This window comes from Chanodichthys erythropterus, chromosome 3 (genome assembly GCF_024489055.1).
Source record: "Chanodichthys erythropterus isolate Z2021 chromosome 3, ASM2448905v1, whole genome shotgun sequence".
Lineage (NCBI taxonomy): Eukaryota > Metazoa > Chordata > Actinopteri > Cypriniformes > Xenocyprididae > Chanodichthys > Chanodichthys erythropterus.
The window spans coordinates 15,610,257-15,754,435 of record NC_090223.1 but is presented as its reverse complement, the minus strand read 5'-3'; the positions used below and the strand labels follow the sequence as shown (position 1 = coordinate 15,754,435).

Sequence of the window (144,179 nt, the reverse complement as noted above, 5' to 3'; positions counted from 1 at the left end):
CCTGTGTGACATCACTGACATGTGATTTCAGTTGTACTAGGGATCCTCTTTACTGAACATAACAAAACAGTTCAATTAAATCAGTATATTAGAATTTGTAACTTGAAACAATGCATTTATTTAAGTTGTGGTAACAGGTTCCCTGAATTACATATCTGATATTTGGCCCACACGCAACAAGCCACAACTCACACTAAACCGGCTCGATGTGTGTGGGACAGACACGGCTCATATGACCTTTGCCATGGCCAGAACTGAGCTATACGTGGCATAATTGGCCCAGATGAGGGCCAGAAAAAGTATCTGGGATAGCCGTCTATGCAGCATACACCGGATCTACATGCTCGTTTCCATGCAAAATTTGGCATTTATCAATAGGTACGTGAGCAGGGGCCACGATCAAATCTCACATCAGGTCTCAGCTCGTGTACGCACGTTTTTGAGTCAGCGGGAACTTGCATGAAGCTTATTAAATCTGGTGGAGAACATTTAGATTATTTTCCTGACCGACAATCACTCACTAACTGATCATTAACCATTAAATGACATGATTAAAATGTCAAATTAAAATTAAATTAGAATAGATGAGTGTCTTAAAACACCACAAATGTATTTTGTTTTTCTTTCCAGGGATTTCGCTTTGGATTGTGCAAATGGCAACATCAACAGAACATTAGGATTCACACATCATATACCTGTGTGACAGGTTGAGCTTTCTTTTATTTATTTTTCTTTAATGGTGTATACTTCACCACAGTGGGTGTGTCCCCTGAGCTGGAGCTGCGTTCTGTTATGGAACACACCTGTGCGGTGTAATCAGCGACGCATGTTAGTGGCTTTATAAAAAGCATGTCCAAGTAGAGCGCCGTGATTTCCTTGTGTGTTGTGGGCAGAAAAGGTCTTGTGGCTTATTTCCTGGTGCTTTTCCCTGGTAAGTCCCTCAATTGGTTGTTTTTCCTCATAGTTCCAGATTTTAGTCTAAATACACGTTTGTCATCAGGGATGTGTGTGCGTGAGGTGACAATCGAACGCAGGTAACAAGGTTACCGTAGTCTGAGTCCCGCTTGGGAGGTAAGATATTTTTCTCGGGGGTTCTTTTTCTGGAAGGGGGAAATTATTTGAAACTTTATTTGTTTTTTGTTTTTTTGTTTTTGTTTTTCAGGTGCGGCCTGAGCGCTAGCTGCTGTTTATAGCTGTTTGAAATCCCTGTTAGAATTTACTTGTTTGAAGAACTTGTTTGTGAGACTTTTGATGGTCCGTGTACGTTTTGATAGTTTGTTTTCCAATTTGAAATGAAACGCACAGAAACGAGAAAACGGTCGTTTCCCGTTTTTTCAATTGTTAAAAAAAAACGGAAAAACGAGATTTTGACTCGATTTTCGTTTTTTTTGGGTCACGGATAGAAGGAGGAAACATGACTTCAAAACTCGTTTTCCACATGTGGGCGGTCATTACACGCCCCTTTCAGCCGATTGGTCTATCAAATCTGAGCCAGTGACGTCATCTTCAGTTCCTTCAACAAAATAACAGTCCTCTGCCTCTATATCAGTAAATGTAATAAATCGGCTTTCTTCTGTGCAACCTAACGCGTATTTCACAGAAATATTTTTGCATAGATAAAAAAAAGTTTAAAAAACCTACAATAAATTTAAGTCTGTTTTTAAGCTGTCATTGTGTTTTTAAAATGTAAATGCCTCTACATCTGTTACCAAGCGCATGACATTGACATCCTTTGGGCTACTACCACCGATCAATAGGCTATACATAATGATAGGCTATTCTCTGTTATAGATCAGTGGCTACTGCACTCATTTTTTTTCTTATTTTAATGTTTTGTTTACATTTTATACATTTAAATTCAATCATTTAGCAGACGCATTCCTTGCAGTAGACTATGCAGTCATATTAGAAAATAGGCTATCCACTAGGTGGCAACACCTAATAACGGTATCACCATCGGGGGGCTTTTTAGTTTTTCTTAGCTTATAAATGGCCATGCTGACTTTATCTCTTAAATTAAACACTTTTATGAACAGTGAACATTATTATATGTCACAGTTTACTTGCTATCCTCACTTTTTCAGTCTTTCCTTCGCTTTTGAATGAATTAGCTATAAATGGCCCTGAACATTTTACTTTCAATTTCGATTTAACGGCTATTGGCGATTCTGCGTCAATTGCTTTAGTGGACAACAGCATAACAAAAACTCTCGTATATTAAACACAGAACTTTTATTATCTTTGTAATTATTTTATTTTGCAAATATTCGTGGCTTAAACAGCGGGAAAATTTACTGTATGCAGCAGTTCTGTGGATGTTTTGAAAAAATTAAACTAAACGAAAATTATTGTTGCTTTGCAATATAATTTCTGTTTTTTCCCCCTGACTTTTTAACTGATGCGATCATCGTTTCATTAACCGACAAAGATTATATTAAATTAGAATTAAAATTGATAAATGTCTGTGAATCATTAAAAAAATCCCAGGGGTTTAGTTTTAGCCTACATGAACAAATAGCAGAATAAACAACAGAAAATGAGGGTTCATCATCATCATGCACCTGCAGCGCTTCTGTGAACGGAGAAAAAAGGATTCAATTATATAAAGGGAATAAATAGCCTATGCGCGAAATGTATTTCACTTAAGTAATTAACATATTACCAAAATGAAAGGGGAAAATTGCGACAATATGAGCGTCGGTTCATTTTTGAGAAGTTCACAGAAAGGAAACCGAGACGGCAGAAAATTTCTTTGTTTATTTTACGAGCAATGTTTTGTTTTTATTGTGAGTGTACAAAAATAATAGGCCTATTTAACCCTTCACAGATTCGAATGGTGTTACATATATTTGACCATAAATGTCTGAGTATTTTAAGTTGTTTCCGCTTTTAGGATAAGAAAATTCAAGTGAACTCGTCGGCGCATCACGCGCAACATCAGTTTTAGTAACTTGACATCGCAGCCTGTTAACTGTCAAAATAACATACATTCAACCAAATATACAAAAAGTTATACTGCTCATTTTAAGTAGTCTGTGTAGGCTACAATAAAAGCGTTTAAATAATAAATATAGTTTAGCCTCCAAATCGTGAATATTGAAACATTTGGATTTGTGTCAAACTAGAGAGGTAGTTATAACGCCGGTTTCTGTTTCAGTTCAAATTAATTCGTTTTGGCTTAACATTTATATATTATTTTTGTCATAACTAAAATAGCTATGTAGCTGTAATTTTGATCTTTAATGTTTGATCTTTACATATTCCCTCAATCTTTTAACCAAAGGGTTATTAACATTAGCCATTCAGTAGGCAATGTTAGGCTATATAAAATAAATAAATAAAGAGAGATGAGCTATTGTTCGTTTTTCAAAATTGCTTACACTATTTATTTATTGTGATTTATTCTATTTATTCAAAATAGAATAAAATAAAAACTGTAGTTTTTTTGTTAAAAAAAATAAATAAAAAATCTGTGCTTTTCATCCGCTCCTCTGTGTGGGTAGTGCAGTTTCACTATGCATATTAAACTACAAACAGCATTACAACAGTCTGTGTGCTGATTAACATTTCTGAAATAAATATTTCTGTGAAATACGCGTTAGGTTGCACAGAAGAAAGACGATTTATGTCATCTACTGATATAGCCATATAGCGGCAGAGGACTGTTATTTTGTTGAACGAACTGAAGATGACGTCACTGGCTCAGATTTGATTGACCAATCGGCTGAAAGGGGCGTGTAATGACGGCCCACATGTGGAAACGAGTTTTGAAGTCGTGTTTCCGTTTTCTATCTGTTACCCGAAAAAACGAAAATCGAGTCAAAATCTCATTTTTCCGTTTTTTTTAACAAACGAAAAAACGGGAAACGACCGTTTTCTCGTTTCTGCGTATTTCATTTCAAATTGGAAAACAAACTATCAAAACGTACACGGACCTTTGATACACCTGTTTCTATATATTTTTATATCTGTTTGATATACGCGTTTCCACTGGTTTTCGTATATCCGCTCCATGTTCCCGTTTTTCATCAAGGATACGACTGGCTGTAGACGTCGCGGTCTTGCGCCGTTTATTTGAACCGTGTTTTTAAAGATTATCCTGCCCAATCTATCTGTATGACCAGTTGGAACAAGTGCTGAAAGCTTTCGTCCTCCTTGCAAGTATATTAAACTAACCTGCTTTGTATTCTTCTCCTTTTGTGAAGCAGTTCGGATTATTGTGATTTATCTTTTGCATTTAATGTGTTTTTTTTTTTTTATTTTGTTATCAGTAATGTTTGCCATGTGTTTATTTGCATTATTTGAGGAGCTGTAATATTGAGATTTTAACGGAAGGGGAGAGAATTGTCGTTTTTTTTTTTTTTTTTTTTGGGGGGGGGGGTTCTTTTTTGTATTTGTTTTTATCACTTATTTCTAATGATGGTGATGCACTGATTGCTGTGGTTTGTGTCCCTTCTGTGAAACTCCTACTGGTCCCATAGTAATTGTGAGTAACTAACTGGTCAACTGCTGAAGAGATTCTCCTTTTAAGAAGATTTTACAGTTGTTGATTTGTGAAATATTATATTTGTGGAAAGTCACGTCTCTGTCTTTAATTCCTACCGAACCAGCAGGGTCCTTCATTTTATTGTAATTCCTTTTGGTTGAAAATGTCTTTTTGGGTATAACTATATTTTATTGTTTCCTGGGTAGATCGCCTAGGTGGCGTAGTCGGGGTTGCCGTTACTTTTAGCCAAAGGTTACGCCTGCAAGAGACAAACAGAATAATATAGCAGATTAACAGATTAACAAAACAAAAAAGAAAAACTGTGCATCAAGTAGCTAGTACAGTCTACGCTTGCGTTGTATTTGTTTCGTTATTTCATTAAAATATTTATCTTTATTAAATCCAATTGATCGCGCATATGCCTCACTCACACATGCAGACGCAGCATATCAGCTCTAACTTTACATTTCAGCCATTTATCAGCAACTAAAATGCAGACAAAGTTAACACTGCTCAGTTTAAATGGTCCGCTATAGGAGTAGGGGAGACTGGGGGCATTTGTAATAAATTTTGGTCATGTCATTATTACTCAACCTGTTGAAATATTTGGATACAGTTTTTATGTCAGTAACTTGTAACTTGTATCTGTGTTTTACTTGTTAACAGTCATCAAATGTTTTTACAATTAAAAAAACAAAACAAAATGCGTTTCTTTCAATTCATGCATAACATGTTAGTCTGTTATTAGTCAATGTTGTCATTAATGAAATGTCATCCTTCATGGCTTTTATTGGTCTCCAGCCATGATTGTTTGCGATTAGGTACCAATTTATCTGTCACAGGTGTCCATAATTGGGATTAATTCTGACCTCAACAGGGCCATTGGGATGCTGCAAGGAGGCATGACTCAGCGTGAAGTTGCAGCTGCAGTGGGGACATCTCAAAGTGTCATTTCCAGAGCCTGGAACAGGTTCAGAAGGTCTGGTAGTGTGAGTAGAAGGCATGGTGGAGGTAGACATGGTGGAGTCCCGGTTCTGCATGAACTTCCTACACTCTTAGAAGAGGTCGAACCTTTGGAGTTCAATAAAGAACTTTACAGTGCAAATATGAACTTCTAACTATCAAAAAGGTTCAAAGTTGAACTTACAGGTAAAATGGTTATTTGGAAGTTCTTTTTAGAACCTTTGTTGTGGTAACAGGGTTCATATTAGAACCTGTGTGTAGTTAAGGTTCGTTTATGAACCTTTTCTAATATGATTGGAGTGTACAGTCGATACAGTGTTTCATCTGTACCCCGGACCTCCCCGCACATTTCTATAAATTGCATCATAACATTGAAAGACACCATGTTTTTTGTCCATTTTTAAAGCATAAACTAAGAAGACCAAGAATAAAAATTCAGTTTTACATTCATAAATGGACAAGAAGCTGTTCAATGTTAAATGGAGAGGTGACGTGAAATTCTTAGCCCTAAAAATAGACTGTGTTCAATATCTTCCGCTTAGACAACCGTATAAATATTCCCCAATTGAAAAGGACACTATGCAGTTTTAGAGCAAAAATCATGAGTAAAGTGTGATGCACAGGCAATTTATTTTATGTTTCATCTCTCCTTCTGTTCCAACTTTATCTACTTTGTTATTAGCTCATGTTTTAGAAAACATTTCATAATTGTATTGTGTAAGGTTTCATCAGGAAGATTATTTTTTTCTTTATTTAGTTTATTATTATTATCATCATTACTACTACTACTACTACTACTATTGCTTTTACTACAGCTGTTGTTAATCATTTATGTGCTGAGATTGCTTGTGCCTAAATGTTTTTACAAAATAAGAATACTGACAAATAACTAGCAATTCAAAAGTACATTATTTTCACTCAAAGTAAACGAGATTATTAATATTGTTTCGTTTTTAAGCATGAATAAGCAAATCCTTGAAAATGCTTTAAATGTTTTCTGTATCTGGGCTTTGGTACGCAACGCAATGCACTGAATCTCCACAAGTCTCTCTCGCGCAATGATGTCAGTGGTCACGTGGAAAAAACCGTTACAAATTTTGAAGCGGCAGCAGCGGGACCGAGTGGGACTGAGCGGAACGACACAAAAATCTGAGGTAAGACAACATAACGTCTCAAATAAACTATTAACTTTTTGAAAAGCTATGAAACACCTATTTAATGTCATAATAACTTTAAGGTGTGTGATAATGAATAAATGACGACGGGCCTAAGCAGACACGTCGTGTTAATGCGGCCACAATATTGTCAATTTAACGGCCTGGAGAAATAATTCCGGGTGTACCACTTACTACACCTTTTCCACATGTACTATTTCAAGATATTTTGCCGTTTTTTATCCTTACTGTGTGTGCGCGTGTGTTTGCGCACACACAGAGAGAGAGAGAGAGAGAATTTAGTAAAAAATGAAAAGTTTATTTTTATTCATATTTTATAACGCATTGTTTTCTAAATTGCAATATTTCTCTGCATATAGAGGCAAGAATGAGCTCAGAGCTGATTCACTGGAAAATCCATGTGGCTGACTGGTTGATGGCAACAGTTTCCAGGTGATCATCCCTACATTTCAAGGTTTATCTCACAAAAATGCACACTCTGTTTAACTTCCCTATTGCAGCAAAACAGACATTTTCACAGTTAAGCAGATATGACATTCTACTATTGAATCCTGTTGTTTTAACAGACAATGGAATTGATGCAGACACTTGAATGAACCTAACTGAAAACTATGATACCTAAAATATTCCCTAAATTGAAGGATCAAGTTAAATTCATAAGATTAGAAGAAAACCTAAAGACTGAGATGCCTACCAAGACCACAAACACCATTCATGTGTAAGTTTATTACATCTACTCTTAAAGTTTTAAAAAGTATGTGGACACCTCTATTAATTATTATTAACATTTTTTAATTACTTAATAGGTTGTACTGAAGAATTCAGTGACTAGCATTTTCTCACATGTATGTATTTAGTTGACACTGTTATCCAAAACAACTTACATTGCTTTAAACTTATATTGCATTCCCGTTTTGGAATGGGATGCCCATCAACTTGTATAGGTGTGATGGTTAGGTTTCCACATACTTTTAGCTAAACTATATTGCTATCATTACAAATTACTGAGCTGTTAGTAGTACCATTATAACATGCACCTCTCTGCAGTTTTTTGTTTCTGTAGGACTTGATTTGGTATTTCACATGGATCAATCTCAACACAACGTATTGCTCAAACAGGGTGACCAGAAATTTATCAGCTACCCCACTAGCAATACAAAAAAACTTAAGGAGAGTGGAGATTTTTTTCTTTATAAAATGTATTTATTACTTTTTTTTTTATCACAAAGCAAATGGAGTTAAAAAATAATCTGTTTGATCAGATGTGCACATATATATCTTAATTCCCACAGTGTAGTACAGGTAAGTGCATAATTTTAAAGAAAGATGGAGGGTAAAATTGCCTCTCTTTAATTTCAGGTAAAGCAAGCAAACAATACAACAAGGTTAGTTTAGCCCTGGTTACCAAAAACCAGTCTTAAGTGACAAGACTGGAAGAGTGTATTTAAGAACGTGTCAAAGAGCCCTGCATTATAACATAGCCCAGCCTTTTATAGTATTTTAAATAATATTATTTTTAAAGGAGTCATGGTGTCACGGACAGAAGGAGACAACGTAATACAGTTCACAAAGGTTTATTATTGCAGGTGGCAGAGATGGGGAGAATAAACAGGTTAGTAGATTGAATGATGACAGGTTGAATGAAATCAGCTGGATGATAACAGTCTCTTTGTATTTGTAGATGATGGTGAGCGGATTGGTCTGGACTGAAGACAAAGGATGATGAAGGTGAGGGATCTCAATTATGAGACGAACAGGTAAGGAACCAGGTAAGTGACACATGGCATGAGATGCTTAAAAACTAATTCAAGAAAGATCACATTTGGCTGGTATTGAAAGACTAAATTAAATTCGTAGCAGGTTTAGCAAAGTAAGGAAATGGGTTATTTTACCAAGGGTCCAAGGACTTGTGACACTAAAAATATGGCAAGTATTGTAGATGTAAGTATGCCAAATGAAATAACACCTTTTCACTTACATAGCTAATATATATAAACTGAAGGGCTCTTTGACATGTTCTTACATACACTCTTCCAGTCTTGTCTCTTAAGAACTGTGCCCGGTTGCATAAAGCACCTTAAAGGGTTAGTTCATTTATTACTGACCCTCATGCCGTTCTACACCTGTAACACCTTCATTAATCTTCGAAATGCAAATTAAGATATTTTAGTTGAAATCCGATGGCTTCATAGCCAGCAATGACATTTCCTCTCTCAAGATCCATTAATGTACTAAAAACACATTTAAATCAGTTCATGTGAGTACAGTGGTTCAATATTAATATTATAAAGTGACGAGAATATTTTTGGTGTGCCAAAAAAACTAAATAACAACTTATTTAGTGATGGCCAAATTCAAAACACTGCTGCAGGAAGCTGGTGTAGTATTTTTGGCACAGAAATACAGTACTCCGTCATTCGTCCAACTCGTGTTTTGAAACTTTGGCCATGTTTAGCATGAGAATCCAACCCTTTAACAGTGTAAATAAGTCAGAATATAGCATTATACCCCCCTTTAAGCTTCAGAGCGTTATGAATCAGCGTGTCGAATCATGATTCGGATTGCGCGTCAAACCACCAAACTGCTGAAATCATGTGACTTTGGCGCTCCGAACTGCTGATTCGACACACTCATCATCACTATTTAAGTCCTTATTTTGTTTTTCTGGCACACCAAAAATATTCTCGTGGCTTTATAATATTAATATTGAACCACTGTACTCACATGAACTGATTTAAATATGTTTTTAGTACATTAATGGATCTTGAGAGAGGAAGTGTCATTGCTGGCTATGCAGGCCTCACTGAGCCATCGGATTTCAACAAAATATCTTAAATTAGTCCACTTTCAAATAAAATTTTCCTGATAATTTACTCACCCCCATGTCATCCAAGATGTTCATGTCTTTCTTTCAGTCGAAAAGAAATTAAGGTTTTTGATGAAAACATTCCAGGATTTTTCTCCTTATAGTGGACTTAGGTGGACCCCAAACGGTTGTGGGTCAAAATTAATTAGTTTCAGTGCAGCTTCAAAGAGCTTTAAATGATACCAGATGAGGAATAAGGGTCTTATCTAGCAAAAAGATTGGTCATTTTCTAAAAAAAATCAAATGTATATGCTTTTTTATAAACAAATGATCTCCTTCAAGTGGTTCCGGCAAAACCGCACTTCCGTATTCTTCAAAAAGCTTATGCTGTATGTCCTACGCCTTCCCTATTCTACTTACGGAAAAAACGGAACTGGTGCTGCATTCGTTCCATAAGTTGAATAGGGAAGGCGAAGGACGTATAGGGTATGCTGTTTGAAGAATACGGAAGTGGCAGAACCACTTGAAGGAGATCATTTGTTTATATAAAAGCATATACATTTTAAAAACAAATTAGAAAATGACCGATCGTTTCGCTAGATAAGACCCTTATTCCTCATCTGGTATCATTTAAAGCTCTTTGAAGCTGCACTGAAACTGTAATTTTGACCTTCAACCATTTGGGGTCCAGTGAAGTCCACTATAAGGAGAATAATCCTGGAATGTTTTCATCAAAAACCTTCATGTCTTTTCAACTGAAGAAAGAAATACATGAACATCTTGGATGACATGGAGGAGAGTAAATTATCAGGAAAATTTAAATGGAAAGTGAACTAATACTGTAAGGTGTGATTTCTCCTTAACTAAGGGAATGACTTAAGGGTGTTGTATAATACCTGTTTTCTTAGGTAAAAGAAACCGTTAAGTGTTTCACGACAGCAATCCAGGTTTTGCCATTATAAAATTCTGCTGTTGCCATGGACACGTTATTTGTTAATACTAAAATTGGGATTTCTGCCGTCATTCACTCACACTCATGTCATTGCAAACCCATAAGACATTCATTCATCTTTGGATAACAAATAAAGATATTTTTAATATTCTCTCATCATTTATGTCCATTCATTGAAAGACTGAATAAGGCTGTTTTGGAAGCTTGAATGTGCGCGCAAACACAAGAACCAATGAGATTTGTTCTTGCACGTGATGCACACATTTCCGCATCCGTTGACCATAAGAGATATAAATACGTATGTAATTCCATCAATGTTTATGTGAATAAACACCTAAATTACAATTTGTTCATCATATAAAGCAGTCGATCGTGTCTTGTTAGAATACTTGGATTGAACCTGCTCACTCCTTGTAACACTTGGGGAAAAAGGTGAAGTTTTCCAAACCTTATGTTATACTTAGGGAAATGACAGTTAAGGGGCTTTATGCAACACATCGTTTTTAAAAGGATTACTTAAGGGATATTCTTAGGGTTTATGATGTTTCGCCTAAAGAAACCCTTAAGTAACACTTAAGGGTGTTGCAGAAAATAACCGTTAAGTTTAAGGGAAACATAAGGGCGATCTTATGGGAAAATTACACTTAAGGTGCTTTATGCAACCGGGCACTGGTATTTTGTAACAATGGCTGAGCACACCTTGTTGAATTGTTCGCTTGTTGGAGACCTGGAAATATAGAGAACTGTTTTTACTCTCCACCATTCTCTAAAATTACACACTTGCTTAATAATATATTTCTTTTGTTTTTTTAGATGGACAATCTGTCTGACCAAGATGTGTATCAAAAGAGGTCAAGGGCAGTTGGGGTAAGTGTCCCAGACAGAATCAACTTAAGTTTTTTAAGAATAGCAGACATATTTTTGTGGGTAGATTTATTCAGGAGAAGATGATTACAGCATTGGGATCCACTTGGATAAAATGAAAACCAAATGCTTGGAGATCACCAAATCCTTTTAGAGGACTAAATGACACGGACAAAGAGTGAGAGGACAGACTATATGAAACATCACTCCACAAAGGAAATATTATCATTATATCCAGCCCTTAATGTCCCCTCAGTTGTGAGTAAAATTGTGTTTCAAATTGTGACTTAAAAGCAAATAATAATGGAAATTATGTATCATTTAATACGTTTATATTGAATACATACATGTTATACTGAATATAACATTATTCTCTTCTTGTTTAGGAACCACGTACACCCAACCCTGTGCTGTATATACTGTAAATGGTGCCTTGTGTAACAGGTATACAAAGTATACTAGTAAATATTGTTATAATTCACACAAAATTGTTCATATACGTTTTATGATACCTGATCTAAAGGTGCGCTTCTCCTTTAAGTGATGCGAGGTCACAGTATGACCTAATTTCCTGTCCTGTCTCCTCCTCTTCCCTTTTGAAATGTGATTCGATGGAAGAGGTAGGTTTCTTTTGTCATCCTGTTAATTTTATTTAATCCTAATGTTAATTATATCTTTTATATCTTTATTTCAACCCAATATGTATATGTAAAGTACTGTTTTATCTATCATTGGGATTATTTTTGATATTTTACATTCTTTGAGATATATTTCTGTCTTTATGTGAGACCAGCACATGGTAATGGAGGCGCACCATATTTGTTTTATAGAGTGTTATAAGGGCCACTCGATCTGAGGCTGCTTATTTGTCTCTGTTAAACAGGTATGTTTTCTATATTATTTTCCTTATGTTCATGTTTTCTTCCGCCCTTTTGAAATGTGATTCGATGGAAGAGAGTGTTATAAGGGCCACTCAGTCTGAGGCTGCTTATTTTTCTCTTTTACTCAGTAAAAAGATCCAGTGAATCGACTGCTTGCTGTCCCGTGTCTGTTTCTGCATCCACACAACGTAACAACGCAGACCCAAGTTTTAATACCCGGTGTCGCTGGCCGCACATCACGCTGGGCATAAGCGAGCCGCACGGGTTACACTTGGATGCAGTCTGTTTTAGAAATAATGATGCAAGGGGAGAAGGTCTGTGAAGTAGACGATATGACCAGGTCATATGACCATGTTATTCTAATGACAATGTACTTCATCTTCAACCTTGAATATGCTTCAAAGCCGAGAAACACTCTAACATTATTTGAAAAATAAAAATGTCCTGTTTAATGTCCTGTTTAAACATTATCTTAAAAATTATATATAAATGAAAAATTTAATAATATAAAAATGATAGATATTCAGCTACATTCTGTTAAAAGTTGATGGAAATGTATAGATTAATGAATGAATTAATTTATTTATTTGATTGTTTATTTATTTATTTATTTGAATTATAAAAAACAATATTCCTTTTTTCTCTGTCCATTGGTGCCTGTGCTCACATTTTATATTTATGTATTAAACATTTTATAGACAATCATTGTGTTCTGTATTCAGTGTTTTGAAATGGGATTAAGATATAGTTATACAAGTTATATATAAGACATATAGTTAATGTATAATTTATATTATATTTTAATAATTATTATTAATATATGTTATTGCTATCTAAAAGGAAAAGGTTCAAAATGGAACCTTAATGGGGCTTTAATGCACCTTTAAGTGAAGGTTCCAATTAGAACCTTTTTAAAAAGGTTCAAAAATGAACCTTTAAGGTTCCCCCACAGTTGCAATCGCCAGGAACCTCAAAAGGTTCATTTTTGAACCTTTTCTTCTTAGAGTGTAGACAGGCATAGGAGGGTCTGGCGTCGCCCTGGGGAGAGAAATTTTCCATAAAATGTTGTACAGCATGACAGTTTTGGTGGATCATCGGTCATGGTTTGGGAAGGCGTCTCCATGGGTGGAAGCTTGTCATCATTGAAAATGGCAGCCTGACAGGCCAAAGGTATAGGGATGAAATCCTGAGACCGTATGCTGTGCGTGACCGTATGCTGGTGCTATGTAGCCAGATTTTGTGCTTGTGGATGACAACGCCCACCCACATCAATCAAGGCTGGTGATGGAATTCTTGGAAGAGGAGGGCATCTCAAGGATGGAGTGGCCAGCCCGGTCACCTGACTTGAACCCTATTGAGCACATTTGGGACCAGCTACAGTTAAGAGTGCAAGCACGCCAGGTCCCTCCAGGAACCTGTGTGGAGTTGCAAACAGTGTTGCTGGAGGAATTTCAAGCCATCCCTCAGAAGAATACCCAAAACCTCATCTCAAGCATGCACAGGCAATGTGAGGTTGTGATCAGCATCAGAGGTGGTAACACTGACTACTGACTAGTTGTCTAAATGCATAATGTTTGTTTCTTGTCACATTTGTTAAACCATGCAATTCATGTTTGTTTTACAGTACAAACTCAGATTTTTGATCTGCAGTAACATGCAATGACATCTTTTGTTGAACTGAAAAAGCTTTCTTTCCTGTTTTGGGTCCTGCTTCAAGCTCTGACGCTCTACGATTAGAGTACAGTATCCAGTGCATCACCATTATGACCATTGTGCTGGCTCCTTGAGGCACTCCAAAGGCACTACACTGCTGCACTGCAGGCAATAATGTTTAAGAGGCATTTCTAGTCCATTGCAACTTCAGGTGAATCACAGAAGTACTGATTAACCAACAGTTTTTTGGTGCACTCTTGTCTTTACGAATGTGTGACAAGCCATTTCACACCTTGTGACAAACAATCATGTCTGGGCACCATCATAAGTGATGAAGCATGATATTCCAACATTGATTAATAGCAGACTTGCATGTTATACATTAATTTTAAACAATACCTGTTCTTTTTTGATTCACTTCAAATGTTGACTACTGTAGTTAAAGCTATTCAATATGCTTTACATCCATATTATCCAGAACAAATAATTAACTCCCCTTGCTGTTTTCCTTGGTCTGCACCTTGTTTGACAAAGATATCAAATGCTAGACAGAATGGTCTTCAAAACTAGACAGATTTAAATTCATAGACATTAATGGTTAAGGCAGTATGAGAAAAATACTGTAGATGGAAAAAAAAAAAAAAAAACTTTTTCTGTAAATTGGCTCTAAATTTCTACATTTAAATGTAAATAAGACAGATTATTATATTTGGGCACACTGAATATGACCCAGGTCAAATCAAATCAGGGAATATTAGTGGTTCCAAGAACAAAATTAAAACTCAGAGGTGACCGGGATTTTGCAGCAGCCGCTCCAAAATTGTGGAACAGCCTGCCGGCTATTAGGACTGCCAGAATTATAGGTCTTTTAAATCAAATCTCGAGTCTTATTTGTTTGAAATATCTTTTAATAAATGAGTGTCATATTACATTTTTTAAAAAAAATTTAGCCTATATTCTATTTTGTTGTTAATGTTTATGTACAGCACATTTTTCAACAGTTGTTTTAGTGCTTTATAAATAAAATTACATTGATATTGACTTGTATATGTTGTGTGCAGCAGATGACCCAGAAGCGAAAAGACGATTCAGACAGAATTTATTAACAGTTCAAAAGTTAAACTTAGGTAGGCTGTCGAGCACCGTCCTCTTGGGTGCTCGCAACTGGAACACAGATAGAACTGAAACAAAGGAAATACAGTTCTGGCGGAGGGCTCGCAGAAACTCAGTCGCTCAGTCCCGGACCTGGAAGTACCGCAGGTGGTAGAAGATCCACTCAATTCCTGGCTGCTGGAAGACTGGGCAGAAACTAGGTTTGACGAACACGGAGGATCAATAAGTCTGATATCTGGACTGCTACTGAGATTAAGACTGAGATGAATATACAATTAACATCAAAGATATCTGGACTGCAAGTAGAGTTGAGTTACACGCCACAGTCAGCGAGAGTGCTGATTGCAATGAGAAACAGCTGAGCCTAAGTGGCAATAAAGATAGAGAAACAAAAGAAACAGGGAAGAAATCAAACCCAACTCATGACAGTATACCTTTACCAAAAACTTTACCAAGTGATTTAGAAGCTTGTCCTTTGGCATGCAGAGAGGGACCTCCACAGAGAACATGCAAAATGAGTTTCATGGTTCTGTCTTGTTTCTAATTTGAGATGTTACATTTGCCCCCGGTCTCCCCTGCATCTGTACCCGTCGGCGCGCACAACGCCCAACCAAACATATTTGTGTGGATGTGAAGGATGATGTTTTACATGGATATTGAAACAAGAGTAAAATACAAAGCCTTAGTTTACATAATGAACTGTAGTTCAGCAACCAATAAATGTTACATCGCGAATATGGAAACGTTTGGATTCCTCCAGAATGAGAGGTAGGCTATGTGAGCCCAATTCAGTTTTGCTTTAAATAAATCCATTTCTGCTTTATAATGGATGCCACTATAGCCTAATTGGTGTTTCAATTTATAATTTAATATACAATTTTATAGCTACACTGTAAAACTCAAGTTCAGAATACTCAAAACATTTGAGAAAACGTATTACCTCGAAACATTTAAGTTAACTAACTTATTTTTTTAAGTTAGTAGAACTTAACTTTTTTGTGACAAGTGGGGCGGGGCCGAGAGCCATGGAAGTGGAGCAAGGCCAGTGTGATGCACAGGTGTCTCTCATTAACAATCACATCACTGGCATTCCTTCGCTCCCACAGTTCTCAGCCTCGCCCTACTCAAGTACATATAGTTAATTTACATAAACATCACATTCAAGTCTTGGTTAAATGTTAGTTAGCAAAAAACACATGCTATTATAACTATCAAAGAGACTGTCAATATATACTTGCATTTATGTAATCAAACAACAAACAGTATATGTGGTCTTAAGTTTTGCAGCCCATCCCCACATGGTCTACTCTTCACCAGAATGGTAACCCTACAAAACTAACATAACAGAACCCCCTGTCAATCCCAACACAACACAACATTAAACACTAACTTATGTCTCCCTATGTTAATCTTATGCAAAAACACACAAAATAACACTTAATTTCAACATTTATACAGTCTGATGCAAAGTGTGCTGGGAATTAGAAATCTGCTGCAACTCAATCATATTGGGCAAAGCATGAGCAAAACAGTTTAGTTTACTTGAAATATGTCAGTGCTGTGAACTCAAAAGTAAAAGAAAGTTTTAAATATTCATAACAGTTAATTTAACTGAACTAATTTGTTTAATTTAAGTTTGTCCTACTCAAACGAATTAAGGATTTTGAGCGTTAGGGTTTACAGTGTACTTATTTTTCGTTCTTGTTCTGTTCAGAATAAAATTAATTTTAAGGATTGTATGTGGAGTGAAGAGGCCGGGGTACTAAAATAACCAAGTTTATATATTGTAATGTCATTACGAATGCAGGAAGACAGTTCACAAGCCAGAGCAACGAGATATATTCCTATTGTTTTTCTATGTGTATGGCGTGAGTTACGGCCATAACAGTAACTCAGCAGTTCTTTAATAAAGTTGCAGAACGAAGAAAACCTGCCTGGTCACTCTTAGTAGCGAAATGCTACATTTGGTGTCAGAAGTGACAGACTTTAACGCATGTTATTATCATTCACCATGGAGATGGACTACGGAGCGCGGCCGAAAGTGAAACAAGACATGCCGGTGGAGATCATAAGGGGAAAAGTCGAGTGCTTATGGAAACACGGGCCCGCGGCAGATCCACGCTGTGTGCCGAGTGACGTGGCCAAGATGAGACAGGCTATCATGTTACAAGCGGCTGAAACTGGATTCGCACCTCCCTTTGCCCCGCACAGTGAGTTTGTACATCAGCAAATTGGCGGCGACATGATGGCGTGCATTTGACTGATCCAGTGCCCCAGGATCAGTCAAATGCAGGGAACCGCCCAAGGGCCCATGTAGACGGGGGGACATGGGCCCATAATGATATTTCCCATACCTCTCCCCTGGCTGTAGATGAAGGAGAACGGGTGGAGGAAGGGGTTCAACTACGACCTACAGAGAGTATTATGGTAGTGGGCTGGTCTTATGCTGGAAATTTCTGTCATACCCATTATAGTGGCGGGAGTCGTTTGCACAGCCCTCGTGGACACTGGATCAAATGCAACCCTGGTTCGTGCTGATCTGGTCCCAGTGGGGACAGCTTTGGAACCGACGTCTGCTCGTCTGAAAACTGTGACTGGTGACTTTGCACCAATAAAAGGGAAAGGTCTCTTCCTGTTTGACATAGGGGGCCTGCCCATCTCATTCCAGGCATGGGTGGCTGAAGTGCAGGAGCCCTGCATTCTGGGGCTGGATTTCTTGAGGGCCGTTGGCTGTGTGTTGGACTTATGTAGAAACTCACTTACCCTCCCTGATGGACGTTCAGTGCAACTGACCCACCCTGTTCTGAGCCTGACCCACACAAATCCAGGCATGCATTTGGTGTAGAATACCCAGCCTGTGAACCATCACCTCACTCTGTGGAATCACCGACCATTACTTCAGATGGGTACACACACCACCATCCTGGTTGTAAGGCTGCATCCCCTTCCGCCCCTTTTCCATCTACACAGAATGGCTATTGTTCAGATGTTGGGCTGTGCAATGATGAGAGAGAGACCTGGCTCTCTGCTGTGAGAGACATTTGGTCCAAAAACTGTGATGGCTTAAGTGAGCAACAAAAAGTGTGCTTATGGGAGGTCATGGAGAACTTTAAGGACATTTTTGCTCTCAATGAGAATGAAGTGGGCTTAACCCACTTAATGCAGCATGTTATTGACACAGGAGATGCCAGCCCAATAAGAGTAAGGCCACGTCGTCTCCCTCTGGCCCGGCAGGAAGCAGCCGATAAGGAGTTGGAGGAAATGTTGCAGGCGGGTATAGTTGAGCCCTCTGAGAGCCCATGGGCTTCAGCAGTCATCATGGTACCGCAGAAATATAGTCCCAGGTGGCGATTCTGCATAGACTATAGGCAGTTCAACAAAGTTACGAAAAAGGATTCGTACTCCCTGTCTAGAGTGGATGAGTCCCTTGATTTGGTGGCTGGTTCGTCCTGGTTCTCCACTCTTCACTTGAGGCAAGTGCCATTGTCTCCTGAGTCCGCTCCTAAAACTGCATTCCGCACAAATAGGGGCCTCTGGCAGTTCAAGGTCCTTCCTTTCGGGCTCTGCAATGCTCCTGCCACGTTTGAGCGACTAATGGACAAAGTGTTGGCTGGAGTCCCTCGCCATGAATGTCTTGTCTATCTGGATGATCTCCTAGTCCATGGTGAGTCATTTGATGAAGCTCTCGATTCTCTTTGTCGGGTGCTGGGAAGACACATTTACTAGCTTGATTAGAACAGCTGAATTGATTTGCCTGTCATAATTACATGTTCCTTTATTTACTGAAACACACACACAAACTGTGATTTCAGTCTCAAGCTGATCACACAGAGTGTCAGATTAAACAGCAGTTTGAGAAGCTTCATCAGTTTCTCAGAGATGAAGAAGAAGCTACAATCACTGCACTGAGGGAGGAAGAGGAGCAGAAGAAGCAGATGATGAAGAAGAAGCTGGAGGAGATGAACAGACACATCTCAGCTCTTTCACACACAATCAAAGACATGGAGGAGATGAAGAAAGACAATGACGTCTGCTTTCTGAAGGTCTAATTTCACATCATTGATTGATTGATGATTGATTGAGTTCTTGATGATAATGGTGTGTTTGTTCTGCAGAAGTTTCCAGTCTCAATGGAAAGGTGAGTGATCTGCTGGTGTCTCTGGTCTCTCTGATTCTGATCCAAAGCCACTGCAGTTCTGACTCCTGAATGTTCTTCCAGAGTCCAGATCTCACAGCCGGATCCACAGATGCCTTCTGGAGCTTTGATTCATGTGTCACGTTACTGAACCTGCAGTTCAGAGTCTACGAGAAGATGCAGGACATCGTCCAAAACAGTGAGTCTGGAAAAGATCTGTGCTCTTAAACACACACATACTTTATAGTAAATATGTTGTCATTTTTAATATATGAAAAGACTCAATTCCCTATGTATTATTAAATATAATGTAATATATTGAGATCATTTAAACCATTTAATATATTGCTCATAAATATATGGAAATATGTTTTCTTTTTATAATGAGAACAATATTTAAGATGATGTTATTGGTATATTAGAGAACATATTCATTTTTCAAGAACTGCAGAAACATTCAAAATGTTTTTTCTTCAGAGGATTTTCATGAATCCTGAATCATTTTTAAGGGTTTCTAGAAGAAGTGCTGCTTCATGAATCTTGATGTTTCCATGTTTCAGAAACACAATGATGAGGGTTTGTTCAGATAATGATGTTTACCAGAAGAACTGCTTCAGTTACTCACAACACACTGATTTATTACATCTTATAATATTAACATGAATGATATTATTCATTACTGAGTCAAACACAACAGACAGTAACAACGTATTTAAAGAGATTTCAGTTTAATGAAGATGTTCAGATGAAGATGAACAGAATTTTATGCAGATTCAGTTTTTCATCTCAACAGCTCTGATTGATTGATTGTGATTTAAACTTTTTCCAAAATTGATGAGACACAAATGTTTGAATCATTTAATGTTTGTATCTGATGCCATTAAACACTGATAATAAAAATGAGTGACTAAAAACACTGACAGTGATCAGAGGAAAATGTCTGATGTGTTTGATCAACAGGACAAGTGTCATAATTCATAATTTGCGTACGGTTCACTCTTGATCATTATATGAACATCAGAATAAAAGCAGCTGTTGATTGTGTCTCATCAGCTCCTGTGATTCTGGATCCAAACACTGCTCATCCATCTCTCATCCTGTCTGATGATCTGACCAGTGTGACATGGAACTGTAAAACTCAACCTCTTCCTGATAATCCAGAGAGATTTGATGAGAATTGGTGTGTTCTGGGTTCAGAGGGTTTTAACTTAGGAACACACTGCTAGGATGTGGAGGTTACAGAGAGTTCACGCTGGAGTCTTGGAGTAACTACAGCATCAAACCAGAGGAAGGGACTTGATTTCTTTAACACTGATGTCTGGAGTGTGCAATTTGATCAATATGTACTGGATGAATGGTCTGGTTTTCATGTTGAACAGAAGCTTGATCGTGTGAGAGTGTATCTGGACTATGACAGAGGAACGGTGTCATTCTCTGATCCTGTAACTAACACACATCTACACACATTCACAACCACCTTCACTGACACACTCTTTCCTTTCTACTGTTGTTCTGACTCTCTGAGGATCTTACCGGTCAGTAGTCAGTAATTGTTACTCCTGTAGGTCTGGATCTGCTTTCATCTTTTACACTCAAATGCGTCATCTCATTTGGGAGGCTGCATCTTCCGGAGGTCGCATTAAAAGGCCACATGCGTCATCAATTATGTCTTATTTAGGAAAATGAGCCATAAAAAAAATGACTGTTATTCCTCTTGAGGTGTAAATACTGTAATTTCCTTCTTATTTTGAAATTTAATGGTTACTTTTCTTAAAAACATCTCAAATGTGACCTCCAGAGGACGAAGCCTGGCAAATGATATGCAGTTATCATGTTTCGAAATATATGAATGTGTAAAACATCTCAGAAATTCTCTTAAACTGTTAGTTTCTCAGGAGTAAGAGCATTGTTGTTCTGAGTATCAGTATTATTGAGTATGATTGGGCCACAGCTGATCACATGACTATCACATGATATCCAACACTACAGCAACACTCAGACATTTTAATACATCTTTCTTCAGATAGTTCAGTAAACAGTTAATTTTCATTTTTCTATGGCACTTTAGACAAATTAGAAAATTGTAAGACTTTTTTTAGTACATTTGACCTGATTGTTTTAGTGTAGTGTTATGATTTTCACATATTATTAAATATAATTCTAATTAATATAATTAAATTAAAAATTTAATATAATTTTTCTTCACACAAAAATTTAATTTTTATGAATAATTGTATTATTTCAGTTGTAGTGATTAAATCATATTTTTATTGTTGAAATAAATGAATGTAAAAGGCTTTCGTTAATCCACAAAAATGTTAAATTTAAAAACTTAGTTTAGAAATAATTGATTACAGCTGGTAATAAATCAGGGGTAGGATGTGTAAAAACTTCTCAGAAATGTTCTTAAAGGGACAGTTCACCCAAAAAATTAAAATCCTGTCATCATTTATTCTCCCTCATGTTGATCAAACCTGTATGAGTTTCTTTCTTCTGTTGAACACAAAAGAAGATATTTTGAAGAATGCTGGTAATCAAACAGTTTTTGATCCCCAAAGACTAACATAGTAAAAGTACTATAATAAAGAACAAAAAAGTGTCCAAAGGTTTGCCTGTATATTTCACACATGAAGATCCTCTTGCAGTCAGTGATAGTTGAGCTGTCAGTCATGTTGACCTGGTGCGGCTCCTCTCCTCTCTCTGGGAAAAGGCTGGATGTGAGGAACAGATAGAGGAAAGAACAGGATGTCCGACGGAGAGCAGGGCGACGGGGGTGGGGAATTGTCCGGAAGGATCAGAGGGACGTTAAGCAAGCAGTCGCTTTGAGTGATAGGTGGCAGGAAGTGTGGGCGTCGGTCTCTCCTCCTTTGCCCCTCCCATTTACATACTGGCTCCGCCCTGATGCCACGCCCACCAGTGTCGTTCCAGTGTCGTTCTGTGGTTTGTTTCCTCTTCCTGTCTGTTATTTCTAAACTCTGTATCCACTGGCTGAGCTCTGATGCCTCGTCTCTGCCGTTTAGACTTTTATTTTTGTATTTTCTCATCTCCTTTGGTGCTTGTCCCCGCCAAACTTCTTCAAACAAGTACTCTTCCTTTTCAGTCCTAATTCCGGTGTCTCTGCGGCGGGTCTTTGCTGTAGCATTTAGCCGTCTGCCATGATGCCAGCTCTGAAAGCAGACACTTTCCAGTGGTTTATTGAAGGATATCTCATTGTTTTGAGGGTTTGAATGTATAATTTTGGGTAATGGCCTGTCTTGTGTCTGAATGCATTTGAGTCCATTTAAGGGTGCGTTTCGGTGAGGTCGACCTGTTAACGGGTCAGAGCGATCAACAGACTGACCCAATGTGTTTCGGGTCGTGTTTAAGATTGAACGCAGGCGACGATGGGGTGGTAAACTAGCAGACAGACCTGTCAGACCCACCGTACGGAAGAGTGGAGCGGGCCGGAGGTTAACCATGTGACGCTTTCCCCCATCCTCGCTAGTTTTGATGGTGATCCCGAATCCAGCAGACCTCCCTGGAGTTTCATCCATGCTGGAGGAAGAACAGAGATCAATGTTTTCAACTCCACAAAAGCCACTTTCACAGATTAAAATAAATAGGGGTTCTCCATCTAAAAATGCTGTGGTTTTTTTACCCAATTGATGGGTTAATCCTGTTGGGTCATTGTGTTACTTGTCTATGTTCAGTTTGGTTTAATTTACTGTGTTCTGTCCCTGTTTTTCATGCCTGTGTTCCCTACTTAGTTTCCTTGGTTGTTAATTAGCTCCACACACCTGTTTCTGTTGATCACCTTCTCTGTGTATTTAAGCCATCAGTCTTTGTTTCACTGTATGTGGTTGTTTGTTAGTTTGCTCCTGTGATCTCCTTTATGTTACTTTGCGAATTAATAAAAACGTGTTTATTGGATTCTCTTGTGTAGTGCGATTACTACAGCCACAGTGTTACAATTAAGGTATTTTTCATATTTTTTACCAAGTTTGTAAATAAAAAACCCAAACATAGTTGTTTTTTAACCCAGCATTCTTACACAGCAAAATCTCCAGAGTTAAATCAGCTCTGCTCAGAGTACATTTGGTCCCTCTCTAAACAGTGTTAAAATAACACTGAAGCAGAGTTAAAGTTGATGAGATAATTAAGCAATCCATTAAGTGATGATTGTGCATTAGTGATGAACACCTGCTGTTAACAAGCAGAATCACTGAAGAAAAGACAAACACAAAACACACTACAAATGACTTCAGTCACAGCCTTATTAAAGGGATAGTTCACCCAAAAATGAAAATTTGATGTTTATCTGCTTACCCCCAGCGCATCCAAGATTTAGGTGACTTTGTTTCTTCAGTAGAACACAAATTATGATTTTTAACTCCAACCGTTGCCGTCTGTCAGTCAAATAATGCGAGTGGATGGGAACTTCTACTATAAGAGTAAATAAAACTTGCATAGACAAGCCCAAATGAAACTCTGCGGCTCGTGACGACACATTGATGTCCTAAGACACAAAACGATCGGTTTGTGCGAGAAACCAAACAGTATTTATATAATTTTTTACCTTTAATACACCACTATGTCCAACTGCATTCAGCACTTGGTTAGTGAGGTCTGATCACGCTCTGACAACGACAGTAATGTCTCGTGCATATACTTCAATGAGTGCTAGACATCACTTCCGCTGTCAGAGCGCGATCAGACCTTACGAATCGAGTGCTGCACGCGGTTGGACATTGTGGTGTATTAGAGGTAAAAAAGGAGATAAATACTGTTCGGTTTCTCGCACAAACCAATCGTTTCCTGTCTTAAGACATCAATGTGTCATCACGAGCCACTGTTACGTTTGCTGGTGTAGAGATGAGGCAGATACGGATTTCCACAATACATTCAATACTTTAATATAAACGAAGGCAGAGAACACCATACAAACACTAACACAAACAGAGAACGGACAAGGAGTGCAGGGAGTGAGTGCAATATATGGGGAGTGCTGACAATAGAGTCCAGGTGCAGGTGATGAGTGCTGATGAGGAGCAGACGAGGGAAGTGAGTGCAGGTGTGGAGAACAGGAGGATGATGGGAAATGGAGTCCAGGGGAACAAGGGATCCGTGACAGTACCTCCCCCTCCCGGTAGGCGCGTCCTCGCGCCGTAGAGTTAACAACCGGGAGGCGGGTGGATGCCCTGGAGACCTCAGGCCGGAGCAGGGGGAGGAGTGGACTGGAGTGGAGGTCTCCAGGGCAGGTTCAAAAGCCATGGCGGGTCAGGAGCCGTGGGCAGCCATGGCGGGTCAGGGGCCGTGGGCAGCCATGGCGGGTCAGGGGCCGTGGGCAGCCATGGCGGGTCAGGGGCCGTGGGCAGCCATGGCGGGTCAGGGGCCGTGGGCAGCCATGGCGGGTCAGGGGCCGTAGCCGAATTGCCGACGAGCCCAGGTGGCGGTGAGGATCCGGCGGGACAGGGCGATGCCGCAGGCTCGGCCGACCGAGGCGCAGGCGGGGCTCCAGAAGGCCGCAGAGGAGCCAGAGCGACAGCCGACCAAAGGGACGCAGGAGGGAGTGAGGAAGCCAACGGAGCGTGAGGGACGAAGGGACGAGGTGAACACCGAGGAGTGCAGTCCTGATGTGAGGGAAGGCCGACGAATGACTGATGCGGAACCGGGGGGAGGATGGAGCCTGGCGGAACTGGTGGACTGATGGGCCACGGTGGAGATGAGGGAGGTTGGAGCCAAGGGGGAGCATCTGGACCAACGGGCCGAGGTGGAGTCCTGGGTGAGGTGGCTTGAGGTGGAGGTGCAGTGTGGACATTAGTGGGAGGAGGCGGGAGAGGGAGGCAGGGAGGGAAAACAGTTGTTGGGTTGGATAGTTCAATAGCACAATTCATAATAAGAGCGGCTGGCTCGGCAGCGGCGGCGGCTGGAGCGGCTGGAGCGGCTGGCTCGGCGGCGGCGGCGGATGGAGCGGCTGGAGCGGCTGGAGCGGCGGCGGCTGGAGCTGAGGGCTCGTAGGCGGCGGCTGGAGCTGAGGGCTCGTAGGCGGCGGCTGGAGCTGAGGGCTCGTAGGCGGCGGCTGGAGCTGAGGGCTCGTAGGCGGCGGCTGGAGCTGAGGGCTCGTAGGCGGCGGCTGGAGCTGAGGGCTCGTAGGCGGCGGCTGGAGCTGAGGGCTCGTAGGCGGCGGCTGGAGCTGAGGGCTCGTAGGCGGCGGCTGGAGCTGAGGGCTCGTAGGCGGCGGCTGGAGCTGAGGGCTCGTAGGCGGCGGCTGGAGCTGAGGGCTCGTAGGCGGCGGCTGGAGCTGAGGGCTCGTAGGCGGCGGCTGGAGCTGAGGGCTCGTAGGCGGCGGCTGGAGCTGAGGGCTCGTAGGCGGCGGCTGGAGCTGAGGGCTCGTAGGCGGCGGAGGGATCTGCGGGCTCGTAGGCGGCGGCTGGAGCTGAGGGCTCGTAGGCGGCGGCTGGAGCTGAGGGCTCGTAGGCGGCGGCTGGAGCTGAGGGCTCGTAGGCGGCGGCTGGAGCTGAGGGCTCGTAGGCGGCGGCTGGAGCTGAGGGCTCGTAGGCGGCGGCTGGAGCTGAGGGCTCGTAGGCGGCGGCTGGAGCTGAGGGCTCGTAGGCGGCGGCTGGAGCTGAGGGCTCGTAGGCGGCGGCTGGAGCTGAGGGCTCGTAGGCGGCGGCTGGAGCTGAGGGCTCGTAGGCGGCGGCTGGAGCTGAGGGCTCGTAGGCGGCGGCTGGAGCTGAGGGCTCGTAGGCGGCGGCTGGAGCTGAGGGCTCGTAGGCGGCGGCTGGAGCTGAGGGCTCGTAGGCGGCGGCTGGAGCTGAGGGCTCGTAGGCGGCGGCTGGAGCTGAGGGCTCGTAGGCGGAGGCTGGAGAACTTGGCTCGGCGGCGGAGGCTGGAGAACTTGGCTCGGCGGCGGAGGCTGGAGAACTTGGCTCGGCGGCGGAGGCTGGAGAACTTGGCTCGGCGGCGGAGGCTGGAGAACTTGGCTCGGCGGCGGAGGCTGGAGAACTTGGCTCGGCGGCGGAGGCTGGAGAACTTGGCTCGGCGGCGGAGGCTGGAGAACTTGGCTCGGCGGCGGAGGCTGGAGAACTTGGCTCGGCGGCGGAGGCTGGAGAACTTGGCTCGGCGGCGGAGGCTGGAGAACTTGGCTCGGCGGCGGAGGCTGGAGAACTTGGCTCGGCGGCGGAGGCTGGAGAACTTGGCTCGGCGGCGGAGGCTGGAGAACTTGGCTCGGCGGCGGAGGCTGGAGAACTTGGCTCGGCGGCGGAGGCTGGAGAACTTGGCTCGGCGGCGGAGGCTGGAGAACTTGGCTCGGCGGCGGAGGCTGGAGAACTTGGCTCGGCGGAGACTGGCTCGGTCCAAAAGTCGATAAGCCAGGCCACCTCACTTGGTGGCTCGCACAGGGTTGGAGCTGCAGGCTCGGAAAGGGCTGGAGCGGGCTCTGGAGACACTGGAGCGGGCTCTGGGGACACTGGAACGGGCTCTGGAGACACTGGAGCGGGCTGTTTCCTCCTCCTCCGCTTTCGGGACCCAGTTGAGGAGTGTGGGTTCCGTGTGGGGCAGGCAGGGAGTTCACTGGAGGGGCATGCGGAGGAAGACGGAGGTTGACTGACTGGCCCGGCCAACCGTGTTTCTGGATGGACTAGAGACAGACAACCATCCTGAACCCAATCAACGATAAATTTGGAATCATTTAACCACAAAATGGAATTTATGGTTTCGCTTAAGGAGAAACGATAATCGGGTTCACCAAAACGGATGGTGTCATCGTCTAGTCCATCCAGAAACAGGGAGATTAAACATGCTTCAGGCCAGTCAGACAAAACAGCAAGCTCAACGAACTCCTCCACATACCTCTTCAGCGAACGACCGACCTGCAGAAGCCCGATGATGCGATCGCCAGCAGACAAGGGAGTGGGAGGCATTGGAGGAGCAGGAGCCAGGGAGCAGAAATAATCAATTTTTTCCCTTTTTGTAGAAATCCAACGTTTAGGTCCGTTCTTCTGTTACGTTTGCTGGTGTAGAGATGAGGCAGATACGGATTTCCACAATACATTCAATACTTTAATATAAACGAAGGCAGAGAACACCATACAAACACTAACACAAACAGAGAACGGACAAGGAGTGCAGGGAGTGAGTGCAATATATGGGGAGTGCTGACAATAGAGTCCAGGTGCAGGTGATGAGTGCTGATGAGGAGCAGACGAGGGAAGTGAGTGCAGGTGTGGAGAACAGGAGGATGATGGGAAATGGAGTCCAGGGGAACAAGGGATCCGTGACAGTCGCAGGGTTTCATTTGGACTTGTCTACGCAAGTTTTATTTACTCTTATAGTAGAAGTTCCCATCCATTCGCATTATTTGACTGACAGACCGCAACGGTTGGAGTTAAAAATCATCATTTGTGTTCTACTGAAGAAACAAAGTCACCTACATCTTGGATGCGCTGGGGGTAAGCAGATGAACATCAAATTTTCGTTTTTGGGTGAACTGTCCCTTTAATTGTTTAATTATCTCATTAACTTTAACTCTGCTTCAGTGTTACTTTAATACTATTTAGAGAGGGACCAAATGTACTCTGAGCAGAGCTGATTTATCTCTGGAGATTTTACTGTGTAGAGTTAGAGAAAAGGTTAACAAAAAGTAAAATGAATAATAAAAATAATATTAATATAAATGAATAACACATTGATGAATAAATAAACATTACATTAAAATAAACAAATAAAAAAATGTGAAAATTGGTAAATAAATACAGTACTATAGGGATGATGAATATATTTACTAAATGCACCATGGTATTTCAGTGTTTTTTGGGCATATAGTAACATGTTAATTCCACGTTTTAGACTCTGATGAAAAGACAATGATAATAAATGTGGTAATCACACAGTACTATGGTATATATTAAAGTAAATGTGTTATCACCATGTACTCTTAGTAAAGTGGAGTGACATTTATCAACATCATAAATGATGACAAGACAAGAATGACAAGAATAAAGCAGGTTCAAACACTAAACAGAGAGACACAGCAAGAGATGAAAATGCGATGAAACAGTTTAATACAGAAAGAGAAGCTGAATGAGAAACAAACATCTACCTGATGATGATGAGATCAGATTTACACACAGATCAGCATGAAGAGCCACTTACAGTCTGACGGCTTCATCTCTTATCAGACACACTCAGCATCTGTTGCCATGGAGTCCTGCAAGACCAATCAGCATCTCTCAATCTCTCTCTCTGTCTCTCTTTCATGTCGTGCCCTTCAGCAGCATGAAGCATGTGCAGCTCGCCTCTTTTATATCTCTCTCTGTCTATCAATTATGAAACAGACGGCTGGACAGAAGCTTTGACCAACACAGTGAACTCACTCAAAATCTACATGATCTTAGTCAGGAGACAGACTAAATATAATAGAGACCATTAAAAACAGTCACTGCCCACCTTTTCTTTCTTTCTTTCTTTCTTTCTTTCTTTCTTTCTTTCTTTCTTTCTTTCTTTCTTTCTTTCTTTTAAATATTTTATTATTTTTATTTTATTTCCAACATTACAGTAATTCTAATTTTTTTATTTTATTATATTTTATTTTATTTTATTTTTATTTCCAGAATTTCACTCACTATATTTTTACTGTTTTTTTACTTTTATTTCAAACATTACACCAACTAGATTTTTACTGTTTTATTTTATTTCCAAAATTACACTCATTTGATTTTTTACTGTTTATTTTATTTTATTGCATTTCCTACACCACACTCATTAGATTTATTTACTATTTTATTTTATTTTTTCCAACACTACATGCTCTAGATTCTATTCTATTCTATTCTATTCTGTTCTATTCTATTTCCAACACTACACTCAGATTTTTTTAACTGTTTCATTTTAAATTTGATTTTTTCCAACACTACACACTCTAGATTCTATTCTATTCTATTCTATTCTATTCTATTCTATTCTATTCTATTCTCAACAGTACACTCAGATTTGTTTACTGTTTTATTTTAAATTTTATTTTATTTCCAACACTAAATGCTCTAGATTCTATTCTGTTCTATTCTATTTCCTACACTACACTCATTAGATTTTTTACTGTTTTATTTTAAATTTTATTTTATTTCCAACACTACATGCTCTAGATTCTATTCTATTCTATTCTGTTCTATTCTATTTCCAACACTACACTCAGATTTTTTTAACTGTTTCATTTTAAATTTGATTTTTTCCAACACTACACACTCTAGATTATATTCTATTCTATTCTATTCTATTCTATTCTATTCTATTCTATTCTATTCTATTCTCAACATTACACTCAGATTTGTTTACTGTTTTATTTTAAATTTTATTTTATTTCCAACACTAAATGCTCTAGATTCTATTCTGTTCTATTCTATTTCCTACACTACACTCATTAGATTTTTGACTGTTTTATTTTAAATTTTATTTTATTTCCAACACTACATGCTCTAGATTCTATTCTATTCTATTCTATTCTATTGCAACACCACACTCAGATTTGTTTACTGTTTTATTTTATTTCCAACACTAAATGCTCTAGATTCTATTCTGTTCTATTCTATTTCCTACACTACACTCATTAGATTTTTTACTGTTTTATTTTAAAGTTTATTTTTTTCCAATACTACATGCACTAGATTCTATTCTATTCTATTCTATTCTATTCTATTCTATTCTATTCTATTCTATTCTATTCTATTCACTAAAGTCAATTAATTGCAGGCAGGTTTATGTGTATCGTATACTGCATGCGTCATAGTCGTGGTTGCAGTTCCTCTCCGCGTCGCGGCGTGTCGCTGTGCTGCATCAACTCCTCCGCGTGAGAGGAAGTACGTCAGTGGTCCCTGTGACCAGAGGACTGTAGAGCTCACGGTAAGAGTTTATTTTATGCATCATAACTATAATAAACATAAAAAACAACATCGAAGCTGAAATGATCCGATTTGACGCGTTACATATGCGTTCACAAACTCACTAGATTTATTATAAACACACACAAATAACACATCAGAAGCTCAAAGTCACATGGAGGTTAAAAACCACACAGATTTACACACAACCGCAGATAAAACATGAAAAAAACGACAGGCAGAAATATATACGCAGATTATGAGCGATGACTTTATCGAGGCTCCGTGTCTGTCAGACTGTCAACAGTGTGTCTAACACAGGAAACACTGTTTCATAACAACACTTATACGGTTTCAGATTGAATTAACGTTATATGAATTCGTTTTTTTATTTTACATTATTATATTCGAGCAAAACATGCTGAATTACTATTATGTATGGAGCAATGTGCCTTTTTAAATGTACAGGTGCAAGAACAGTGTTTAGTGCTTTTATTACTGAGGCATGTATCTGAGACGGAGAATGAGAATATGAAGAACTTTATCTGTGGAAAGCCTGATTAGTGGTTAAAGTTACACATCAACAAGGTAAAAACTCATTAAAATGAGTTTTGAATTACTTTAACAGACTGATCACTTATGATTATGAAGCTTGTCATATTTTAAAGCTAATTCCTCTCTCTGTTTGGTTTCAGATGGCTTTCAGGCTTGTCGTGCGGAGAGTTTGTCGAGTGTCTGTGAGAGATTTCAGCAGTCTTTCCGTCACAGTCTCGCGCTCCTCGTCATTCTCATCCTGTCTGAACGCGTCTCGCGCCACACAGCCGCTCCTCTCGCGCTCGATCCCGCGGCTCCCGCTCGCCTCCAGCAGGAGCGTGTCGTTTAACGTGCAGGACCACGACGACTTCACCGAGAGGGTCATCAACAGCCAGCTGCCCGTCCTCATAGACTTCCACGCACAGTACGTACACCCCTCACTAGCTTTTGGACATCTGATTCATGGACGGACAGCAGAACTGCAGCCAACTGACCTAAAGAGTCATTTATTACTCACCCTCATGTCGTTCCACACCTGTAAGACCTTCGTTCATCTTCAGAACACAAATTAAGATATTTTTGATCAAATCTGTGAGTCCTTCATTGACAGCAAGATAATTAACATTTTCAGATGCCCAGAAAGCTACTAAAGACATATATAAAACAGTTCATGTGACTACAGTGGTTCAACCCTAATGTTATAAAGTGACGAGAATACTTTTTGTGCGCCATAAAAACAAAATAACAACTTCATTTGACAATATCCAGTGATGGGCGATTTTAAAACACTGCTTCATGAAGCTTCGAATCTTTTGTTTCGAATCAGTGGTTCAGAGCGTGTATCAAACTGCCAAAGTCATGTGAGTTCAGTTAACGAGGCTTCGTTACGTCATAAGTGTTTCGAAATTTCAATGGTTCACATGACTTTGGCAGTTTGATACACGCTCCGAAGCACTGATTCGAAACAAAAGATTCGAAGCTTCATGAAGCAGTGTTTTAAAATCGCCCATCACTGGATATTGTTGAATAAAGTCGTTATTTTGTTTTTATGGCGCACAAAAAGTATTCTCGTCGCTTAATAACATTAGGTTTGAACCACTGTAGTCACATGACCTGTTTTAAATATGTTTTTAGTAGCTGGGCATCTGTTCATTATCTTGCTGGCAATGGAGGTCTCACAGATTTCATCAAAAATATCTTAATTTGTGTTCTGAAGATGAATGAAGGTCTTACGGGAGTGGAATGGCATGAGGTTGAGTAATAAATGACAGAAATTTCATTTTTGGTGAACTAACCATTTAAGAGAAGTGTTGGGATTGATCTTAATGCTGCCATTGCAATCAAAAGATCTGCTTTAGATACTAAACTGTGTGTCTTTGCTAAATATAGTCGGTCTGTTGAATTAATATTATTATACGGTGGTTCCAGTCGTGTAATATTAATGTTATTATGATTGAAGTAATATTATTGATTGTTCATTTCAGTCTGCACATGGTAATTGATATTAATATTAGTAAATTAAAGTTATTAATATTAGATAAAATTAATATTATTAAACAAGCTTCAGTCGGTAAACCATAGTTAATATTAATATTATTAATATTACTTTATTAAAATTTATAACATTTAACTAGTTTCATTAGGTAAACAGTAATTAATATTAACATTATTACATTAATATTTTTAATGTTACTTAATTAAAATGATGATTATTAAATGGAAGTTTCATTTGGTAAACATAAGTTTTGATTAAGTCAAATATTTAAAAAATAATTTCATTTAATATTATTGAAGGAGAGTTTTGGACTGTAATTTGTAAGTAAAATTAATATTAAATAATATTATACTTAATTAAAATGAATATTAAACATAAATATAGCTGCAAGCAGCAATTACGGGGCCAAGCACAAAAACGGCACAAGAAGCCAGCCAACATGGCCGTGAGCATCAGACCAACAGCAGCAGTGAGCAATTAGAAAAAAGTTATTAGCATTTTTGTCAAGTTTGTTATAACTTTTGAGCACGAGGTGGCGCTGGTCCGAAACTTCTCAGGCTGCTTCAGGGCATTGTCCTGATGACCCATACCAAATTAATGAATTTTGGTCAAACCCATCAGAAGTTATAAGCAAAAATAGCCATTTTTCATATCTCCACTCCAGTAGGTGGCGCTGCGCCGAAACACTGTATGATGCCTCAGGTCATGCTTGTGATGACACGTACCAAGTTTGGTCTGAATATGTCAAAGCATTGTAGAGATACAGCTTCAAGAGTAATTTTTGCATCATCTCTCAAATTCTTTGCTCCGGTATACGAAAACGGTTTGACTTATCAACTTGAAATCCATAACTTTTTGTCGGCATGGTCTGAAGATGATACGGTTCAATTTTGGTGAAAATCGGAGCAAAGGTCTAGGAGGAGTTTGAAAAAGTAGGTTTTTAAAGAAAAACAATATGGCGGACAGGAAGTTCAGCTGAATATGGCAAATTTGATATCTATGTTCTCAGCATGACCCAAGGAATCTATTGAGACCAGTTTCATTACAATCGGTAGATATTATCAAAAGTTATTAGCATTTTTGTCAATTTTGTTATAACTTTTGACCACAAGGTGGTGCTGGTCCGAAACTTCTCAGGCTCCTTCAGGGCATTGTCCTGATGAACCATACCAAATTTATGAATTTTGGTCAAACCCATCAGAAGTTATAAGCAAAAACAGCCATTTTTCATATCTCCACTCCAGTAGGTGGCGCTGTGCTGAAACATTGTATGATGCCTCAGGTCATGCTTGTGATGACACATACCAAGTTTGGTCTGAATATGATAAAGCATTGCAGAGATACAGCTTCAAGAGTCATTTTTGCATCATGCCTCAAATTCGTTGCTCTGGTATACGAAAACGGTTTGACTTATCGACTTGAAATCCATAACTTTTTGTCAGCATGGTCTGAAGATGATACGGTTCGATTTTGGTGAAAATCGGAGCAACGGTCTAGGAGGAGTTCGAAAAAGTAGGTTTTTAAAGAAAAACAATATGGCGGACAGGAAGTTCAGCTGACTATGGAAAGTTTGATATCTATGTTCTCAGCATGACCCAAGGAATCTACTGAAAACAGTTTCATTACAATCGGTTAATATAGTCAAAAGTTATTAGCATTTTTGTAAATTTTGTTATAACTTTTGACCACAAGGTGGCGCTGGTCCTAAACTTGGTATGCTTCTTCAGGGCATTGTGCTGATGACCCATACCGAGTTTCATAACGATACGCTAATGCGTTCGTAAAATACAGCATTTTAGCACCAAATTTAAAATGGCCGACGGCCAAAATGTCCAATATGGGAAAATTGGATATCATTCGACTCGGCATGATTCCCCGAATCCAACGAGACCAAATTCATGATTTTTGGCCAAACCCATCAGAAGTTATAAGTAAAAATAGCCATTTTTCATATCTCCGCACCACTAGGTGGCGCTGCGCCGAAACGCTGCATGTTGCCTCAGGTCATGCTTGTGATGACAGTTACCAAGTTTGGTCTGAATACGATAAAGCGTTGCGGAGATACAGCCTTATGTCTATTTTCGCAAGCACTACGTACAATTCGTTTGCGTGTTTTTCGAAAACGGTTTGAGAAATCAACTTGAATTCCATAACATTTTGTCGGCATGGTCTGAAGATGATCTGGTTCAATTTTCGTGAAAATTGGAGTAACGGCCTAGGAGGAGTTCGAAAAAGTACGTTTTTCAGAAAATTCAAAATGGCGGAAAAATTTTCATGACGGAAAATGACGTCATATGGTGCAATCGATTCGTCTTGACCCAAGGAATCAGAGGAAAAAAGAATTTTGTTTCTAGCCCTTATGGTTCAAAAGTTATTAACATAAACATAAGTGCAACTTTGGACAGCTGATGGCGCTAGAGGGATTGAGTTAGAGACTCCAAATTTGCTATGGACAAAGGTCAGACTGTCCTCTAACTGTGTGCCAAATTTCACAACTTTCCCGCAAGCGGTTCTATGGGCTGCCATAGACTTCAAGAGCGGAAGAAGAAGAAGAAGAATAATAATAAGCGTACGGAACGCCAACAATAACAATAGGTGCCTAAGCACCTTCGGTGCTTGGCCCCTAATTTTCAGCCAAGAAACAGTAATTAATATTATTCTTATTCATTGTTATTAAACAGTAGTTATAATGATCTATATTTTATATTTGTCAAATTATTAATTCTAAAATACATTCATAATTTTTTACGTATGGTGACACTATGATGAGCATATGTTTACATTTCTGTATTAAATATAAATTTTTATGAGAGGGCAACTGGGTTTGTTCCGATTATAAAATGTGGTGTGACCAAAAACGTAATATTTATAAATTAATAGTTCATGATATTTAAGATTAAAAAAAGAGTACTTTAATAAGAAAGAATGTATTTATAAACTTTTGAAACTAATGATTAACTCGCGCACAGTCACATGTCAAAGTGTACAGAAAATATGTTACTACTTTTCCCTGGATGTTTACACCACATGACATTAAACCAAAACTTTTCTTTAAAAGGGTGTAAAGGTTTTCAGAAACAGTGTGTGTTCAGATAAGTGAACATGCGTTGTGTATTATATATAGATACTGTGTGTTTGACGACTCACTGACAGCTTTGTGTTCATTCAGGATCATGTCAGCTGATCTCAGATCAGTTTCTGTGAGCCTCACTGTTGTGGCCCACAGTTCACAGCACAGTGATTTATAGTTCTTCAGTCCGTCATGTTCATTTATATGTGATGCCATATGAACGTACATTTAAAGTGAATGTCGTAGGAAGCAGCTGATTGGTTAGTGTTTGTGTTGTAGATGGTGCGGCCCCTGTAAAATCCTTGGCCCTCGGCTGGAAAAGGCCATTGCCAAACAGAAGGGTCGAGTCACCATGGCCAAAGTCGACATCGACGAACACACAGACCTCGCCATCGAGTACGGGGTATGACAACGGTTATTAAAAAAAAAAATAATAATAATAATATATATATATATATATTTGGTTGGGAAACTTAAACTAAACAAAAATTATAAATGTTGCCTTGGCGACTAACTGAAATAAGTGTGTTTTTGTCACTTGTTTTATTAATTTATTTTAATATGCACTGAATTTTCTGGAAATAAAAACAAAAAATGAACTAAAACTGTAAATAAAAATAAATTAAAACTTATAAATAATATTAAAAAAACTAATAAAAATGACAAAAGCACAGAAAAATTTACAAAAAATGACTAAATATTAAGATAAAATGAAAAATACACTGAATTTAAAATATTAATAGATATACTCCTAGCATAGTAATATTACTAAAAATAACTCTCTCTGATTGACAGCTTAAAAAAAGGGAAAAAACCCTAAAACATTAAAAAACACTCATTACTTGAAACAATATGAGGAATGTATTTTATTTAAGCTAGTTGCAAAGGCAGTTTAAGTTGACTTGCTAAAATAACTGAAACTAACCCTTAAATAAAAACTTTAGACATTTAAATAAATAAATAAATCTGAAGCTATGACAACATCGCACAACCAAAATTACTAAAACTAAAATTAAATAAAAAAAAACGTAAAGTAAAAAATATTAATAAAAACTATAATGAATCTCAACAGCAAATTCCTCCGATTATTATTGGATGCTGATTGTTCCTGATGTGCTGTATAGGTGTCGGCCGTTCCCACGGTGATCGCCATGCGGGGCGGCGATGTCATCGACCAGTTTGTGGGCATCAAAGATGAAGACCAGCTGGATTCTTTTGTGCAGAAGCTGATTGGACAGTGAAGCTGTCAGTCACCGCCCCTCTAGTCCCGCCCACCTCCTGCTGGAAACTCCATTACATCTAATTACATACACAGACAACTGCAACCTGCTTCACCATCTGTCCTGCTTTCATTAACTGCGTGTGTGTGTCGTTACATGTTTATTAGAGGGTCTGGGGCAGTGCACCATGTTTACTGCGGTAACAATGTAGTAAAGTGTTCTCGGACATCATTCAGCCGCTGTACTTTGCTTTGGAGGAGAACTGATCGGCCGTACGACTCATCCGGTCCACACGAGGGCGACCTTCCTCTCGCTCTCCTTCCTTTTACACCTGAATGCCTACTAATGTGAAAGTGTGTGATGATTACAGACGTGTGTTTGTCTCCGTTTGGTTTTCTTTCTTTTTTGGTTATGACTGTGAATTTCGTGCAGGATGCATGGGATTGATGATGTTTAGACTTTAACTCATATAAACTGTAATATAACCAACTAGTCAAGTGAAACTATGAATAAAGCAACTGTACAATATTTAACTCGGACTGTTGGCTGGTGTTGTGTGGGTGTGTGTGTGTGTATATATATATAAAATGTGGTAACATGGGGTAAGATTTTTTCTCCTGACCATTGATGACAAAATCTCATCTCAGCACTTTTGATGAATGGTTTAAATTTTGTCATTTCATCTGAATATCAACATTTGTGAGATTTAGTCAGCCGAAACAGTTTTGAGGTTAACTGATCTAATTTTGTGTCTTTGGAAAATAATGATGAATATCAAACTTGAATATCAAAGCTTTTTTTTGTTTGTTTGTTTCTATTTCTTTATGAGGGCTTTGTGGACACAATAATGTTTTTAGATTTGTGGAGTAAAAGCTCAAGTTTTAATTTTATAGTTAAAAATATACAATTAGACCCTTGGGGTAAGATGAGCCACCCAGAATTGCCACAGAAGGCCCCAAGTGGCATGTTGTTACTTATGTTATTATTTTTAAATGTAATAATTAATGCAGTTAATGGGGTTATTATTTCCACATGCTGGGTTAAAAATAACACAAATTGGTTTAAATATGGACAAACCCAGCAGTTGAGTTAAATGTTTGACCCAACCTGTTGGGTAGTTTTATTTAACTCAACTATTGTTTAAAAATGACTGTATTGCTTGCTTAAAATGAACCCAAAGTATGTTGGAAATTAACATTTATTAATAAGTTTAATAAATAATAAACAACAAACATTTATTAAATTGCTTATTAATAAATGTTCACATTTTGATTATTATTGTTGCCTCTAGTAATTATGTGTCTGATTTTGGGTTAATTTTAAGCCAGCCATATAGTCATTTTAAACAATAGTTGAGACATGTTTAAGCTTTTGTTTTTTTAACTACATGAATTAGATGTACGTTTTAGATATATATGCTTTTCACTAAAACCTATAGGTTAGTTGAGTGAAATCGTTAAATTTGCATTCATAGTGTTGCTATTTATTATGACATATCATGACTCTTGATATTTAACATTTTGTGCTATATATGCTTAGGGCTAAGACAGCTAAATAAGGTTGTAGCATCATATCACTTTAAATTTGTACAGCCAATCACAATAACTGATCTTGCATTGTTGCTTTAACACTTGTTGACATGTAACAATAGTTTTGACTGGTCTGAGTTTTTTAAGGCGGGCAGGGGAGAGTGTTTCATGAAGCTTGTCAGAGAAATTGTAAGGAAAGTGAGACTGACATAGTAAATTTCATTCGACACTAATAAGGGTACTAAAGCAATTATAAGTACACTTACCAACAAAGCAAAGGTTTATGAACAATGTTTTGGCATGCTCTTTCAAATAAAAAACTTCATTTTTTATGAAAAGGGTCATTTTATTAAGAAATGGCTGGTTAAGCTAAAATGGGCTGCATATATATATATACACACACACACTTTTACACAGAAATTGAGGGTGAAAATCTGTTTATATGCCTAGATATATCCATACAAAATCTTAACAGTCTTTTAAAAACAATTGCCTTGCAGACAGTATGGCAGGAGGACAGGAAAGGAAAGAGAGAGATAAGAGAAAGGGAAAGGAAGATGTCAGTACAGTACAGGAAATGTTAAAGTGATTTTTTTTTATTTTGGTCAAATATGTTCTAATCTTTAACAAAATATTTGACAGATATCTGACAAGCATACACACACAGCCTACATGCACACAAAAGACATCAATGCACAAAAACACACCTATTTTAATTGCATTGTTTAATGAAATATTTGTTCAACTTTCTATTTAATAAAATTAATTTATGGTGTTGCTATAGCACACTAAAGACAATAGTGTCAATTTACTGTTAAAAATACATTTGTAAAAAATGATTTCAGCCTCTTTTTATATTGGCCCATTTTACCTGAATGTTGTGCCGTGGCTCAAGGGACCTGCTGATACTCTAACTCATCATTTTAAAACAATTATACTTTTTCACATTTAAAAAAAATACATATATATTTAAGAGACCCATGCTAATTTATAAAAATATCATTAGATCTCATGAATAGCTTGGTATTACAAGTCATTTACTAAAACGTGGCCCATTTTAGCTGACTTCACCCTATATGAGATAATGGTTGATATAATCAGTGTGTTTGTGTAGCGTGTGTGTGAATCTCTAGAGAGATCTCCAGGTCTTGTTTTAGTTCAGCCCGAGGCTCTTTTTAACTGAAGGATTCATGACCTAAATAACTACTGTGGGATTATTTCATATACCTGTCTGTCATCAAGATATGGGAAAGCTGCGTGCCTGAAACAGGTTACGGTCGGTCGCAAATACCATTTTTCTCATATTGCAGTGCAGTGATGCAATCCTCCAGGTGTGTTTTACGCAAGCTCATAATGGTCTGCCACCGTTATATCAACAAATGCTGTTTTCTTGCCCTTTTGAGATAATAGACCGTGTGTTTTGTGTGACATACTGCAATATAATGTCAATTATAAAGTGTCAATAAGAACTGAAAAGCAACAAACTCTATAGAGATGAGTTGTGTCTCTTGTGAGGATATATATATATATATATATATATGTTAAGTGACATATATCCTGCCAAGAAGGCATGACGTCACACTGTCCGTCTTCCTCAAACATCTGCGCTGCGGTTGTTCTTGCCGCATGATGTCATCCAGCAGAACTCCAGCCCACCAATGACAGCCTGCCATTACCTGACCGCACATGACATCATCACGTCACATCAGCCACAAGCACTTCCTCTCAAAAGATCGTGCGGAGCACAGTGTTATTTTATCAGTCTGTCATTGAGATACTGTTATAGTTTTTTATTCATACTTACATTAATATTTTATTTAAATGTTTTAAACGTTTATTATTATTATTTTATTTCTGTTTTAGTCTTGAAATGAAAAAAAAAAAGGTTTACATTTATGTTATATTTATATATTTGCAGTTAGCCTTTATTTTATTTCACTAAACAAAAATGGGTTGTAGTTATCTATCAAAAACTCGTCTTAATTTCTTGTTTTTAGATTTTCTGATTAACCTGACGCTTTTGTCAGAGTATGAAGTGCTGGATAAGTCACAGATCTCCCCATGTACAGTAGTCTGAGAAGACTGGGAAGTGGTAAATGAGCTGCTGAAAGGCGTATTGTTTGCGTTACTGAGACCTGCTGTCTGCGAGCGACAAACAACAGGGCCTAAGGTGAAAGAAATGACGGAATAGCGAAACTCAACACCTCTTCCGCTCTACAACAATAGACCACACCTCCACCTCTCTCTCTCCCTCTCTCTCTCTCTCACTGTGACCATATAAGGCAAAAAGACAGCGCCAGTGAGACACGCCGAACAAACGCCGCTGCAGAATTCCTCTGCGCTCTCGTTACTTTCACACTCCGTCACTTTTCCCTTACTCACGTTTAATGATTTTTTTATGTCAGGCTCTTGAAAAGTAAAAGTGTGCTTATTCGTGTTGTTCTTGCTATGCTGCATACCTCAGATGCTATAGTGATGATAAGGTGTGTATATATTTACCTGAAAACAACAGTCATTACAACACTCAAGCTCGTCGCATTGTGTGACAAGTAGAAATCAACACGCGCACGGACTAGTCGCAAAATTTACGACAGTTCTCATACACTTGTTTCAAACCTGACCATCAAGTCTTCAAGTGTGAGGGGGAAACGGTGAACAACAGCCAATGAAATAGAGCTGCGGTGACATTAACAATAGGATTTTTTCATTGGCTTTTAGATTATTATATGGAGCGATTGACTTCAGGACTATGGAACAGGAAGTGCTAAAATTCTCGTTTTTTTATTTTTTAAATTTATTTATTGGTTGATTGATTTAAAGGCACAATATGTAAGATTGTGCCTCCCATTCATTTTGGTGTCACCTTGACAGTGAATAACTTTACATCTGAGGCGTTTAAAGACTCCATGTGTCCATAATTTATTTCTAAAGATACACAACAATGTATAAAGGGCTCCATTACCTTCTATGTTACATTATGGCCCCGTAGAAACAGTTTTTGTAAAAATAGGCTAACGATTGCATCATAACCACTCGACTCTCTGTCGCACAGTAGAGAAATTACCGTACAGACAGGAGGAGAAGCTCACAGGCAATAGTATGCATTAACTTAATATGGCGTACTGGCGTTACATTTTAAAATACTATACAAACTAATTAATCAGGATACTTACTCCTGCTCACTCACGCCAAAGAACTCCCCGCTCAAGCTCGCCGTCTCTGCAAGATTAACGATGGCAGTTTTCACGCACAGCTACTAGAAGATTTACATCTGTCAGACAGGTTGCGGACGTCATCAAGCTTAGTTTGAGTCTGCGCGTCAGAAACGGAAGTGCTAAAAATCGCTAAAAATGGGCTTCACTTGTCTCAGTTGAGTTCCAATGGGGTCGCGGTGTCCATTTCTTTTACTGTCTATGCATCATACCTGCGTTACCCTTGATTTCTGGTTTAATTTTGTAGAAACCATTGAAACACTGAAGACACTTTAATAATAATATGTTTTATTAGACAGGTGAGCAACTGTTTGGATACATTCATCAACAGAAAACGAATTATGTTATATAGCTCAACACAGTAAGTCTTATTGTTTAAATCTTGTTTTCTTGATTTACCGCGAGTACCATGTTTAAGCATGCCTAATATTGATCTATCTTACTGCAGTGTGATAAGTGTCTCATAGCAGCCGCCAAGCAAATGCACAAAGTATATCAACTTTCAACACTCAGACAATATCTAATATGATTAACAATGCTGCGTTACCCCACATACGTTTGACCAGAAGAAGCGGAAGCGCCGACTGCAGCATAACAAAAGTTTTGCTGCTCTCAAGCCATGTGTTGCGCTTGTCTCTCATTAGCAATCGCTCCAACGGCCTCGTTTTTGCTCACACAGCACTCGCCCTGCTCTGCTTCATACTACAGTAGGCTTGCTACGGTAGTCAGTGTTACTGGTGTTACCGGTGTTCAGTTACCGGTTTCACCACCGCAGCACTGAGGCCAATTTTTTTTTTTTTTACTTTAACACATTAAAAATATTTGCATTTAATGCAATTAACGTAGTATCCATTTTCTGCATTATATGATCAAGGTCTTATTCATGCTAATGCTTTTAAAGCGTGACAAAGCAAAAGAGAACGTGCTGTCTGTGAATGTCCTGCCTATGTGACACACACACACAACGCACACCAGTATCGAGTTCTCTTCTGCTCTTAACGAACCATAACACACACAAATTATACCAAAATTTCAGTTTTGTTGAGTGTTTTTTAGTTATAGTAACCCACCATTCGTTTGGTGATGCTCTACACGTGTTTTTAGATGCGAAATGTGAACAGCCCCATAAGCGGTTTGACACCGGTATTACCATAGACAGTAAAAGAAATGGACACCGCGACCCCATTGGAACTCAATTGAGACAAGTGAAGCCCATTTTTAGCGATTTTTAGCACTTCCGTTTCTGACGCGCAGACTCAAACTAAGCTTGATGACGTCCGCAACCTGTCTGACAGATGTAAATCTTCTAGTAGCTGTGCGTGCAAACTGCCATCGTTAATCTTGCAGAGACGGCGAGCTTGAGCGGGGAGTTCTTTGGCGTGAGTGAGCAGGAGTAAGTATTCTGATTAATTATTTTGTATAGTATTTTAAAATGTAACGCCAGAACGCCATATTAAGTTAATGCATACTATTGTCTGCGAGCTTCTCCTCCTGTCTGTACGGTAATTTCTCTACTGTGCGACAGAGAGTCGAGTGGTTATGACACAATCGTTAGCCTATTTTTACAAAAACTGTTTCTACGGGGCCATAATGTAACATAGAAGGTAATGGAGCCCTTTATACATTGTTGTGTATCTTTAGAAATAAATAATGGACAAATGGAGTCTTTAAACGCCTCAGATGTAAAGTTATTCGCTGTCAAAGTGACGCCAAAATGAATGGGAGTCAATGGGATGCTAACGCAAGTGAAGTTCTGCTACAAGATGGCGGCACCCGGCCGACTTCAACTTCCGGTCGACTTCCTTGGGCACTGGGTATTACTAGTGTTGTCACATGTTGATTAACGGGTGGGAACATTTTCTCACCGTCACATCCCTATACTACAGTATAGGGATGTTAATTATCTCATCCATGAACATGATTTCTGTCCGAGTCCCGTGGGATTCTTTTCCACCAACTGTAGACCTGAAGTCCACACTCAATCTCGGTGTCATCAAGCTACGCCTTTCTTTTGAATAAGCGACCTCTAGTGGAGAAAAAATACATAGTGTGCCTTTAATATAAAAGCATTATTTTTTTTACAATTTCACATTCATTCTTATTCCCTTTCAGTGCAAACCAATTGAAAAAAAAATTTAATAAGCTCTTATAGGCTATAGAAATTATCTATAAAGTAAAAGCTAATAGCTAAGTTAGCTAAGCGAAGTATGTGTGTGTGTGGGAGACACTAAATACCTCTAATCTAGTCGGTGTTTACAGTAAATATGTTGTTTGAATATGCATTATTTGTCATTTAAACACTGTTTGAGTCTGATACACTCTTAACTTCACACTTCTCATTCTTAGCTGTGAGTAATGTGTTATTTCTAGTGTGAGGGAGGCTGACAAAGGAGAAAATTTCACAATAAAAGGAACTTCTCAAGAACATTCCCGAAGCGAGTGAGTCAACAAACGCCTTATCGATTGATGGTTCCTGCGCTCTGATTGGAGGAAAGTGGGCGGGAGGACAGGATGCATCGCCTTCACGCTGGCCTGCTCTTGCTCTTTTGTTGATGCTGCTGTTTTTAATTATTTTGAGGTTTTGTTTGGAGCCATTTAAGGACAAACACAAGCGCCTAGAACCTCAGTCATGAGAAAGGATCATGGGAACACAGCGTTGGGTCGCCTAAACAATTTTAGCTTGTGTTACAACAGACATTAAAAAAACTCATCTCTGGTAGTTTTCTCACAAATACAGCAAGCACAAAGGTTGTACACACACTGTAGACGTTGCATGAATGCATTCACAGTGAACGTTTGTGTGAACACACCCAGCGGCCGGGACACACCCAGACCGGGCGGCACACATCAGGAGCCGAGCGGGTCAAACTACGGGAGGAGGAGGAGAGAGAGAGGTCAGAAGTGACCTTATTTGGTAATCTGTCTCTCTCTCCCTCTGTCTGTCTCTCTGCATCTGGTATCGCTCAGCTAGAGACCTTTGACTTTGCGTTCGAAATTCCTCTAGTTGCCCAATCAGCAGAGAGAGAGACGCTGCAGCGACGCATTGATTTTTCCAACACATCGCTCCGTTCCCGAGTGGAGAGTTATAAGTGATGATTCAGGGCGACTGGAGGCTTCCACAAACATTCCTTACGTGCTGATAAAAGTCTCCCGGCAGGATTTTTACGTCCCTTTCCCTGGACATCATTCCGCATTCCTCAGATACTTCAGTGAAGCATGCAGCCGGGAGACTCTCCAGTCTCCCGCATGGGATCATTCATGCATGCGCGTGTTTACGCGTCTTTGGGTTTTGCATGAGAGACAATCTGTGACAGTCTTTCCTGTAAGCACACATTTGCATTTATGTGTGTTCAATTAGTATTCAAAGCAACTTATATGAGAAATATTCCAATATGTCATATACATTTGGATTGTATACATAAATAAGTGACAGTAAAACGCACTACACAAAATATATAATAAAGCAGACAAGCAGCTTTCACATATATTTATTTTTGCATGTACACCGAGATGTGCAGATATCATTCGGGTTTTGCATGTTTGTGAGATTTTATCTTTAATATTTTTCTTGTTTGGGATGTTTTGGTGAGTGTAAGTTTGTATTTGAATACTGAGATGGCAGTTAATCCTGTTTAAATATTCAGAATTTAATATGACAATAAAAATAATAAAATGCTAATAAAAATATTTAATTGTATTTCAATAATAAAACAATACATACAAACCCATAAGAAAAAAACAACCCAATTTGGGTTGAAAATAAACCCAGCGGTTGGGTTAAATGTTTGCCCAAACTGCTGGGTAGTTTTATTTAATGCAATATTGTTTAAAAATGACTGTATTGCTTGCTTGAAATAAACCCACAGTATGTTGGAAGTTAACATTTATTAATACGCTTAATAAGTAATAATTAAACAAACATTTATTAAATTGCTTATTAAGAAACGTTCACCTTTTGATTATTATGGTTGCCTCAATTATGTGACTGATTTTTAATTTCCAACCTATTTTGGGTTCATTTTAAGCCAGCCATATAGTCATTTTTAAACAATAGTTTGGTTAAATAAAACTGTCCAGCAGGTTGGGCATCCGCAGGGTTTGTCCATGCAACCCAACTTGGGTTGTTTTAAGCACAACATTTTTATAGTGTGTGTGAGAGAGAGATCTGTGATAAGATAAAAAACAAACTTTTAAAATAGTAAAATAAACCATATAAACAAAAATATTTGAATGAAAATAGTAAAATAAACGCTTCATATTGTGGAATGCAAGTCAACACTGCCACTCATTATTTATTAAAAGAAAGTATTTGTGAGGAAATTTCCTGATTCCAGACATTCCTCTATGTGTGTGTGTGTGTGTGTGTAAACACGGTCCGGCGACTTATATGGTCACAAAAGCCCAAAAGTCGCGCACATACCTCAGACATTAAACACACATACGGGCCCCTGCGGCCCAACTATTTCAAGTTCACCCTCTGACGCGAACTTTACCGCTCCGACACGCCCACGCGCCACTTGTGATTGGCCGAAGCCCTTGGGAATGCAGAGCGAGCGGGCTGTTATTGGAGGAGGGGCGGGGCTTGGGGCGGTGATGCGCAGCACAGGTCCCGCCCCATATCGGGACCGCACCCCGAACCATTACAGCAGGACGGAGTTCAACTAACCGAGTGGAAGAGGGAGGGAAGAGAAAGAAAGGAGAAAAAAAAAAGAGAAAAGAGAGAACGGAGCGAACTTGTGCGCAGTTGCTGCGGATTGAAAATTGAAGTTTGGACTGCAGCGACACGGATCCACACTGAGTCCCTGGAGTTTTTGACAACCATCCCCCCTGAACTCCGAGCGTCTGCATCTGATTAGCAGGTAAACCAGCCGCACGGTACCGGGTTGATCGTTACGTTCATTCCGCAGCTCCATTCAGACGCCGCGAAGTGAAGCAGGAAGCGCGCAGCGCGCCGCTGGGTGGGACCTCACTGACGCGACCTGATTTTGCAGCACATTCAAACTTCCGAGCTTGAAATCTTCACGCTTCATCTTTATTTCGTGCGAACGGGAACTGATAACCTGCGGTGACGCGTCAGATCGGCTACAATAGACGCGAGGTGAGTTTCAGGAAGTGCTCGAGCACAGGAGCACCGGCTCGCGCGGGCCTTAACGTGGTCTCCGGCGCGTTAAAACGCGACAGAAGACGTTATTTACACGGAGTCGAGTAAAGTGAGAAGTGAGCATGATGTTATAGTGGCGAGTGACGTTTCACGGGCGCTCATTACGTCATTGCTCGCGTTAAACTGGGCCGAGCGGCGCGTTTTCCGTTCCGCCCGAGCTTCAGGACAAAGCTGAATTAGCGGGTACTTACCTGAGTAGACAAATATGAACGCGCATGGGAGGTCCGGAAAGGTTTCTGACACTTTCAGGGAGTTCTGGCAAGTTGGCGACGGTTACAAATAGGTTACGCGGAGCGCGAGCGCGCTCTCAAAGTTCGATGAGCGCGGCCTCGCTCAGTGCGCCCGCGCTCGCTTTCTAAAACTGTATAATATTCAGCAGAGGCTGCAAGAAACATACATTAGACAGTTAATATTTGCAAAGCGCGCACACGGTCTTCCTGGGAGCGCGCTGCGCGAGCTCGTGCCGACTTTGCAGTACATTGTCAACTCTGTTGTACTTAAAAGAAGATTGTCTGTAAAATAGCTTTCATAAATATTCAACTTTATTTATTGTAATCTGATTGTTTTCACCACACCTATTGTTTGGCCTTCACAATGACAAGAAAACGAACAGGATGTTCATGAAGAACTGAAGTTAGTCATTTAGGGATTGACAGCTCGTTCACGCGATGACGTCAGCTCAACGTTCATGTACTGATTTGATTTCGTTGTGGTGTAGTTTAAATCACACATAATCTGCAAATATTGCAGGTATTATTGACATAGTCTAACCAGTTTCACTTTCTTAGAAGACTGTGTGTGTGTGTGACCTGGTTTTCTGCCAGGGAGTGTGTCTAGGACGCTGTGACCCATTAAAGCACATGCTGGTCTTATTCTGCATTTTGTTTTAGTTGTTCTCGTTTGTTAACCCTCACATGTTATGTTTGGGAATACTACTACTGCACAATACTGGTGCAAGCCACATCAAAATATCATATTTATTAGTTGAACGTTGTAATTACAAGTGGGAGACAATTTTCTTGAGGGTGTGCCAGTGAGAAAACATGACCGGCACAACGGATGCCACGTCTGTAGTTGACAGTAAATTTGTTGGAATGCCCTTTCTTGAATGCACAAAGTGATTTGACCACACCTGATGTCGTAATTACGTCTTCCCAACTCATAAATAGCTACTATTCAAACTTCCCAGGAGGATCTAAATGCATGAAATACGTGGACCTATTTGCCAAAATGTACAATATACAGCCAGAAGCAATGACAACCACCATTTTATATCTCAAAGTCAAAGATTAGGACATTTTGAAATGCAAATTGGCTTAAAAATGCAAAATAACCATATTTAAGTAACATATTATGCGCTGGATGTATTTTAACGTGACAAACTAAAGCATTTTCAGCATAATTGTGTGTTTTCAGTGTATAGTAAAGCAATAAGCAATAGGAAGACATGTATTGCAGTGATTTTTACCATGTTCAGAGGCTCTTAGTCCCACTGTAAATCATGGTAAAATTAGTTTCATGTTGCTTTTATAAAACAGTGACAACAGCAATATGAAAAATAAACAGCCATGATCAATAAACATTTACTTCTTTAGGCTGCTGTGGATCTCCTAAAGAGTTTTGCATTATCATTCACCGCCATCTTTCCGCATGCACTTTTCCTCAGGAGACTCGTGAGTTAAACCACTCCGTTTCCTGAGAGTAAGTGTTTGAGCGACTGTCCCGGCTAACAGGGAATGTTCTCAGAACTTTCTGGCAAAGTTACGAACAATCAGCCTTCCAGTAACGTTAACAGAACGTTTGTTCAAAGTTATCTGGTCTTTAATAACGTTCTCAAAGCATTGGCACAAAAACATCATCTATACCAGGGCCGTAACCACTATTGCCACTACAAGTCCTCCCAATAATTACAAATGGCCAAACTGCCCCCCTCCCCATATTTGAAATTCTCGCACTATAAATTACGCAGTGCTCTGTATGATGTTAGGAAGACAAAAAAGTTACATTTTTAGTCTGGTCTGAAATGATTGAGATGGCCAATCAAATCAAAGTAGGCGGGGTTTACTGTTTACGGAAGCAGAGCGTGAATTCCAGCACGAAGCGTCAGTTTAACGTTGAAAGAGTGAGGTAAATAGCGAAACATTATAATACGTTAAATGTTTTACGATAGAAATATTAAGGTGAGAATAGGGTGAATAGGGTAAAAAAATAAGTTCTCAACACATTCGGACAAAGTTCTCTCAAAGTTCCGAACAAACGTTATTAACGTTCTTAACATTTGTTCAGTTATCTGGTTTTATTAATGTTCTCAAAGCGTTAGCACAAAAACATTATCTATACCAGTGCCGTAACCACCATAGACATTGAGGGAGACGAGTACCCCAATAATCCCCCCACACACAATATTTGAAATTATTGCACGAAATTAGGATAATAAAAAGGTACAATTTTCAGTCTGTTCTGCCTCAGCGGTTTAACAGCGCTCGTCAATATCAAAATGATTGAGATGGCCGATCAAATCAAAGTAGGCGGGGTTTACTGTTTACGGAAGCAGAGCGTGAATTCCAGCGCGAAGGGTCAGTTTAACGTTGAAAGAGTGAGGTAAATAGCGAAACATATAATACGTTGAATGTTTTATGACCGGCATCCAGTGATGCAAACTACAAATACAAATGCATTGAATGCAAATATTATTTACAAAACGATTATTTCTCAACTAGAATTAGACTTTGAATTTCTTTCACGGTTCTTTTTTTTAGCTTTATGAAAAATTGGTCCCCCCTCAATGTTCAAGACTGTGCTGCATCCCAATTCGCCTACTTATACTACGTCCTAAAAATATGTACTGTTTTTGTAAAGAAAAAGTACATACTTCATAATTGCCTCGTCATAATTGCGTCTTTAACGGACATTCTGTTGCTCAGTTACGTAACTTGTAACGGTTTAAACTACCCTGTCAATCATCTTGTCACAGTTAAAATCCTCTACATATAATTAAATTTAATGGTTACAGCCTTAATCTATACATCACTCATGGAATGTTCGTCTAATGTTTTTTTTTTTAATGTTACATCTTGTTTCGGAATGCTCAGAACATTCTAAAGTAACATTCCAATAATGTTTTCAAAATGTTAACTTTCGCTTAACATTCGAATAACCAAGAAAAAAAGCATTTTTTAAATATTTTTGAGTGTTTAGAGATCAGTCAACGTTTTCATAACTTAATGGGAGCGTTCCATATTTTTGTTAGCTTTGCTGGGATCAGTGGAGGGAAAATGGCCGCGGGCCGATTGATGTTAATCCACAGGAATACTGGTGTGATGAACAGGTGTGGACTTGCAGGACTTTATTGAGCTTCAGGTGTTGTTTATCCTGCATTCAGAGCCCGTGGCATTGTGGGTAGAGTGCGCGAATGGCTGCAGGGTTTGATGGATGCAGCTGGCGTGTCTGAATGAGGTCACGTTCAGGTGCGAGGTTAGTGATGAGCGATCGTGTCTCGCCAGTATGATGTCATCCACCTGGCCTCTGATCTCCATGGTGATTAATGTTATTTCCTCTGATCTTACCCTGTGATTTCTCTGTGTTTTCTGCAGTCCAGTTCTGGATGTAAAAAATCCCTTTGTTTCTCTCCATAGAGCATTGTTGTTTTATGCGATTACATCATTTGCAGTGCTTCATGGGATGCATGGCTCATTAAAGGGATAGTTCACCTTAAAATGACCATTCTGTCCTCATTTACTGACCCTCATGTCACTTGCTTTCTTGCTCAGAAGAGGTTATAGGAAGATATTTAGAAGAATGTTAAATATGTTTATTATTTATGGTTATTTATTATAATATATTTTTTAGAAATATCAGAGATTATGTGTTTCAGTGTGGTCTTCTTTGATCATTTGACTCTTACGATTTAGACGTGCAGGAATTCAGTGTCGGAGTCATGTTGTATTATCAAATATAATAATGTATATATTTATGTTTATTACTATATATTTATATGTATCTTATATTTCATTATTATTAAATAAATATATGTAAAACATTAATTTATTTTCTAATTAAATTATTATACAATACATATTACTAGTAGCTTAACTTATAAATATATTAAATTAAATTCATAAAATGTACCTCTAATCTTTTTTTAAATAATAAATAATTAAATAATAAATTAACGCACATTTATTATTAATAATCATTACTTCAGTGGAACATTTCAAAGAATGACTCAGTGTTTATTATATTTATTATTTATGGTTAGTTATGATTATTTTTCAGAAATAGTCTTGTTTTTTTTTCTTTATATTTATTATTATTAATTTATATGTAATATATTTTATTATTAAAAAAATAGATAAATGATACATATTTTATTAAATTAACAAAATGCTAGTTTAAATGTATTTAAAAATTAATTAATAATAATAATGAATAATAAATAATGTACTTTTTACTATATGGAGCACAAAAGAAGATATTTTGAAGAATGTCCTTCCAAACCTGTTTCGACCCCGATGTTAATATTATTAAATACATTATTAGAAATTAATAAATTAAGTTAATTAAATGTAATTTAAATATATTTTTAAATAATACATAAATAATAAATTAATGCACATTTATTATTAATAATCAAATGACTTCAGTGGAACATTTCAAAGAATGTCTCGATGTTAATTATGTGTATTATTTATGGTTTGTTATAATTATTTTTCAGAAATAGCAGAGATCATAACTGTTTCTGTCTTGTCTGTCTTAGCTGATTATCAGATTCTTCTTTCTTTAGAGATTTGGACTAATTTATTATTATGTTTAACTTATATATGCATTATGCTTTGTATGCATATATAAATGCATTATGCAAATAAATAAATAAATAAATAAATACTAATAAATTAATAAATAATAAAACTAATATTCTTTTTAATTTTTTAAAAATGTTTAAATATTATTTAAAATGAAATAATAATGAATAAATACATTTTAAACCATGTATTTTTGCTATTAATAACTAAATGGCACACAAAAGAAGAGATTTTGAAAGTCAATGGGGTCCAAAGCTGTTTCGACCCCAATGTTCTTCAGAACATCTCCTTTTATGTCCTAAAGAAGAGGTTTGGAACGACATGAGGGTGAGTAAATGATGCCAGAGTGATCATTTTAGGTGAAATATATCACATTCTTGTACCGTGTCTTGCTTTTCAAATAATTTTTTCCCCCCCTTTTGAATGGGAAAATTCTTCCGCAGTGAAGTCCGTCTCGTTTTTTACATTTTACACTGCTGCTGTTTGGAGTCTTCAGGGAGTGTCCAAACTATTTCTCCTCATCCTCCTTTTCCTTTTTTGGTTTTCTTTTCTTTCCTATCTAACAGCTCTTCCCATAATGCACCTGCGTAGTTGGAGAACGCAACAATCACAGGAAATGAGCGAACGAGAGCTGATATCCAGACAAACAAAGCGCTCAGTAAAGAGCCACGTCCTGGTTGTTTGCTGGCCGTATTAACATGTGAATAAAGGTCTGGTTTCGCCATCCGTGTCGTTTAGCGCATGATTTGCTGCATGACTGCATTATGATGCACTGCAGACTCTTTCCGTCTGCTGATTGGCTGATTGCCAGGCTCATGATGTCACTTCCTGTTGCAGAAACGATGGTGGCTCAGAATAAACTGTGTCTGTCTTCGCAGGGAAAACCCGTTCTGGCTATTTCCTGGAGCCGGATCAGAGGTTTTATTAAGCTCGGCTGGTTTTGTCTTGAACTAATTGAGTCGGGTTAATAGCCAGAAGCACGTTGTCTGGTTCATCAGTAACTACCGATCGCCGTCCTGGTCCGGGCGGGACGGGTCAGGGTCTGTTTAGAGCTGGACTTTGAGCTTTGATTTCATTGGGTGTGGCGTCATCAAACGCAGATAAGCAGAGCGAGATAAGATGCAAAACCACCGAATCAAAGCGACGGGATTTACAGATAAAGATGCTCATAAATATTTACTTACTCCAGTCTGAGATTAACCGTCTCCTGATGTTATAAAGAAATATGATCAAAATCTGGTTTAGTGTTACTGATACGGCTTTTTCAAAACTGTGATGTTAAATAAATATAGATCTGGGTGGCCAAAATATTCCAGGGCGTCACTGCAAAATAAACCCCAGAGTTAAAGAAACCCTGCCACTACTCACAAATCAATGTGCAAATAAAAATATTGATTTGATTATTTGTTTTTTTGTTATATTTAAAATAATGATATTCATATGTATTATTATATGTAATATATGTATATGTATTGTTGTTATTAAATAAATATAATTATTAGTATTAAAATAAAGTATTATAAACTAAACTAAATTCTTAATAAAATAAAATGAATTCATGTTTATTTATTCATGTATTATTCATTAATTATTGTGCATATAAAGTTGTGATTTATTTAATTGTATTCATTTATTTTTTTAAATTATGAGTAAATTAATTTACAATAATATGGGGGCAATTCCACGCAAAGGTCATCTTTACTATGAAAAAAAAAAGTTTTAACCAAAAGAACAAAACCCTTTTTAAATTGTCCATTTAGGTCTGTAATATACTGTATTAATGTGCTCTAACAGAAATTTTAAGAAAATTGCCTTGTTTATCCACAATATATGTGGTAAGTAACAATGCTTAAATTAAATTTTCAACCAACCATATTTCATGCTTTCAAAAAAGGGATCAAAGTCCCCATTTTTTAAACTTTAATTTTAGCAGTAAGCATTGTGTAGAAAGATGGATACATGCCTGAGAAATAAATACACTCATTTAGTCATAACAGCACTGCCTGATGAATTTATAAGGGCTAGAATAAAGAGGTCAGGACGCTTCAGTGCTCTGTCACGTCCGTAACGTTTTAATGATTAAGTTTATGTCATATAACAATTATAAATGCAAATAACTTGAAACTTTATATGCAAAGCTAAATTATGTTTATGCTTATTAGGATCAACAATTCATTTCACTACGTTGCTGTGAACAACCATAATAAGCGTTACGGACGTGACCGTTACGGACGCTTCATATTAAATCCTATGAGTTTGCTTCTTTATATTGCTATCATCTGTTTCAGGCTTACCATATCAGAACATACCCAATAATCGCAATACTCTTTGTGCTTTGTTAGTTTTAATATGAAAAAGGTTTAACTTTCAAATTCAGTCGATTTTATTTTTTTTTTTTTTTAAAAAATTAAACAATAGATGTCGCTCTTTAATAGCCTACGGCGTGTGACAGATTAGCTTCTGCAGCGCCTGTAAGCGGCGGATCAGGCGCACATGAATCGATCTTCTCTTCCTCTTGCCAGAGAACGAAATATGAACATCAAAAGGTAGGCCTATATGATACAGTACAACTTATAGAAGAGCATTGTGTCTCATAGGACACTTCCCTCGGGAATTGGGATGTCGCGTTACCTGTTGGTTAAAAATGAATAGCCTAGCCTATAATGATCACAATCCGCGCGATCAAACAAAATGAAAATAATACGATTGCAATAATTTTGACTTGAAATAAAGTTTGATCATTTTGACTCAAGACTCCGCTTTAAACTCTGAAAACTAGACGAAAAAAACCGTGTGGTCATTCATACACAAAACATAAAACTGACATGATTGCGATTGGCAATAGTGTCAATCGGTTCACCTGACTGTGGGGAAAACATGCGATTTTAAACTGCTTTATGATAAACATTAATATTTGTCAATGTATTTTAGCATGCAGTTCTGTAAGAAGGAAAATCATGGTCTCTAAATTGATTCTTGAACAACGCACATGCTTGTCAACATGAGAAATAGGTCTAATCTATAACCTTTTGCAATACAGAGTATAACGTTACATTTGTATAAAGTTTAGTAAAAAGTTGATCAATTGTGGAGTCTTACCATACTGGTATCCCAGATTTCAATATTTGGTGGTGTACATGCTTGCTTGAGGTCTCTGTGAAAGTTTTAAAGCAGTTTTAAAGCAGTCTTCTGTGCCGCTTTCAGACCGGTCACATCCGTAACGGAAAACTGTCACATCCGTAACGTTGTTTTTTCCTCATTAATGCGAACACGAAAAATGAAATAAAATTATTATTTTATGCTCTGTGGAGAGCCAACCCTTCTTTATTCGGTGGGCAGTATTACTTTTGGTTTGCGCAATGTAATTCACAGAATTCTTAAAAAATATGTTGTCACCCAAAACTTAGTGACTTTTTTTGTCACGTCCGTAACGCTGTATATTTCCCTCATCTAAAAAATAAAACAGTTGAGTAGACTGACATTTTTCTAATGTCTGGACTCCTTTGGTAAGGGATTATGAATATATAAATAGACGGTTCAATATGTTGCTATTAAATGCATTCTTTGAGCATTTATATTTCAAGTTTTGACTCCAAATGTCACGTCCATAACGCTGGAATTGCCCATAAATAATAAATAAATGCAAATTAATTTTTATTATTTTAACATAATACATATTTATATGTATTATGTAAGATATTTATATTATTTGTTTTATATGTAATCAATGGATAAATGTATGTTAATTATAAATTAAACTTTATTAATTATATATTATTAAATTACTTTAACTGTATTTTAAATTAAATAATTAATAATTAAAAAATAATAAAAAATATTGGTTATAATATTTTATTTATTATAATGCAAATGTATTATGTTATATATTATACATATTGTTATATAATATGTAATATATATTATATATATATATATATTTTTTTTTTTTAAATATCAGCAACCAGTGATGTTAATGTCTGTTTGCACATTATAAGAATATTGATTATTTTATTTCTTATTTTATTCATTATAATGCAAATGTGTATGTATTATGTAAGATATTTATATTTATTATTTTTTATTATTATTAAAAATATAATCAATAGATAAATGTATGTAGTAATTATAAATTAAACTATAAATGCTTTATTACTTATATAATATTAAATTCAACTGTATTTTTAAATTAAATAATTAATAAATAAATAAAAAGTAATGAAAATATTGATTATATTGTTTGATTCATTATAATGCAAATGTATTTTTTTATATATACATAATATTATACATATTGTCATGTGTATATGTACTATATATATTTATTATTTTTTGAAATATCAGCAATCAGTGATGTTAATGTCTATTTGCACATTATAAAAATATTGATTATTTTATTTCTTATTTTATTATAATCCATGTGTATATGTATTGTTGTTATTATTATTATTATTATTATTATTATTTTCAGAAATATCAGCGATCAGTATCATTAATGTCTGTTTGTGTGTATCATTTGACTCTCTTTATCTGTACGACACAAACTCTCTCAGACGAGCAGGAATTCAGTGTCAGGCCCTCAGATGGCTGGATACTTATCCTCCTTTGTCATTTCCTCTTTCTTTGTTTATGGTTTCCTGTCTTACACCATCCTCTCTCACAAGTCCTCAGATTCAGGATGAGAATCCTAATGTTCCTGAACGACTGTGTTTGTTGTGCCTCTTTCAGGAATCACAAGCAGAAAGAATTCATGAACCAGTTACACAGAAATGTGATTCATGAATGATACACAGTTGAGGAAGGACAGTATTTGCAAACCAATTCTCACCGCAGATCATAAAATCAGATAAAAACACTTTATTACCCGCTGTAACTGGTCTGTCATGTACGTACCACAGAAGGTGTGTTGTTTACACTTGTAATGGCGGGAATCAATGTCCTTTTGTCTAACACACACAGGAAAGACATACAACTATCAGCACAATCCTGCGGAATCCCTCCAGCCAATCAGACGAGAACTGCTCATCTTGTATTCACCTCACATTTGCATATTAATCAGCCACACCCATTTGTTCCCAGCAATTTGGGAACAAATGGGTGTGGCTGATTAATATGCAAATGTGAGGTGAATACAAGATGAGCAGCTCTCGTCTGATTGGCTGGAGGGATTCCGCAGGATTGTGCTGATAGTTGTGTGTCAGTCTGCAGAAACAAACTCTCTCTCGCTCTCTCTCAGCCAAACACGGAAACAGAACATTCCGTTATATTTTAACTGGCAACTGGAGCGTTTGCGTGTTTTTCCTCAGAGACCTTCAGTCAGAACGCAGTGATCTAAAGACACAAATGTGGTCCGGATTAGATGAGTGTGTCTGTTGCATCACATTTGCATCTGTGTCTCTCTTTCTGTACTAAATCACAATTAATCATGAATTAAAGCTTCCAGAAAGAGGGTTTTTACAGTCTGAACAACAAACAGAAAACAGAACGATTTATTTGAGAAAATCAACCATGTTCTGGTGCTTTAAAGGGGACCTGTAATGCCCCTTTTCACAGATAAATAATACAATTCTCTGGTGTCTCCAGAGTGTGTCTGTGAAGTTTCAGCTCAAAATCCCCCACAGATCTTTTATTATAGCTTGTCAAATTTGCCCCTATTTGGGTGTGAGCAAAAACACACTGTTTTTGTGTGTCCCTTTAAATGCAAATGAGCTGCTGCTCCCTGCCCCCTTTCCAGAAGAGGGCGGAGTTTTAACAGCTCACGCTTCAGTTGCTCAACAACAACAAAGCTGGAGAATCTCACTCAAGCAAAATGAGGACTGTCAGTAACAGTGTTCAGCCCCTCACCCGCTTTGCAGATGTTTATGGTCAAACAGCAACATTACACACTAACTAAAGTTAAAAAAGTGAAATCATAATCAACCACCCCTTTACCTTTTTGTATGATAATTTTATTCGATTTTGGGGTGAAATGCATCACTGATGCGTGTAACTGTATTCATAGGGTTCTTGAATGGATTATGTGAGTAAATCTGTCAGAGATCACATGAAGTGGTTTGTTTGCTGGGCCTGAAGAGCCTTTGCTCTGAAGCGAGTCGTAGGGAAGGAAGTCTCGAGATCGCAGCAGGAAGCAGCAGAGAGACTCGCGGTTATAATTAGGTTCACAGAAGCACCAGGAGACTCAAGTGTGTCAGGCGGATCTGTGTCAAACTCCATCTCCTCGTCAAGGAGGTTTGAGCTCAAATTTTACACCTCTGAGTGATTCAAACACAGTCAAAGATTTACCGCTCTTATCAGACACTTAGTCATTTCATGAGGAAGTTCATTTCACGCCACGCTTGAGAACATGCTTTAATCGTCCATCTTTAAAACAACAAAGAAGAAATGACCGTGTCTGACTATTTCTTTTTGTTTCTTTTACGTTTACTTGGATGAATGTACTATTCGATACACGTGATACTGAGTCTTTCCTTCCTGTAACAGGGAAGCCCAAAAACTACAAGAGGTTGCATTGTATTAAATGGCAGGTACAGATTATTGTGTAAAATTAACAATAATAATAAAAAAGAACCTTTATGCATAATGCGGGACTTTTATTGTAAACAAGCCTAAAATACAGAGGGACTCTTATTTTGAAATGTCAATTAAAAAAGATGGGGGAGATAAAATTTGCATTCTTACAACTGTCTAAAACATATTAAATTATAAATGCCATAAAGTAAACATTGTCATAATTCACCAACAGTAGGTCATAGAGCTGATTGTTTTTGCAATTTTTTTTTTCGAAAAGTGATCATGATTCTCCCACTATTCTGAACAGACAACATACATGTTTACTAGAGGTTCTTACAAAATGTCTAGCCTATTTAAAATGTTTAATTCATATGAATGAACTGTTTAAAAACAAAACAAAACAAAAAACGGGTTGAGTGAATGATTCAATGACTCACTTGGCATTTTTGAACTAATATCTTGAATGAATGATTCAATGACAAATACATTTTTTAAGTCACTTGTCACCGCCTACTGGTGTAACAATTAAATCCATACAGTTGTTACAATCGGGCAAATAATCTTTTGTTACTTTCAAAAGATTATTTGCCCGATTTTTATTTTCTCCGTAGACATCAGTGTTTATATCTGAACTATAAACATTTAGTATGGTAATTTGAATATAACACAGAAAAAACAATACTGTGTGGTTGAAAAGACTGTTTGTTAAGCAGTTTCATACCTATACATGACAAATGCCCTCTCTGGATCAATAGCATCGCAAACACAGATCTGAATGTTTCGATGTGATTTTGTCAAAGATTTAATAGACAAAGGTGATTCGCTGTCATTTAGGAATGAGATCGAGATTTTTATTGAATTATCGTGCAGCTCTAGTAGGTCATAAGCAATCTATTATCATAAATGCATGGCATTCATTGATTACAAACTGCTCTGAAACCACGATCCTGTAGAACAGCATAGTTTTGTATATAATTGTAAATAAATGTAAAGTCGCATATAGTTGTTTGTAGTCAAAACTGCACAAATATAAAATCTGGTAAAATTTAAATGGATTTAGAAGTGATTCCAGACATAATGTTTTTGATGTGTGTAGGAATGTGAATGCATAAAATTGTACCAGGTTGAGTAAAGCCGTTCAGTGTGATTGAGAAACGCTTGTGGTTTTTGAGTGCAGTATATTCTTCAGACGGACCGCGTGTCTTCTGAGAATAAGGGTGCAGCCATTTCTGGGAGAGAAGGATGGGAAAACTGCTGAAATTAAAGGAATAGGGAAAGAAACGGGTGGAATAACTCAAGCTCTCTCTGATAAAGAAACGCCGATGGGTGGTCGAGCGGGAGAGGGACTAATGACCGTATTTATGAGATGAAGGACGCCACATGTTGTAATTGTGGAAAACATTAACCATGCAAACTCGAGTCTAGCATTAAAGAGTCCCGGCGTAAGCAGATCATAATTACCCGTTCATCGACTGCACGGTTTAGTTACAAAGCTGGTTTATGAACAATAAAACTACATCTCCCATCATTCTTGGTGGCAGCAGGACAAGTTGCATAGCCTTTGCTGTTCATTTTGATGCATCAGTGCAACCAGGCAAAAACATTTTTCATTTGAACTCTTAAAAGTGGACGTCCCAGGAGGGGAAGCACGTCAGGGTGGTTCACTCGTAAAAAATAAAGGTTCTTTATTGGCATATGAAGAACCTTTAACAGTAATGGAATCTTTTCATTCCACAAAAGGTTCTTTATAGTGGAAAAAGGTTCTTTTAGATTTTTTTTTAAATGGTTAAAATTTAGAAATTTAGATTTTTAGAACCTTTAGAACTCTCTTATTTTAGTCTGTCAGACGGCGAGCAGCTGTGGAGGTCAGCGTGTTTGGGGTTTTGTTGATGTGTTTGGGGTCATGAGAACGGCCCAGCGGTCGCCTCGCTCTCTGTCTGCTGTTTGGATGCTAATGGACTGTTGCAGATGTGTTTTCTCAAGGGTTTTTCACACACACACAAACTCTACCAATGCTAGTGCCGTTTGATGCAATGATTGACCAGTCATGCTGTATTAATCAACCATTCCCATTAATTAACCAGTATTTGGCCATTTTGAGACCAAATGGCTGGTCAACAGACGTTTTCCCAAATCTACAGCCGTTGTTAATAGATAATTCAGTGTCTACACTCTTGGGAAAAAGAAGGTTCAATGGGGTTCTAAGTAGAATCCAAAAGGGTTCTTGGCTCAATTTTAAAGAACATTTTATGCCGTAAAGGTTTCAAATAAGGAGAAATGTCTTAACTGATTGGATAATACTTTCATATTTAAATAAAATTGAATGAAAACAAAACTAAATCCATAAAATGATCCCATGATGGAACCCCTAAAAGGTTCTACATGTTAAGCGGATAGAACCCTTTAAGGCTACGTCTACACTAATCCGGATATATTTGATAACTGAGTTTTCGTCTAAAAACGCTCCGTGTCCACACTATCATTTTCAAAAGTTGCTCATCCACACTGAAACGTATGAAAACGCTTACATCCCCATACTGCGCATGAGTAAAGCTTCGACCTGCGTCATTCGCGCTAGGCGTTTATTTACTTTCAAGCTTTTTGAAACTTTGCGGCAATGTCGAGGAAAGGCACTGAGTTTTTTAAATGGGCCGACAGTGTGTGGTGGATTTGTTGCTGCGAGTAACACAGGAGTATAAAGTGGCCAAAGCAAGCGAGAATGTAGACTGGGAGATGTGTCTTGGCTGAATTGGTCATATGACTGCATCACATGACTAAAAATGCGCCATCGTATTCAAAAGCCTCCGTTTTCACAGTCCACACTACGATGCAAAGACGGCGTTTTCAAATTTATCCGCTTTGGAGAGCGGTTTCTAAAACTATGTTTTCGTTGACTTAAAACACCGTCTCAGTGTGGACGGAAGGCCAAAACGGAGAGAAAAATATACGTTCTCAAACGAAAACGTATTAGTGTGGACATGGCCTAAGATTCCATATAGAACCTTTTCTTCTAAGAGTGTGTTTTAAAAATATTTAGTAGTAAATTGAGTTAAATAATTTAATATATTAAATAGAAATTAGATGAATATTTCATATAATAAAAATCACAATTTCTAAAAATAATCTAAAAAATATTTGAAATCAGAAATTGACAGAGCTTATACAATTACTGTACTTTAATTTTGTTGTAAGAAATATTGTTAAATTATGCATAATTTCCTTTATTTATTGAAGTTTATTTATGATAATTTTCTACTACTCTTAAATTTGCAATTAAAATGGCCTGTGCTGCTGCTATGGCATGAATGTATGAATGTTGGAAAACAAGAAACCAACAATGCATTATTAACTGGTCAAGCCATTGGCATGCTGGCTATTGATGCAGATGTTGTCAGAATGATTAAAACTTCTCTAGTTTACTGCTCAGTACTGGCTTTATAAGTCTCTGCTCTCTAGATAATATCACCGGTCATAGTTCTATTAAACTAGCAACTCCACATATGAGTGTCTGCCATTACAAATACACTGAATTATCTCGTTTAGATCTGGATCAGCCAAAGTCCTCCCATGTGGGAATCTGTTTCTTGCTCAGGGTGTGGAAGAGCGTCAAACACTAAAATAACTCACCGGCTTGACAGACTCAATGGAGTGTGCAGCTCTGAATCACTAACCACCCAAACCAGTTCCCGGGCGCGGACGAACGCCACGAGTCACAGGAGAACCTGTGCTGCTATCAGAGCTGCTGGTCAGTTCAGTTTTTGACCTGGAAATAAATTGTGATTGCCAGGTTTGGAACATCCAGAAATTCCTGGAGCTAAATTTGTCCGTTCAGTTGTAAAAGATTTCATTAGCTATAAATTGCTTTGTGTCAGTGTTAATCTATATAAAATCAGTTTGACCTACTATAGGCAGTGTGCTTGGGAAGCTTGTTTGGAAATTATGATTATTTTTAGTCTTGTTCCCTTGTTTGCCCATAATTACTTGTTCTTCTCCACTATAAACCCAGCTAACAAAAAAAGAAAGATTTGTTGGGAAATTGGCAAAAGCAGAACATGTTTTGTGGACTGTCCATTGAAGCCACAGACAGGATTGATGTTTATGATTCTGTGCATTCGTCTGATCTGGTCAGACCTGTTGCGTCCCTCCCTCTCCTGCAGCTCGAATGCTTTGAGATGCAGTGGCGCGTGGGAACCGCTGCCGGCCATCTTGCGCCTGTTTGGGCTTGCAGTGTTTTGGTTCAGTTGAACTCAGAGATTGTTTGTGTCCCCGAGTGACTGCGCTGAGCTGCATTTACCCAACACCTGCGTGAGTTCACCTGCCAGGCTAGTTCCTTCGCGCCAAGAGGTTTTGTTAACACAGCAAGATCCAAACCATTGAATTTTTATGGTTTAACCTGTTAACTGTCACCCCGCTTTTTGAACATAGATCTCAACTTAAACGCAAGCTTTCTTTTTTCTTTTTTTTTTTAAAGAAGACAATCTATAGATTATGGCAGAAGTGAAAGCATTAAAAAAATTAAAGTGTAAAAATGTTGTAGTTTACTGTAAAGCAAATGTTTATATAAAATACACATTTTTCAAAATATTTTGGACTCTAAAATTACTATAATTTCAAAGCCATATGTCTAACCAAGTTGTGTTCCAAATTTGAAGTTTGGTTCTAGTAACTGACACTAGAGACTGTGGTCTTTAGCCTCATTGTTAGAGTGCCCGACTCCCATGCCAGTGGACCCAGGGTCAAGTCGCGCTTAGAGCGGGCGGTTCGAACAGGAGGGGTAACATGGACACTGACATTTTATCTTGTGTTGTTTGTTCATGTTTTTTTTAAAGAATGAGTGTCACACAACTTGTCTGTCTAATTTGATTTTCAAAATACTGTAGATTTACATCCTCTCCAGAAACTAGGTCTGTCGCGACGCAATTGTTGATTAATCACGGTTATTCGATCTAATCACAATTATTTGAGATACCTGCAATAATTGTGCTATTTAAATTTATAAAAAAAAACACTATTATAAAGTACACAAAGATAGTCAAAGGTCTTCTTTCATATGAAATGATGGTTTGTGGGTATTATATTATATTAGTATTATATAGGATTCCAAATAAAAGCCAGAAAAAAAGGTATTTTTTTTTCCAGAACCTTTACTTTCGCTGTTCCTCAGCGGTAGCTTGATCTTCCCAAGCCTCTAAAACATCTAAAATCACATCTTTTCCTTCAGCACTTGACTGAATCTTGTCTAAGCTTTCAATATGTCTCATTTCCCTAGCTTTCCTCTTCTAAACAGTGTTTAAAATATCTAATTTTACCATTTTTAATGGCATTGCCTTCTTCGGATGAATCGGTTTGTCGTATTTCTTGTTTAGAAGTCACTTTGGATATGGAATCAGTGGAAATTTGGTAAATGAGTAAAGGTAAATGAGTAAATGTAAATGATTTGGTAAGTGGTTTTCTAATATTTTGTTTAATGTATTGTACTATAGTAACTAACTCTGCACAATTATAAGGTTAGCTGCATTGTTTTATTTGCATTTAGCTTTGTTGTTCCCTGCCTTCGGCGATCTGATGAGGCCTGTGACCCACCGGAGACCTGCTGCTCTTTGACACGAAGTTTAAACAAGCACGCCGTTGTCTAAACACGTCTCTGAATAGTATAATCAACAATGTGTTTGGCACGACCGCATTTAAAACAAAGCATCCCGCGCACTGTGTTCATCAGCCCGAGTGTGTGTGTGTTTGAGACGCCGTGGCTGTAATTGCGGACGGTGGTGTCATTTCATGTGGCCGCCAGGAGCAAAAGCTCTCCTTTCTGACGTTTGCTGTGTTTTACGAGCTGTGTTTGGACTGGCACTACAGACCCAGCATTCCTGAGGGATTGTGTAAGACAAGCAGAAAGTGCTCCGTTGCAGATCTGCTTCTCGACCGCTCGCGTTGTTAGCATCAGTTGAGGGTCTCTTCAGCTGATGTTTATTTAAGATGTTGAATGCTGATATCCTCTCATCCCTTTGTGATGGCCCTAGAAACCACCCAAACACCCTAGCAACCACATAGCGACATGCAAAATCATGTTGAACAACATTGCAACAACCTAGAAAATGGGAAATTTGGTTGGTTAAAAAAATAATTTCGTAATGGCACAACCCTAGTTACTTAATATAACTTTTTTTTTTTTTTTTTTTTTAAATTATTTGATTTTTCTGAACTATTTTCAATTTTTTGTCTTAAGAATAGCATACAGAATCAATCAGGGACATTTATCGAGAAAATAAACTGGAAAAGCTTCTTCAGGCGGGTGATGTAATTGTCTATTTTTGCTGTTTCTTGTTTATTCTGCTAGCTAGGGTTTGAAATAAACACTCTGTACATTATTAAACATGCTTATTATTAAACATCTGTGTATATTAATAGTTTACAAACATCTCGTAACATCCTGCTCTCTTCTCTCGCCTCCAGAAACCATGTCGGACGCCGACAAGTTCCTGTACGTGGACCGTAACCTGGTCAACAACCCGCTGGCACAGGCCGACTGGGCCACCAAGAAGCTGGTGTGGGTGCCGTCGGAGCGCCTGGGGTTCGAGCCGGGCTCTGTGAAAGAGGAGCACGGTGATGAGGTCGTGGTGGAGCTGGCCGACTCGGGAAAGAAAGTGCGAGTCAACAAGGATGACATCCAGAAGATGAACCCGCCCAAGTTCAGCAAGGTGGAGGACATGGCCGAGCTCACCTGCCTGAACGAGGCGTCCGTGCTGCACAACCTGAAGGAGCGATACTACTCCGGCCTCATATACGTGAGTCTGCGCAAACACTGTTATTAATGACCTCTGAGGGTGCAACCCAAATAACAGGGAACATTCTGGCAAGGTTCTCTCAAAGTTATGAACAAACGTGGTTCCAGTAACATTAAAGGATTAGTTCAGAATTAAATTTTCCTGATAATTTACTCACCCCAATGTCATCCAAGATGTCCATGTCTTTCTTTCTTCAGTCGAAGAGAAATTAAGGTTTTTGAGGAAAACATTCCAGGATTTTTCTCTATATAGCGGACTTCACTGGTGTGAAGATAAAACAGCTCTAACATGCATTTTAGTCTGGACTAGCTTAAGCCTTGTCTGTGAAACTGGGGGATAATTTCCCACAATTCCACAGTCACACCAGTTTGTTTTTTCAAGGTAAAACAGGAGCTTGTTCAATGTTTTTGTCTGTCAGAGGTTTTTGTTTTTGAGAAATGCTAAGAGGTTCAACAGCCTTGAATGTAGATAATAGGGTCTCGCTGACTCGATCACTGAAATTATTTAGTGCTCTTTCTCTAAACAGGAAGCTGTAGGAACAATGTGCTCCCGAGGGACAGGAAATGATGCATGTGGGAGGAGAGGGGAGTTTTGAGTTAAAACAATGTTTGAGAAAGAGAGAAAAATCTTTTGAATCCCTAAGATAAGTCAGGTTTGGTTAGTCCAGGTTAGGTTACACTTTTTTTTTTCTTTTCTTTTTTTTTAGTTATTTGAGCCGATTCTCCTCGCATGTCTGTTATTTGGTTCTGAAACCAATCTGACTCATAAATGTGAGCACTAGCACAACCCGGTTACCACGGCAACCACATAGCAACGCCCCTAGCAACTTCAACCATATAGAACATACTAACAAGATTTGTATTGTCTTCAGAAAATATATATATATATATATATATATATATATATATATATATATTTTTTTTTGTTTTGTTTTGCAGAGCCACACATTTAGTTGCATTAACAGAAAATAAAAAACTTATTAGATTTTTCCAAAACATTTTTGTCTCAATCTGTTAACCACATTAACTCGATGAACCACACGGCAGGAGAACATGCCAGCGATGGAAAGTTTTCACTTCACCTTTTCGCTTATATTTCTGTTCTTGTGGTTTTATGACGACAACTCAACAACCATCGCAATGAATGAAACAAATGAAACCTGCTCACACGTGCTTTCTGCAGTGAGGGCTGGAGATAAAGAAATGCAGTTTATTAGCAGACAGACTTTGCTGTTTGGTGAAATGTGTTTAAACTAGAGAAGCACCGATACTAAATTTCTCCACCAATACCGATAGCCGATTATTCAGAGCAATATCTACCGATAGTTTGGGGGTTCTGCCTTTTATACCTTTTTTTCTTTTTTTTAAATGTATGATAATTTCATTATAAATAATAATTAATCATCCTATATATATAATAATTATTTTTTGATAGAAATCCAAATAAAAACTTTTAATCCTTTTCATCAACTTGTTTCAGAGTAACTGGTATCAGTTATAAACAAACACATTACTCAAATTAATATGACAACACGTTAACTAAATTCTGAAGGTTAAATTAATATTTCTTAACTTTCTGAATGTTTTTAATTAATATAATTACTATTAATATTGAACATCAAACTGGTTTCTTAGCATTTTCTTTACACAAAGCCATAATTCAGTGCATTTCCCTGCCCTCTTTTGATTGACTATCGGCCAATAGTGTGAAAATATGCTTTTATCTGCTGATACCGATTATTGGCCGATACATCTCTAGCATTAGCATCTCAAGTTAAAGAATAAAATGAAATAAAGTGAGGATGCTGATATTTTTATGGACAAAAAGTATGAAATTATGCTTGTAATGGAAGTCAATGAGATCTTTATAACAATATATCATATATTTACATAAAATGCATATAAATATTAGTCGTCAATAATTTTTCTAAAAAATCATGTATGGATAATCAAGGAAAACTAAATTGTTTCAGTAATCTTGAAGTATTACTAACAATATAAAAGTTAATCTTACATTTACTTAAAAAAAAATAAATAAATAATGTTTTTTTTTATCAAAAAGACACATGAACCACAATCTGAAGGTGGACATTTTTATAATAATACTAAAAAGCCTTTTACTTGCTAAAAATATATCAATCAGATAACAGAAGGCATGTAGTAGATCATGTCCAACAGGTTTTTAGCAAATTTTTGATCATGTTGATAATTTAGACGCCTTAGAAATGTGCGTATCAAATATGATACAGCAGGACTCATATAGGGCTTCATACGTGCATCTCTAGTGGTGAAATGTGTTTAATGGTGGCTAAATATATAATATTTAATAATTTCATGATGTTTTGTGCTGTTCTGAAGGAACAGATTTAACATGATCCTGCTCATCAGGGTCGGTTTGCTTATGCAAATCAGGCCAGATTAGTTTCAAACAGTAGATCCCAGACTGCCGGTTTCAGTCTGGTTTGCATTCAGAAACAGATTTCACTTCAAATACTGATGTGAAATAGAAAAAAACTGTAAACGTAGATTAATCTGAAGGTTTGAGACTCAAATAAAGCAGCTTTTTTACACCATGTTTGTGGAGCACAAAACCAGTCATAAGTCACATGGGGTATATTTATAGCAATAGCCAAAAATACATAGAATTTTTGCTTTTATGCCAAAAATCATTAGGATATTAAGTAAAGATCATGTTCCATGAAGATATTTTGTATATTTCCTACCATAAATATATCAAATTTATTTTTGTGAGCGGATATAATTAAGGACTTCATTTGGACAACTTTAAAGGCGATTTTCTCAATATATTGATCAGATTCCAGATTTTCAAATAGTTGTCCAAATATTGTCCTATCCTAACAAACCACACATCAATGGAAAGATTATTTATTCAGCTTTCAGTTTCACCATTATGACTTTGTAAGGTCTGTTTACTGTTTTTACTGAGACTTCTTTCACAAACATTAATGTCTCCCTGAACCCAGATGTTCGAGCGGTGGTGTCGTCTGTGTTTGTGAGCTCTTTGTGAGTAAATGTCTCTGTTCTCCGTCGCAGACGTACTCGGGTCTGTTCTGTGTGGTCATCAACCCGTACAAGAACCTGCCCATCTACTCAGAGGAGATCGTGGAGATGTACAAGGGCAAGAAACGACATGAGATGCCTCCACACATCTACGCCATCACAGACACGGCCTACAGGAGCATGATGCAGGGTACACACACACACACACACACACACACACACACACACACACACACACACACACACACACACACACACACACACACACACACACACACACACACACACACACTACAGGATGTAGAATCTGACTTGCAGTTCAGTCGATTCTTCTTCCTGTCATTCAGAGAAACTCAACAGTCACACAATAAGGTGATATCATTAGTCAAAACATAAATGTTTACATCATTAATGTAGACTGATTATATTTATTCCCTGAAATGTAAATAGATTTTATCAGCCGATTTGAGACGTTTTCTCTGCTGTCAAAACAATACACAACCATGAAACAGCAACATGAAGTGTTCATGAAAATCTGTGATTTAAAGAGTTAAAGACTTTGATTGGATTTCTACAGTGTTTGCTCAGAAATAAGAGTTGGCATCTTGATCTGATTCTGACTGCACATAACTCTCAATAACAGTTCATAATGCTGTTTTCTGCTTGTGTGTTTGTCCCGCGGGCCTTCAGAGCTGGTTTGTGTTGTGCCAGACCTCATTTACTCCGTTCCCCCCGTCAGGATTTAATGTGCCTCTCAAATCCTCCGCGGCCTCCTGCAGTGAGTCTCTGACCCGATTCCTGCCGAGGGAACGCGCTTAACCGCCTCGCTCCGGGAGGCCCTCATTACCGCCTGACAGAAAATCATGATCGTACGCGATTAGTGGCATTTCTACCGCTGTCGAGCCTCTCTCAGGTCACAGAGGCGTCTGAAACTGAGCACGTTTAATAGCCTTCAGGGGCTCGTATTTTCCTGCGTAGAATATTTGTGTTTTATTATTGCTCAGATTTGGGGTGAATGATGTGGTGAAACATCTAACACTAAGTATTACTTTATCTAGAATGTTTCTCCTGACATTAATCTTCAGAATGTGCCGTTTAATCTCTAAAAATGTGTTTTTAGTAAGTGTAAGTGTTAATTTGAGCGAGACCGTTATCTTGCTCTGAGTCGTTCGGGCAGTTTGCTGGAAAGGCGGCTCCTTCTCCATTCACAGGAAGCCAGATATTGACTTCCTGTTTTGTGGTCTGAGTCCTTCCTGCTGAAGAAGGAGGCGTGTTTCTGTGCCCTGAGGAATTTATAGCTGCTCGGCTTACTTAATTCAGCTAACCAACATGACAAATGAATGACACTGATTGAGTTCACATGAAAGCCAATCTTGACCTTGTTCAGTTTATCAAATACTCTTATCATGCTCGAGTCATCAGTACACGCTCTTCTAATGAAGAAATGTTTGCTTTCATAATCATAAACATTTATTATAAACATTATCTGCTTCTAAAACTGATTTTATTAGGCGGATAGTAGCCAATAATTTCACATTTTGTGTGTCAAATAAAAAATCTAGAATGTATAATATAATATAAATTAAAACATAAGTAAATACATTTTAAATTACTCAAAATACATAAAATACATGCTGTTTTTCATTAAAAAAATCAAGAATAAAATAATTGAAATTAAGTTAAATAAATAAATAAAAATAAATATTTAAATATAAAATAAAACATACAATTATAAAATTATTTCTTGCCAAATAATCAAAAATAAATAATCCTGCTTTTTTTTAAAAAAAAGATTAAAGATTAAATCAATAAAATATATATTAAAATGAGTAAAAATACATAAAATATACTATAAAATTAAGATTTCCTGCCAAATAACTTAAAATATATAAAATACATCCTGTTTTTTAAAAAAAAATCAAGAATAAATTAAAATAAATAAAATAGAAATAAAATCTAATTAAAAATATATTTATAAAAAAATATAAAAATTATTTCCTACCAAGTAATCTTCATCAAAAAAATCTCAAAATACATAAAATGCCAGAAATGAAATGCTTAGTGAATGTAAATGATTAATTTCCATGTTTCTGTCTCCTCCAACAGACCGTGAGGACCAATCGATTCTCTGCACGTGAGTCACATGGTCTTGCATGCGTTTAATGATTAGGATTTTTCCATGAAAGCTGTGCTTGATTTGTCACACTGTGTGTTTGTGTGTGTGTTCAGAGGCGAATCTGGTGCTGGAAAGACAGAAAACACCAAGAAGGTCATTCAGTATCTGGCTCACGTGGCCTCGTCTCACAAGACCAAGAAAGACCAGGTTAGTTCTTGACGAGACGACGAGAGCAAATACCGCAGCGCGTCTGTTTAGTATTTCAGATTCACTGAACGTCAAGCGTGTGTATCAGTGGTAGACTAAAGGTTGAGTTTCCTCGTTCAGTATTTTGACGGTTTTCTAGTGTCCTCCACCCTGCTTTCATCTGGTTTCACATCATCATATCAGATCAGGCCGTGACGGAGGATTGTGGGCTGGTTTGGGTGATGGGAGGGAGTTTAAAGCAGTTCATAATCATCAAAGCAGCTGTAGATCTCAAACAGTCCAATCCAGTTTAATCCAGTCAAACTCCTGAAGAATGGCAAACATCAGATATGATATAGTCATGATATAATGATATATGATGATTATACCGACGTCACGTCCACTTCATGTCTGTCAGAGACATTCAAAGACAGCCGGAGATCTGCAAAAATATCTTTAGGTTTTTTTTCAACAAATGGTTGAAAAACCAGGAGGTGCTTTATTACATTTAAATAAATAAATGTATATAATTTTATATACTTTTATTTTATTTATTTTTACAAGCCTTTTACAGGCCCATATTTCTGCATATAGTTTCAGTCAGATTTTGTAATATAAACTAAATATATATAACATTAAATAAAAATGAAACACAACTTTATTTATATTATATTATATAAATTATATATTATTTATACATATTTCATAATTAAATTGATTTATTTTAGATTTTTTATTTTATTTAAATGATTATTTTTGCATGTTATATTTATTTATTTATTTATTTTTAGCATACAAAGTTTTGCAGAGTGTAATAAACATTTAAGAAATAAAAATAAAATATTGTATAAATCTGACAGGCCATATTTCTGAATATAGATTCCATCAGTTTTAAAACCATTTATTTTATTTATTTTTATTTTTATGATATATTTTTGCATATTGTAATATACATTAAATATGAAAATAAAATAGACATTTATTTCCTGCAGAAATCAGAAAATTAAATAAAATAAAATCTTTTGTATACATTTATTTATATATTTTATACTTTATTTTTGAAAGCTTGTTGGGCCTTAACATACACATTTTTATAATGTACATTAAATAAACACATACGTTTATATATTTTATAATTTCATAATTTAGTTTTTCATTTTTATTTATTAATTATTTTTGCATTTATATTTATTTGTTTGTTTTTTAACATACTTTTTGCATATTGTAATAAAGTAAATAAAAAAAACAACAACATTATTTTATTTTTATATTTAATGTATAATTAAATTTTGCAAGCCTGTTTGGCCATATTTCTGCATATAGTTTTAATCCGATTTAAAATATTTTTCTTTATTTATTTGTATATTGTAATATATTAAATATAGAATAAATAAAAAATATTAAATATAAAATAATATATATATATATATATATATATATATATATATATATATATATATATATATATATATATATATATATATATATATATATATATATATATAATTCATATTATGCTTTATTTAAAACTTTTTTTATTTTATTTTTGCAAGGCTGTTGGGCCACATTTCTTTATAGTTTCAGTTAGATTTAATACCTTTTATTTATTTATAGCATACTTATTTTTGCATATTGCAATATACATTAAATGTACATAAAATAAAGTTTTTAATTTCAGGTTTTGTAACAGGGTTGTAGATTTTAATTAAGTCAGTGAAGTCTATCTAGTTTGCAAACAACTGCATCGAACGATTGAGCTTGACTAGCGCAGGTTCGCTAATACGTTTGTCCTCGTTTGTTCCTCGTTCATGGAAAGGAATCAATCCAGACTGATTTGAAAAAAAAAAAAAAAAAAAAATCCTGGGATTGTGTCCAAACACGTGGCTGATGTTCCTGTCAGTCATCATGGTGTGTATCTGGACAGTGACGGTGTGTGTGTGTGTGTGTGTGTAAGTTGATGGTTTGAGTGTTTTTCTCTTTGTACCAACAGAGCAGCTCCATCCTGTCACATGTGAGTCACATCATCATCTTTCCACCTGTCTCCCTCCGTCTCATTCCCACCCTCATCTCTCTCCGTAGCCTCTGCTGGGTGAACAAGTGAAGCCGAACACACCGCGATTCAGACGCACGACCCTGAGAACCAATGAATCACATCACAGTAATGTTAAAAGATTATAATAATAATAAAAAATCAGCGCTTGGTTTAATTTTAATGCAGTGAATGCCAGATTTTTTCGGGATTCGATTGAGCGTGATCACATTGGGCTCTCAGTCTCATCCGTCTGAATCCGTCTGTCTGTCTGTTTCTGTGCTCATGGGATCCGGGTTTGAAAACTGCTGTTGAAGTAAGATGTGTGTTTATGTGTGTCGATTCACTTTGGCCAAAGGTATGAGCCAATCCCTCCCGCGGCGGGAATCATGATGTCAGCGATGTTGGGAAGCACAAACCTCATGCAGCTGGAATGTTCTGGCGTGTTTAACGAGCCTCGCTTTACGAGAGCATGTGAAAAGATTTACAGAGAGATCTCACATGCTGACATGATGTGAACAAGATGATGCATGCAAGAGTAGTCCTGGATATATAACAGCCAGAACTGGATCGACCTTTGAGCAAAGAAAATATGTTCAAACTGTGGAGACGCTTTCCTAGGAGGAGGATCTTCTAGTGACGTCATGATGTTGGTGGAGTTTAGTCCATGTAAAGAGGTGTTTCCGACTTGCAGAGCGATCGGCGTATGAAACCAAAGTACGGCGACAGTGTTTGGAGAGCATACGACTCCTTATGCTTTTGAATCGCTCTTGCGGTACTTTAATGTCATTCGCCGATCGCTCTGTGCAGCGCCTAAACTTTAAGGATTAGGCTCTGCCCCCTATGAGGAGGATCCTCTAGTGATGTCATTGCTGTGGGTGTGGTTTAGTCCATGTAAATTAGATGGTTTATGTCAGAGCTGATGGATTAGGCTCCGCCCACTGGAAGTCCATCCACCTAGAAAAGTTGTCCTGGCTCAAATTTACATACGCATAATTAACATAAGACTTATTTAAATGTTTTTAATTGGAAGAATTTATAGAATAATTTCCATTTTAATTTTTAATTTTCATTTTGGTTGAAGTTTTAGTCATTCTTTTTATTATTATTTTATTATTATTTATTATTAATACTCTGAATTTGCTTTTATTTTTAATTTTTCAGGTTTCATTTTAATTTTGGTTGAAGTTTTAGTAGCTTTATTGTGTTTTATATATTATAGTTTTCATTAATTTATTTTACACTTTTTCAGTTTTCATTTTATTTGACGTTTTAGTTTTGTTGTTTTTTGTTACAACAAAATGTACTATTATTTTGTTATTTTACTATAATTTTTTAATTCATTGTAATTTTATTTAATGTTTTAGTAATTTTATTGTGTTTTTATTACAACAAAGTATACTATTATAGTTTAAGTTATTTTAAGTTTTAGTTTTTCAATTTTTCAATTTATTTTAATTTTAGTTGAAGTTCAGATTTTTTTCATACCAGTAATATTTTGAGTTAATTATTTAAAATTTAGTTTTTCATTAATTTTTTAGTTTGTTTTTGTCATTTTTTAAACATGTATATATAGTTTTTTATGGATATCAGTTTTAGTTTTAGCCATTTTAAAACAAACTAAATGAAAAAGAATGTTTTATATTTTATTTCAAGTAAATACTGTAATAATCCAGGTAAGAGTTGTGTGTTTAAAGTGAATGTGTGTGTATGAGAGTGTTTTGGTGGATGTCTGGATGTGTTCAGAGGTGACGGGTCGCTTTATTTTGGTGGTGTTTGGGATTGGGGATCAGACCGTGCTTATGTCGTCTGTGTTTGTTTCAGCTCGTTTGCTCTTCTGTGTGCGAATAGCTTGTGATGTTGTGCTGGAGAGCTTTGCTTTCGACAGCTGGTCGTGATCAGCTCTTCTTCACAGTGGTTGGTTTGAAGTGAACTCTGATGTCTGATGATCGGTGTGTTTGAGCGCAGGGCGAGCTAGAGAAGCAGCTGCTGCAGGCCAATCCCATCCTCGAAGCCTTCGGCAACGCCAAGACCGTCAAGAACGACAACTCTTCTCGATTCGTAAGACCTCCATTCTGCACATCAGCGCCAAGACTGACACTTAGAAATAACACAAAGGAAAACGTTTAACTATTCAAACATAAATAATATACTTTTTAAATTAATAAATTAATAGACATATTGAAAACTGAAAATAAATTATCAGGCAACATGCCTGCAGAAAAATGCTAGCAATGTGCTAAACATACTAAAACATGTTAATAACATGCTAAATCATGCTAGAAATGCTGACAACGTTAAAATCATGCAAGAAACATGCTGAGTCATACTAGAAACATTAGAAGTGTGTTAAATAATGCTAACAACATGTTAAATCATACTAGACATATGCTAAATCGTACTAGAAACATGTTAGCAACGTGCTAAATCATGCAAACAAAATGGTAATTCGTACTTGAAACATGGTAAATCAAACTAGAATTGTGTTAAATCATGCTAACATGTTCAATCATACTAGAAACAAGGTAGTAACACATTAAATCATGGTATCAATGTGTTAAATCATGTTCACAGCATGTTAGCGCCATACTAAATCATGGTAGCAGTATGATAAAACATGTTGGCAATGTTCTAAATATACTAGAAACATGTTAACAACATGTTAAATCATGCTAGGAATATGCTGAATCATGCTAGAAATGCTAACAACGTTAAATCATGCTAGAAACGTGCTGAATCATACTAGAGATGCTAACAATGTTAAATCTTGCTAGAAATGTGCTGAATCATACTAAAAATGCCAACAACGTTAAATCATGCTAGAAACGTGGTGAATCATACTAAAAATGCTAATAACATTAAATCATGCTAGGAATATGCTGAATCATGCTAGAAATGCTAACAACGTTAAATCATGCTAGAAACGTGCTGAATCATACTAGAGATGCTAACAATGTTAAATCATGCTAGAAATGTGCTGAATCATACTAAAAATGCTAATAACGTTAAATCATGCTAGAAACGTGCTGAATCATGCTAGAAATACTAACAACGTTAAATCATGCTAGAAACGTGCTGAATCATACTAAAAATGCTAATAACGTTAAATCATGCTAGAAACGTGCTGAATCATGCTAGAAATGCTAACAACGTTAAATCATGCTAGAAACGTGCTGAATCATGCTAGAAATGCTAACAACGTTAAATCATGTTAGAAACGTGCTGAATCATACTAGAAATGCTAACAACGTTAAATCATGCTAGAAACGTGCTGAATCATACTAAAAATGCCAACAACGTTAAATCATGCTAGAAACGTGCTGAATCATACTAGAGATGCTAACAATGTTAAATCATGCTAGAAATGTGCTGAATCATACTAAAAATGCTAATAACGTTAAATCATGCTAGAAACGTGCTGAATCATGCTAGAAATGCTAACAATGTTAAATCATGCTAGAAACGTGCTGAATCATACTAAAAATGCTAATAACGTTAAATCATGCTAGAAACGTGCTGAATCATGCTAGAAATGCTAACAACGTTAAATCATGCTAGGAACGTGCTGAATCATGCTAGAAATGCTAACAACGTTAAATCATGCTAGAAACATGCTGAATCATACTAGAAATTTTAACAACGTTAAATCATGCTAGAAACGTGCTGAATCATACTAAAAATGCCAACAACGTTAAATCATGCTAGAAACGTGCTGAATCATGCTAGAAATGCTAACAACGTTAAATCATGCTAGAAACGTGCTGAATCATGCTAGAAATGCTAACAACGTTAAATCATGCTAGAAACATGCTGAATCATACTAGAAATTTTAACGTTAAATCATGCTAGAAACGTGCTGAATCATGCTAGAAATGCTAACAACGTTAAATCATGCTAGAAACGTGCTGAATCATGCTAGAAATGCTAACAACGTTAAATCATGCTAGAAACATGCTGAATCATACTAGAAATTTTAACGTTAAATCATGCTAGAAACGTGCTGAATCATGCTAGAAATGCTAACAACGTTAAATCATGTTAGAAACGTGCTGAATCATACTAGAAATGCTAACAACGTTAAATCATGCTAGAAACGTGCTGAATCATACTAAAAATGCCAACAACGTTAAATCATGTTAGAAACGTGCTGAATCATACTAGAAATGCTAACAACGTTAAATCATGCTAGAAACGTGCTGAATCATACTAGAAATGCTAACAACGTTAAATCATGCTAGAAATGTGCTGAATCATACTAGAAATGCTAACAACGTTAAATCATGCTAGAAACGTGCTGAATCATACTAGAAATGCTAACAATGTTAAATCATGCTAGAAACGTGCTGAATCATGCTAGAAATGCTAACAATGTTAAATCATGCTAGAAACGTGCTGAATCATGCTAGAAATGCTAACAACGTTAAATCATGCTAGAAACGTGCTGAATCATTCTAGAAATGCTAACAACGTTAAATCATGTTAGAAACATGTTAGTAACGTGCTAAATCATGCTATCAATGTGCTAGCAATATTTTAAATCATGTTAACAACATGTTAAATATTGTTAAAACATGTTAGCAACATGTTGAATAATGCTAACAATATGTTAAACCATACTAGACATTTTAGCAATGTTAAATCATACTAGAAACATGTTAGTAACGTTAAATCATGCTATCAATGTGTTAAATTATGTGAACAACATGTTAACACAGTACTAAATAATGCTAGCAATATGCTAAATCATGTTAAAACATGGTAGCAAACTTGTTGAATAATGCTAACAATATGTTAAACCATACTAGAGACATTTTAGCAATGTTAAATCATACTAAAATGATAAATCATACTAGAAACATGTTAGTAACTTTAAATCATGCTATCAATGTGCTAAATCATGCTCACAACATGTTAACACAGTACTAAATAATGTTAGCAATATGCTAAATCATGTTAAAACATGCTAGCAACATGTTAGCATGTTAACTTTTTAGCCACTTCAAATTCAAGCTTTGCAAAGTTATTTTAAACTTTCAGACAAGGCTTTGTCAAGCCAACATCAAAGTTTGTCATCAAAATTTACTCATCTAGTTCCTGTTTTAAGATTGATTAATGATTTAATGCATATTTTAAAAAGCATTTGTCTATTAAGTATGGTAATTTGTGTATTTAAAATGTATTTGTCTACATTGTCATGTTTGAATTATTAAATTGAAGTCCTCATACAGTCTTACTGTACATATATATGTGGTTTATCTTTCGTCTCTTCTGTGTTTCAGGGCAAATTCATCAGAATCAACTTTGACGTTAACGGGTACATCGTTGGAGCCAACATCGAAACCTGTATCTTTAATATGATGATGCTTTAAGTGTGAAAATGTCTGAAATTAGCTCATGGTGAAAGTAAAGATGGCTTATTTTCATAGTTATGAGGTTGAAAACATTAGCACAACTTATTAAAAACAATAAATCTGCAACTAAAAAGTAAAAAAAAAATAATAATGAAAATGTAGATAAGCAAATTAGCTAAGGCTAATGATCATTTTCTGTGACTGTATGTAGAGCATGAATAATTAATGAGGTGAGAGCTGAGATCTGATTCCTGATTGGCTGTTGGCATTGTAGCACTGCATTGAGTCAGTCACAAGGTAGACTGTGAAGTCTGTTGCATCTGCCCTGTTGTGGTCCTTGACTCTGACCGTCAGACCTGTTGGAAAAGTCTCGTGCAATCCGTCAAGCCAAAGAAGAGAGGACCTTCCACATGTTCTACTACATGCTGTCCGGCGCAGGAGACAAACTGCGCTGTGAGTGTCACTCTTCACTGCTTCAGTGCATGATTTTTGGATGTTTTGATGCTTATAAAAGACTCAAATCTTAGGCTTTTCTAGTAAAAGATTCAATCATTTTCTTTGCCCATCAGCTGAACTGTGTCTGGAGGGCTACAGTAAGTACCGGTTCCTGTCCAATGGGAACGTGACAATCCCGGGACAGCAGGACCGAGACATGTACCTGGAGACCATGGAGGCCATGAGGATCATGAGCATCGCTGAGGAAGAGCAGATCGGTGAATATATAGAGCCGTTTGCTAACATGACAGCATTATAATCTGCAGCATGTTTGAGGGTTTGTAAATTATGTGCGCCGCCCCCTGCAGGTCTGTTGAAGGTCATGTCGTCTGTGCTTCAGCTGGGTAACATGTCCTTCAAGAAGGAGCGTCACTCGGATCAGGCCTCCATGCCTGATGATACAGGTAAACAAACAACATTGTGTCTTTACAAACAGGCTTTGTGTTGTGATATTTTTTATCATTATAAAGGTAGTGCTTTTGCATGGTCTCTAGAAGGTCAAAGATGGTCATTGTAGTGTTATGATATTATAGTATTTAATACTATTACAATGAATTATTTCAATTATTCATTTAAAAAATATATATTTTATTTTTTATATTTTTAGTATTTTATTTTTGGTCTTTATATGTTTATTTTTATATTTTAATTTTTTTTTAAATTATAGTATTCATATTTTTAATTTGTTTTTATTTTTAAATTTTATATTATGTATTATTACAGTATTTATTCATATTTTTAATTAGTTTTTATTTTCGAATTTAGTATTTTATTTTTTGGTCTTTATTAATATTTTGAATTAATGTATTTTTATATTTTATTATAGTATTTCATATTTTCAATTAGTTTATTTTTAAATGTTGTATTTTTTACATTTTATTACAGTATTTATTTATATTTGAATTAGTTGTTGTTTTATTATATAATTTTTTTTAATATGTTGAATTAGTTTTTACTTTTATATTTTTTTAATATTTTGTAATCTAGTTTTCATTTAAATTTAATTTTGGTTTAAGTTTTTGGAATCTTGTGCATTTTTTCTAGTTTGTTTTCCTAATATTTCTATTCATATTTAATTTTTAATTTAAATTTGTAATTTTATTTCAGTTTTAGTCATTTTACTAGTCAACTTTAATTTTATCATAGTATTTTTTAATATTTTGAATAAATTTTTACTTGTATATTCTATTTTCTGTTTTCATTTTATTTTAAGTTTTAGGAATCTTGTGTTTTTTTTCTTAATATTTCTATAAATGTTTTACCTTTTTTATTTAATTTTTTAGTTTAATGTTATAATTTTATTTGTTTTTAGTCATTTTACTAAATTTTAATTTTATTATAGTATTTTTTTTTACTACTATATTTTTATATTTTGTATTTTCAGTTTTCATTTTCATTTTATTTTAGTTTAAATTTTTGAAATCTTGCATTTTTTTCTTAATTTTCTATTAAATTCTTAATTTATTTTTTTAGTTTAATATTATAATTTTATTTCAGTTTTAGCCATTTTACTATAATCAACTTTATTTAGTTAGGCAACATTTCTCATTTTTAATAAAAAGTTGTTTAAAATGTTTGAAATTGTTTTCTTACAATATTCATATTATATTTTAATACAGTTGGAGCAAGTATTTTAATTTAACCCACAAAAAAAAAAAATTGCAAAAAATAACAACATTGTAGGTCATTTTAGTCGAGCTGGTTAGAGCAGGTCGAGTAGGTAAACTAATATCATAGCGTTATCAGACTGTATCTCTAAACGACTCTTCCTTCACGTCTCCAGCTGCTCAGAAGGTGTGCCATCTGATGGGCATGAACGTGACTGACTTCACACGTGCCATCCTCTCGCCCCGGATCAAAGTGGGCCGTGACTACGTGCAGAAGGCCCAGACGCAGGAGCAGGCCGAGTTTGCGGTGGAGGCTCTGGCCAAAGCCACGTACGAGAGGATGTTCCGCTGGCTGGTGATGCGCATCAACAAAGCTCTGGACAAGACCAAGCGTCAGGGCGCCTCCTTCATCGGCATCCTGGACATCGCCGGCTTCGAGATCTTCGAGGTACGGCGAATCCTTACAGCTTCAGCCTTACAGTGAGATTACCCACAACTCCTAGAGGTCGTAACTGTATTTGTGTTCGTCTCCGCAGCTGAACTCTTTCGAACAATTGTGCATTAACTACACTAACGAGAAGCTCCAGCAGCTGTTCAACCACACCATGTTCATCCTGGAGCAGGAGGAGTACCAGCGCGAGGGCATCGAGTGGAGCTTCATTGACTTCGGCCTCGACCTGCAGCCCTGCATTGACCTCATCGAGAAACCTGTGAGTCTCTCCACCAATCACGTGACTCTTAGAAAGATCATGTGACATGTAATGGAGCTGTTTTTGAGAATCCAGAACTTGGAAAGCCATTATTTTAAAAATACTAAATCCTGTTTTATTTCCATTATGTTCTCATTGTCTTCTGTTGATTTACATAGAAATGACGTTTTACAGGGTTAATAAAAGGTAAAAAATGGTCAAGCTAGTTCAGATGGTTGATTAGCTAGACTACCAGTCAATAGGGCCAATGTTGACCTGGAAGATCATTGATTTCACCAATCCTGCAAGTTTTTGGCCATTAGCTGCACCAAGCTGGTTGAGATGGTTAATTAGCGAGACTACCATCCAGTAGGGCTGGTGTTGATCTGGTAGATCATCTTAGACAATCAAGTTAGAGCAGGTAGAGAATGTAAACCACAACAACTATTATTTTTGAATGCCTCCACCAATCATGTGACTTCTAGAATGATCGTGTGACCTTTAAATTAGCTATTTTCATGTCTGTAATTGGGAATCGATAACTTGGGATCCATTATTTTAAAAATCCTGAATCCCGTTTGATTTCTATAATGATCTTCTGTTGGCGTAGAGAGAAAGGTGGTTTTACATAGTTACTAAAAGGTCAAAAATGGTCAAGCTGGTTTAGATGGTTGATTAGCTAGACTACCAGCCAATAAGGGCCAATGTTGAGCTTGTAAATCGTTGATTCCACCAATCATGTAGGTTGTTGCATGTTTTTGGCAAGTCAAAAATGTCCATTAGATGCTCCAAGCTGGTTTAGATGGTTCATTAGTTAGACTACCAGCCAGTGGAGCCAAGGTTGACCTAGTACATCATCTTAGTCAATCAAGTTAGAGCAGATAGTAAAGGTAAACCAATAATTTATTCTTTCTGAATGGCTGCACCAATCATGCGACTTCTAGAGTGGTCATGTGACCTTTTAATGGAGGTGTTTTCATGTTTATGATTGGGAATTGACCCTTCTCAAAGACCCGGCCCCACTTAGTTACCGTTGCTTTGTCCGACAAGCCATGGTGCTGCCACGCCAAATAGAGTAAAAAATACATCGCGGAGCAAAGAGGACACTGACAACACGTCGACAGACAAAACAGAGCAGGTTACTTGTGATATTAAACAAAGTCACAGCTTTCAAACTGTCTAGTTTTTTTAAAGAAATACGAACAATAAAAACCGTTTTGTGGCTCTTTAATGTGTTGTGACATATTGTTGTAGCGCCTCAGCTCAAGTGGCTCGTGAACCGATCATCTCTTATAGCATCAAATAAACATGAAGAAGGAATCAGAAGGAATGTTGTTTCAATCGTGTAAAGATGTCAGTACGCACCATTTTTCAAGTTTAAGTCCACCGAGGATAATCTTCTAATTCCTGACTGCTTTGTCGGACAAAATGGCGGATTCTGCGTTATGATTGGTTACATCACTTGTCAATCAAACTCCAGACGAAGGGTCAATTGAGAACTTGGCATCCATTATTTGAAAAATCCTGAATCCTGTTTGATTTCTATGATGTCTTCATGATCTTTTTTGACGTAGAGAGAAAGGTGGTTTTACATGGTTTCTAAAATGGCAAAAATGGCAAAAATAGCTGGTTTAGATGGTTGATTAGCTAGACTACCAGCAATTAGGAGCCAAGGTTGACCTGGTAGATCATCCACTCTGCCAATCATGTGACTCCGAGCTGTTTTTATGTGTGGATATTAGTCAAATCCTGATGTTTAAGATTGGAAACAGAGAACCTAGGAATTGAGAAACCTATGAGTGTCTCTCCACCAATTGTTTGACTCCTAGAATGGTCACATGATTTGTTTTCATGTTTAAGATGTTTGATTGTTATCTGTGTTGTGTTGTTTCAACCCAGTAATCTTTCCATCAGAATGATCATGTGATCTGTTTTCATGTTAAGATTGAGAAATCAAGAACTTCATGATTAATCTGTTATTTATTATAGATGCTCCAAGCTGGTTTAGATGGTTGATTAACTACACTACCAGCCAATGAAGCCAAGGTTGACCTGGTAGCATTAGGTCAGTAGGCGGAGAGTAGGCGTCTTTTGCGACTGTTCAAAAGCATTCGACCACATGAGTGTTTCCACTATGAAAGCAATCCAGTCGAATGCATTATCCACTACCTCTGGAAGTGATCAAAAGTGGAAAACCCTTAAAACATTTTAGACCCTGTTTACACCTGTACTTAACGTCATCCACTTGTGATCTGATCGAACAAAATGCATCTTAATACCAGGTGGAAACAGGGCCTAGGATTGGGAATCGAGAACTTGGAATCCAGTTTGATTTCCACAATGTCCTCATGATCTTCTGTTGATCTAGACAGGTCACCAAATGAAGACTTTCTTTGATTGTAAACCGTGTTTTGTGTTTCCAGGCGAGTCCTCCAGGAATCTTGGCTCTCCTGGATGAGGAGTGCTGGTTCCCCAAAGCCACGGACAAGAGCTTCGTGGAGAAGGTCCTGCAGGAACAGGGAACACATCCCAAGTTCCACAAACCCAAGAAACTGAAGGACGAGGCTGATTTCTGCATCATCCACTACGCTGGAAAGGTGTTGACAAGCTCTTCGGCTGAACCCATGTGGGATTTCAAGCATAACTGTGAATTTTAAACGTCTGTGATTGTGTTTTTCAGGTGGATTACAAGGCGGACGAGTGGCTGATGAAGAACATGGACCCGCTGAACGATAACGTGGCTACTCTGCTCAATCAATCCACCGACAAGTTCGTTTCAGAGCTGTGGAAAGATGGTGAGTCGATAGATCACATTTGATCAGCTCTTAAATGAATAATAAAGCAGCAGGTTGATGGAGAAAGTTGACGTGAAGCTGAACAAAGACTGATGTATTTAGACTCTGGCCACCTTATTTCATGCCAAAATCGGTGGAAACTCACTGGATTTGTTTTCTTCTGCTCGTATCGTCTGGTGTTTGGTCTTCTGTTTTCATCCATCCATCCGTCCGTCCCTTTTTTTCTTGTCCTCCTGGACCTCTGTACACACCGTCTCCCGTCTGTCCGTCTCTCTCAGAGGTCCAGAACTGTCAGAGAGCTTATTTCTATCAGCGTTTTCCATTCCTTCATTTAGAACCAGGTGACGTCTCTTGATTTTTCTCTCCCGTGACTTTCTTTTCCTCCTCCATCCATCAGCTGTCCTGTGTGACTGTGTTTCTCCGAGGTGTTGATATATATATATTTCTCTGATATTTCTGCTGTCTCTCCTCTCTGTGTAATAGTGTGCTTTGGCGCCCCCGCTGTTGGTCTGTGGTACTGCAGAAATGGGTATAAACTGCATGGGTTTGGTTCTGTTCTCACCAGTGAAACATGACCACAGTATGCAGTTACACACACACACACACACACTCACAGGGTCCAAAATTCACTTCAGCCAAACCTGACAATGGTTGCTTTATAAAAAAAATAAAAAAAATTGAGAAATATATCCTATATAATATATATCCCAATTTTATTTTTATCTGCTTTATAAAAAATATATTTATTTATTTATTTAAGGGGATTTTTTTATATCATTTATATAAAACAGTATAATTCAAATCATTGTTATTTTAATATTATTTATATCCTGTTTATAGTTTTATTTTTTATATTGTTTTTTTATTTTTATTTATTTTAATATTTAGTAATTTTCTTATGTGCTTGTGCCATTTTTTTTTAAATATTACTTATTTTAATTTTAGTTTAGTTTTAGTTTTTATTTATTTCCAGTTAGTAATTTTAGTGCTGTCTTGCATTTAGTTTAGTTTTTTTTTTTTATCTTGTATTTCTATTTTATTTCAGCTTTATTTCAATTAACAAAAATAGTTTCAGTTAGCGACAATAACCCTGCCTTGAATTTTTGTAAATTGATAACATGCGGTGTGAATACAGTGCAAAACATACGGGATTTACGTCAATAATTACTTTTCCTATCTAAAAAAAGGTTGAAAAACATAAGACCTGCGATGGTCCTTGCCCTTCTAATTTGATTTAATTAATTTGATTTGCTCAAATGACGTACAACAAAGTACCAGACTGTTGTTCCTAAATTGAAACGTTTAAACCATGTACTACTTATTTAAAAGTAGAGGCAAATTAAAAACAATTGTTTTACTCATCAAAGCAAATTTGTTGAGCCTCTTTCATGAAACATGAGGAAAATGAATTGTTGAAGTTGTATCATTCAGTTCAATTGAGGTGAACGAGGTGAGAGTTTATTTTGGACCCTTGAACACACAAATGCACACACACACACACACACACGCACACACACACACACACACGTACGTGTCACCTGCACTGCATTGAGTTGGATCCATTTCCCCGTGTGTGTTTCCCCTCCACTCTTCACCAGCATCGTGTGTCTCTGTGGTTTTGTCACCAGTGCTGAAGTGTGTTTGACCCCACTGAACTGTGGGAAGTTGTCACATCATCATGACCAGACTGCATGCAGGAGAGGAAGCTTTCTCTGCAGCGCAGTGACTCTGTCTGTGTCTCTGTCTGTCTGTCTCTCAGTGGACCGTATCGTGGGTCTGGATAAAGTGGCCGGGATGTCCGAGCTGCCGGGCGCGTTTAAGACCCGTAAGGGAATGTTCCGGACGGTCGGGCAGCTCTATAAGGAGCAGCTGTCCAAACTCATGGCCACGCTCAGAAACACCAACCCCAACTTCGTCCGGTGCATCATTCCCAACCACGAGAAGAAGGTACAAAAAAGATTCTAAAGAAATGATAAAACTATGTATGTTTAGCATATGCTTATGTGTTACTCTAAGATGCCTCAAAGAATATTGTGATTATTATGGTAGGGTCTAATCACCATTTTATTATCGTTTTACCATATACAATAAAGTCCCAAAATTGGTAAATTTTTGATGAATTTGTCTTTTTTTTTTTTTACTTTTTGCTAGCATAATAATAAAAATAAACACTATAAAGCCTAAAGTTTACTTCAGTTTTGATGCAAAAGCTTAGCAGCCAGTTGATGTTGTGCGCAATCCCACCTTTGTCCACTGACTGTGCTGTTTCTCTCCAGAAGTTACAAGTGATAAAAATGTCGAACAAATTACTGCAGAAAAATTGCAAATTGTGCAATCTAAGTGTACACACAGTTAGAAAAATGGAACTGTGATCTAATTTTAATGATGAAACTACCTACTTTAGCGTACACATACTTCAGGCTTAATTTGTCCTGAATTTATGGTAAGCATTTGCGTTTTATGTCTCCGTGCGTCTCAGGCTGGTAAGCTGGACCCTCACCTGGTTCTGGATCAGCTGCGGTGTAACGGTGTGCTGGAGGGCATCCGTATCTGCAGACAGGGCTTCCCCAACCGTATCGTCTTCCAGGAGTTCAGGCAGAGGTATCGGACGAACACTGCAGATGTTTGGCATTTTCTCACACTGAATTAATTAATCAGAAGAAACTGCTTTATTCTCTCAACAGCTTAATCTTATTCTGTTAGCATCTGTTACAAACTGAATCTAATTGAATCAGTTCTTACTAATTTAACTCAAGAACAGGACCTGATTGTGTGATTTGACTGATGTTAATTTATGTTTTTTTGCTCAGGTATGAAATCCTCACGCCCAACGCCATTCCCAAGGGCTTCATGGATGGCAAACAGGCTTGTGTGCTGATGGTGAGACCAATTTTAGAGCTTAAATAAACCAATTTAAAGGCGTCCGGTGTGACTTCAACACAGTGTTTCTGAAACTGGGGTTTGCAAACCCCTGGTGGTTGATGAGGGAACTGCATGGTGTTTGAGAATTGGTAGAAAGTTAATCAAAACGTAAAATTAAAATTAATAAATAGTTTTCAAATGCAAACAATCACAATAAAACCATAAAAATGTTTTAATATAGAATATTTTTAAATAATAATGTTTTATTTTGATTTGTTTGTATTAAAAGTATTTGTTTTATTTTAGAATATTTATAAATATTTGTGTTCTATTTTAATTTTTTTTAATGATTTGTTTATATTTAAAAAATCTTTGTGTTCTATTTCTTTTCCAAATGAAAAACAATCAAAATAAATCCCCAAAAAAAAAAAAAAAAAAAAAAAAAATATATATATATATATATATATATATATATATACTTTATTTTTTACCTGTATGTCATTTTGACCGTTAACCAACATCAGAAAACCGTAAACAAGCGAATGTGTTGTTAAATTATTGAAATATAAACTTAATCTCAGGGGAACTTAAAGTAAATATTTTAGGGGTCAAATTGGGTTGACAAAGAAAGGGGAAAAAATGGTTTGCGAACACCTGTTTTAGCACGTCATAATAAGCTCTTCATCTGTGTCTCAGATCAAAGCGCTGGAGCTGGATCCCAACCTGTACCGGATCGGACAGAGCAAGGTGTTTTTCCGTGCTGGAGTTCTGGCTCACCTTGAGGAAGAGCGAGACATGAAGATCACTGACGTCATCATCAACTTCCAGGCCTGGTGCCGTGGATACGTCGCCCGCAAGTGAGTGTTAAAACACACAGTGGGTGTTTGCTAGGGTGTTACTATGTTTGTAGCCAGTTTCTAGGGTTTTCAGGGTGGTTGCTAGAAAATAGACCTACACATGAACTACAATCCACATAACAGCAATATATTGATGTATATATATTGATGTCATGCAGGGCATTCGCTAAGAGACAGCAGCAGCTGACGGCCATGAGAGTGATCCAGAGGAACTGTGCTGCCTACCTAAAGCTCAGGAACTGGCAGTGGTGGAGACTCTTCACCAAGGTTAATAAACACACACACACACACATGTTCAGATGTGCCTGATGTGTGTTCTGTACTGATGCCGTGTGCGTGTGTGTGTTTCAGGTGAAGCCGCTGCTGCAGGTGAGCCGACAGGAAGAGGAAATGCAGGCCAAAGACGAGGAGCTCCACAAGGTGCGGGAGAAGCAGCAGTTCGCCGAGCAGCAGCTGCAGGAGTTGGAGGCCAAACAACAGCAGGTGTGAAGCGCGTATTCGAAATGTTGTCATGGTTACATTTTTATTTATATACTTTTCTTTCTTTTTTTTCATTAATTATACATTATGAATTATATATAATAGAGCTGCATGATTCTGAATACAGTGAGAATCATTATTTTTTCATTTCAAATAGAGATCATGATCTCTCACGATTCTGAATAAACAAACTAAACAAAATAACATGAAATTTACTAGACGTTTTGACTAAATATTAATTGCTACAGTCTATTTAAAAAAGAAAAGTTAATTCATGTGAATCTTTTTAATCCATGAATGATTTAATGACTCAATCATAAAGACTTCACTTGTTTCATTACTGAATGAATCAGCATTTTTTTTAAACAAATCTCTTAAATGAATGATTCAGTGACTCACTCATATATACATCCGTTGTTTCATTACTGAATGAATCAGTATTTTTGAACAAATCTCTTTAATTATTTAATGACTCGTTTATAAAGACTGAATGAATCAAATTTTTAACAAATCTCTTAAAATTAAAAGAATTATTTTTTTAATCTGTGAATGATTCAATGACTCAATCATAAAGATTTCACTTGTTTCATTACTGAATTAATCAGTTTTTGAACTAATTTCCTGAATGAATGATTTAATGACAAATAAACTTTTAACAGTTACTTGTCGCCACCTACTCGTGTAACGATGTATCTGAAACAATCTTTATTTGAAGCAACGAGTCACTTCCAAAAGGTGATTCACTCTATTTTGATCCCTACCGTAGACATCAGTGTTTATATCCGAACTATAAACCCAGGACTTCTGTGATCATTTGAACTCTCTGGCTCAGCGGCAGCGCCAACACAGACCTGAATGTTCGCTGTGATCGTACTTGTCAAAGGTTTAATAGACAGAGCCGGATCTTTGTCATAAGAATGGGTGTTTGAACAGAGATCACAATCTTTTAACGATTAATTGTGCAGCTCTAGTATATAATTGATGTATGTAGTATAATTATATAGCAGTTTGGGTGGGAATGTTGAACGCTGTGATTGTTTCTCCAGCTGAATGCGGAGAAGATGGCGCTTCAGGAGCAGCTGCAGGCAGAGATGGATCTGTGCGCCGAGGCTGACGAGATGAGGAACCGCCTGGTGGCCAAGAAACAGGAGCTGGAGGAGATCCTGCATGACCTGGAGGCTCGAGTGGAGGAAGAGGAGGAGCGAGCCAATCATCTGCAGACGGAGAAGAAGAAGATGCAGCAGAACATCGCGGTAACCAGCGTTTGCTTTCAGGAACAGGCTCCGGTGTGTCTCTGCGATTGGTTGAATGAGGAATGTCTGTGTTTTGGTCCAACAGGATCTGGAGCAGCAGCTGGATGAGGAGGAAGCCGCCCGACAGAAGCTGCAGCTGGAGAAGGTCACGATGGAGGCCAAGCTCAAGAAAACCGAGGATGACGTGATGATCCTGGACGACCAGAACAACAAGCTCTCTAAGGTCTGTCCTCACAAACGCTGGTTTTGATGTTGTTTAAACACTGGTGGTTTTTCTCACTGTTCGTCTGCGTTCTGCTCGTGCAGGAGAAGAAACTTCTGGAGGAGCGAATCTCTGAGTTCACCACAAACCTGGCCGAGGAGGAGGAGAAGTCCAAGAGCTTGCAGAAGCTCAAGAACAAACACGAGGCCATGATCACCGACCTGGAGGGTGAGTGCAGATGCTCTTACTTACTGACACATGTTTGTAACACGTGCAGAAAACTATGCTTTATCCTGCTCTAAATGATTGGGGCAATAAAATCATCATTCAATGTTTATTGTACTTTTAATCATTTATCCAAAGCGACTTATGAGTGAGGAATACAACAAGCACTTTTAAAATATAGCATAATGTATAGTTCATCATGTTTGAGTCACATAAAATGTACATTATGAATTATACATTATGCTGTAAGTAATGTAAAATGTATCATCATGTACATAATTCATAATGTATATAGTTTATAATGTATAAGTCATGTAAAATATACATACTACTTGTACTTAAGTCATGTAAAATATAGCATAATGTATATAATTCAATGTATATAGCTTATAATGTAAGTCGTGTAAATATACATGATCAATATACATTATGCTTTAAGTCATGTAAAATATAGCATAATGTATATAGTTCATAATATATGCCATGTAAAATATACATTATGAATTATATACTTGTCATGTAAAATATAGCATAATGCATAGTTTATGTCTGTCATGTAAAATATACATTATGAATTATATACATTATGCTATATTTTACATGACTTAAAGCATAATGTATATAATCCATATAGTTTATAATGTAAGTTGTGTAAAATATACATTATGAATTATATACATTATGCTATATTTTACATGACTTAAAGCATAATGTATATAATCCATATAGTTTATAATGTAAGTTGTGTAAAATATACATTATGAATTATATACATTATGCTATATTTTACATGACTTAAAGCATAATGTATATAATCCATATAGTTTATAATGTAAGTTGTGTAAAATATACATTATGAATTATATACTAGTCATGTTAAATATAGCATAATGCATAGTTTATAATGTCTGTCATGTAAAATATACATTATGAATTATATACTAGTCATGTTAAATATAGCATAATGCATAGTTTATAATGTCTGTCATGTAAAATATACATTATGAATTATATATAATATGCTATAAGTAATGTAAAATATAGCATAATGTATATAATTCATAATGTGTAAGCCATGCAAAATATAGCATAATGTATATAATCCATAATGTATATAGTTTATAATGTAAGTCGTGTAAAATATACATTATCAATTATATACATAATGTTATGAGTAATGTAAAATATAGCATAATGTATATAGTTCATAATGTATGTCATGTAAAATGTACATTATGAACTATGTATTATTATGCTATAAGTAAAATATAGCATGTGTATAGTTCATAATGTGTAAGTCATGTAAAATATATCAATGTATTTAATTCATATAATGTATATAGTTTATGATGTATAAGTCATAAAATATAGCATAATGTATGTCATTTATAATGTATAAGCCATGTGTACAATGGACTATATGCACGGAGCGTTCTTTAGAACTTCCGCATTAATATAAGCCAGCTCGAACACTTCCGGTGAGATGTCATTTGCTGGTGTGTTGAGCATCAGTAGTGTAATACTTAGTTTATAATCAGAATATAGTCACTTAAATAGTGTGGCATAACATTAATTTAGTTATTCAAACGTAAGACAGCATAAAAAAAATAAAAATAAAGACGTACCTCAATGTTCCTCCTCGGCTAAATTCAATTCGACCACTAGTTTTCACACTTTTATGTGGGAAAAAAACTTCAAAAATTAAATATTTATTGTGCACTTTAGTTAGATTAATTCAATAAAATGTGTGTTTTCACAAGTGTGCTGAAATCATTGATCTTGCGCTGCACTGACTGACAGCTGCTTTGATTACAAAGGGAGAGCACGGTGCTCGCTTTCTGTGTCATTCACAATAAAAGTTATTGTTTTTCATAAGATTTTGTGAGTATTTCATACTTCACATTGACAAAATGTATTTTAAACCTAGTTATTTTTTTAATGTTTAATATTTAGTCAAAAACGAAGTGAAAAACGTTTAGAGGAAATGGCTGATATGTGCGCAAATAAATGCTACTTTGCCGCCACCTGCTGGTTAAAGTGCTAATTACTGTCTTTTTTATTTTTAAATGAGTGTTTTCTATCAAATGTTAAATTTCCTACATTTTTAAACGTTCGGTTTTACAATGGGGACAATCTCAGAAGGATGAACAAATAATGTTTGTGGTCATCACATTAAAAATAACATTTGAAGCGCTGGGGAAAAAATGTGTGTGCGTGTCTAATTACAGACACGGCGTTTTTAAACAGTCCCAATAGCTTCGTCTTTATTGCAGTCAATAAAACTGGTTTATTGGCAAATTAGGTAAATGTGATAACTGCATTAAAATATGAATACAACATTAAAAAGTCAACCATAGATGATTTTGTGTCGATGTACAACGACTACAGAATGAACAGCTAACAGTTCACCGGAAGTGCTCGAGCTGGCTTAACTACAACCAGGAAGTAACCCGTGCATATAGTCCATTCATAATGTGTAATGTTAAATATAGCATAATATATATAATTCATAATGTATAGTTAATGTTATGCTAAATGCACAAATGTAAATATAATTTATAACATGATATATAATATTCATAATATTTAATGACATTATTTAATATGTAATGCTATAATTCAAAATATGTACCTGTAAATAATGTAAAATACAACATCATATTTATAATTTGTAATATACATATACAATTAATATGAAATATAGCATTATGTATCTAATTAATCATGTATAAGTCAACTTATATTGATATAAATATATAAATTCATTATGTATAATTAATATGAAATATGGCATAATACATATAATTCATATGTAATTTATGTAAATTACAGCATAATACATATCTAATTTATATGTAAAGTTATGCATTAGAATGATTCATATAAAGTTCAATTAAATTCTTGCAAAGTGTGTGTGAGAAATATAACTTATGAATAATTTATAAGATATAATGTATCATTTATAATATGTAATTAATGTTATTTATATATATATATATATATATATATATATATATATATATATATATATATATATATATATATATATATATATATATATATATAGTATTGTTGTGTAAATATTACTTTAACATATTACATTTCTGATGCCTAAAATAATGATAATGAATGGAACATCATAATGCAATATATATATATATATATATATATATATATATATATATATATATATATATATATATATATATATATATATATATATATATATATATATTTATTTATTTTTTTTTTTTATCATTTAAATATATAGTTTATCATATAGTGTGTATTCAGTACACACATCAGAACAGATCAGGCAGTGAGGAACACACCCATGATAGGATCTGGTGTAAGCTTGACAGGATTTCTAGAGGAAGTTTCTGTGAATTAAATGTGCCGTCTCTGTCGGTCAGACCGTCTGCGGCGCGAGGAGAAGCAGCGTCAGGAGCTGGAGAAGAACCGCAGGAAGCTGGAGGGCGACTCCACTGAGCTGCACGACCAGATCGCAGAGCTGCAGGCTCAGATCGCCGAACTCAGAGCGCAACTCGCCAAGAAGGAGGAGGAGCTGCAGGAGGCGCTGGCCAGGTGTGTGTGTGTCAGCTGACCTACAGGAGCCAATTGCAGTCACCAACCACTGCATTAATCCATCTGAATGTAAGATCAGAGCATGTGACTGACAGTGATTTCCCATCAGGATCGAGGAGGAAGCGGCTCAGAAGAATCTGGCCCAGAAGAAGATCCGTGAGCTGGAGGCTCAGCTGAGTGAACTTCAGGAAGACCTGGAGCTGGAGCGAGTCGCCCGCACCAAAGCCGAGAAACACCGCCGGGACCTGGGAGAGGAGCTGGAGGCGCTGAAGACCGAGCTGGAGGACACACTCGACTCCACGGCCGCGCAGCAGGAGCTCAGGTGAAGAAACACACACACATACACACACACACACAACATTTACACATTATGCTATGTTTAGGATGAAATATACATAAAATGATAAGCTTGAACAGTTTTACATGTGAAAGTGGAAAAAATACAGAATTGGATATTAGTATTTTTACTATTATAGTGTTTAAATAATGACAATAATGTTTTATTTTTATTATTAAATATTTATTTATGTTACTGTACAATTACATTTCAGTTCTTCATTTTTATTACTTTAAATAATAGTTATATGAAAATAATTTAATTTTATTATATTCGATATAAATTATTTATTAATGATTATTACAGTACAATTGCATTACAATTCCTCCTTTTTAATATTAGTTAAAATAATACTAATATGACAATAGTTTAATTTTGTTATTATTAATAATATATTTCATTATTTTTATTTATTATATATTATTTATGTAACCGTATAATTGCATTAGAATTACATTAGAATTATTTTATTTATTATATTATTATTAATAGTAATATATAGTTATAATAATAATAATAATAATAATATGAAAATAATAACTTAATTTTATTGTTACTATATTTTTATTTTATTAGATATATATTTTTTATTTAACAATACAAATTCATTGCAGTTCTTAATTTTATAATTTAAATGAATGATATGAAAATAATATTATTTGTATTATTATTATTCTATTATTTTATTACACATTAAATAATAGTGATAATATGGAAAATTTTAATTTATATATTTTATTATTAAATGTTTTATTTCATTAGATATTCACTTTTAATATAAATTTACAATTGCATTACAATTCTATATTTTATAATTTTATAATCTACTATTTTATAAAAATATTATTATAGTAATTATTAAAATATGAAAATAATGATTTAGTTTTATTATATTTATATCTTATTAAATATTCATTTATTTAACAGTACAATTCTTTTTTATTTTTATAAATAATTTATGAAGTAATATGAAAATAACTTAATTTTATTATTATTATTCTAATCTTTTTATTTATTAGATATTCATTTTTTTTATACAGCAGTAAAATTTCATTACAATTCTCCTATTTCTGTCTTTTCAAATTACAATTATAATAATATGAAAATAATAATTTATTTTTCTTATTATTATTATTTTTGATTATATTTTTTTTAACTTTTTTTACAGTTCTTTATTTTTATAGGTCTATTTAAATGTTCTAATTATAGTTAAAATAGTTCATAATATGAAAATAATAATTCAATACATTTAAACTGATTGAACAACAGTGTTAATTTTATATTATTAGTAGGGCTGGGTATCGTTCAAAAATTTTCGATACCGAGACGATACCGATACCTTGACTTCGATACCGATACCTAAACGATACCTTTTTCGGTACCAGTTTTATAAAATCTGTTTAAACAAGATTACATAACCTCAAAAAAATCTTTGGTTTTATATTTTAACTTTGCTGACTTTTTATCAGACTCAAAGACTCATCTCCTGAGCCACTGCGGGGAATAAAAAAAGCACAAATTAACAAAATTTACCCAACACAATAAATCAGTGCAAATAGTTTTAATAAAGTTTAGTTTTCAATGCAAAAAATTAAGTACGTGAGGCTCTTTTTAAATCACTCAGCAATTGTTCTTCAAAAAATTTATTATTATTAACAAGATCAAAGCGTAAGTAAGAGTGACGCAAGTTCGTTGCGTCTTACCGTGAAATAAGAGTTCTGTGTCTTCATTAAAATCAACACATTAATGATTCATCTCTCATCCACCCGCAATTAATTTGAATGTTATTTTTTTATTACTTGGCCCGACCCGCAAATTATCCGCAGTATCAGGAGGACGCTGATACCCCTTTTTCAGCAGAATTGTTCGCGTTCTGGAGCCGGAGGCAGAGCCTGTGCTCGTGCAGGCGAACGAGCCTGTCACGAACCGGTCGCGTGTTTCCATAGACTCGAGGGAAGAACACTGATGTAAAGCTGCTGTGTGTTGTACCTGTCCATAACTAGACTAAAAAACATTGCGCGTTCCGCTGTTTCTGCAGGCAGTGCTACACTTTTGTTTTCTGTTAACAGTATCTGTAGTGAACCGGCTGCTCACATAAACAGCCGTTTCTCACCCGTCCATTCGGAGATAAACTGAAAACGAAACCGTTGATTCAATCGCCCTCTCGCACATAGGGTCTCTCTCGCGCGTATAGTTTTATATACTTAGATATAAATAACAATGTAGCGCAACGTTACTTGCTCCTCAACGAGACAGCGAAAGCATTTCTCCGCCCCTCTCCTCGATCGGCTCCATTCTGAGGTACCGAAATTTGGTACCGAATGTTAAGACACTTTTCGATACTCGGTAGTATCGAGGCAGTTCGATCGGTACCTAAAAAGTATCGAGTTCGGTACCCAGCCCTAATTATTAGCTGGTTCTTGTAAAGCTGTGAACACTATTTCTATTGGCATCAGAGTCTGGTCCGTTTCTTTTTGTCTGGATGTCTCAGCAATATGAGATCAGATGTTTATCATTGGCTAAATATGTCAACTGACGATCATCACATGTATTTCCTGCAGGACGAAGCGTGAAACCGAAGTGGCGCAGCTGAAGAAGACTCTGGAGGAAGAGGCTAAAGTTCACGAGCAGCTGGTGGCAGAGATGAGGCAGAAACACGGTCAGGCCTTCGACGAGCTCAATGAGCAGCTGGAGCAGGTCAAACGGGTAAGATGCTCAAACACACCTGAACAACAGCGGCGGGTCAAACGTGGGATTCGCCGGCTTCACTCTGCGTCTCTGTTCACAGAATAAGGTGTCGGTGGAGAAGACCAAGCAGGCTCTGGAGTCGGAGAGGAACGAGCTGCAGATCGAGCTGCAGACGCTCATGCAGGGCAAAGGAGAGTCCGAACACCGCAGGAAGAAAGCCGAGGCGCAGGTGCAGGAGCTGCAGGTCAAACACGCCGAGAGCGAACGCCAGCGGCTCGAACTGGCCGACAAAGTCTCCAAGATGCAGGTGCGCAACTTCAAAAATTCTAATTACACTGGAATCCTAAAGACGTTTTTCAGTTGGGAGAAAATACTAATAAACAACAGATTTAAATCAACAGTCCACAAGAGACGCAACAAATAAATTCAAAACAAAATAACACTGTATTTTATTTCAGTGATTCCCAAACTGTTTGTATGGAAGCCCATTTCTGCCACATAAGAAAAGAAATCATGTTTTGGTAAATCTTAATTGACATAAAATGGCAAAATTCTGACATGAAATTTTTTCATAATTGACACTTTATAATTTTGACTCTAATAATACATTTTTCTCATAATTTTTAATTTAAATGTCAGTTTTAACTGTCATATTTTCAACTTTTTGTCATATTTTTAATTTTCTGTCGTAATTTCAACTTTGAATGTCAGGTTTAACTCATAATTTCAACTTCTTGTCGTAATTTCGACTTTGAATGTCAGTTTCAACCGTTATAATTTCATCTTTTTGTTTTAATTTCAACTTTAAATGTCAGTTTTAACTCAATTTTTTACTTTTTTTTCATAATTTAAACTTTTTGTCTTAATTTCAACTTTAAATGTCAGGTTTAACTCATAATTTCAACTTCTTGTCGTAATTTCGACTTTGAATGTCAGTTTCAACCGTCATAATTTCAAGTTTTTGTCATAATTTCAACGTGTCATCATTTAAACTTTTTGACATAATTTAAACTTTTTTGTCATAATTTCGACTTTAAATGTCAGTTTTAACTAAATTTTTTACTTTTTGTCATAATTTCAACTTTTTGTCTTAAGTTCAACTTTGAATGTCAGTTTCAACCGTCATAATTTCAACTTTTTGTCATAATTTCAACGTGTCATCATTTAAACTTTTTGACATAATTTAAACTTTTTTGTCATAATTTCGACTTTAAATGTCAGTTTTAACTAAATTTTTTACTTTTTGTCATAATTTCAACTTTTTGTCTTAAGTTCAACTTTGAATGTCAGTTTCAACCGTCATAATTTCAACTTTTTGTCATAATTTCAACGTGTCATCATTTAAACTTTTTGACATAATTTAAACTTTTTTTGTTGTAATTTTGACTTTAAATGTCAGGTTTAACTCATAATTTTAACTTGTCATAAATTCAACTTTTTGTTGTAAATTTGACTTTGAATGTCAGTTTTACTGTCATAATTTCAACTTTTGGTCATAATTTCAACTTTTTGTCATAATTTCAACTTTTGGACATAATTTGAACTTTTTTGTAGTAATTTCGACCGTGTCATAATTTCACATTTTTATTGTAATTTCAACGGTCATAATTTAGACTTTGTCATAATTTAGACTTTAAATATCATTGTTTCAACTGTCATAATTTCAGCTTTTTGTTGTAATTTTAATTTTGAATGTCACAATTTCAACTTAGTATGAAGTTGAAATTGACTTAATATGTAATCATTTTGTCAATTTCTACTTAGTATGTCACAATTATGATTATTATAATTATGACTTACAAAAGCGTGACTTTTGTGTTGAAAATGGGCTTCCATAGTTTTGCCACCCATGAAATATTTTCTGGAAGTTCCCCTGAGAATTTAAGTAAACAATTCACTAATTTTATGTCACATTTGCATGTTCATGGTCCTCTGGTAACAGATAATTGTCACATGATATAAACATTTAATCTTTATTTATTGAGTGTTTTATTTTGACAGCTCTTTTACACTCTAGATCTGATTATATTCCATGGTAACTCACGTTTAAGTAGTTATTGTAAGTAATGCTAGTTTTTCGTCACTATTAAAGTGTTAGCGTGTGTTAAACGGTTGTGTTTCCTCTTCAGATGGAGCTGGATAACGTCAACACCCTGCTGAGTGAAGTTGAAGGAAAGTCCATCAAAGCGACGAAGGACTACTCGGCTGTGGAGTCGCAGCTGCAGGATGTGCAGGTATATATGAGGGACTGTGGAATCATGGGATTCCTGCAGGTGTGTCCGTGCATCTCGCTCACCTGATTATGTCCTTGCAGGAAGTGCTTCAGGAGGAGACGCGGCAGAAACTGGCACTGAACACGCGCCTGCGGCAGCTGGAGGATGATCAGAACAGCCTGAAGGAGCAGCTGGAGGAGGAAGAGGAAGCCAAGAGGAACCTGGAGAAGCAGCTGAACACCATGCAGGCGCAGGTACATGTCACAGTTTTCCAAACCTGGAAAAGTCTATTTTGATGTAACGTATCATGTTCAGATGATAATAGTTTTGGATGCTGCACATTTTGACAAATCCAAAATGAAGTGAGTAGTATGATAGTGTACACTGTTTTGCTTTGCTCTTCTCCTGTAGCTGGTGGACATGAAGAAGAAGATGGAGCTGGAGGCCAGTTCTCTGGAGAGCGCAGAGGAGACGAAGAAGCGGGTGCAGCGCGACCTGGAGGCCGTGACGCAGCGTCTGGATGAGAGGAACGCTGCCTACGACAAGCTGGACAAGACCAAGACGCGCCTGCAGCAGGAGCTGGACGACATGGTGGTGGACCAGGACCATCTGAGACAGATCGTCTCCAACCTGGAGAAGAAGCAGAAGAAGTTCGACCAGGTGAGAGCCAGCCTGGGTCGGGACGGGTTAGTCGATTAGAGTGCCGGTTCTCAAACACGAGGAATCAAGATGACAGAGTTCAAATGAGCCAAAAACAAGCATTTAAATGGCTAAAAAAAACTACAAATCAAGATCTTCTTCATTTTAATTCATTTTTAAAGTTAAAATCAAATAAAATCTTTAAATAATATGGCTACTTGTTGAATATACTTTTTTTAGTTATGTTGAGCTTTTTTAAATATATATATTTTAATGTTTTATTTATATTAGTTTTAGTAGTTTCAGTTTTAGTAATGTCATTTTAAAATATTTTATCTGGTATTTTTAGTAAAAAGAAAACCCTTAAAAAAATATTTTAATATATATTTTATGAATGTACATTTTCTAGGTAAAAATGTTTTTTGTTGCTTTTTTAAATTTGTTATTTTCTTTTAGTTTAGTTTTTTTTAGTTTTGTTAATTTTTTAAAACTGTTTTATACTTTAATTCTTAAAAAAATAAAATCATAAAACGACATTGGCATTTAAAAATAATTGAAAATACATTTTTCATTTTTTTGTAGTTATACCAAAGGTTTTTTATATACTTTAATTTTGTGTTGTTTTAGGGATTGTTTATTTTAAATAAATAAATACATAAATAAATAAATATTAATGTCATTTTTTTTTTATTGGAAATACATTTTTCTAGTTATGTTGAGATGTTTTAAGTAATTTTGTTAATTTTTGTTGTTTTTTTTAGTTATTTTTATTTATTTGTATTTTAAATATTTATTTTAGGAATGTCATTTTTCATCATAACTAATTTTTAAAAAAAAATTCAGGTACTTTGAGTAAAAAATATATATTTTTTAAAAAATGATTAAAATGACAGGCATTTTTACTATACACTATATATATATATATATATATATATATATATATATATATATATATATATATATATATATATATATATATAAATAATAATATTAATAATAATATTATTAATATTATATAATAATAATAATAATATTAATAATAATAATATACTTATTATTATTATTATTATTATTATTACTATTATTATTTAAAAACCCTTATCCATGATCACGAACAGCCAGAAAACTTGCGGAGGCCTTTGATTATTGTTGACAAATCAAAAAGCTTGAGAGCCGCTGGTTTAGACAAACGTATTTTTGAGCATTCCTGCTGACGACCATCAAAAAATAATAGCTGAATATAACTAAAATGTTTCTGTTTTTTTAGATGCTGGCTGAGGAGAAGTCCATCTCTGCCCGTTACGCCGAGGAGCGTGACCGCGCCGAGGCCGAAGCTCGCGAGAAAGAGACCCGTGTGTTGGCACTCGCCCGAGAGCTGGAGACCCTCACCGACCTGAAGGAGGAGCTGGACCGAACCAACAAACTGCTCCGGGCTGAGATGGAGGACCTGGTGTCCTCTAAAGACGACGTCGGCAAGAGCGTAAGAGGCTTTTCCGGTCATCAGAAACCTCGACTTCACCACCTCGTCTCCAGTAGTCTCACGGTTTCTCGCTTTCTCTCAGGTGCACGATCTGGAGAAGTCGAAGCGAGCGATGGAGCAGCAGCTGGAGGAGATGAAGACGCAGCTGGAGGAGCTGGAGGACGAGCTGCAGGCCACCGAAGACGCCAAACTGAGGCTGGAGGTCAACATGCAGGCCATGAAGGCGCAGTATGAGCGAGACCTGCAGGGACGAGATGAGTTGGGAGAGGAGAAGAAGAGACAGCTGCTCAAACAGGTGCGGAAACGACACGGACTTGCCGTATTTATTGTAGAGCTACAGCTAATGATTATTAGATAATCCATTCATTAAAAAGCAGAGTTTTATATATGTATAATAGTTGTCGCAGCCCTAATGATGCTGTGTGTTTGTTTTTAGGTGCGTGAGATGGAGATGGAGCTGGAGGACGAGCGTAAACAGCGTACGGTGGCAATGGCGGCGCGTAAGAAGATGGAGCTGGACCTGAAGGAGCTGGAGGCCGCCATCGACCAGGCCAACAAGAGCCGCGACGAGGCGCTCAAGCAGCTCAAGAAAGTGCAGGTTCGTCTTTATCTCCACACTGAAAGTCCTGTATTACCAACAAGAGAAGCTGAACAAGTCTTCAAACTATCACAGAAAACTGGCCCTTACCCTTTTTAAGCAAAAACTGTTTTTGGCATCACATTGTGCCTTGTTGACTTTCATTTTAAGTGCTTTAACATGTTATTTTAAACTAAGGAACATATGCCACAAAACATTCCTTACAAACAGTGTACTGGAGCTCATCTAATGGCCAGACCTGCTGATGGTGTGTTTTAGGCTCAGATGAAGGACCTGCTGAGGGAGCTGGACGACACGCGTCTGTCCCGCGAGGAGATTCTGGCTCAGAGCAAAGAAAACGAGAAGAAGGTGAAGAGCATGGAGGCCGAGATGATCCAGCTGCAGGAGGTCAGTGTGTTTCTCTCTCTCTCTCTCCTCTCACAGTAAGTGAATGTCCGTCTAACGTGTCTCTGAATGCGTTCACAGGAGCTGGCAGCTGCCGAGCGAGCCAAGAGACAAGCGCAGCAGGAGAGAGACGAACTGCAGGATGAGATCAACAACCAGGCCGCTAAAGGGTGAGAAGAACACGGTTAAATCACATTATTACAGCACACATTGTATGGAAAACTATTCAAAACTATTAAATATACTACAAAAAATTATTATTAAATTATATCATTATTAAGAATACTGATTGTTATGTTTGTGAAAGTTTTTATCTCAAAAAAAAAACCAAAACTAGTTTTTAGAGGAATATGATTTAGAACTTCTGAAAAAAATCTTGTAATGTTTTGAAGACTTGAATTTTTGTATTTAATTCCCCTAATTATAATAAATTATAAAATATAAATGAACAATTAAACACTTTTTTGTTTATTTTTGTATCATTTCCTCTTATTTTATGAACTTTTGATCGAAACACAAAAAAACTACAAAACTACATAAATATAATTAAATTAGAAAAAAGTTAAAAAATAAAAAATAAACAAATCAACAAAAAATCTAAAATAAATACTTTTTTTTTTTTTTTCATGGAAACATACACACATGCATATACATTTTAAAGTATTTACCAGATATGTATTTTATTATTTTAAAATATACAAATAAATAAATGCAATTAAATTAGAAATTACATGTTTATTATCACAAGATATACAAATCCAAAACAAAATCTACATATCATACATTTATTTCCATAGAAACATAAAGACATACATTTTTAGACTACATACCTTTACAAGATACGTATTTTATTAGTCAGAAAAATGTATAATTCAGAATATATATTATAATAATTATAACACTTTAATTACTTATTTATATATTATTTCTCCTATTTTATAAACATTTTAATTTAAAGAAAAGAAAAAATTAAAAATCTACAATAAAAGTATGAATTTTTATGAAGTGTTGAATATAATAGTAATTGATATGTAATTTATAGTGAAAATTATTTCATCAATTAAAAAGCCCTACTAATTGTATTATTTCATCAACTAGTTTTCTTTTTTTAAGGAAAAGTGATTCAGGATTACTGGAAAAAATAAAATAATATTCTTCCTTTGTTTTGGAGAATACAGTTTTTTTCTATTTGTTTTCCAAAAAGAGGTATATACATTATAATAAAACAGATTTATAATAAATAGTTAAAAAACAAATGGCTTGTATTAAAAACTATTTTGAAATGAAACAAAAAATTAAAAGTCTTTCAGTGGAACATGAGTGTTTGTTATAATTCAGTCAAATACATATGGCATCATTTTGCACAAAAAAAAAAAAAAAACATTAAAGTGCACAGATTTCTAAATTTATCATCCAGTATTGTTGATCTTGTGGATTGTAACCCAATGTTGTGTGTGTGTGTGTGTGATCAGCGCTCTGGGCTCAGAGGAGAGGAGGCGTCTGGAGGCGCGTATCGCTCAGCTGGAGGAGGAGCTGGAGGAGGAGCAGAACAACACGGAGCTGGTGAACGACCGTCTGAAGAGAGCCCTGCTGCAGGTCCGACACGCTCCCGAGATTAACACAACCCATTCTGTGTCGACGAAATGTCTACAAATATCTCTGTCTTTTGTCTGTAGACGGACCAGATAAACGTGGAGCTGACGGCCGAGCGCAGCACCACACAGCGCCTGGAGGGGGCGCGATCACAGATGGAGCGGCAGAACAAGGAGCTGAAGCTCAAACTGACTGAACTGGAGGGAGCCGTCAAGAGCAAGTACAAGGCCACCATCGCCGCCCTGGAGGCCAAGATCGGTCAGCTGGAGGAGCAGCTCGACGTCGAGACCAAGTGAGGAGAAAACCAGAGCTTTTATTCATCATGATATATATGTTTATGGATTGCTGATTGTAGATGATGTTTGTGTTCAGAGAGCGGCAGCAGGCGTCCAAACTGGTGCGTCGTACGGAGAAGAAGCTGAAGGAGGTGATTCTGCAGGTCGACGACGAGAGACGCAACACGGAGCAGTATAAAGATCAGGTGACGCTCACTACATCTCTGTGCAAATTACACTGCAGCAGGTTGAAGTAGATTGTGACATAATGTTTGGTTGTGATTGGCTGCAGTCTGACAAGTTGAACAGCCGCATGAAGCAGCTGAAGCGTCAGCTGGAGGAGGCGGAGGAGGAGGCGCAGCGAGCCAATGCCAACCGCAGGAAACTGCAGCGAGAGCTGGAGGACGCCACCGAGTCGGCCGACGCCATGAACCGCGAGGTCAACAGTCTGAAGAGCAAACTCAGGTGCGCAATAACTCTGTGTCACGACTGCACCATAATCACCATCATCCTCCTCAATATTTGAATTGCAATTATTAATGATGATTGTTGACAAATTTCTTTGAACATTTCATCAGAACTTTTGCACGTTCACATCAGGGTTATTGTGAACTGAATCTAAAACCATAAACTAGGCCTGTCGCAACTACTGAATAATAATCTGAATGTGCTTATTAGAGCCAATCACAATTAATTGAGATAACCGCAATAATTAGGGTTGCCAGGTTTTCACAACAAAACCCACCCAATTGCTACTTAAAACTAGCCTAAAACTAGCCCAATTGTGTTTCGGGGGGGTCCCCCGCGTTCCAGAGGGTAAAATCTGCATTTTTGGGGTTCCCCTGGTAAAATTAGCATTCCAGGGGCTAACTAAATATCATGTTTTGGGGGGGGTCGCGTGAAAATACGGACATGAAAAACAACCCGCGCAACAGTGTAAAAGTAGCTCAATTCAGCGGGAAAATTGCACACTTGGCGACACTGGTAATAATTGTGAAGTTTAAATTTCAATTAGCTTTTGCCATCCAAATAAGATGGTTGTATAATATTATATTATAAAATAACTATTTGTATAAATATTATTAATTTTCACAGCATTAAAGTAAATCAAAAGTTTTCTGAGTAAAATATAGGCTTGCACTGTAAGTGACATGAACAGAACAGAATAAAATTTTTAATTGCAATTATTTACATGAAAATTAATCGTCAGTACAAAATTCAGAATTGCCATAAACATGATTTGAAATAAAATAAATGTTCACTTGAAATAAAAAATATATATTTTTAGAAGAACAAAATTAACTAAAACTGAAATAAAAAATCAATAAAAACCAAATAGCATTTTTAAATTGATTTTAAATTCATTTTGGTTTAGTTTAACTTCAGATACTAAACTAACTAAAACTGAAATACAAACTATTTATACATATTTAAGACTTAAACAAAATGATATGACAAACAAAAAATATCCGAAAGTAAACGGAGAATGGAATTGTGTAAATATTAATAACTATAATAGTATATTAATTATACTAAAACACTGGTTCACCTAAACACAAATCAAGGGAATGTCAACTGCTTGGTTATTTCACCTTATGTAGTTTCCTGATTTATTATATTTATCGTGTAAATGCATGCATTCTCTACATTTAAGAAAAGTGGCGAAACAAGAAGCTTCTCTCAAAAGCTAAAACTGTGAAATTCCTGATATTAATTCCAATCATTCCAAAGTATGTTAATAATCTATTTGGAATTTTTCTGTTGTTCCATTTGTTCTGTAGTTTAATGGTAACTATTTGTCTATACCTGACATTTTTCTTTATCATTTTCTATATCTATTGTATTTTTCTATATTTTCTATTATTTTTCTATTAAATGTATAGTTCACCCAAAAATGAAAATTATCTCATGATTTACTCGCCCTCAAGCCATCCTAGGTGTATATGACTATTTTCTTTCAGATGAACCCAATCTGAGATATATATAATATATATATATACATACAGCTATGGAAAAAATTAAGAGAACACTTAACATTGATTTCTGAACTTGGAGTGGTCTCTTAATTTTTTCCATAGCTGTGTATATATCCATCATAAAAATAATAAAGGCAGGAGGTTAATAAAGGCCTTCTTAAGTGAAGCGATGGGTTTTTGTAAGAAAAATGTCCATATTTATACATTTACAAACTATAATAAGTATCTTCAGGCAGACGGCCATACACATCATTTTGCGGCAGAGATCGATGCCTGACCTGACGCATAATGAAATGATGAATGCGGAAGCGCAGAGGATAGAGCAAAACAAAACACCGGTCATGAATTAGAAGTCAAAAATTAGAAACGTTATGATACTTTACGATTAGCTTACGATACTCCTAAATCCTGCATCATACATCACTGTAGTCGACTTTCACAGTATGCATACAGTCGTCCGCCAGAAGCTAGTTATTTGAATTTATAAAGTTTTAAATATGGGTATTTTTCTTACAAAAACTCAGAAGACCTTTATTAACCCCCTGGAGGGTTTGGATTATATTTATGATGGATGGATGAATTTTTTTGGGCTTTAAAATCTTGACCACCCTTCACTATCATTATAAAGCTTGGAAGAGCCAGAATATTTTTAAATATATCTCCGAATGTGTTCATCTGAAAGAAGATGAAGATGAAAGAGTAAATCATGGGGTAATTTTCATTTTTGGGTGAACTATCCCTTTAAGAGAAACACCCTGATTGGGGGATTTAAACTCTTGACATCTGGCAACCCTAAGCATGCACGATAACCCAAGTTTTCAGGATAAGTCACCATTAGGCCAATATCACAGTTGATTGTGATAACGATTAAAATACAATAAATCATGCAGAGGCCTGCACATGTGATCAAATGCATATCTGACATTGAAATGTATGTCTCTTGTGTCCAGGCGTGGCGATTTACCCTTCACCATGCGCCGCATCGTCAGTCGCTCAGGAATCGAGAGCGACGAAGACCCAGAGGCCAAGAGCGAAACCCCCGAACCCAAACCAGAGTGAAAGAAGCCGAACTGCAGCGTTCCCTCACAAACACACAAACAGATACACACAAGTCTCGGACGATATCGTCCATAAAAACTCAGAGAATCCTTCTCTTTTTTTTATTATTATTATTTTAGTGCCATAGTGTATTCAAACACACACACACACACACACACACACACACAATGGTTCTCTTGACAATCACACTCGACAGCTTCACTCACACTGAGGACCAAATTTGTGTTTTCATGTCATTGTCTAGAATAGAAAAGAGCGGAATGATATTTTTGTAAGGACACATTCCCTCAGTGATAGTCCCGATTCTGGATCTATTTTTCTAACTGATGTAAAAGAAAAAAATGACTTAAAAAAAAAAGTGAAGAAAGAACTTATTTGAAGGGGACCAAAGCAACGTTGCTTTCTATACAACTGTATTTTATTCATAAGTTTTTATAATGGTAAAGGATGAACATAGCGCTCGCTCTCTTGCGCCTCCTGCTGGTAAATACGAGATTGTGACGATAATTACAGATAGTATCATACAGTTACGCTTTTGGGCTTTACACAAGAAATAAGGCATTTAGTAATTCAAACCAGCACCGAGAATATTAGAGATTGTCACACCACCGTATATGCACATGAAATGGGGAACGATTTGTCTGTTTGTTCTGAGCAATAAAATGCGTTTTTTTTTCGCACTGTTGCAGCAGATTGAAGGAATAAAGTCAGAGTAGGCACTGCACGAACTCATTTAGACATGGCACTATGCACTATCGCCTTAAATCTACTATTTGGATATTTTCTGATCCTCTTTTCCTTTCATTACCGTGTCTTTATTAATGTTCAGGGCATGATGGGTGGATGGGTTGACGGTTTCTCTCACGCACACACTGTAAACTCTGAGCACGGCCGCGAGGGGCGGGAATCCACTGTTTGGCGGGAGTTTCCATGGCTACCTCTGGTTGCGTTTAAATCTCTGACATCATATTTGATTATTCTGCGATCTGTATTTGATTTCTCTTTCTGGGGTTTCCCTCAGAAAGGCCAAAAAAAAGTAAGGATTTGATTAACGTTCGTGATCTCTCACTCCTCGAAGCTCGTGCTCAGTTTATGCTTTTTCGCTCACACTGCTGGGAAGTGAGAGAAATTTACTATTATTGATTATGTATGGATAGATAGAGCATTTTTCTCTCTCATTCTCATTGTCTCCCAATAATGACTTTGTGATGTTGTGTTATGTTCTCTCTCTGCAGCTCCTAAATGATATCTGGAGAGATTTGTCATAAATCGTTATAATGATGCAATAAAATGGCTTTTTCAAAACTGCTTTATCAAGTGTATGACTCTTGACTTGATCTTTATCTTTTCTTTTTTTTTTTTTTTTTTTATCTAACACTAGCTACAGTTAAAAACAGACCTATCAACATTTAAATTGTGGATAATAAAGGATTAGTTTCAAATTAAAATTTCCTGATAATTTACTCACCCTTGTGTCATCCAAGATGTCTTTCTTTCTTCAGTCGAAATGAAATTAAGGTTTTTGATGAAAACATTCCAGGATTTTTCTCTATAGTGGCCTTCAATGGCCTCCAAACTGTTGAAGGTCAAAATTAGTTTACAGAAATAAGGGTCTTATCTACAGAAACCATCGCTCATTTTCCCCAAAAAATATTCCATTTACGATATTGATGGCTGTTGAAAAGTTTCTTCACATTGTGAAAAGGGTCTATTTAGCCTACTGTACCACAGTCATATTAATGAAATGAGCTTTAACATCAAATGAAACTAAAATTACTTGCACTATGAAATGCTCCCTATACCTCTGCATTTCGTTCATCTACCTTTTCCCATCAAATTGATATTCTAAACGTTTTTTTCCCCTTAAAACATGTTTTCAACATCATTTGTTAAGTCAGAAGAAGCCCGCGCATCCAGAACCCGTCGCTACATTGTTGCTAGGCAAATCAAACTATTTTGCAAAATATGTGAACAGAACCTCATTTGAATCAATATTTAACTATTCATGTTCATCATAAATCAAATAAAGCATTTAATAAATTAAACGCAACTTACTATTCTACTAATTTGTCCCACAACTCGAGAAGAAAACGTTTTCTTCAAAGTAATGAAACTGTTTTGACCGTTACTGAGTTTTGCCACGAGAGCGCGCACACCGGTCGCCTCACTGCAGAGCGAGCACGTTGGTCCAAACTGGTTTTGAGCGGATTTACATCTACTTTACATTGAAGGGATTTTATTCCATTTAAATGTGTGTATATAATTATGTTTTACTGAAATCATACTATTATTTTCTTATGTGAGATAAAATCATGACATATAGCCAGTTATACTTACACTGTTACATTTGGGCACTGGTCTTGCAACCGCTTGCTGGTAACGGGCCAGTCAGATTCAGTGTACTATACACCTTGCATCAGGCCCCGCCCCTTTCTTTTATACCTACCTGTGGAGCGCGTAAACGGTCAGACAGCAGCACGACCCCTTCTGTTTCTCTTCGTTATTATTCTTCTTTTATAATTTTTAATTATTTTTAAAGCTTCCTAATCACTATATCGAGGTCGTCTGGGGATATTTTTCACCTTTTCCAGCAACATTTATTGGAAACCCCCACCCGCCGCGGATCATAAGAGGTGAGCTGATCTTTTACTTCAGAAGTTTATTTTATAACTCAGCAAATGCTGCTACTTAATTTAAAACCTCATCTCTGAAACCACAAACGTGCGGTGCACCTCACGTGAGAAGCGCGCGCATGAATGAGAGGCACGGGTGGACACTAACAGAATAATAAACACTGTGAGTGATTGTGTGTGTTAAGAGAGAAGCAGTCAGGTGATGTTAAGTTTGTGTGGAATCAGAGAGATGCGGTCAGTGATTTATTCTCAGATCACTCTGGTGTTTTCAGAAGCTGAGCTCGCTGCTCTCAAGGACAGACTGACTGATCATCTCATGGAGTTCTCACTGGTAAGACTTTATGTTTTTATCACTTTTTACAAACGTGACATACTATAGTCAAAAGTTTAGACACTGAATTTGTTTCTTATGATGTAAGAAAAAAGAAAAGAAAAAAAAGCATATAGCGTTCCCTGGCAAACATTTGCATTCGCTCGTAAAATCATTGAAATATCGTTTTGCTTGCAAAACTATTGCGTTCCCCCGAGTAACGTTTTGTTCTCACACAAAACGTTTGCGTTCCTCTAAGTAACTTTGCATTTGCTCGTAAAAAAAAAAAAAACTCTTTCGTTCCCCAAGGAGAAACTTTGCGTTTTGAACACAAAACATTGGCGTAAGAAACTTTGCGTTTGCAAAACTCTTTAATTCCCCTAAGAAATGTTGCGTTTGCACAAAACTCTTGTGAAATATTATGACGTGAAAGAAAATGATAAGTTTCTTAGAGGAACGCAAAAGTGTTTGTGCAAAAACGTTTCCTTGGGGAACAAAAGCGTTTTTATTTATTTATTTATTTATTTATTTTTATGAGCAAACGCAAAGTTTCTCAGAGAAACGCAAGACTTTTGCGAGCAAACGCAACGTTTCTTAGAGGAACGCAAAAGTTTTGTGTGCAAAAACAATGTTTCCGAACAAAAGATTTTATTTATTTATTTTTTAAAGAGCAAATGCAAAGTTTCCCAGGGGAACGCAATAGTTTTGCAAGCTACAACAAAGTTTCTTAGAGGAACAGCAAGAGTTTTGTGTGCAAACACAATGTTTCGTGGGGAACAAAAGAGTTTTTTGTATGAGCAAACGCAGAGGAATGCAAGAGTTTTGCGAGCAAACTCAGATTCTCGGGGAAAATCAAATTTGCAAGAGAACGCAAACATGTATTTTCCCCCCTCCTATCTCATTCAGCAACTCATACTGTACACTGTGTAACACTATAAGTAGGCTAATCAATATAGTGATTGACTTATTGATTCAGTTTATTCGAAGTATATAAGTTTGTCTGTTCTGCAGTTTCCCTCTGAACTCTGACCTCAGACTTGCTCCGGTCACATCAGCTTGCCCCGTTTCTATCAGTCATGTTATCTGGTTAGTGACGATAGGGCAGAATGACTGATAGTTACCGCAGCTCTGACTGTGCAATAATTACACACAGGCAGGAGGGTAATGACGTCTCAACCCATGAGGTTTAACATGTTCGTTGTGTTTGATCATATAGAGTGACTGTAATATGCGGTTAAAGACCTGAACGGGCTGATTTCACGGAGTTTGTTGTTGTTGTTTACTTCAGGCGTTTTCAGAAGTGAAGCAGTGAAGTTAATCCTCTGAAGGGGACGGGCTTTAGCCAAGCCTCCTGTTTTCTTGCACTCTGATTGGTCCGTATGAAGCGGTCCTCTGTAAAACATTCTGTTTCTATGGTGATGCTCTAAAGAGGCGGGGCTGAGCAAACACACGCTCAGTTAACGAGACAGACGCACAGATGAGAATCTTAAAGTCCAGCAGAAAGAGACGAGCTGAAGCTCTGCTGAGTCATGCTTCACATCACATTCATATCATCATATCATTCACTTATGAAATCATTTCATTGATCTTGTGGATATGATGGCCAAAATACTGCCCAACTAAAACTATTTTGTTACAGTGTTATTTTAGTATCATTGGTGGTCATTATATATATATATATATATATATATATATATATATATATATATATATATATATATATATCTATATATATATATGTATATATGTATAGTTTTTATTTGAGTTTTAGTTATTTTAGTACCTAATTTTGTACAGTTTGAAGCTTAAATGCTTAAATTAAGTTTTAAAAAAAAGTTAAAGTTAGTATGATGTAATGTAAGTTGCTTTGGATAAAAGCGTCTGCCAAATGCATAAATGCAAATGCAAAAAGTTTTATTATATTTTATTTTATTTTAGTTAACGTTTATTTCAAGTAACAGAAATTATTTTTATGGCTTAAGTTTAGTTTTAAATAACTATAAACCTGTTTTACAAACAAAAAAAGTGTGACATGCTGAACTAAATAACATTTTTATAATTCTTCTGAAAAATATGTGATTAACGCAGTTTTGGACTGACTGTTGAATATTGTATTTATAATACGCATGTTTGAATATGATTTAGGCTCATCCCGCAGTGAAGGCGTTCATGTGTGGCTCTCTGAGCGGTACGTGCTCCACGCTGCTCTTCCAGCCTCTGGACCTGGTGAAGACGCGCCTGCAGACCCTACAGCCCGGGTCAGTACACACGCGAGACGGGTTTGATTGACAGGTTCAGTCTGGCTGAATGAAGTTTGATTGAACTGTATTCTGTGCATCAGATCGGGTCGGGTCGGCATGGTCGCAGTCTTTGTTAGTGTCCTGCGGACGGAGAAGCTTCTTGGACTGTGGAGAGGCGTCTCACCTGTGAGTGTCACGTCTGATTTGATACAAGGCCTCTATTATGTTTGTGTTTGTATAGTAATATTCTCTCTTTCTCTCTCCGCAGTCGTTTGTGCGCTGTATTCCAGGAGTCGGGATCTACTTCAGCACGTATTTCACGCTAAAGCAGCGTTTTTTCGCCGACGGGGCCCCGGGGCCCCTACAGTCAGTGCTACTGGGAGCTGGAGCCAGATGCGTCGCGGGCGTCTGCATGCTGCCTGTCACTGTCATCAAAACACGCTTCGAGGTGTGTGTGGATCAATAACCCTAAAATGTACATAAACCCCGCCCCCGAGAACAAACAACAAAGGGGGCGGGGCCATGTTGGGCTGCTTTAGAGAAGAGGAAAAGTTTTTGTTTTACGCCAGACTGCTTCACAAACGAGGGTCAATTCAACACTGGATTTGCACAAAAGATTAACATGACGGCACATGCTAGTGGATGAGTTGAATCAACTCGACAGCAACTACATAAATTTATCCACTAACCATTCAGAAACGTCCAGTTTCATTCTAAATGTTGTAACTTCTTCCTGAGTCTCTCCATCAGTGTCGACTCCGGTTTGAACAATGTATGGCTGAACACCGTTACTGACAATCCTCATTTTGGCTGCGTGAGATTCTCCAGCTTTGTTGTTGTTGAGCAACCGAAGCGCGAGCTGTTAAAGCTCCACCCTCTTCTGAAAAGGGGGCGGGGAACAGCAGCTCATTTGCATTTAAAGGGACACACACAAAAACGACATGTTTTTTTTTGCTCACACCCAAATAGAGGCAAATTTGACAAGCTAATGATCTGTAAAAGGGACATTATAGGTCCCCTTGAACAGTAGTGTAAATCGGCCTCATGAGAGAGTGTGAAATCATGACTTGTGTGTGTGTTTCAGAGCGGCCGCTATCAGTACAGCAGTGTGGGAGGAGCGCTGCGGTCCGTGTGCCGGGTGGAGGGACCGAAGGCTCTGTTCTCAGGTCTGACGGCCACTCTGCTCAGAGACGCGCCGTTCTCCGGGATATACGTCATGATCTACAGCCAGGCCAAATACTCGCTGCCACGAGGTCTGTACACTTACTGAGAGTGTGGCCGTATACTACATGTGCTTCAAATATGTGTGATTAAATAGGATTTTATCCACTTAAAGTGTTCATAATTATTTTACAGCAAGAAAGTTAGGATTTTTTCTTTTACACTGGAACATTTGTGTCATGGGAGGAAAAATTATATCATTAGTTCGCTCACAAAACACGTAAAACCTGTGCGAGTGAACACAATATTTCTGAGGTAATCCTAAAGTTTGCAAGAGCGCGCTACGTTTTTATGGGAGCGCAAAAGTTTTGCGAGAGAATACAAAGTTTCTCTGAGGAAAGCTAAATTTTTTCCAAGCTAATGCAACAATTCTTGGAGGACTGCAACAATTTTGCGGGTGGATGCAATGTTTTTCAAGGCAACGCAAAGGTTTTGCGACCGAATGCAAAGTTTTTATTAGAGCAATGCAAAGTTTTTGCAGCAAACGCAACATTTCTCAGGGGAACGTAAAAAGTTTGTGAGAAAAATGCAAAATTTCTTGGCAATCTCAAAAGTCTTACGAGTTCTATGGAAGCTTGTTTCTGCCACAGAATAAAACAATTTAAAAGATAATCGCAACTTTTTTTCCTCGCAATTCTACCTTTTTTTCTCAAAATTCTATTTTTCTCACAATTGTGAGTTTTTTTTCTCACAATTCTGACTATTTTTCTTGCAATTCTGACTATTTCTCACAATTGTGACTTTATTTCTTGCAATTCTGACTTTTTTTCTTGCAACTGCAAATTTCTTTATTGTCATTTTCTCCCAATTCTGCCTTTTTTCTCAGAATTCGGACTATTTCTCTCACAATTCTGACTTTATTTCTTGCAATTCTGACTAATTCTCTCTCACAATTCTGACTATTTTTCTCACAATTCTGACTATTTCTTGCAATTCTGACTTTTTTCTTGCAATTGCGAGTTTCTTTCTTGTCATTTTTACTTTTTTCTCACAATTCTGCCTTTTTTCTCACAATTCTATTTCTCTCACAATTGTGACTTTATTTCTTGCAATTCTGACTTTTTTTTTCTGAGAATTGTAAGATATAAATGCAATTGCGAGCTTTAACATCCAATTCTGAGAAAAAAAAAAACTGAATTGTGAGATAAAAAGTCACAATTACTGTTTTTATTTTTTATTCAGTGGCAGAAACAAGCTTCCGTAGAACACCAAAATCTTGCCAGCGAATGCAAATTATCTCAGAGAAAAGTTTTGTGAGCAAACTCTAAATGTCTTTGGAAACAGAAATGTTACATGTTTTGCAAGCAAATGCAACATTTCTCAAGGGAACACCAACATTTTGCAAAAAAATGCAAAGTTTATCAGAGGAATGCAAAAAAACAACAAAAAAAACAGGATTGAAGTATAGTTTTTCCTTCCGTCTCATATATTTTTCCCATCCCCATGTCCTTCTGGAACAATTTTTTCTCAGTGTCTTAAGAGGTTTAGGTGAGATAACAGCTAACAGGAGTATTGCTCTTGATGTATGTTGAATGTTTCTACATAAGAGATAAGAGAGCCGTTCAAACATCCCGACAGCCCAGACAGGGAGTCATAGTGATGGTAAATTGTGTAACAGCCGTGCAGATCATTTCCACAGACTGTACTGATAAACTCTCTCTCTCTTTTAGAGATCAGTCAGTCATCTTACGCTCCACTGGCTAACTTCAGCTGCGGTGTTCTGGCCGGCGTCCTGGCCTCCGTCGTGACCCAGCCGGCAGATGTGGTGAAAACTCACGTTCAAGTGAGTCCAGACGTTTTCAGGAGGACATCAGATGTGGTGCGATACATTTACAAGGTAACAGATGCTCGTCTCCAGCTCTGTTTTACTGCTTAAATAAACAGTTATTTTGGATCTTAAATAACACACTTTACATTGGATTAAAAGTTTAAAAATAAAATCTAATCAAAACGACAACAACAACAAAAAAAACAGAACAAAATGACTAAAACCAAAATATTAAAATAAAAACTAATGAAAAAAAAAGGAATACTAAGATAACACTGCTGACTTGTCTGTGTTTGTCTGTCAGGATCACGGGTTGGTGGGTTTTTTCCGTGGCGCAGTTCCTCGCTCTCTGAGGAGAACCATGATGGCGGCGATGGCGTGGACGGTGTACGAGCAGCTGATGGCTCAGATGGGCCTCAAATCCTGAGAGCGATCAAACCATCTCACATCACACACTGAACGAGATCTTCACAGCGGCTCACGGGCCCGTCTGATGTTTTAGTGTTTGACTCTGAGATCCTCGATGGTGAGGATCATGTGGGTCTGGAAACACGGCGATAGAAAATGATCTGTTTGTCTGACTGACTGTGATCATCATGGTTCGGCAAACTGCCTTGATTATCAATGGAGAACTGAAGTGAGAAACATCTTGAACACAGAGACTGAGCTTTGAAACGCGCTTTAACATGTCAGCTCAGCTTGTCTTGTCTGTTTTTATGCTGCTTATGCTCTGCTCTTATAACGTTTGTATACAGTTCATGAGCTGCTTTAGGACAGTCATAATCTGGTGACTTTTATAGTATTATGTTGCAGGTTATGATTGACAGGTTAACTTAATATGTTGTTTATCGAGTCAAATTATTATTATTATTAAAGTCAGCATGAAATGGGAGTAGTGATAGTCTTTTCTTTCCTGTGATGTATATCCGAGTGAAATGGCTTCTAAAACAGTGTAGGGCGGGGCTTAATTTTGTCCATGGGAAATTGATTGGATCGTTGTAGTTTGCTATTGGTAGATCTGGTTGTGATTGAAAGGTGCCAGTCATCAGAGAAGAGAGCAAAATCTCCAGAGTTAAATCAACTCTGCTCAGAGTACATATGGTCCCTCTCTAAATAGTGTTAAAATAACACTAAAGCAGAGTTAAAGTTAATGAGATAATTAAGAAATTAAGTGATGATTGTACATTAGTGATGAACACCTGCTGTTAACAAGCAGAATCACTGAAGAAAAGAGAAACACAAGAACTACAACTGACTTCAGCCACAGCTTTATTTTTGCTTTTTGCTTTATTAATTGCTTAATTATCTCAAGAGAAGAGAAGAAAAACTGTAAGATGGAGAATAAGTTATTTTAATTACGAGGGCACACGAATAATGATGTTCACAGCTAAATAGTTTATTATAGCCTACTGTAATATTCCTTTAAAAATATGAATTGTCAAATTTGATTTAATGGTGACTTTAAAACACTCAGAACTGAGTCCCATCACAATCATTCACAGACAGCTTGTCGTTTTTAAATAAAGACTGAAATCTGTTTTTATAACATTGTTTTATCACAACATTAGTTTTTTTTTTTTTTTTTTTTAAATTGAGCTAGTTAACCCGGGGTTAATGTAAACTCTGGGCAAATGGAATCCTGGGTTATCCTGCTTTTCACATGCTCATGGATAACCAATTAGTATTCATAAACTGCCATTTCACAATGACTCTGACACTGCAAATATGAAATTAATAACCTTAACACAGGGTTTAGGAATGTACAGTGCACTAAACCCCGGGTTAAAGTTATTATTTTCATATTTACGAAATCAGTGTCATTGATTAAGCAGTTCTAATCCTGCTTTGGAGCAGGTTTCATTACCCTGGGTAAAACTCAGTGCTAAACCCGCTTCTAAATTACAAGTGTGAAAGTTCTTCTACCCAGGGTTAAAAAGCAGAGTTTAGAACAATAACCCAGGGTTAAAAGCCCTATTGGGTGTACATTCAAGAAACAATCATTGTTTGTGTAAGAAAATCAAGCTGTGATGTAAATTGAGATTTTTCCTGCTTGTTCAGTAATTTTCTAATATGAACGAGGATCAAAAGCAGATTTTCTGAATGAGGGGAGCAGATAAGACTGATGACCTCAAAGGAGCCTCTTACGCAAATCCCTACAAAAGAGTCAAAGGAGAGTACACAAACCATTACAAGACAACATGACACTGAACTGGACAATCATTACGTGCGACACGCTGAAAATGTGTAACGCTTTACATCTGGTTCTGTGTTTGACATGTTCAAAATAACAAATGCCATTGCAACTTTGAGAAAAACTTTGATAATTTAGATGTCATTAGGAAATTACATCTATATGAATATGAAGAATGAATGTTTATAAAGTTTCTTGAATGTTTCAATAAAGTTAGCAGAACATTTTTTCACAAACTTTTAGTCATTTTTATTTGTTTGTTTAAAAGCGACTTTACATAAACTTGTGTCATAGTTTCCTCCAAATTACCTTTTCAATGTGGATTTAAAGCTGTAAACAAAATAAATGTCACTTTCATTGTCTTTATTTTACATAAAATATTATTTACGAAAAAAATCAGAATGGTTGTTGTTTTAATAAATAAACTATTATATTAATAAATATTATTCAGAATCTTTATTTAAAAAAATATTTGAATAAACAAAATTCAATTTTTTCATGAGTCTAAACTATTATAGGCTATTTAAAAAAATCAGAAACTGTATTTTTCTTTATATTTCTGTTAATTTATTTTTTTTATTAAATAAAATTTAGACTCTTTAGTTAATAAATATTCATCCTGTTATTTTAAGTCTGTTTTAATGTTCTTGTCTGTTTCAATCTTTTTATGTTAGCAGTTTTACTGCTGTAACAATAATAATGGTATTATAGAGGAAACTATAAATATCATGGCTAGTTGAAAGACTTCAGCTAATTATTATTATTGTTAGGCCTATTATTTTAAGTTGATGTTTTAGTAAAATTGTGGATTTTCAGAATGACATTTTAGTTAAATGAGGGACGTGATGATCGCGCTCTCCTGCAAACATCAAATCACTTTACACTTTAACCTGTACAAGAACAACCTCATTGATAACACACACGCAGAGCACACATTATTGTCCTCATTTTCAGTTCATTTTCTCTTTCACTTCTTCTCTTATTCAGATTTATTGATCCTTATAAAATGAACATGCCTTTAAATGTTAATTAAAACATTTAAACATGTTTTTGCGCCGTGTAAACACTGATTTAGGACACTGTGTCTCTCAGCAAACAGAAGTTGCGACAGAATGTACACAGTGTTTAACCGAGGAGTCACTCCGCGTCTCGCCATTGTCTTAATATGGTCTTTGTCTTAATATGGACAATCCATCCCGTGTGTCTTAATATGGTCCACCCGTCCGTCACAGCAGCAGCGCCATCTAACGTACAGGACAGAAAACACAGTACAGCGACTCATAGAAACCACAACACTGAACACAAGCGCCACCCAGAGGCGAGGAAACACAGTAGAGCAGAACACAGTCAAGGAAGAATTTCATTTGTTTGCTAAGATATTCATTTACTATTCAAAACTTATTCTTCACCAAGTTTTCTATAATGTGAGAAGATTGTATTGTATTGTATTGTATTGTATTGTATTGGATCGTATTGTAAATGTAAATGAGCATTCATTGTTTACTTATTTTGCTGCACACGTTTAAAATGCACACAATTGTGTTTCACCCCTATGAAAAAAACCTGTGTTTCATATACAGCAACCATATATATTCTTTACTCAAATCAGCCAGAATTTCCTTATGTGTTTCATATAAGTCCAATACATGTCATATACAAAATCAGACCGATTATGGCCACTTTCATACTAAAAAGCACACATAAAACTTGTATGGTATTTTTAGGTCATATATGAATACTGCAAAATTCTTATATGAGTTTTACATGACAACAGTATGCAATAGTATATGATTTTAGTAGAAAATGTGTATGAATATCAGTAAATTTCCTATACAAATCATTTAAAATTCTTGATTGAATCATATGCAAGTCATATAGGATTCATTTAAATTTTGCATTATTTGCTCATATGAATTTTATACAGATTATATAAGTTTTTAATAGGTAAATTGTGTGTCTGTTCTTCAAACTTTATATGTTTCCACCTAATTCCTCATATCTCTACATATAATTATCTTTTATGATTTCAGTAAATATTACAATATCTCTGCATATACAAATCATATATGATTTCAGTCAATTACTAGCACAAATTTACATTAGAAATACTTTTATTTCAACACAATCAACAAGACAATCAAATTATACTCCACAAGAGTAATTTAAAATTACAACTTGATATCAAACTGAACTTTGCGAAGGCAAAACACACACACACAAACACACTCCAACAACAACAAAATACCTTGAACACACTGTCACGGCTATCAATCATCAAAGGCCATTAAGGTTTTCAGATGTTTTTGTGTTTTCTTCCCTCTAATTTCAGTAAGTTTGGCATTAATTGCTGTACCAATGCTGGCAGGCACCACATGAGGACACTTTCTGCAACGTTGCTCCTGTGAGACAAACAAATAAAAGGCAAAACATTGCTGATGTTAGGAAGCAAAGTTGCCCACAGTCCATGACTACATATCAAGTTAGACAAATCAACAGCAGCATGTTTGGGGATCTGGACTTCAAAATGGAACCAGAAAGTTGTGAGTTTGACAGGAATTGCTACTATTGTGGCACGGAGCAAGAAACTTAGAAGGATTATTTCACTTTAAAATTAAAATTATCCCAAGCTTTACTCACCCTCAAGCCATCCTAGGTGTATATGACTTTCTTCTTTCTGATGAACACAATTGGAGAAATATTAATAGATGTCCTGACACATCCAAGCTTTATAATGGCATAGCAGTGATAGTGATCAATGAGTATAAGGCTGAAGAAAGTACCTCCATCCACATCCATCTATTATAAACGTACTCCACACAGCTCTGGGGGCCTAATAAAGGCCTTCTGAAGTGAAGCGATGCATTTGTGTAAAAAAAATATTCATATTTAAACAAGTTATGAAGTAAAATATCTAGCTTCCACCAGACCGCCATCCATATTCAAGTTAAGAAGAAAGTGTAAAACTCTTGCAGTTCACAAAGCTTACACTATGTCCTACACCTTCCCTAATAAACTTACGGAAAAAACTGTAACTGACGTGATTCCAATTTACTTCGTAACTTGAATATGGATTGTGGTCTGGCGGAAGCTAAATATTTTACTGCATAACTTGTTAAATATTGTTAAATTTTTAACACAAATGCATTGCTTCGATTCAGAAGGCCTTTATTAAGCTCCCTGGAGCTGTGTGGAGTACGTTTATGATGGATAGAGGCACTTTCTTCAGCCTTACATTCATTGATCCCGTTCACTGCCATTATAAAGCTTGGATGCATCAGAATATTTATTAATATTTCTCAGATTGTGTTCATCAGAAAAAAGAAAGTCATATACACCTAGGACAGCTTGAGGGTGAGTAAAACTTGGGCTAATATTCATTTGAAACTGAACTAATCCTTTAACCTAAACTTACTCTCACTGGATCACATTGAATATAGTATTAACAACAACAACAACAACAGGGTTTCAGCACTTCATTGACTAGATAAACTAGTACACTACCTGTTCTGTTGGAAGGGCTCTGTAATTACTCTGTGGCAAATCCTGTCCCATCTTCCAAGTTATGTGACTGATGCTGACGAACACTGAGACTTCAGGGCCATCTTCACTTCATTTATCAGATTTGGTAGCTCTAGCAACAAAAATATAGCAAAATAAAACATGATAAAGCAATCTCTTACACCTATTTACTGTGTACATATGGTCATCTAAGCTGATGAATTTAATGTTAATGATGCGTTTTACAAAGCCATCATGCCAGACGTTAGAGGTTGGAAAACTTTCAGGTTTCTTGTCATATACTTGATAATGCAATTAATTACCAATAATTATTAAGTTCTTTGTCTTAACTTTACATAGCAAGTTGAATAATAATATTGAAGCAATAGCAGTTCTGCAAAAAAATTTAAAGTTTGAAGTGCAAAGACAGTAAAAACTACTAAAGTAAAACACCAAACAGTTTGATAGCTGGCTGCTGATTCACCACAACATTAAAATAACTAGTACGTGCATTTTTCTTACTTTTTTGTCGTCATTTCTCAATTTTTCATTTTCCTCCATTTTTTCAGCCTCTTCTGAGTCTCTGTCGAGGTTGTGCTTGATACTCATCAACAGTCATTAATTTCTCTGTGGGAATCACTGTCCTTTTCCTTTCGGTCTGTCAAGAAACAAGAAACAAGAGATGGAAATAATACACATTAATTTTCTTAGATATTTGTCTTCTTACCTCAATAAATGTAAACAGATGAACATAAATGACTGTACCTGAAGGGGAGGGAGGCAAAGGAGATATGTTAATACTTTATTTTAAGGGTCCACAATTATGCATGTTACGCACATACACACTAGTAATTAATGATCAACTTAAATAGGCTAGTAAGGGCATATTAGCCGTTATTTAAACCATATTTTTAGTGTAGTAAGGTACTTCAATTAAATAAACTGAACAATAAGAAGCTAGTAACTATGTTTAATCAGTGATGGTTTAGTTATAAATTGCTAAAAGTTGTAAAGTGAAAGTTATATTTCGGTTTATTGACCAGAATAAACTATAATTATCACGTTCACACCCATGGAAAGAAAGTAAGGCCTTGCAAAACACAACAATTAACTTTTGATTCAGACATTTCCATAAATCATATGAATATCTCAAATTGACACAATCAAATTAAACATTAATAGGCAGTTATTAAACACACCGACACTAATATATAACTCTTTATCTCGTTTCATGACAATTATCACGTTTACTCGTGTTAGCTTTAGCCCATGTGCTAATCAGTTCAGCTCGCGCTGTGTGCACGCGGCCTACTCAAAACGGCTCAGAAATTAATCATTTTAGAAACTTCAACATGTCATTTACATTATTAATATCTGGAATTTCACTCCCTAAAGCAGAATAGAATCATATCTTTATTCACACAAGGAAGATTACTCACAGTGCTTCAACACTCTGGGATCTGCTCCCTCTCTCTCTTCTCTGTCTCCGACGACATCGCTTCAGGCTGACGCGTCGACTTCAAAAGCTCCACTTTCAGTGCACTCAATCACATTTCCAGGTATATCAATGGATTTTCTGGATAAACTGTCTGGTCCGTCTGTGCTGATCTGCTCTGACTCTCTCTCTCATCTGCTCACGCTGAAAGCAGCGCCGGCGAGACCAGTGGGCGGGACTTATGAATGCGCCGCTACTATTGGCTCTTAGGGGTGTCTCTCATTGCAGCACGAATCGGGGATTGGATGAATCTCTTTTTCTTCTAAAATTTGTTTTCCTTTTCTTAGGTTACCCGGGTTACACATCAATTAATCTGGGCCAGAATCAGATCTGATTTCAACCTCTTTTTAAAGTCTTTTGCATAGTGCATATTCCTGCAGAGCGGCTGAATTCTTGATTTTCTTGATTAGGCTATTTCCCATTTGTAAAAACTTGCTCTGTTTTATAGTCACACTAGTGTCGGGTGGATGTGTCTGTTTTGCACTCTTGATATTTTAGAGCGTGACCCCTTCATTGTTGTGCACTTTTTTCTGCAAAGTGGTTTATTTGTAGTTTGTACCTTTTCAAATTTTAAATGGGATATATCCATCCAGTGAATTCCTACGACTTAGGTTTGGGTTTGATTCTAATAAATGTATATTCTGTGATGATATAGAAATCACAGATCATCTATTTTTTCATTGTATGTATGTGGAGGATTTATGGTCTGATATTCATGACTGGCTTTATCCAAAGGTGCCTCACCTTGGAAACTTCACTCTAAAGGACATCACTTATGGACTTATAATGAACAGTAACAAAGATGACTTCCTGATTAACAACATTCTTATGCTGAGAAAATTTTATATATTTATAATTATATTAATTATAATTTTTTTCATATATAAAAGCCCTCCAAGTGATGAAAAAGAAAAATGCAATAAAGCTTTTCTCCATTATAGAAGAATATGATTTAATAGAAAAACCCTTATGTTATTTAATTATTATTTATTTTTATATATTTTTGCTTATGTTATATTGTATTCTCTCATGCACCTGTTCTGTAATTTGTAATGCAACAGTGTGTTAATAATGCCATGTTGTTTGTACATTACTAATTGGTTAATTAAAAAAAAAAAATTGTAGTTTGTACCACCAAAACATTCTCAGAGTTTTTGTATGTTTTCGTATTTCCCATTAATTTCCTATGGCAGTCATTTTTAACCGCAAAGGAGCCAAGTGTGACTTTTTCTCCTGACCCTTTAACATATCTGAATCATGTCCATGATTTTTGTGTTCACAGAGCTAATGCAACTAACGTCACCAAGTGTCATCCCACGTTAAAATGTTAATCTAATTAATTAGTTTTGTAATTAAAACGTTAATTTTGTAATTAATATATGTAGGGCTCCACTTAGGACAAGATAAGAGCGAGGACATGAGTAAAGTACAGCCTTACTGATGCACTATGTTTTATATACATCTTAAGAGATATGGTGGACATTCATAGGCCTTAAATTTGCATTATTTTCCTATGTTTTTACATCATGAAAATCTGTAAGACTTTAGTTATATGTGGGACATATATGACATATAGGACTGAAAATACATAAATATTATGCAATTTGTATATGCGGTTTTTGCAGCATATTACAAATTACTTTTTAAAGCATGTATTTTGTAATCTGTAGTGAAATACATTTTAAAAGTAACCTACCCAGTCCTGAGCACAGGCTCTACTCTTAAGCACTAGTATCCCACAAAACTCAGTCGTTCACAACAGATGAGACATGGCACCGAAACGCAACAAAATAATAATTAAAAAATCACAGCCAATCAGAATAGGGGTATAGACTCTCTCATTGCAAGCATACTGTACTCGCAACTAGAAATGGTACATAATAGCATTCATAAATTTAAAACCATTTGAACATTATTAAAAATACATAGCCTACTGAGTGGCTGATACAATTTAACAGACTTGTTTGTTCTCATAGATTTTGCAGATTTACATCTATTTTATTTTCATTTAAAGGGGACATCGGATGCAAAATTCACTTTTACATGGTGTTTGGACATAAATGTGTGTTGGCAGTGTGTGTACACAACCACCCTATAATAATAAAAATCCACCCAGTGCTTTTTTTTTTTTTAATCCCCACAAACCATAAGCACTTTGTCAGATCAAATATTGTGGATGGATCAGCTAAACAGAGACTATTAACTACTATTATGCCTTTAAATTATACAAATACCTCATTAAGATGTCGACAAATGTGTACAATTCATCAGAGATCAGTTTCGAAACAGCTATGACATAAAGCCTCGTTTACTGAAATCACTTGACTTTTATGGAATTTCCTTTGTTCCAATGAAAATTAACGTAACTTAAAAAAAAAAAAAAAAAAAAAAATATATATATATATATATACTGTATAAATTGAAATGGAATAAAATGTCTTTGAAACTTAAAAAAATAATAACTTTGTTCTTAATACACTGATCTTGATCTTCAGACACTTGATATTATGCAAATATTTTAATTTCTTTGGAGCTCTAGATTAAAACAAACACAAGAGGTTGTACTTTATTCTTATTAGTCCATACTGATCTTGGATTAGCATACCAACAACATATGAACGTTAAGGTGATCCCAAAAATAAAATTTCTCATATATTTTACTCGCCCTCATGCCGTCCCAAATGCATATTACTTTCTTTCTACAGATAAACACAAATTAGGATTTTTAGTAAAATAATACGTCTTTGTGTCCTAAAGACACAGTAATCCATGCAATCCCAGTGGATGAATCAATGAAGTGAAACAATAGATAAGAAAAAATACTAATAATTTAAACTGTTTTAATTATTAACAATCGTTTCCCACCAACCATCATACGTGTGTGGGTTACAGTCCACTTATGGGCTCACAGAGATGGACTATTTTCTTAAAGATATTTGTGCTTATGTGGAGAAAGAAAGTCATATACAGTCAAACCAAAATGTATTCAGACACCATGAACATTTCATTCATTGATACAGTTTATTCACTATAGTTTAAAAAAAAATGGTAATAAAATGAATTTTATGAATTTTACACGTGTATTCTATAATAGGTGCTTGTGCATTATGAGAATACTGTGCATTACATGAATACGCAGTTAGTGTTTTGTGGATTCTGGTCTTTCCTGTCACAACATAATTGCATCCAACACTTTCTTTGATACTTGTGCATATGCTGTAGTGACAATAAAGAATTTAAATTTATTTGAATTGATTCATATTTTCATTTACATTTATTCAACAGGTTTTTATAAAAGTCACAATTGAAACTGTTGATGATTTTTTTTTTTTCAACTGTTGAAAAAAAAAAAAAGTATTTCCACTTTTATATGTTAGATGATAATGTTAACTAAATAAAATTATCAGAATGATAAAAAATGGCAACAAGATCATTCTTTGTGTGGAATATGTACTGAAATGCCCTTTGAGGTCTATATTTTCTTACAGCAAGCCACAGTGGTAATTTTCATATATTTTTTTTAAGTGATTAATTGTGATGTTGTCACGAATCCTGTCAATTCCCGGACTACATTTCCCATCATCCTCCCTGCCAGTCACATGCTCACACTCCACACCAATCACCCATTGCCACATACACCTGTAGCACCGTATCTGGACAATAAAGGACTCACTCACACTTCACCTGATGGCGAAGTCTTGTTAACAGTCCCGTTGCATTTCTGAGCGTTTATTATCCTGTCTGCCTGTTTGTTGCCGTTACTGCCTGTTACCTGTTATTGACCCATTGCTGCCTGTCCTGACCTCTGCCTTGTCTACCGTCCTGTGAGTGATATCCGCCTGTCCTGACCATTGCCTGTTTCCTGACTACGACTCTGCCTGTTCCTTGCTGTTCCTGCTTGCCCCTGTTCGACCCAGCCTGTACGACCATGCTCACTTTTAATAAAAGCTTGCACATGGATCTCTGTCTGAGTCCCGTCCCATTACAATGGTGTATGTGCATATGCTAACAATGGGTAGAGCGATGGCCATGGTTGCCAACCTTGATTGCCTGGTTGGAGTGAGACTTTCTTGACGGCTGAATATATACATGTATATGATACTAGTATTCTCTTTAAATTGTAACAGCACAACCTAATCAGACCCAACAATAGAGAAGAATCATCAAGAATAAACAAATTATTCAACAAATTATTCAATTAAACCTCAAGACATTCATTTTCTCTCACGTTTGATCTCTCACGCTCCTAAAAGCTTGTCGATAAAGTAGTAGCAGCAGATAAATAGATAAAATTCAAAAACAAAACCCTATCTTTGTATCACTAAAATGAAGAAGCCGTTTACAGACGCTCACCTCCATACATGTAATTGTAACGTTGATTACGTTCCCCTCCAGTGTATTTCTTATAGTAAAATGACCCGTTGTGCTCTGTCTCACTGCCTGTATTCACTTTTGTGTCCTTAAATATTAATTTTTTGGGGTCGACAGCTTATAAAAACGTAGTTCTGGGTTTTTTTTGGCTTGTTTGCTGTACACCTTGTCACACAGCTTTTAGACATTGATCTATTTTTTGTTTTAAGCCGGAAATGACAAAGAGGCACCCGGTGGGTGTGGTTTTCAGATTATGATGCGTGTCGCTCTGTCTCTATTATCAAAATAATACAGTCAAACAAACATATGTCATCATTTCTATTTAGAACCTTCTCACTGTAATTCATAACTGCACGTTTATAATGAACAATGCATTAAGGTGATTGTCTTGTTACAAACTATGTACATTTTATGTAAATATAACATGGTAACACTACAATAGTTAATGACTAACAAGTAATTTTCAAATGTATTTTAATCATTTTTGAGCATTTATAACTGCATAAATAAGAATGGTGAGTTCAAAAGTGCGGAAGATAGGGGTGGGGTAAACAGTAGCTCATTATCATTTAAAGGGACATGCACCGAAATGGCTCGCTGTGAACAGAGCTTTTTTTGACAAGGTAAAAAGGGTGGTTTTTTTTTCCACAACCATTCAGAAATTTTAAAGGTGCCCTAGAATCAAAAATTGAATTTACCTTGGCATAGTTAAATAACAAGAGTTCAGTACATGGAAATGACATACAGTGAGTCTCAAACTCCATTGTTTCCTCCTTCTTATATAAATCTCATTTGTTTAAAAGACCTCAGAAGAACAGGCGAATCTCAACATATCACCGAATGTTACGTAACATTCGGGATCATTAATATGTATGACCCCAATATTTGCATATGTCAGCCCATGTTCAAGGCATTAGACAAGGCAGTACTAACATCTGAAGCAGCACAGCTGAATCATCAGACTAGGTAAGCAAGCAAGGACAACAGCGAAAAATGGCAGATGGAGCAATAATAACTGACATGATCCATGATAACATGATATTTTTAGTGATATTTGTAAATTGTCTTTCTAAATGTTTCGTTAGCATGTTGCTAATGTACTGTTAATTGTGGTTAAAGTTACCATCGTTTCTTACTGTATTCATGGAGACATGACTGTCGTTATTTTCATTTTTAAACACTTGAAGTCTGTATAATTCATAAACACAACTTCATTCTTTATAAATCTCTCCAACAGTGTGTAATGTTAGCTTTAGCCATGGAGCACCATCAAACTCATTCAGAATCAAATGTAAACATCCAAATAAATACTATACTTACGCGATTAGACATGCTGCATGACGAACACTTTGTAAAGATCCATTTTGAGGGTTATATTAGCTGTGTGAACTTTGTTTATGCTGTTTAAGGCAAGCGCGAGCTCCGGGGGCGGGGAGCACGAGAATTAAAGGGGCCGCAGCATGAATCGGTGCATAGTTAATGATGCCCCAAAATAGGCAGTTTAAAAAATGAATTAAAAAAATCTATGGGGTATTTTGAGCTGAAACTTCACAGACACATTCAGGGGACACCTTAGACTTATATTACATCTTTTGAAAACACGTTCTTCGGCACCTTTAATCAAAGTATGTTATAGACTTTTCATGAAGACCCTAAAGAATCATAACTTGTTGAAAATTGGCATCCGATGTCCCCTTTAAGATCTGAGGTAGATTAGCCATGGCTATAAAGGTGACACAAAAAGATATTCAAACTATTAAACATTGAACACTTAACATTAAATAAAACACATAATGGAGGAATGTGAGGAAAGTGAAAGAGCCAAATCATCCTAAAAATGAGACATGCTTTATAATAAGCACTATAACCTAGTTTGTAAGCTAATAGTTTAGTTGTACAGAATTCTGACCATCGAAATCTATGACTGTGTTAATTTCGTAAATGAAAACTGACGAAAAATGTTCGTTGACGACCTTTTTTCCATGACTAAGACTAGACGAGAGACAACACCAATGTCATTTAACGATAACTGTGACTAAATCAACACGTGCAATATCGTTAACGAAAAAAGACGAGACTGAAACGTGGTTAAACGACTAAAATCTTTACCAAAATCACTCTTTTGAAATCACTTTTTGTTTTTGTCGAATTAAGGAGACATAACTCCAAAAAAGGAGACTGTTTAACGAGCGTTCATGCTTACGGTTGCCAGATTTCAAGAATGTAAACCCCCAATCAGAGATTTTCTGTTAACCCTTTCGCACATAAGTTTAAAATATTCTGGCTCACCCCCCAGAGTGAGTTTAATGGCGACCGTTATTTAGAACGTATCAATTTATTGTTTTCATGGTGATGTGCCATTGCTTGTTACGTGACACAGCAGCGCTGTATGACTGTAATTGAAATTTGTGTCGGGTTATAAAACAGGACTTCATACTGTACCTTTATAATGAAATAGCGATCGCGAAATGAATCCAATCCATTGCATTTGGGTAAAATGTCCATGAGTGTCCATTGAAAAACAAAAAACAGTACTTTTTGTCCACAAAAACTTTAAATCCATGAAATATTGATATAGTATCCATTGTTTGCATCACATTTCTTCTGAATGATCTGTTCTTCAGAAATTATTCAACCAGAGCAACATTTATGTTGTAAAACTGTATATGATTGTATATCTCACAAACAAATGAGCCCACAGTAAAATTTTTCAGAATGCAGCAGTTTTTGTTATAATATCCAAGCAGTGCTGTCGGACTTTGTGGTGTCTTGAGAGGCATATTCTTCAGCCATAATCATAGTAAATCTCACGAACAAAACTTTCAGCCAATGCCAAGACGATCCAGCAACGTGTGTTCTGTTTATCTTCCGCATGCGAGCACATTTACACAGACGCACATCTGTCTCAATTCTCGATCATTAACGCAGCAAGCCATATTATTTTATTATATTATTATAATAAATTATATATTATATTATTCACAAACACGGCAGAGATGCCAAATTCAGCGGCTGGAATTAGCTGAGGTGAGGTAAAGTGACAGCTCAAAGAGCACGTTTTACTTAATCTTTGCAATCTGGCAACCATGCACACACGTTCTCTCTACAACTGAGGAAGAAGGGCAGATGATCTGAAAAAGTAAGCTGACAAGTAAGCTGGAGTTCAGCGATCTTCATTTGATTTTGAATGTCGTAAATATGACATTCAATCAAATTACCGCATCTTTCGCAGTTAAGACTGCACCCATACAAGCCAGCAAATCGTGCTACATTACCTTTGTAAAAGTGGGGATTTAGCACTTACTAGAAGAACAAATAGCGAATAGACACAGACTGCAGAGATTTAAGATTAAAACTATCTTTGATACAAAAACCTACCCTTCTGTGAGTTAGTTTTTAATGTTGATCATATTATATTATTATATAATATAATATATAGTATCCCGAATATTGATTTTATACAACAGTTCAACAAACAAAAGGGTCATATTAAGTGATGTACATTTTAAACAGTATTGTCAGTATTTTTGCTCTATTTTGCAACGAAAGCCACAGCAAAACTGCAGCACACAAGCTGTTTTGTGAATGAATCTGTGGCTTTAAACAAATCTTTAATAATTCAATGACCTATTCATAAATAGAGCTGCTTACTTTGATACTGAAAGAATAAATGAATTGATGATTCACTCATAAAAACAGGGACTTACCGCCACCTACTAATTGTACAAACCCGATTCCAAAAAAGTTGGGACACTGTACAAATTGTGAATAAAAAAGGAATGGAATAATTTACAAATCTCATAAACTTTCACAATAGTTTATTCACAATAGAATATAGATAACATATCAAATGTTGAAAGTGAGACTGTAACGAAGGTTCTTTGTGTAATGGGAAGGAAGAGGACAGGGATCGGCTTTGGGCTGCTGACAGTCTTTATTCTCACCAGAGAAAAATATCAAACACATAAACAAAAAGACGGTGCAACGCACACTCAATAATTCCACATCCAAGGACCGGCTTCACTCCACGACACGAGCACAGCTCACTTAGTCCGACTGTCAGCAGTCCCTCTCTCTCTCACACGCTCCTGCTTCTCCTGGTGTTTTATCCTGTCTCCACGCCAGTTACTGGAACGAGAAACAGGTGTTCGTGATTTACATTCAACCCGTTCAATCACCGCACATCCCCAGACACTCCCTCCTGCCGCAGACCCCGCTAAACCACGCCCCCCTCGCCACATACCCCCACCGCCCGACTCAGGCCGGGGAGCCGTCCGGCCTGCAGCCCCCCCCCCCCATTTCTGGAGAGGAAGTCGGCCACAGCCATCTGAACACCCGGCCTGTGGATCACTTTGAATTTAAAAGGCTGTAAAGCAAGATACCAACGAGTGATCCGCGCGTTGGTGTCCTTCATGCGGTGGAGCCACTGCAGAGGGGCATGGTCCGAACAGAGGGTGAATTCCCGCCCCAGGAGATAATAGCGGAGGGTGAGGACGGCCCACCTGATGGCTAAACACTCTTTCTCCACGGTGCTGTACTTAGCCTCTCTCTTAGAGAGCTTGCGGCTAATGTACAGCACCGGCCGCTCCTCACCCTCTATCTCCTGGGACAGGACCGCACCCAGCCCTCTGTCCGACGCGTCTGTCTGCAACAAAAAGGGGAGAGAGAAATCAGGGGAATGAAGTAACGGCCCGCCACATAAAGCAGCCTTCACCTGGGTGAAGGCCTGCTGGCACAGCTCCGTCCACTGGACCGTATCTGGTGCATCCTTTTTAGTCAGATCAGTCAACGGGCTGGTGAGGTCCGAATAATTAGGAACAAACCTTCTGTAATATCCCGCCAGCCCGAGGAACTGTCTTACCTCCTTTTTGGTCTTGGGACGCGGACAGGTTGCAACCGCTGCTGTCTTATCAATTTGGGGACGCACCTGTCCATATCCCAAGTGGAAGCCCAGATACCTTACTTCCACGCGCCCAATTGCGCACTTCTTCGGGTTGGCCGTGAGCCCAGCCCCTCTCAGCGATCTCAGGACAGCCCTCAAATGCTGCATATGCTGTCATCCAGATAGGCAGCCGCATACGCAGCATGGGGCCGTAAGATCTTGTCCATGAGTCGCTGAAAGGTAGCCGGTGCCCCGAACAGCCCGAACGGAAGGGTCACGAATTGGTGTAATCCAAACGGCGTCGTGAAAGCGGTCTTTTCTTTGGATAATGGAGACAAGGGGATCTGCCAATACCCTTTTGTTAAGTCCAGTGTCGAATAAAAGCGAGCTGTACCGAGCCGGTCAAGCAATTCGTCCACACGCGGCATTGGATACGCGTCGAATTTCGACACTGCATTCACCTTGCGATAATCCACACAGAACCGCACTGAGCCGTCTGTTTTGGGGACCAAAACTATCGGGCTCGCCCAGTTACTGCTGGATTCCTCTATTACCCCCATTTCAAGCATTGCCTCTAATTCTGCCTGAACCACTTTTTTTTGTGTTCAGGTAACCTATACGGCCGGCTGCGAATCACCACGCCCGGCTCTGTCTCGATGTGGTGCTGAATGAGGTCAGTACGGCCCGGTAGGGGAGAGAACACGTCGGCAAATTCAGCCTGTAATTTGGAAATATCAGTGAGCTGTGAGGGCGAAAGGTGATCTCCCCCCGGGGCCAGAGCGAGGGATTGTTTTTTTACATTCGCCTCTGGCCCGAGATCATCCTCCCCGCTAATCACCGTCGCCAGCATCACTTATTCCGCCTCACTCCACTTTTTCAGGAGGTTGAGGTGATAAATTTGACGTGCCCCTCTCCTATCGGACCGTATTACTTCATAATCAAGATCACCAACTCGCCGTGTGACCTCAAATGGTCCTTGCCACTTCGCCAGTAATTTTGAGCTTGATGTGGGGAGTAATACGAGCACTTTCTCTCCCGGTGCAAATTTACGCAGATTAGTTCCCCTGTTATACAACCGGCACTGTCTGTCCTGGGCTTGTAACAAATTCTCCATAGATAGCCGCCCCAAAGTGTGGAGTTTTGTTCTCAAGTCCAGCACATACTGAATTTCATTTTTCGATTGAGACGGTCCGTCCTCCCAAGACTCTCTTAGGACATCCAACACCCCGCGGGGGTGGCGCCCAAAGAGAAGCTCGAAGGGGGAAAACCCCGTGGAGGCTTGCGGGACCTCTCGCACAGCGAACAACAGGGGTTCCAACCATTTATCCCAATTTTTGGCGTCTTCTTGAACGAACTTACGAATCATGGATTTAAGCGTGCGATTAAAACGTTCGACCAGCCCGTCCGTTTGTGGGTGAAAGACGCTGGTTCGAATCGATTTAATGCCCAACAATTCGTACAGTTCGCGTAGCGTACGTGACATAAACGCCGTGCCTTGATCAGTGAGGATTTCTTTCGGAATCCCCACTCGGGAGATTAAACTGAAGAGGGCGTCCGCAACACTCTTAGCGGAAATGTTGCGGAGAGCCACTGCTTCTGGATATCGTGTTGCATAATCCACAATGACCAATGCAAAACGATGCCCTCTCGCTGATCGCTCTAATGGCCCGATGAGGTCCATGCCAATTCGTTCGAAGGGGACCTGCATTAATGGAAGGGGGCGCAAAGGCGCTTTTGGAGTGGCCGGAGGATTTACCAGCTGACATTCACGACAAGACGCGCACCACCTGCGCACGTTCTCGTGAATGCCCGGCCAAAAGAATCGGGTCATGAGGCGATTTAGTGTCGCTGTTTGTCCTAAGTGTCCAGCCATTGGGTTAGAGTGAGCCGCATGGAAAAGCATTTCCCTGCGGCTCTTTGGTACTAACAACTGGGTTGTATCTTCCTTTGATTGAGTGTCTTGGGTCACTCGATACAACCTATCTTTAATAATCGCAAAATAGGGATAAGTTAGTGGTCGTCCAGGCTGGAGAGGCTGACCGTCAATCGTACTGACCCTCTCAAACGCATTTTTCAGCGTGTCATCGTGAGACTGCTCCAGGGGGAAATCATCACGGTCCGAGAGAATCAGTCTCCCGATCCCGCTCGGTTCCCCTGAGGCAGTCACCACTGGTCCCCGGTCAGTCTCCCCCGCCTGCACTCGCACTTCCCTTCCCCGCGTACATTTACTCCAAGAGGCACCCGAGCATAAATGCCCCAATAATTTATTAAATGCGGGCCAATTCGTCCCCAAAATTAACGGGTGCCGGAGGTGCGGATTAACTGCCACCTCCACACTATGCTTTTGACCCCTAAATAGAATCCCGACTGACACCAACGGATAACTCGCGATATCCCCGTGCACACACCGTACCTTAACCACGCGGCCTGTATCCAATGCCCCGGATGAAATCAGGCTTTGATGCACGGAGGTTTGGTTACAACCCGAGTCCACCAAAGCCTGATATGTACCCCCCTTGATACTCACTGGTATCTGGTACTGACCAGCCTGACCGGGGGCGACCTGCAGGTCGTCCGGGACCCGGATCAATGTCCCCACCTCCATCACTGGACACCGGTCTATGAAGTGATCCGGGTCCCCGCAACGGCAACAGGCCGGCCCAGACCTGCCCGCCGCTCCAGTGGCGGAGAACGGGCCGAATGATTGGCGTGGAGAGAGGGGAGAAGCAGGCGCGGGGTCCAGCCCGGCGGTGGTCAGTCCCGCCCCCCTGGGCGGGGCTCTTGGCGCCACGAACTGCCGAGAATTCGTTCCACCCCGCCCTCGGGGCGGAACACGAGGCGGGCCGGGCGGACGGGTCCTAGGTAGAGGGACAGGTTTAGAGAGAGAGAGGGGAAGAAGAGAGGGAGAGAGAGAGACAGATGGCAGGGATTCGCCGACCCCTGGGCACGCCACCAAGTGGTCCTCCGCCAATTGGATGGCCGAATCCAGCGACGTGGGCCGGTGGCACTGGACCCACTCGGCGGTCTTCTTTGGGAGCCGAGTGGTGAACTGTTCCAGCACCACACGATCGATCATTTGCTCCGCGTCGCCTCCGTCGGCCATCAGCCATTTGCGGCACGAGTCCCGGAGCTGTTGGGCCAACACGAAGGGCCGGCCCGCCTCCCCCAGCTCCAGAGACCGGAAGCGCTGACGGTGCTGCTCGGGGGAGCGGCCGACCCGCTGCAGGATGGCCCTCTTGAGGTCGTTGAAGACCAGGAGGTTCTGGATGGGCAGCTGCTGTGCTGCCACCTGCGACTCGCCCGAGAGCAGCGGGACGAGCCGCATGGGCCACTGGTCCCGGGGCCAACCTGAGACCTCAGCAGCCTTTTCGAACAGGTCCAGGAAGGCCTCCGGGTCATCTTGCGGGCCCATCTTCTGCAGTGGCAGCTGGAAGGGGCCAGCAGCTGCCGCGCTGGTCGCCGTGGGAACCTCCCGGTCTATCCAGCTCCGGAACCTCTCGCGGTCCTCCTGCTGGCCCTGGATGATCGCCTCGAAGCGGCGTTCCTGGTCACTTCGAAGATCCAGCAGGGCCCGATGTTGTTCTTGATGCAGGACCGCGAGGGATGCAATGATGTCCGCAAACGGCTTTCCAGCGGCGGGGGATGCCTGCATGGCGGCGGCTTCCGTCTTCCTTCCCGGGTTTCGGCACCAGTGTAACGAAGGTTCTTTGTGTAATGGGAAGGAAGAGGACAGGGATCGGCTTTGGGCTGCTGACAGTCTTTATTCTCACCAGAGAAAAATATCAAACACATAAACAAAAAGACGGTGCAACGCACACTCAATAATTCCACATCCAAGGACGGGCTTCACTCCACGACACGAGCACAGCTCACTTAGTCCGACTGTCAGCAGTCCCTCTCTCTCTCACACGCTCCTGCTTCTCCTGGCGTTTTATCCTGTCTCCACGCCAGTTACTGGAACGAGAAACAGGTGTTCGTGATTTACATTCAACCCGTTCAATCACCGCACATCCCCAGACACTCCCTCCTGCCGCAGACCCCGCTAAACCACGCCCCCCTCGCCACAGAGACATTTTGAAATGTCATGCCAAATATTGGCTCATTTTGGATTTCATGAGAGCTACACATTCCAAAAAAGTTGGGACAGGTAGCAATAAGAGGCCAGAAAAGTTAAATGTACATATAAGGAACAGCTAGTGGACCAATTTGCAACTTATTAGGTCAATTGGCAACATGATTGGGTATAAAAAGAGCCTCTCAGAGTGGCAGTGTCTCTCAGAAGTCAAGATGGGCAGAGGATCACCAATTCCCCCAATGCTGCGGCGAAAAATAGTGGAAAAATCAGAAAGGAGTTTCTCAGAGAAAAATTGCAAAGAGTTTGAAGTTATCATCATCTACAGTGCATAATATCATCCAAAAATTCAGAGAATCTGGAACAATCTCTGTGCGTAAGGGTCAAGGCGGGAAAACCATACTGGATGCCCGTGATCTTCGGGCCCTTAGACGGCACTGCATCACATACAGGAATGCTACTGTAATGGAAATCACAACATGGGCTCAGGAATACTTCCAGAAAACATTATCGGTGAACACAATTCACCGTGCCATTCGCTGTTGCCGGCTAAAACTCTATAGGTCAAAAAAGAAGCCGTATCTAAACATGATCCAGAAGCGCAGGCGTTTTCTCTGGGCCAAAGCTCATTTAAAATGGACTGTGGCAAAGTGGAAAACTGTTCTGTGGTCAGACGAATCAAAATTTGAAGTTCTTTTTGGAAAACTGGGACACCATGTCATCTGGACTAAAGAGGACAAGGACAACCCAAGTTGTTATCAGCACACAGTTCAGAAGCCTGCATCTCTGAGGGTATGGGGTTGCATGAGTGTGTGTGGCATGGGCAGCTTACACATCTGGAAAGGCACCATCAATGCTGAAAGGTGTATCCAAGTTCTAGAACAACATATACTCCCATCCAGATGTCGTCTCTTTCAGGGAAGACCTTGAATTTCCAACATGACAATGCCAGACCACATACTGCATCAATTACAACATCATGGCTGCGTAGAAGAAAGATCCGGGTACTGAAATGGCCAGCCTGCAGTCCAGATCTTTCACCCATAGAAAACATTTGGCACATCATAAAGAGGAAGATGTGACAAAGCAGACCTAAGACAGTTGAGCAACTAGAAGCCTGTATTAGACAAGAATGGGACAACATTCCTATTCCTAAACTTGAGCAACTTGTCTCCTCAGTCCCCAGACATTTGCAGACTGTTATAAAAAGAAGAGGGGATGCCACACAGTGGTAAACATGGCCTTGTCCCAACTTTTTTGAGATGTGTTGATGCCATGAAATTTAAAATCAACTTATTTTTCCCTTAAAATGATACATTTTCTCAGTTTAAACATTTGATATGTCATCTATGTTGTATTCTGAACAAAATATTGAAATTTGAAACTTCCACATCATTGCATTCTGTTTTTATTCACAATTTGTACAGTGTCCCAACTTTTTTGGAATCGGGTTTGTAATAAGAGCATCACAGTTTTATTTGTTGTCATCATTGGGTGATACTGACACAACATAAAATTGTAAAATAAAGCCACAAATAGTAAAACAAAGCAATTTCTTTATTCCTGCTTCAATGCACTCTGGGAGTACACTTCCTCAGATCACAGATATAATTAATTTGACAAAACTTAAATGGTTTTAGCTTACTTAATTGAATTAAGGCAACGAGTTTGACAATTAAGTAAACTGAACAAATTTGTTTTTACAGTGTAAAATCACAAAACCTGTCGTGAAGAAAAGTGTTCTCTATCTGGAAATGAAGCTTAGAAGTCAGAGTTCCAGATGTCAAAATTAGACTTTATTGAGCAAATCAACAAAGCCAAGATGCCTGTAGGACATCTGAGTTTGTCTCTGGCCAGGGCACAATTCTTATAGTTTTCTTATCTGTTATTTCACAATACCCAAGGGATTTCAATCTTTGGTAAGATTCACCCCTCCTGTTTCCCCATAATTAAGTTCTACATCTTTTGCTTTCTCTCTAATTGTGGAATACTGCCAAATGATGGTAAATCCTTTCTCATAGGCAAAATGTAACATTCTCCAAGGCCAGTCAACACTTTGTGTTTTTGTAGGGCTTTAAATTTTAGACAACAGAATGCTCAGACAAAACTCAAAAGTATGTGTATTTCGATTTGTGGGGTGATTTTGTGGAACAGTCTGAACAATTCAATCAAATAAAGTGTAAATATCTTGCAATTAAAAAAAAAAAAAGTATGAGAGATTTATTTTTGATAAGTACAAAAGTGGGGGCGGAGAGTGATAATTTAACTGTTGCTAATGCTGCTTGAATTTTGTTTCTGTTTGTTCTTCCTTATATTAATAGCTAGATTTAATAAGGATTTAATAAGCCTAGGGCTTATCCCTGCCTATCCCTCTGCAACCACAAAGAAAGTTTTATAGAAGAATACAGAAGAAAAAAATCTTTTGGGTGCATTTTATTCTACAAAGTTTTCAAAATTTTGTAATGTGTAGTTTTATGGTTACGTTCACAAGTATAATTTAAATGCATTTATGCTGTATCTGCCATAGTCACAGCTGCCTCTTCTGCATGCATTTTCTGTAAAGCTGCATTGAAACGATATGTATTGTAAAAAGCGTTATACAAATAAATTTGATATTGAAATTGAAATTCTGTGAGTGGAGCCGAGGCTGTAGTCATGTCTGCCACTTCTGTAGTCATGTCTTCATCTACTGTGACCGCTATCATAGTTGTCTCTTCTGAGACTGCAGTTGCTGATGCAGTCATAGTTGTCTCTTCTGTGAACACAGTCGCTGCTGTAGTCACGGTTGTCTCTTCTGTGAAGGCAGTCGCTGCTGTAGTCACGGTTGGCTCTTCGGTGACTGTAGTCACTGATGCAGTCATAGTTGTCTCTTCTGTGACCGCAGCTGCTGATGCAGTTGTCTCTTCTGTGACCGCAGTCGCTGCTGTAATCATAGTTGTCTCTTCTGTGACTGCAGCCGCTGCTGTACTCATAGTTGTCTCTTCTGTGACCGCAGTCGCTGCTGTAGTCATAGTTGTCTCTTCTGTGACCGCAGCTACTGATGCAGTCATAGTTGTCTCTTCTGTGACCGTAGTCGCTGCTGTAGTCATAGTTGTGTCTTCTGTGACTGTAGTCGCTGCTGTAGTCATAGTTGTCTCTTCTGTGACCGCAGTCGCTGCTGTAGTCATAGTTGTCTCTTCTTTGACAGCAGTCGCTGCTGTAGTCATAGTTGTCTCTTCTTTAACAGCAGTCGCTGCTGTAGTCACGGTTGTCTCTTCTTTGACAGCAGTCGCTGCTGTAGTCATGGTTGCCTTTCCTTTATTCGGATCTATGAGTGGGATAAAAACACTTGTAAACGCACTTCCAATCGCAGAAAAGGCACTTGCGATCGCACTTAAAGCTGCCATCAAGGCAAGTCCAATCATATCAAATAAGGAAGAACCGACATCATCCTCAGTCTGACCAGGATCCTTATCTTCATCAACAGACTTGGTTGCCTTTTGTTTGACCGTAGTCTTTGTTGTAGTCACAGTTGTCGCTTTTGTGACTGTAGTCGCTGATGTAGTCATAGTTGTCTCTTCTGTGACCACAGTTGCTGCTGTAGTCATAGTTGTCTCTTCTGTGACCGCAGTCGCTGCTGTAGTCATAGTTGGCTCTTCTGTGACTGTAGTCGCTGCTGTAGTCATAGTTGGCTCTTCTGTGACTGTAGTCGCTGCTGTAGTCATAGTTGGCTCTTCTGTGACTGTAGTCGCTGCTGTAGTCATAGTTGTCTCTTCTGTGACTGTACTCGCTGATGTGGTCACAGTTGGCTCTTCTGTGACTGTACTCGCTGATGTAGTCATAGTTGTCTCTTCTGTGACTGTAGTCGCTGATGTAGTCATAGTTGGCTCTTCTGTGACTGTAGTCGCTGCTGTAGTCATAGTTGGCTCTTCTGTGACCGTAGTCGGTGCTGTAGTCATAGTTGTCTCTTCTGTGACCGTAGTCGCTGCTGTAGTCATAGTTGTCTCTTCTGTGACCGTAGTCGCTGCTGTAGTCATAGTTGGCTCTTCTGTGACCGTAGTTGCTGCTGTAGTCATAGTTGGCTCTTCTGTGACTGTACTCGCTGATGAAGTCATAGTTGTCTCTTCTGTGACTGTAGTCGCTGCTGTAGTTATAGTTGGCTCTTCTGTGACCGCAGTCGCTGCTGTAGTCATAGTTGGCTCTTCTGTGACTGTACTCGCTGATGAAGTCATAGTTGGCTCTTCTGTGACTGTAGTCGCTGCTGTAGTCATAGTTGGCTCTTCTGTGACTGTAGTTGCTGATGTAGTCATAGTTGTCTCTTCTGTGACTGTACTCGCTGATGTAGTCACAGTTGGCTCTTCTGTGACTGTACTCGCTGATGTAGTCATAGTTGTCTCTTCTGTGACTGTAGTCGCTAATGTAGTCATAGTTGGCTCTTCTGTGACTGTACTCGCTGATGAAGTCATAGTTGGCTCTTCTGTGACTGTAGTCGCTGATGTAGTCATAGTTGGCTCTTCTGTGACCGCAGTCGCTGCTGTAGTCATAGTTGTCTCTTCTGTGACTGTAGTCGCTGCTGTAGTCATAGTTGTCTCTTCTGTGACCGTAGTCGCTGCTGTAGTCATAGTTGGCTCTTCTGTGACCGTAGTTGCTGCTGTAGTCATAGTTGGCTCTTCTGTGACTGTACTCGCTGATGAAGTCATAGTTGTCTCTTCTGTGACTGTAGTCGCTAATGTAGTCATAGTTGGCTCTTCTGTGACTGTAGTCGCTGCTGTAGTCATAGTTGTCTCTTCTGTGAACGTAGTCGCTGCTGTAGTCATAGTTGTCTCTTCTGTGACCGTAGTCGCTGCTGTAGTCATAGTTGTCTCTTTTGTGACCGTAGTCGCTGCTGTAGTCATAGTTGTCTCTTCTGTGACCGTAGTCGCTGCTGTAGTCATAGTTGTCTCTTCTGTGACCGTAGTCGCTGCTGTAGTCATAGTTGGCTCTTCTGTGACTGTAGTCGCTGCTGTAGTCATAGTTGTCTCTTCTGTGACTGTACTCGCTGATGAAGTCATAGTTGGCTCTTCTGTGACTGTAGTCGCTGATGTAGTCATAGTTGGCTCTTCTGTGACCGCAGTCGCTGCTGTAGTCATAGTTGTCTCTTCTGTGACTGTACTCGCTGATGAAGTCATAGTTGGCTCTTCTGTGACTGTAGTCGCTGATGTAGTCATAGTTGGCTCTTCTGTGACTGTACTCGCTGATGTAGTCACAGTTGTCTCTTCAGCGACCGTTGTCGCTGATGCAGTCATAGTTGTCTCTTCTGTGACCGCAGTCGCTGCTGTAGTCATAGTTGTCTCTTCTGTGACCGCAGTCGCTGATGAAGACATGTTTGTGTCTTCTGTGACCGTAGCCGCTGATGGAGTCATGGTTGTCTCTTCTGTGACTGCGGTCGCTGGTGTAGTGAAAGTTGTCTCGTTTGTGACCGCAGTTGCTGCTGTAGTCATAGTTGTCTCTTCTGTGACCGCAGTCGCTGCTGTAGTCATAGTTGGCTCTTCTGTGACCGTAGTCACTGACGTAGTGAAAGTTGTCTCTTCTGTGACAGCAGTCGCTGATGTAGTGATAGTTGGCTCTTCTGTGACCGCAGTCACTGACGTAGTGACAGTTGTCTCTTCTGTGACAGCAGTCGCTGCTGTAGTCATAGTTGGCTCTTCTGTGACCGTAGTCGCTGCTGTAGTCAAAGTTGTCTCTTCTGAGACCGCAGTCGCTACTGTAGTCATAGTTGTCTCTTCTGTGACCGCAGTCACTGACGGAGTGAAAGTTGTCTCTTCTGTGACAGCAGTCGCTGCTGTAGTCATAGTTGTCTCTTCTGTGACCGCAGTCGCTGCTGTAGTTATAGTTGTCTCGTCTGTGACCGCAGTCGCTGCTGTAGTCATAGTTGTCTCTTCTGTGACCGTAGTCGCTGCTGTAGTCATAGTTGTCTCTTCTGTGACTGTACTCGCTGATGTAGTCATAGTTGGCTCTTCTGTGACTGTAGTCGTCGCTGTAGTCATAGATGGCTCTTCTGTGACCGTAGTCGGTGCTGTAGTCAAAGTTGTCTCTTCTGTGACCGTAGTCGCTGCTGTAGTCATAGTTGTCTCTTCTGTGACTGTACTCGCTGATGTAGTCATAGTTGTCTCTTCTGTGACTGTAGTCGCTAATGTAGTCATAGTTGGCTCTTCTGTGACTGTAGTCGCTGCTGTAGTCATAGTTGTCTCTTCTGTGACCGTAGTCGCTGCTGTAATCATAGTTGTCTCTTTTGTGACCGTAGTCGCTGCTGTAGTCATAGTTGTCTCTTCTGTGACCGTAGTCGCTGCTGTAGTCATAGTTGTCTCTTCTGTGACCGTAGTCGCTGCTGTAGTCATAGTTGGCTCTTCTGTGACCGTAGTTGCTGCTGTAGTCATAGTTGGCTCTTCTGTGACTGTACTCGCTGATGAAGTCATAGTTGGCTCTTCTGTGACTGTAGTCGCTGATGTAGTCATAGTTGGCTCTTCTGTGACTGTAGTCGCTGCTGTAGTCATAGTTGTCTCTTCTGTGACTGTACTCGCTGATGAAGTCATAGTTGGCTCTTCTGTGACTGTAGTCGCTGATGTAGTCATAGTTGGCTCTTCTGTGACTGTACTTGCTGATGTAGTCATAGTTGTCTCTTCTGTGACCGTAGTCACTGCTGTAGACATAGTTGGCTCTTCTGTGACTGTAGTCGCTGATGTAGTCATAGTTGGCTCTTCTGTGACTGTACTCGCTGATGTAGTCACAGTTGTCTCTTCAGCGACCGTTGTCGCTGATGCAGTCATAGTTGTCTCTTCTGTGACCGCATTCGCTGCTGTAGTCATAGTTGGCTCTTTTGTGACCGCAGTCGCTGCTGTAGTCATAGTTGGCTCTTCTGTGACCGCAGTCGCTGATGAAGACATGTTTGTGTCTTCTGTGACCGTAGCCGCTGATGGAGTCATAGTTGTCTCTTCTGTGACCGTAGTCGCTGCTGTAGTCATAGTTGTCTCTTCTGTGACCGTAGTCGCTGCTGTAGTCATAGTTGGCTCTTCTGTGACCGTAGTTGCTGCTGTAGTCATAGTTGGCTCTTCTGTGACTGTACTCGCTGATGAAGTCATAGTTGGCTCTTCTGTGACTGTAGTCGCTGATGTAGTCATAGTTGGCTCTTCTGTGACTGTAGTCGCTGCTGTAGTCATAGTTGTCTCTTCTGTGACTGTACTCGCTGATGAAGTCATAGTTGGCTCTTCTGTGACTGTAGTCGCTGATGTAGTCATAGTTGGCTCTTCTGTGACCGCAGTCGCTGCTGTAGTCATAGTTGTCTCTTCTGTGACTGTACTCGCTGATGAAGTCATAGTTGGCTCTTCTGTGACTGTAGTCGCTGATGTAGTCATAGTTGGCTCTTCTGTGACTGTACTTGCTGATGTAGTCATAGTTGTCTCTTCTGTGACCGTAGTCACTGCTGTAGACATAGTTGGCTCTTCTGTGACTGTAGTCGCTGATGTAGTCATAGTTGGCTCTTCTGTGACTGTACTCGCTGATGTAGTCACAGTTGTCTCTTCAGCGACCGTTGTCGCTGATGCAGTCATAGTTGTCTCTTCTGTGACCGCAGTCGCTGCTGTAGTCATAGTTGGCTCTTTTGTGACCGCAGTCGCTGCTGTAGTCATAGTTGGCTCTTCTGTGACCGCAGTCGCTGATGAAGACATGTTTGTGTCTTCTGTGACCGTAGCCGCTGATGGAGTCATGGTTGTCTCTTCTGTGACTGCGGTCGCTGGTGTAGTGAAAGTTGTCTCGTTTGTGACCGCAGTTGCTGCTGTAGTCATAGTTGTCTCTTCTGTGACCGCAGTCGCTGCTGTAGTCATAGTTGGCTCTTCTGTGATCGTAGTCACTGACGTAGTGAAAGTTGTCTCTTCTGTGACAGCAGTCGCTGATGTAGTGATAGTTGGCTCTTCTGTGACTGCAGTCACTGACGTAGTGACAGTTGTCTCTTCTGTGACAGCAGTCGCTGCTGTAGTCATAGTTGGCTCTTCTGTGACCGTAGTCGCTGCTGTAGTCAAAGTTGTCTCTTCTGAGACCACAGTCGCTACTGTAGTCATAGTTGTCTCTTCTGTGACCGCAGTCACTGACGGAGTGAAAGTTGTCTCTTCTGTGACTGTAGTCGCTGCTGTAGTTATAGTTGGCTCTTCTGTGACCGCAGTCGCTGCTGTAGTCATAGTTGTCTCTTCTGTGACTGTACTCGCTGATGTAGTCATAGTTGGCTCTTCTGTGACTGTAGTCGTCGCTGTAGTCATAGATGGCTCTTCTGTGACCGTAGTCGGTGCTGTAGTCAAAGTTGTCTCTTCTGTGACCGTAGTCGCTGCTGTAGACATAGTTGGCTCTTCTGTGACCATAGTCGCTGATGTAGTCATAGTTGTCTCTTCTGTGACTGTAGTCGCTGCTGTAGTCATAGTTGTCTGTTCTGTGACTGTAGTCGTCGCTGTAGTCATAGATGGCTCTTCTGTGACCGTAGTCGCTGCTGTAGTCATAGTTGTTTCGTCTGTGACCGCAGTTGCTGCTGTAGTCATAGTTGTCTCTTCTGTGACCGCAGTCGCTGCTGTAGTCATAGTTGTCTCTTCTGTGACTGCAGTCGCTGCTGTAGTCATAGTTGGCTCTTCTGTGACTGTACTCGCTGATGTAGTCATAGTTGTTTCTTCTGTGACCGCGGTTGCTGCTGTAGTTATAGTTGTCTCGTCTGTGACTGTAGTCGCTGCTGTAGTCATAGTTGGCTCTTCTGTGACCGTAGTCACTGACATAGTGAAAGTTGTCTCTTCTGTGACCGCAGTCGCTGCTGTAGTCATAGTTGTCTCGTCTGTGACCGCAGTCGCTGCTGTAGTTATAGTTGTCTCGTCTGTGACCGCAGTCGCTGCTGTAGTCATAGTTGTCTCTTCTGTGACTGCAGTCACTGCTGCAGTCATAGTTGTCTCTTCTGTGACCGTAGTGCCTGCTGTAGTCATAGTTGTCTCCTCTGAGACCATAGTCGCTGCTGTAGTTATAGTTGTCTCTTCTGTGACCGCAGTCGCTGCTGTAGTCATAGTTGTCTCTTCTGTGACCGTACTCGATGATGAAGTCATAGTTGGCTCTTCTGTGACTGTAGTCGCTGATGTAGTCATAGTTGTCTCTTCTGTGACTGTAGTCGCTGATGTAGTCATAGTTGGCTCTTCTGTGACTGTAGTCGCTGCTGTAGTCATAGTTGTCTGTTCTGTGACCGTAGTCGCTGCTGTAGTTATAGTTGTCTCTTCTGTGACCGCAGTTGGTGCTGTAGTCACAGTTGTCTCGTCTGTGACCGCAGTCGCTGCTGTAGTCATAGTTGTCTCTTCTGTGACCGGAGTCGCTGCTGTAGTCATAGTTGGCTCTTCTGTGACTGTACTCGCTGATGAAGTCATAGTTGGCTCTTCTGTGACTGTACTCGCTGATGAAGTCATAGTTGACTCTTCTGTGACTGTAGTCGCTGCTGTAGTTATAGTTGTCTCTTCTGTGACCGCAGTCGCTGCTGTAGTCATAGTTTTCTGTCCTGTGACCGTAGTCGCTGCTGTAGTTATAGTTGTCTCTTCTGTGACCGCAGTCGCTGCTGTAGTCATAGTTGGCTCTTCTGTGACTGTAGTCGCTGCTGTAGTTATAGTTGTCTCTTCTGTGACCGCAGTCGCTGCTGTAGTCATAGTTTTCTGTCCTGTGACCGTAGTCGCTGCTGTAGTTATAGTTGTCTCTTCTGTGACCGCAGTCGCTGCTGTAGTCATAGTTGGCTCTTCTGTGACTCTACTCGCTGATGTAGTCATAGTTGTTTCTTCTGTGACTGCGGTTGCTGCTGTACTTATAGTTGTCTCGTCTGTGACTGTAGTCGCTGCTGTAGTCATAGTTGGCTCTTCTGTGACCGTAGTCACTGACATAGTGAAAGTTGTCTCTTCTGTGACAGCAGTCGCTGCTGTAGTCATAGTTGTCTCGTCTGTGACCGCAGTCGCTGCTGTAGTTATAGTTGTCTCGTCTGTGACCGCAGTCGCTGCTGTAGTCATAGTTGTCTCTTCTGTGACCGCAGTCACTGCTGCAGTCATAGTTGTCTCTTCTGTGACCGTAGTGCCTGCTGTAGTCATAGTTGTCTCCTCTGTGACCATAGTCGCTGCTGTAGTTATAGTTGTCTCTTCTGTGACCGCAGTCGCTGCTGTAGTCATAGTTGTCTCTTCTGTGACTGTACTCGATGATGAAGTCATAGTTGGCTCTTCTGTGACTGTAGTCGCTGATGTAGTCATAGTTGGCTCTTCTGTGACTGTACTTGCTGATGTAGTCATAGTTGTCTCTTCT

The 144,179-nt window shown here is 37.8% G+C and overlaps 3 protein-coding genes and 2 long non-coding RNA genes across 12 annotated transcripts; all 5 read left to right on the top strand.

Annotated features, from left to right (window-relative positions):
• The first annotated feature begins 885 nt into the window (after positions 1 to 885).
• Positions 886 to 1,255, top strand: LOC137014243 (uncharacterized). The gene is made up of 3 exons (XR_010893820.1): positions 886 to 931; positions 1,001 to 1,071; positions 1,163 to 1,255. It is a non-coding gene; the product is annotated as an uncharacterized lncRNA (long non-coding RNA).
• A 4,298-nt stretch (positions 1,256 to 5,553) lies between these two features.
• On the top strand, positions 5,554 to 13,087 carry LOC137008832 (uncharacterized). 4 transcript variants are annotated; one of them, XR_010892811.1, is made up of 8 exons: positions 5,554 to 6,603; positions 6,984 to 7,056; positions 7,191 to 7,342; positions 11,196 to 11,249; positions 11,340 to 11,690; positions 11,788 to 11,866; positions 12,077 to 12,129; positions 12,256 to 13,087. It is a non-coding gene; the product is annotated as an uncharacterized lncRNA (long non-coding RNA). The 4 variants fall into 4 exon arrangements; XR_010892810.1 differs by having other exon boundaries at positions 11,196 to 11,504; positions 11,633 to 11,690; XR_010892808.1 differs by having other exon boundaries at positions 11,196 to 11,690.
• Positions 13,088 to 29,824: 16,737 nt separating this feature from the next.
• On the top strand, positions 29,825 to 36,733 carry txn2 (thioredoxin 2). 2 transcript variants are annotated; one of them, XM_067370534.1, is made up of 4 exons: positions 29,825 to 29,903; positions 30,577 to 30,839; positions 35,260 to 35,383; positions 36,105 to 36,733. In XM_067370534.1, exons 2-4 carry the CDS (start codon positions 30,577 to 30,579, stop codon positions 36,219 to 36,221), a joined length of 504 nt encoding a protein of 167 aa, XP_067226635.1. In that variant the 5' UTR covers positions 29,825 to 29,903; the 3' UTR covers positions 36,222 to 36,733. The 2 variants fall into 2 exon arrangements, with proteins under 2 accessions (XP_067226635.1, XP_067226642.1); XM_067370541.1 differs by lacking the exon at positions 29,825 to 29,903 and adding an exon at positions 29,941 to 30,469.
• An 8,856-nt stretch (positions 36,734 to 45,589) lies between these two features.
• Positions 45,590 to 106,515, top strand: LOC137017171 (myosin-9-like). 4 transcript variants are annotated; one of them, XM_067381156.1, is made up of 43 exons: positions 45,590 to 45,800; positions 63,865 to 64,196; positions 67,250 to 67,406; positions 69,323 to 69,350; positions 69,446 to 69,539; positions 71,509 to 71,529; positions 73,516 to 73,608; positions 76,827 to 76,890; positions 77,253 to 77,351; positions 77,468 to 77,611; positions 77,702 to 77,797; positions 79,177 to 79,448; positions 79,537 to 79,710; positions 82,113 to 82,286; positions 82,370 to 82,484; positions 82,763 to 82,825; positions 83,935 to 83,940; positions 84,244 to 84,431; positions 84,964 to 85,085; positions 85,295 to 85,364; positions 86,043 to 86,203; positions 86,362 to 86,470; positions 86,555 to 86,686; positions 87,730 to 87,936; positions 88,022 to 88,159; positions 88,243 to 88,366; positions 91,777 to 91,948; positions 92,058 to 92,270; positions 94,847 to 94,991; positions 95,074 to 95,280; positions 97,103 to 97,207; positions 97,288 to 97,440; positions 97,598 to 97,846; positions 99,093 to 99,305; positions 99,388 to 99,600; positions 99,742 to 99,903; positions 100,162 to 100,290; positions 100,369 to 100,457; positions 101,760 to 101,883; positions 101,964 to 102,172; positions 102,253 to 102,361; positions 102,448 to 102,620; positions 105,082 to 106,515. In XM_067381156.1, the coding sequence occupies exons 2-43, from the start codon at positions 63,870 to 63,872 to the stop codon at positions 105,188 to 105,190; spliced, it is 5,952 nt and encodes a 1,983-aa protein (XP_067237257.1). In that variant the 5' UTR covers positions 45,590 to 45,800; positions 63,865 to 63,869; the 3' UTR covers positions 105,191 to 106,515. The 4 variants fall into 4 exon arrangements, with proteins under 4 accessions (XP_067237257.1, XP_067237253.1, XP_067237255.1 ...); XM_067381152.1 differs by lacking the exons at positions 82,763 to 82,825; positions 83,935 to 83,940; XM_067381153.1 differs by lacking the exons at positions 45,590 to 45,800; positions 82,763 to 82,825; positions 83,935 to 83,940 and adding an exon at positions 45,886 to 46,039.
• A 1,122-nt stretch (positions 106,516 to 107,637) lies between these two features.
• Positions 107,638 to 115,939, top strand: slc25a38a (solute carrier family 25 member 38a). Its single transcript, XM_067370524.1, has 8 exons — positions 107,638 to 107,823; positions 108,096 to 108,154; positions 110,279 to 110,391; positions 110,475 to 110,559; positions 110,642 to 110,821; positions 111,458 to 111,626; positions 113,265 to 113,431; positions 113,667 to 115,939. The coding sequence occupies exons 2-8, from the start codon at positions 108,140 to 108,142 to the stop codon at positions 113,787 to 113,789; spliced, it is 852 nt and encodes a 283-aa protein (XP_067226625.1). The 5' UTR covers positions 107,638 to 107,823; positions 108,096 to 108,139; the 3' UTR covers positions 113,790 to 115,939.
• The last annotated feature ends 28,240 nt before the right edge of the window (positions 115,940 to 144,179 follow it).

What these genes read in the sequence shown, in the direction of transcription:
- txn2 (XM_067370534.1), top strand. Translation starts at nt 30,577, where the DNA reads ATGGCTTTCAGGCTTGTCGTGCGGAGAGTTTGTCGAGTGTCTGTGAGA. An exon ending in CTCATAGACTTCCACGCACA is followed by an intron (nt 30,840 to 35,259) that starts GTACGTACACCC and finishes TTTGTGTTGTAG; the next exon opens with ATGGTGCGGCCCCTGTAAAA. An exon ending in ACCTCGCCATCGAGTACGGG is followed by an intron (nt 35,384 to 36,104) that starts GTATGACAACGG and finishes TGTGCTGTATAG; the next exon opens with GTGTCGGCCGTTCCCACGGT.
- LOC137017171 (XM_067381156.1), top strand. Translation starts at nt 63,870, where the DNA reads ATGTCGGACGCCGACAAGTTCCTGTACGTGGACCGTAACCTGGTCAAC. An exon ending in CTACAGGAGCATGATGCAGG is followed by an intron (nt 67,407 to 69,322) that starts GTACACACACAC and finishes CTCCTCCAACAG; the next exon opens with ACCGTGAGGACCAATCGATT. An exon ending in CCGGCTTCGAGATCTTCGAG is followed by an intron (nt 79,449 to 79,536) that starts GTACGGCGAATC and finishes TCGTCTCCGCAG; the next exon opens with CTGAACTCTTTCGAACAATT.
- slc25a38a (XM_067370524.1), top strand. An exon ending in CTGCAGACCCTACAGCCCGG is followed by an intron (nt 110,392 to 110,474) that starts GTCAGTACACAC and finishes TCTGTGCATCAG; the next exon opens with ATCGGGTCGGGTCGGCATGG. An exon ending in TGGTGCGATACATTTACAAG is followed by an intron (nt 113,432 to 113,666) that starts GTAACAGATGCT and finishes TTTGTCTGTCAG; the next exon opens with GATCACGGGTTGGTGGGTTT.